At 43.2% G+C, this 144,179-nt stretch overlaps 3 protein-coding genes across 6 annotated transcripts; 1 reads left to right on the forward strand and 2 right to left on the reverse strand.

Moving 5' to 3' along the window:
* Positions 1-5,821: 5,821 nt before the first annotated feature.
* MRPL57 (mitochondrial ribosomal protein L57) lies at positions 5,822-16,044 on the reverse strand. Its single transcript, XM_066595611.1, has 2 exons — positions 15,940-16,044; positions 5,822-6,195 (listed from the first exon to the last, which is right to left on the reverse strand). Exon 2 carries the CDS (start codon positions 6,179-6,181, stop codon positions 5,870-5,872), a length of 312 nt encoding a protein of 103 aa, XP_066451708.1. The 5' UTR covers positions 6,182-6,195; positions 15,940-16,044; the 3' UTR covers positions 5,822-5,869.
* Positions 16,045-16,275: 231 nt separating this feature from the next.
* Positions 16,276-51,699, forward strand: LOC136620677 (protein FAM133-like). 2 transcript variants are annotated; one of them, XM_066595613.1, is made up of 7 exons: positions 16,276-16,377; positions 25,242-25,301; positions 26,115-26,249; positions 28,101-28,153; positions 42,153-42,233; positions 45,997-46,089; positions 48,344-51,699. In XM_066595613.1, exons 2-7 carry the CDS (start codon positions 25,244-25,246, stop codon positions 48,392-48,394), a joined length of 471 nt encoding a protein of 156 aa, XP_066451710.1. In that variant the 5' UTR covers positions 16,276-16,377; positions 25,242-25,243; the 3' UTR covers positions 48,395-51,699. The 2 variants fall into 2 exon arrangements, with proteins under 2 accessions (XP_066451710.1, XP_066451709.1); XM_066595612.1 differs by lacking the exons at positions 16,276-16,377; positions 25,242-25,301; positions 42,153-42,233; positions 45,997-46,089; positions 48,344-51,699 and adding exons at positions 31,762-31,833; positions 32,826-32,891; positions 32,979-36,786 and having other exon boundaries at positions 26,183-26,249.
* Positions 51,700-59,064: 7,365 nt separating this feature from the next.
* Positions 59,065-105,921, reverse strand: RD3 (RD3 regulator of GUCY2D). Of its 3 annotated transcripts, XM_066594508.1 has the most exons (4): positions 105,617-105,628; positions 105,251-105,307; positions 78,536-78,850; positions 59,065-60,785 (listed from the first exon to the last, which is right to left on the reverse strand). In XM_066594508.1, exons 3-4 carry the CDS (start codon positions 78,829-78,831, stop codon positions 60,488-60,490), a joined length of 594 nt encoding a protein of 197 aa, XP_066450605.1. In that variant the 5' UTR covers positions 78,832-78,850; positions 105,251-105,307; positions 105,617-105,628; the 3' UTR covers positions 59,065-60,487. The 3 variants fall into 3 exon arrangements, with proteins under 3 accessions (XP_066450605.1, XP_066450604.1, XP_066450606.1); XM_066594507.1 differs by lacking the exon at positions 105,251-105,307 and having other exon boundaries at positions 105,617-105,921; XM_066594509.1 differs by lacking the exons at positions 105,251-105,307; positions 105,617-105,628 and adding an exon at positions 99,485-99,618.
* Between the last annotated feature and the right edge of the window lie 38,258 nt (positions 105,922-144,179).

A 144,179-nucleotide genomic window follows, 5' to 3' on the forward strand; every position in this document is an offset into this window, starting at 1 on the left:
GTGTGTTGTCTTCCTGGCGCTCGAGTTCGACACATCGCGGATCGGATTGACAGATTACTGGGAGGGGCTGGTGAGGATCCAGCAGTCATGTTGCACGTTGGCACTAATGAACAAGTTAGAGGTCAATGGAGGGCCCTCAAAAATGATTTCAGGGACTTAGGGTCCAAGCTCAGGGCGAGGACCTCCAGGGTAGTTTTCTCGGAAATACTACCTGTACCTAAAGCCACACTAGAAAGGCAGCAGGACCTTAGGGAGGTAAACAAGTGGCTCCGGAGTTGGTGTAAGAAGGAGGGATTTGGGTTCCTGGAGAACTGGGCTGACTTTGCGGTCGGCTACAGGCTCTACCGTAGGGACGGGCTGCATCTAAATGGGGAGGGTGCAGCTGTGCTGGGGGAAAAGATGGCTAGAAGGCTGGAGGAGTGTTTAAACTAGGGACTGGGGGGGGGGGGGGGGGGGAGAGAGCAAAATGAGAAATAGTGGGGTAGCCAGTGTAATTAGCGATCTGGGTCCAAGCAAAGGGAATGGGGGACGAGCAGGGGGTGGGGTTAGTACAGTTAGAACTGATAGATCAGCCATAAGTACGAATAGCAACAAAACAAATTTAAAAAACAAAAAAAATGATATAAATTGTATGATCACGAATGCACGAAGTCTGATCGGTAAAGTGGGCGAGCTTGAAGCAAGAATGACTGATGAAAGTTATGATATAGTCGGAATTACTGAAACATGGCTTGATGATAAGTGCGATTGGGCGGTGAATTTGCAGGGGTACAATCTCTTCAGAAGAGACCGAAGGAACCAGAAAGGGGGAGGGGTATGTCTGTACGTCAAATCGAACTTGAAGCCGAGGCTACGGGAGGATATAGGGGTAGGAGACGAACAGGTGGAATCTCTGTGGGTAGAAATACAGGGAGGAAAAAATAACAAAATCCTGATAGGGGTCTTCTATCAACCACCAAAAGCAACAGAAGAAACTGAAGACTTACTACTAAGGCAGATAGAAGAGGTGTCAAAACGAAACTAAGTAATTATCATGGGGGACTTTAATTACCCAGATATAACATGGGAGAACGAAACCTGCAAATCTCACAGGGGTGATAAGTTCTTGAGAGTAATTAAAGACAATTACCTGAACCAACTTGTGCAGGAACCAACAAGAGGGAGGGCCATTCTGGACCTAGTACTAACTAACAAACCGGAACGTATAAGGGGGGTGCAGGTTGAGGGGCACTTGGGGAACAGCGACCACAATATAATCAACTTCCAGCTGTCAATCAATAGGAAGCCTTATCAGGGAGAGACAAAGAAACTAAACTTTAGTAAAGCAAAATTTGATGAGCTTAGAACTACTATCGGTAACATTAATTGGGACAACATCCTCAAAAATATCAGTACGGAGGAAAAATGGGAAAAGTTCAAAAGGATCCTAATCGCCTCATGTGAGCAGTTCATTCCCTTTAAAAATAAAAGAAACTCAGCTAAAAGGAAACCAATGTGGCTCGACAAGACGGTACGAGGGGCAATAAACGAAAAGAAGAAAGCGTTCAAACTACTAAAGCAAAAAGGCAGCGAAGAAGCGCTAAAATCATACAGGGAAAAAAAACAAAATATGCAAAGATACGATCAAAACTGCCAAGGAGGAAGCAGAAAGACGGATTGCAAAAGAGAGCAGAAACAACCCGAAGCTATTTTTCAACTACATAAACAGCAAAAGGATTTGCAGGGAGAGCGCTGGCCCTTTAAAAAACAATGCAGGAGAAATCATTGATGATGACGAAGGGAAAGCAAATCTACTAAACAGTTTCTTCTCAAGTGTGTTCACCAAAGAAAAGGAAATGCCACACGAGATGCAGGGAATAAAACGAACCCCTCACAAAATATCTTATACCTAACGCAGGAGGAGGTGCGGAAGCGCCTAAAGAAAACTAAAATTGATAAATCACCGGGCCCAGATGGATTACACCCAAGGATACTAAAGGAACTAAGTGACGAGATAGCTAGGCCGCTATACCTAATATTTCTAGACACTATCAAGACCGGAGTAGTACCATTGGACTGGCGCATTGCCAACGTGGTTCCAATTTACAAAAAAGGGAGCAAAAGTGAGCCTGGTAACTACAGGCCAGTAAGTCTCACTTCAGTAACGGGAAAAATTTTCGAGGGGATTCTGAGAGACGCCATCGATGAGTACCTCAAGGAGATTAAGGGAATAACTCCTCACCAGCATGGATTCATGAAGGGTCGCTCATGTCAGACAAATCTGATCAGTTTCTACGATGAAGTAAGCTCTAAGCTGGACCAGGGAGAATCTATTGATCTTGTATATCTGGACTTCTCTAAAGCCTTTGACACCGTGCCACATAATAGGCTAATATACAAAATGAGGCAGCTCGGACTGGGCGAAAACGTGTGTAAGTGGGTAAAAAATTGGCTCAACGATAGAAAGCAGAGGGTGGTAATAAACGGTTCGTACTCTGATTGGACCACAGTCGCTAGCGGGGTGCCACAGGGTTCAGTATTAGGCCCCACTCTGTTCAACATATTTATTAATGACCTGATAGAGGGGCTGCACAGCAAAATATCAATATTTGCAGATGACACAAAATTATACAATATAATTAATGCAACGGAAGACAATGTGCGGCTACAAACGGACCTGGATAAGATGGGGGCTTGGGCAGAAAAATGGCAAATGAAGTTCAATGTTGAAAAATGTAAGACTATGCACATGGGCAGGAGGAACGGATGTCACAAATACTCACTTAATGGGGTACCACTAGGGAAAAGTGATATGGAAAAGGATCTGGGGGTATTAGTGGATAATAGACTAAACTGGAGTAACCAATGCCAGTCAGCCGCTGCAAAGGCAAATAAAGTCTTGGGGTGCATTAAAAGAGGTATAGGGGCGAAGGACGAGAACATTATCCTTCCATTATATAAGGCACTTGTCAGGCCTCACATGGAATACTGCGTACAATTCTGGACACCGGTGCTCAGGAAAGATGTCACAGTGCTTGAGGGGGTTCACAGAAGAGCGACTAAACTAATACATGGAATGACGGGACTGGAATACCCTGAGAGGCTATCCAAATTGGGTCTATTTACTCTAGAAAAAAGAAGGTTAAGAGGCGACCAAATAACCATGTATAAGTACATGAGGGGACAACACATGGATCTCTCCCGCGATCTGTTTACACCCAGGACCACGAAGGTAACAAGAGGACATCCGCTACGATTAGAGGAAAGTAGGTTTCATCACCAACACAGAAAGGGGTTCTTTACTGTAAGAGCAGTTAGACTGTGGAACTCTCTACCGGAGAAAGTGGTGATGGCAAAATCCATAGAGGAGTTTAAAAGGGGACTTGATGTCTTTCTGGAGAAGGATATTACAGGACATAAATATTAGGTTAAGTGTCAATCCTGGTATATAGGCAGGTAGGAACTATTAGGGGTTGATCCAGGGAACAGTCTGATTGCCATTAGGGAGTCGGGAAGGAATTTTTCCCCCCAAAAGGGCTAATTGGCTTCTGGCCTTGGGGTTTTTTTGCCTTCCTCTGGATCAACACAGTAGGATAGACAGGCTGGACTAGATGGACAATGTCTTCATTCGGCCTTACATACTATGTTACTATGGAAATATATAGATATTGATGGATATATAAATAGAAATATTGAGATAATTGCAGTTGAAAGTGTGTGTGTGGGCAATTTTATCAAAATGTTTCCAATTTTGGCACTCTTAGTGAATATACACAAATTCTATTGGTCTATTTTTACCACCTAAATGGAGTACATGTTACGAAAAAACAGAATCACTTGGATATGCAAAACCTTTACGGAGTTATTCTATGTTAAAGTGACATGTCAGATTTCCAAAATGTGGCCTGGTCAATAAGAGGTTAATGGTTAACATGACATCACATGACCCAACTGAAGAGAATTTTTCAGACAAAGGGATAACTAAATAAAGTAAGACTAGCTAATTTATATATACAAGCAACACTAGCAACACAATGAATGTAAAAAACAACTTAGGGGACTGCTTCGTTAAATTATGAAACTTATTATTAAGAACATTTGAAACAATCTCATTAGACTCAAGCACATTATAAACATGTCTTTTTGTTCTAAGAAAGTATGCCGTGGGAGGTTTCTAATAATATAATTTTACCACCGCGGTACTCCTGCGGCATAAATCCTCAGGTGTATCCTGCTTCGTCCGTAAGCATGAGCCCTAAAACATACTGTTGGATTGTGTATTTTTTCTTTTGTTGTATAAGGAATGTGGAAGTCGGTTCTTTATTCTGTGATCAAGAACCTATAATTTGTGAGCAAGTGCTCACACATCACTGAAAACAATCTTTTACATCTGTACGAATCAGGAAACTATCACTGAAAACCAGGTCACCAGAAAACCCATATACGAAATATAATATATTAAAAAGACACCAGCAATCAAAAACATACAATTAGAAGGAAAATAGAAAAATTATATATATGCGCAAAACCAGATAAATTGAATTCCTAGGGCTCACCCTGTGTTGCCCTAGACCACACAGCCCTAATAAGCGGAATGATCGCCCCGACAAGGGCAGCCCAATTTCCTATTAAGCTCCAATAAATGTGTAACTCAATAATAAATGAATAACTATCGCTTATCAATGTTATTTAGAGAATGTCTATAAAATATCAAAAGGAGTTTTCCTAAACAGATAAAGTGCAATAAGCAATGAAGTACCAGATACTTGAAAATAAAGTGCAGAACAAACTAATGAGGAGTGAGTGCTTTGGTACCACTATACAAATACATTTTTTAAAACTCCCAAACGCGTTTCATTGGCAACGATAGCTTATCAATTTTACATAGAGAATAAAATAATAGGCACCAACATCGAAAATGCAATTAATCCACAATAAATAAATTAAAAAAACAAACATTTTTTTGGTGATCCAATTTTCAGTAATAGGCATTAAAAGTTCAGAAACTTTCAATTTTATTTTATGACAGTGTATGAATTTCACTCTTGAATCAATTTGACTTGCTTTGGCACAAACAAGTGATGACAGGCAAACCGAAAAGGCAATAGCAAGAAATAAAAAAAATAAAAAAAACTGAAAAAGAGAATGCTTTTGAAAATGGTGGGCCTTAAATATTACTCTTTCTTTCTTTTTTCAGAATGATTCTTCTTTAGATCTTTAAGGGATTTACTAGTGTCCTTGTCATTGCTGGTAGCACAAGGCACTACCTTGCCTAATCAGGTTCTACAAGTAGTCCTGCTGCTTCAGCATGGCACATCCATACATGCAGTCACCAGGTTTGCTGTGTCTCCCAGCACCAGCATAGGAACAGGGAGCAGATACCAGGGCATGGATTATACAAGTAGAGCTGGGCAAGGCAGTGGAAGGGCATCAACACAGTAGGTGCTCCTTTGTGCAAGCAGAACACTGCCAGAACCCTACAAAAATGACCTCTAGTGGGGTACTAGTCTGCATGTATCTTACCAAACTGTCACAAAGTGACTCCACGAGGGCCCAATGTCCTGTAGCAGGACCTGTGCTCACTGCCAGGCTTATGCAGCAGAATTTGGCATCTGAATTGTCAGGTCCACCACTGGCACCCAGTTCTCTTCACGGATGGTAGCAGGTTCACACTGAGCACATGGGACAGATGTGACAGAGCCAACCTGAATCTAAAGTTCAAGCCGGTGTATTCAGACGGGTCAACGAACGGACAAACGTACGTTTGGGCGATGATTCGTGCCTGGGTAAAAGGGCCTTAACTATCAGTGGTACTCATAACAATACACTACAAATAAATGAACACTTTTAGGAAAAACATTTAATAGGTTTCAGCAGAATATCACAGAAATCAAGACATTGTCCATTTCTTGGTGACATTTAAGTGATTCAGGTGATCTTGCAGGTATTTGTGTTCAGGGAAATTTGCCCGCTTTGCGGCTTTCACCTCCTCAAAACATGCGAGTCTCCGTTCCACTGCGTGACGGAATTCCTGATCTTTGGTCATATAGGGCCGGCTGATCCAGTACTCCGTCTCAGCCTCTATCTCCAGCCTCTTAATCATTGCCTGTTTGGCGTGCCATGTAACCTTCCGGGGTCTCCTGTACTTGCCTATCCACTGACCACCGGGAATGCCCTTTCTCAGGATGTTGGTCAGGAACATTTTTCTCTTAGGACCTAAAATCGAAACAGATAATGAATAAAGAATGCTGCGCACAACATACAAGAAGAAGTCATCTTACCAACTGCCTATACATGTGGGAGACAGCCGTCCATGCTGCAGACCCGGTTTATTTGCCTGTACAGCATGCAGATATCACAGGGGGTGTCCATGTTCAGAACCCTCTTCCACTAGACAGAGTGACTCTCATTATAGAGTACTTGACAGTATATAGTCTAACATCTCCCCTAGGCCCCTCGCACACTACCATATTTTGAACCATGTGCTGTCCATGTCAATCTATTGACAGCACACAGCTCCATTATAGCCCTATAAGGACATGTACATTATGAGAGAAGCAATATTATTTCACTGTCTCCATTTTAAGGCCCATTTACACTGAACGATGATCGCTCAAAAGCGACCGTTTGAGCGATAATCGTTGCGTCTAAACGCACTGTCATCATGCACTGCTAGCTGATCGTTAGATTCCGGTCAACCTAAAAATCATCATGCATGTTTGCAGAGATACTGTTTCTTGTTTTTCTTTCCGACATGCTTCCCGGGTTTCGATAAGTGGATTTCACTTTATTCTTTCTGCCCCCACCCCAAAATTTACAAATAAAGAATTTATACAAAAAGAAAAAAAAATTGTTGTGTGGTCTTATCAGGACCGCACACTGAGTTCTCCGAGAGTAGTGCTGATAGCATTGTTTCCCAACGGAGAACAAAGGAGCTGAATGTAAATATGAGCCCTCAGGCTATTAACTGCATTCAGCTAAAGGCTTCATTTGCATGCTAACAAGCTTTGAAGTAGCTCAGTAGCTACTTATTAGTTTATGCAAAATGATCGCTCAAAGCTGTCACTCAAACTGTTTGAGCGATCTTTGAGCGTTTATCACTCTGTGTAAATGGGCCTTAAAAGCAGTCCTGTGTTTTTAACAAGTTTGGACATCACAAAGTTAGGAATGCCAGATCTCCTACCAGCCTCCACCAGATTAAAAAAAACAATTAACTCTCTTCTCTTTAAAGGCTCATTTACACACAAAGATAATCAAATGATTGAAAGATTGAAGATTTAAAGTTTTAGCGATCATTGTGCATAAAGTGTTAATGGACACTAATGTCCATTAACACTTTTTCATCTTCCTTTGCATGTAAATAGGCCTGCAGGATCTGTTTGCAGAGCCCAACATGAATACAATGTAATCTCCCGCTGAGAACACAGCATGCGTTCTGTTGAGAAACACTTTATCTCTCTGAGGCTGAACAACAGATTTTAAGTTTACCTTAAAATCATTGTTCAGACAAAAAGTGCACAATGGTAGCATTTACATGCAACGATTATTGCTGATTTTGCAGTCATTTGAATGAATTTTGAGCGATAACCGTTGCGTGTAAATGAGCCTTAAGAGTGAATGACAGCAAACCCCCTCCCACCCTCCCCAGGGAGTGGGGTGGGTGAAAGATGAGTGAGTGGACTAGACTTTTCTCACAAAGACGTATATATAGTACATATAGAAATAAGGAAGATGACCAATACTTCTGCAGCGCCACCTATTGAAAGGCAGCATTCCTGCATGTCAATGTCAGACTCTTTATACAAGCCTTGTAACAATGACAGGGAATTGAAAGCCAAGTCAGAATCCATACACAGGCAGCTGTTTCGGGGTGTTTGCACCTCATCAGTGTACAGTAGGTTTCTGACTTGGCTAGCGAGAGGCCTGTGATGCGAGTCAGGAACCCTCTCTTTTTTCCGTAGAGAGAGCATTTAGAAGGTGAGTGAGGAGACCTACTACATACTGATAGGCGAATGGTAATAAAGGTATCGCCTAAGTTTGATCTTTGTTTGAAAACTATTAAATACTCCTGACTGTTATATGAAGAAAGGAATTTAAAAATCGGACAGCACTCCCGACCCTCTGGGGTGGAACTCATACACTCAGGTAGCACGTACCTAGCCTTACAGATATTGATCACACATTTATAGTGTATCCTAAGAGTCTGACCACTGAGACCACCACAGATATTCAGATTAAAGGGGCTGTGAATCTCTGCTTAACGTGAAAGGGGCCGAGCTGAAGTATCAGGTACAACCACATGTACAGATGATGCTGAGTTCATACTGTGCGTCCCGCCTTTCCATCCCTGGCTATCTTGTGAATTGCTGAACACAGCATTCATGTGGATCCCTGCACAAAACCATAGGCTTCCATTACTCAAAGCTGAGATGACTTCAATCTCCGTTTCCCATTCCTTTCTGGTACTTTTTCCAGACACAATAGCCATAGTTGACATTTCTAGTCTGTCTGCCAAAACTGCTGGAAAGGAATGGAAACCTGGTCAAATGGAGAACAAAGCTTGAACCTTCGATCTGAATAATGAAAGCCTAGGGTTTCGTCCAGAATTTGATTTGGGTGCACTTTTTTGGCGATTCGGATGGAAAGTCTGGGTGCATGCATGGCCTAAAGCCATGTTACCAAAACTTTTGTGATGCACAGTTCGTATATATGCCAGGAAAGCTCCCAGTGTACAAACTAAATGTGCCCATAGAGCTACATTAAACTAACAGGTGAAAATAATGTATCTTTTTTATATCCCTCTGACCAGTAAACATCAATATACCGCAAAAAACGCTGTATGGAATAGTGTAGGAGACTATGCTACGCCATACATAAACAGATACTGTGATCACTGATAAGGGTGGATACTTTGATGAGAAAAAAAAAATTTCGGCGAAAATTGTCCACAATTGGCCCTATTTAATAATCCCTTAACGCCAGAATTCTGGCATCCAAAAGTTAAAGTTTTGGCGCCACAGCCTGCTGTTTTTTTTAAAACGTAAGATGGGCCTGGCTTTACAGGTGTGGTTGAGTGAAGCCCACCTCGTACTATAATCTACATCAAAACCTTATACGAAAAATCTACTCCCACTCGTAGCCGGTGTGTTTCGTATGGCGCATGAAGGTGCCACCAGTTTTTAACCCTTTCCAATCCAATTTGTATTCTGGTTTTCCTAGAGGGCTTACTCTTTTTCTGCTGTTATACAACGGCGCTATCTGCTGGCTAAAGCCAGTACTGCATGAGGTGACATGTTGGATAGGCTCCGAAGCAGAGAGGCTGGCAATATACAGTAAGAGAACGCCGATGGACGTCTTCCAACATCGGAGCTGTACAGCCTTAAATCATAATGTCTTCACAGGTCAGAGTGGATTGGAAAGGGTTAAAAAAGAAAAAAAAATTACTAAAAGGATTTTTCCCATCTGAGCTTTCCATAGCTCAGATGGGAAACCCGGCCAGAGCCCACAGAAAAAGCAGAGTCCTGTTTTCATAGTAGTCGCTCAAGTGAAGAAAAGCAACGGAAATAGCCAAGCTCTGCACGCTATGGCATTTCCATAACCCCCCCACGTTACGGAAATAGTAGTGCACTGTGCAAGGCCGTTTCTGTAGCTCCTACATACTCAATGACTGCTACGGAAAGAGTGCTGTGCCGGAGTGCTTGGCTCTTTCCGTCGAGTGGTCGTCACCAGCCACGAAAAGCCGAGATGGGAAAAGGCTGTCAATGCATATTACTGGAAACTTCATTTCAAACAAACTGCATTTCACCTTTTGGATGTAAACTATGGCTATTCCCATTGACAGCAAGCAGAGTTCTAGAACACTTTGAGAAATTCAAAACAAAGTAGAAGTAAAAGTTGCAAGTTTTTTTTTTTAAGGTGCACCAGAATGCAAGTGATCTTACACGACAGCTGTGAAACCACAACTCCTACATGTATCCCCGTAGAGAACGCTGAGCTGCCTGTAGACGATGGCTCTCGTGAAGCACAATGTATTTACATTTGAGCAGGTAGGAGGAACCAAATCAGGAAATAGACAGGTGGAGTCCCAATTCCCCAGGAAGCGTAAGCAAATACATGACAACTTGAGGTCTAGATGTCGTCTCTCAAACGGTGGATGAATTTTTTGCAGTCATTGGCTTTAAACAGATCAACAGTAGAGATGAGCGAGCGTACTCGGTTCGGGTGTTTTTGCACTTGAGCACTGATTTTTCCGAGTAACTGACTACTCAGACGAAAAGATTCAGGGGGCGCCGGGGTGAGCGGGGGGTTGCAGAGGGGAGTGGGGGGAGAGAGAGAGAGCTCCCCCGTTCCCCACTGCTACCCCCCGCTCCACCACACCGCCCAAATCTTTTCGTCCGACTAGTCAGTTACTCGGAAAAAGCGTTGCTCGAGTGCAAAAACACCCGAACCGAGTACGCTCGCTCATCTCTAATCAACAGGTTTAAACTAAGCGATCTCTGGTCCCGCAGATGACAGCGGCCATCAGTGAGTCAGTTGTAACTTCTACCGGAAGACAAACTTTGTAATCGGAGCGCAGAAGGACTTGTAGATGTGTTGTTGAGCCTCTCCTCTCCGCGCTAACAATACAGGCCTCCTTAACCGCTGACCATGCTAGGAGTACCAAGAGAAACCTTACATCACCTCCACTGGCGTGTTCTACAATCATGCACACAGCCATATATAACATGGCTAGCACTACGCAGGAACGCTGACCATAAGGCCTGATGTCCATGGGCGCATTTTTGCTGCAGACTCCAGAGCGGACGTTTCGCAGTATTAACCCTCTATAGCATGCTACAAAAAAATGATTTTTCATGTACATGAGCGGAAACCAATTGCGGTTTCCGTTCACGGATTAAAAAAAATAAAACAATAAAATCGCAGTATGCTCCATTTTACTGCGGTTCCCTAACAGATGGCTTCCATTCGATCCACGGTCCGTCCGGATTCCGCGGGAAGAGCAGGAGATTAAAAAAAATAAATCTGCACTGCGCATGTGTCGGCCTGAACTTCCGCACATATATTCGCAGTACAGAACTTCAAGACACGGACAGGTATGCAGGATCGTTGGCGGGGTTTCCCATGCGGAATCCATGCGTGTCCGTGGAAATGAGACCCAACAAGTCCTGCGGCCAAAAGATTACATTATAGCCTTGTGACACTGCAAACTAAGAGGAATTTCATATAGCAAACTTTTGCATTGGCCGATTCAACATCAAATCCGCACCCCGTTATACTCAGTAGGAATCCACGCCATATTCCGCACGCCACAGATTTTTTGCAGGCAGATTTAAAACTTGTGTTACAGGAAAACAAAAAAAAAACATTGCGTGTTCTATTTTTTCGTGTTTTCAATGGGACTGTCAAACATCGCATCCATTGAAAATGATGGGAAAAATTGCTGATCCTACGAAGCAGGTGAAAAGCGCCAGAGGATCGCAATTTTCCATAAGTGATGCGAGGCATCTTTGCATAAAAAAAAAACAAAAAAACGCCTCCACACATACGTACGGTAATATATGCACATTTTAGGCGAGGTGCATTTACCATGTGCCTGAGCTGCACCTGAGGGGCTCGATGTCCTAATTCTCGTGCGTGATACAGACAAGAATAGGACAGGAGATACAGTTTTCACGCAGACCGTATCCGCAGAAAAAAAAAAAAAAAAATTATTGAATGCTGCCTCACTAAATAAAAATACACCCGCGTGTCGTCTCACACGAGCGAGCAGAGATTGTGATTTCTGTGAGCGGATTTAAGATTACGCGCATGCTCTATTTTTGAGTTGGATCCGCACGGACGGCTTTCATTGACGTCAATGGAAGCCGGACAACCGGAAATTGACGTTGCAGATAGGTCGCGGGTGCCCGCGTTATTGCGGTAAAAACAAAGATTAAAAAAAAAAGTAAAACAACCCGTACTGCACATGACTGGTGGCGAGCATAAGCAATACAGGAGAAGGCAGGCAAGAAGGGCCGGCGGCCGCGGTCAGAGCTGGATTTCACTGCGAGCTCCTGCATGCGGAATCCGACCCGGTCGTGTGCAGCCAGCCTTAGTTTGATGCGGTGCAGTTATCAGAACAACTCTGCCCTCATCTGTATGCATTATGTAACTACACGCTGTGCCTCCTCACAAGACTGTATTTACACGGGCGAGGGCAAGAGCGGTCAGCCAAAAATCAGAGGATATCGCATTCACAAACCTGTGATCTTTCAGCAATTGCTAAGCGTTTCACCTGTTGGTGTGTTTTTCGCATGTGTAATAAAAATTGCATGTTGTTTATAGTTGAAATGGATTTAAAAAAAATGCATTGCACTCAAATTATGAGGCATGCGAGTGCGACACAACTTTCTCACGCAACCATTGCAAATGGCGGGCAATTCTTGAGCAAAAAATTAAATCGCCCCAAAACAGGATGTGCTTAGTTTTTTCTATTTCATTCTCTTGGTCTGAGAGAAAATAATGGTCTCCTAACTCAGGCGAATTCCATCTGATGCAATATTAAGTGAACACAGGGGTTTCTTGCATATGTATCACTCCTCATCACCATAGCATCTACAACAAACTTCATGTGTCTTATCCACATGCGCACAACTCCCCCTCTCCATCAAACACACAAGCCTGCATTGTAAAATGTATACTTTTCATCAATCATCTGCTGAGGTTCATGACGGCGGTTTCGCGGTGTGGCAGAATCTCGATTTAAAGGGTCTGTACCAGACTTTCTTGTTACCCTGTATGCATAGAATGGGGGGCAACTTACTGATTGGCAGAGACGCCCGCCGATCTCGAGAGCAAGGGTCCTGTGTCCTGCTCTTTCCTCTGCAGTGATGTCACTCTAAACGCAGCACTGGTTTCACGTGTGATCGGCGCTCCATTCATTCAATAGGGCTGACAGGAATAACCGAGCAGGCGCAGCTTGGGAGTTTTAGCAGTCCCATTGCAGTAGATGCAGTAACCCTGCAGTGGGGAGGACAGGAGACATGGGACTCCCGTTCTCGAGATCGGCGGGGGGTGTCAGCAGCGAGACCCCCAATGATCAGCAAGTTGTCCCCCATCCTGGAAGTTTAAATTCTGGCACAACCCCTTTAACAAATTCCAAACTTAAGGGGATTGTCCGAGTTACAGATTATAGGTAAAAGCCCTCTGTATGATGTAACACAACAGTGATATAGTCCCTTCTGACATGACATTTACAAGCTGCCCCAGCATATTTACAGGGCGCCAGCAGCGCTGCAACCAATAACAGATCTCGTCGCTCGATTCCCATAAACCGGGCGGGACGGCAGCCTGTACACAAATACGGGCGCCGGCGTGGGTGGGTTATCTTAGAGCACGGGGGCTGGTTGTACAGAAGCGTACACCTCAGAAAACCCCTTAAAATCCTGTGAAATCCTAGTACGTCCGTGAATATATAATAGTGAAGAGGCGCGCAATGAGAGAATGAAGGGACCTCCACATTGGCTTACTCCGAGTATGAGTATATGTAATATATAAAACTGGAGTCCTGGGATGGGCTTTCTATTGGTACGAGGGGTGCTGATAAGTCTTCGGCTTTGTGTTCTTCTTTTGTTTCTATGGTAACGAATGTTACATCACATGAAAGCCTTATGTGTCTAATATAGGTTTTCAAAATTTTGTGTTTGTAGCTTATGGCAACAGTGATCGAGGCACACAGGAAAACAAAATGGCGGAGTCTAAGGTGATATTCACAGCAAATGAGAGCAGAGGAGTGATAAAATTCTTGTTTCTGCAAGGAAAGTCCGCAAAGGATATTCCTGGTGATATGTCACAGACATTGGGGGGTCAATGCCCTTTATATTCTACAGTTAAGAACTGGGTTGCCAAATTTAAAGCGGGCCACTTCAGCACCAATGATGAGGAACGTCCTGGACGACCGAGAGAGGTGGTTGTTCCGGAGATCGTCGATGCTGTGCACAACCTTATACTGTAGAATTGGCGAATTTCAGCTAAAGGAATAGCAGACATCATGGGGATTTCTGGTGAACGTGTTTGTGTCATTATCCATGAACATTTGAACATGAAGAAGCTATCTGCAAAGTGGGTCCCCAAATGTTTGACAACAGATCAGAAAGGAAGCATGCAAGTGCAAACTTCCCGGTCCATTTGTGAGCATTTCAGGACTGATGAGAACTTCCTGGATCGACTGGTCACTATAGATGAGACCTGGATTTATTTGTATGACCCTGAAACCAAGGAGCAGTCAAAAGAGTGGAGGCACAGTGGTTCTCCTCGCCCAAAGAAGTTCAGTGCGCAAAAATCAGCCACTAAGGTGATGGCGTCTGTGTTCTGGGATAAGGAGTACGTGCTGCTAGTGGACTACCTTCAATTAGGTTCCACCAGCAATGCAAGGTATTACATTGAACTTTCGGACCAATTGAAGGCAGCTCTGAAGGCCAAAAGACGTGGCAAGCTGTCAAAGGGAATCTTGTTCCTGCAAGACAACACCTCCGCTCACACTGCACAAGCGACCACGACAAAACTGGTGGAGCTAGGCTTCCAGCTGGTTGACCACCCACCTTATTTACCAGATCTAGCTCCGTCCAACTATCATCTGTTTCCAAACCTGAAGAAACAGCTCAAGGGTACCAAATTTCACACCATGGCTGCTACGGATGCCTGGTTGGAGCCACAACCGAAATCCTTCTTTTTGCAAGGCTTACAGAACTTGGAATACCGATGTAAGAAGTGTGTTGACATCAGTGGAGAGTATGTGGAAGTCCAGCATCTGACTTGATGATTAGGGCCGCAGCAGGCAGGGCTCCGTGCCAGGGGGGAAACCACTGTGAGAGTTGGCCGGACGCACTGCGCAGAAACAAAGGAGCGATAGGAGTGCAGCACGATCCTCTTCTGCAGCGGCGACACATGCCCAATAGGTGTTCGCGGGGCAGCAGCCGTAAGGGAGCACAGCGGGGCCGGGATGCTCGCAGCAGGTAGCCGGCCACAGAAACATGACACACAGCCACCATCCGTGAATCTGCACTCATCACCCCTGCGGCCGGGAGGCATCACAGTCCCTGAGCGCTGACAGACAGGGGTCCAGGCTGTACATTACTTGTTGCCAGCTTTGCTGGCTTACGGTGAGGGTTACTTTTCACCCTAAGCCGGCAAGAAGCTGTGTACAGTGTGCACCTAGAACCTTCATCCCTTGACCCTATCAGGAGCTGGGGGTGTGACAGGGGCGTTCCTCCTATCAAACCCCTAGCTTCCGGTGGCATCAAGATACACTAATACCGACGGATGGTCTCCCTCCACATTCTGACATTACGTTTGTTAGCTGCCCGAAGGGTGGAAGGCGGCGCCATCACTAAACACTCCATGAAACTATCGCATTCCGTTAGTTTACAGACAGAATGTCGCCGAGCTTTGTCATCTGGTTTCAGGGCTGGTAACGATTACAAATCAGTAGTGATAACATCGCAAACATTTGCGCAGAATCTCCACACAGCCGGCCACGGAGCACCACTTACGAACTGTAAACCCGCTGGGCGGAGCTTCACCCAACTTTGTTCAAAAAGGAGAGAACTTTTTTCCCCCCATTTCTCTCCACCTAGAGATTTTTTTAAGTTTTTCAGTACATTATATGGGACATTAAATAGTAGCATTGAAAAATACAAGACGTTCCACAAAAAACAACAAGCCCTCAGACAGCGACACTGATGGATAAAGGAGTTACAATTTTTTGAAAGGGGGTGGGGGGAACGAAAATGGAAAAACGGGAAAAAAAGCTTGGTCACTAAGGGGGTTAAACGGGAGTTACGAGGGTCTCAAAGCAGGGTGATCATTAGTAATAAGCACCTCCCTGTTGGGACCCCCCTTCAAGGCTGTCATTTATGGGCTAAGTATTGCATCACTACACATGACTACAGCCTTATAGCATGACGATTATATACCACTTACCAGCCTAGGACATCTATATTATATACTGTATATACCGCCTTCAGCCTCCACCACCTGACACCGCAGACTGCACTGGCAAGACTCGCATTGCCCTTCGCAAACCGGAAGTAAGCAACAACCCGGAAACTCCTAAGCCGCCATATTTCATTGGGGTCAGGTAACATTATACAACGAAATGTGACTAGTAAACAGCTCTTCAAATTCCCTTACACGGTCGATGAAGAATTAATAATAGTTGACTTGCATGGTTACTACATACGTTCATATCGTAAAAACAGCAGGTTAAGCGCTGCCAGAACTAAAAATGGTGGCAAAGTGCTTCCGGTCGGCACCGCTCTTGCGGAAGTGACGCAGCTAAAACAAAACCATAGCATGGCGGCGAGGGAGAGCTCGTCAGAGCGGTGATGTTTGGACATTCTACCTAAGTCTGATAGACAGGTCAGTCAGAGGATATTAGGAGGATGATAAGACGGGCTTATGTAACCGGGGCTGAACAGCAGACGGGAAACTACAAATCCCAGCAGTCTCTCGTCACAAAGAAAACATCAACTTTGCTAAACTTTATTGGTACTGCGAATACAATAACAGTAGAGCAGAGTTATGAAATCTGTTTACAGGGAAACTGGTTTTGTTGCCCATAGCAACCAATCACAGAGCAACTTTCATTTTATTTAAGCAGTTGAGGAAATGAAAGCTGAGCTGTGATTGGTTGCTACGGGCAACAAGGACAGATTTTTCTATTTTGATTGTATTCATAAATGTGCCCCACCTAAAATACAGCGTATGCCTGAGAAATGAAGCCGTACGAGTTCAGTTGGTAGCTGCTGTGTGAATGTGCCTTAAGCGGCCGTAAGCGTAATACGTTGTGGGCCTCCGCCGCGGCTTACAGCTATGAGCCCCGCCATGGCCCCGCAAAATTGTACTGTGCGTGCCTGTGAAACAAACGCGTTATTTTACCGCAATTTTGAATGGCGTTTGTGAATGCACAGTGCAGCGGTTTTTAATGCACCCATCATTGTAACGGGTGATGACGTGCGTTAAAAAGCGCTTAAACGCACGGAAATAGAGCAGACAGCGCTCAAACGTTCGAACGCTAGTCTATGAGGCCCGATTGAAATCAATGGAGACATTGTACAGCGTTTACTGCGGCGTTTCAAACACAGCCGTAAATGCTTTAAAAGCGTTGTTTGTGAGAGTGACCTTAGGCACAATGTCTACGGGCGGATTTGATTTGTGGTACCCACACGTGAGAGCCGCAAATCAAGCCGCCCATAGAGCAGCATTGGGCGTCCGCACTTTATTTAACATCTGCGGATTTATTTTTATTTGATTTGCGGATGGCACGTGCGGATAACAAATTGCAGCATGCGCCATTTTACCGCGGATGGGTTCCATTCATCTCTATGGGAGTTTGCGATTTGCAAATACATTTGTGGATGCAAACTGGCATCAGACATCCCATCCACGTGCTGAACACCGCACATTAACGTGCTACTCTCGTCCGAAAATTGGACAAGAATGTGACATGCCACGTTTTTTTTTTCCACTTGGGCTGTCAGTTTGTGGATTCACCTATTCAGGTATAAATGGGCGCTATTTCGGTTTGATTTTCAGACAATTTTTTTTGTCCGTAAATCGGATGGAAAAAAAAGCCTGTGTGCGCACCCTTACCCGGATATCCCATCTGTGCGCTGGCCGACGTGCGGGAAACCACACGTTGATGTTTACTATTTTTTTCTGATAATCGGACAAAGATAGGACATTCTGCAATTTCTTTTCACTCTAAATATTCATTTTTAATTAAGAGAAAAAATTAAAAAAAACGTGTGCACGCGCATATTCAAAAGAATGGGAGCTATTTCCGTCCGATTTTCTGACTTGATTTCTCGGTCTTAAATTCGGCCAGAAAAATTGTATATGTTCCCTCAGTCGGAGAAGAATCGCTCAAGTTAGCGGGTTCTCTTCCTGTGCAAGTTCTATCCATCTCAGGTTCAGACAAAACTCGCTTCGGAAAATCGCCTAATAGCGGCCATTTATTTATGTACCTTTGTCTTGTCATATAAGGCCGTATTGATGATGCTGAGAACAAATTGCACCAGAGATTCTCGGGCGCAACTTGTATGGCATGGCCCACTTGGTATTATTGTATCTTGACGCCACCAGGAAGTCCTGGTGGAGCCAAGATTGACAGGGGGGTGTCCGTCAGTGGACACAGAGGCGGCGAGCAGCACGGAGCTGACAGCCACCTGCAGCACTAAGGCGGTGGGCGACTGCCTTCCCCCTCCCCGCAGACCACAAGCGCACAGTGGGCCAGCATTGCCACCTGTCAGCGGGGGATCAGCCGCCTGCAGCACTGAGGCGGCTTTCCCGCCGGCGGAGCACAAGCGGTGAGGGCGGCAGCTGTAAGCATGGCAGCAGCCGGCACTTAGATGAGAGTCCTGACGGCGGAGCACAAGCGGTGAGGGTGGCAGCTGTGAGCGGGGGACCTTAGCGTGAGGGTAACATTTATTCTTTGGCTAACCTAATTAGATGTTAATGCTGCCATGTTACAGCGGATACATGACAGCATTGACAACTCATAATGTAAGCATAAGAAGAAATGTTACCCTGACCGTAAGCCTGCAGGGAATGCACAAATCACTCCACACTGTGCTACTAGGACCTGCCAGCCTTGACCCAATCGGGAACTAGGGGTGTGAGAGGGGCGTTCCTCCTGTCAAACCCCTAGCTTCTGGTGGTGTCAAGATACAATAGTACCGCCCCACTGTCACTGCAAGTTGTTTTCTCATGCGAGATTCACATGAAAGTTAGAAATGCAACAATTTTTCAAACTCTTACCATCAGACCAAATGAAAAATCTCTTGTGTGAAAGAATAGGTTCTTTTTCCATACAAGTTCTGTCTGTGTCGGAGAGGGATAGATCGCGTGGGAATATCGGCCATGTGAATACGGTTTTACTCATATTTAAGAGGAAGTCTCACGGGGTAGAAGTGGTGCTCGCTACATGGCCCTACAGCTGCGGCCCGCTAACTCCCTGTTTACTTTTTCAGTCTCTCATCTCTCTTTGCCTGGACGGACTATTCTAAAGTCCAGTTTCCGGCACTGTCAGTGTGTCAAGTGTGCAGTCTCCATCACTTACACTTACTCTATGTATGACATAGGATAGTCAAGTCTGACGTCGCCCATAGAGAGAGCAGAGTGTACCTCCTTTTTAAAAGGTGGGCAAAGGAAGGGGAGTCTGAGATGGTCTGCAGAGCCGTGGAGCTGGCACCACTGATTGGGTGTTTTTAAAATTATTCATCTCTCCTGGTCCTCCGCCTTGTTGATTAATTGCATGATAAAAATAAAAGTGAAGAATGTTTTTAATGCTTTTTTTTTTGCGAGCAAACGTGGTTTCGAGATAGATCTTTATTAGAGATGAGCGAGTATACTCACTAAAGGCAATTGCTCGAGCGAGCATTGCCTTTAGCGAGTATCTCCCCCCGCTCGAGACAGAAGGTTCAGGTGCCGGCGCGGGGGAGCGGTGAGTAGCGGCTGTCAGCAGGAGGGATCGGGAGGGAGAGAGAGATCTTCCCTCCGTTCCGCCCCGCTCTCCCCCACAGCTCCCTGCCCACCGCCTGCAGCCGAACCTTCAGTCTCGAGCGGGGGAGATACTCGCTAAAGGCAATGCTCGCTCGAGTAATTGCCTTTAGTGAGTATACTCGCTCATCTATAATCTTTATGCCACGTGTATAAAGAGTTTTGCCGGGTTTTAGGTTAGATCTTCGTCACAGATACGCCATTCTTGGAGATGCCTTGTGGGTCTGCATTGCAAAGGAAGATGCTGAGCGGTACAGTTGTTGGGGCAAACTTATGGTGGTATGAGTATTGTGCATGGGGGTCCTATTGTATCTGTGCCAGAATTACAAGTTATTCCCTATCTGCAGGATACAGGATAACTTGCTTGATCTCAAGAATGGGGGTCCCATGTCCCTCTTTGCCCCATGGGGGTCACTCTCCCTGCAGTGACATTAGAATGAACTGAGCACTGGCCGAGCTCTGCCACGCCATTCATTTCAGTGGGGCTGACGGAAACATCCAAGCTGGCTGCTTGGATATCTCCGCAGTCCCATTGAAAGTGAATGGAGCGTCAGCCTGCTTGCACAACCAGAACTCCATCCTGTCTCCTCCTCACTGCGGGGAGTAGGACAAGGGACATGTGACGCTCTTTCTCAGGGTTGGTGTGGGTCTTAGCAGTGGGACCCCCACAATCAGTAAGTTACCCCCTATCCTGTGATTCTAGTGCATCCCCTTTAATGGGACCCGTGCACGATACTTGCTGCTCATGGCTTTGGCATGCAGATGCATCTCTCCAATCATGATGTTGGATCTGGTGGGAGAGTGTGCCCGACAGCCCCTTCGAAGAGGACCATTCACACCCATGGAAAAGCATGATGGGCTGCATACCTTTATGGTGCACAAATACGCAGAAAAATAGAGTATGATTTTTTTTTTTTTTTTTTTTTGTGCAACCGAAATGTGTGCACAAAATATGGAAATGTGAATGGACCCATTGATATCAATGGGTTCTATTCTCTGCGTATTGCATGCCCAAACCCTCCCCTGTGAAACCAGCCTGTACAAGAGGCAAGTCATTTAAAGTTAACAGGATATGATATAACAAAAGCATGACCACTCCTACTCATGGATAATGGCCACTCCTACTCATGAATAATGACCACTCCTACTCATGAATAAATAATGAGAAATGAAACGCATGAAAAACCATACAAAAACCAGATCTGATCTCAGGTTAAGACCATGAGGAAACCCCATAATCCAATGTTGCCTCTTGTACACATTTTGGCCTCAATTTTGATACCTGGCTGGAGAGTTTGGGCGCTGGAATCATCCTGCATAAGAACAGGTAGATTTTTTTATGATTCGTTTCATGTAAAAAAGTAATCCACAGTAAAACCAGTCGAAAAATAAAATAAAAATTAGATGCGGCATCAGGTGTGTCTGAAATGCATCAAACAGTTGGATTGTCATTTAGTCATATCTAGTTTTAGTGCTCCTATATTTCTGGCCCTATTTATGATCCTACTGTGGTAACCGCAATGGCGCAACCCGTCAGAAATAACACAACACTCTCCATTATAATCCTTGTCCAATGAACATGCCCTTTTGGCTCTAATAAACCCCTACTGGGGCATTTATAACCACATGAAGGGGGCGGCAGCTCTGTGCATGTAATGAGTTGCCAGAGGAGGGCTTCCTGTTCCATTTAGTAGTAATTGTCTTTGATAAAGGGTCTTTAATAAGGAAGACATCAAGAAAAGAGACAGACTGGAGGTTGCTGAAAAGTAAAAGAGGGAGCAAAACTATTAATATTGAGATTGGTTTCTGATTTTGTTTCCTAACTGGGAGAATCTTGCCAGATAAGGAGGAGGTCATCTGGATATCTCCACCCCTGTGGAAACTTTGCAGAAATGGGGTATGGGAGGCAAATAGACAAGACTTCCACCAGAGAGACAAATAGAGATTAGCGAGGGACGGGGGAATGATGAGCCCACAGGGCAACCACAAGCCTCAAGAATTTTTTTTTTTTGTCAAACATAAAAAAATTGTGAGGAAGTAAAAAAGATGTATGCAAGTTCTCGTACCATCTACTCCTTTAGATCATCTGAATAGTTGCATCCAGATGATGTCTGAGGGCTATAATAGCTCCACTGTGTGGAATAACTGTAGACGGAGAGGAAACCTCTCTGGTAATTCAAGAACAGTGAGTAGACAACTCTAATTTATCTAAAACCCGTAACAGGTCCTTGGTGTCTGTAATGTAGCCAGGAAGTGTGGCTACTGATGGCCATATACTAAGGAGCCATGACTAGCTATGATTGGGCTTAAAAGAAAAGATGTTTTTATGAATTTTGGGTCATGAATGGAATGTGGGGCAAATTGTAGATTCAACCCACAAATAATCATATAGTTTTTGGTCTGTTATCCCTGAAGACAAAATTGATTTGGATAAATCAATTTTTTGGATAAATAAATGTTTCAGTTGGATGAATATTAAGAGACCGGTATGTGGAGGCGTCAGGTAACAATAGGAGTACTTTGTCGAGCATCACTAATGGTACCACCCTTATCTGCAGGGCGGACTATAATACAAGGATTGAGAGAAATATCTTCTGGTATGTTTTTTTTCTTAGTACATGATATATAACTCAACCTGTCTTGTTACTTATGGAATATACGTTCGTAAGTTCTTGTTCCACTCAAATTCGAAAAGAGTCCATACTTGAAGTTCTTGTTTGGAGAATAAAAATCCACATTGGATATTTTTCATTTAATAACCCTTTCCAATCCACTGTCTCACCTCTGAAAACATTATGATTTAAGGCTGTACAGCTCCGATGTTGGAAGACGTCCGTCGGGGTTCTCTTACTGTATATTGCCAGCCTCTCTGCTGTCGGAGCCTATCCAACGTGTCACCTCATGCAGTACTGGCTTTAGCCAGCAGATAGTGCCGTTGTATAACGGCAAAAAAAGAGTAAGCCCCCTAGGAAAACCAGGATACAAATTGGATTGGAAAGGGTTAATGGTTGTAGAAAACAGATCCACAGGAATAATGGGCTCATCTTGTAAATTGATGAACGCTGGAGTAGTTAATTGTGCATCAAACATCATTTCCAGAGGAATAGCTTGTTGGCCAGCGCTATTGAAAAAAATAACTTATATCCGAAGTAATAGGAATAATGTCCCTTTTACATGGGACAACAGTCGGCTAAACGACTGTAGGAGCGCTGACGTCGCCGCTAAGGTTGTTGGCGCTCATGCAGAGTGTTTAGACAGACAGACTTCGCCGCTGGACCACTGGGTTCTTGCTGGCTTCACCTTCTTTGTGAAGCAGGGAGCATTTACACGGAACAAGAAGCCAGCGATGACGACTTGCAAACGTACAGTGAGCGGTTTTTAATTTATTTTTTTTTCTTTTCCTTGCTACCTTGTACCCATATTGAGCGCTGAGGATTTTTCTTCTCCTTTTTTCTTCAAAATTGGCTCATGACTAAAGGTTGTTTGAAATGTGCCCAATCAGGATGTGCCCTGTGCTCTTTTTTTTTTTTTTTTTTTAAACAAACCGTAACATTTCTTCCTCTGCGACAACCAGATTTTTAATTAATTTATAAATTGTTATACCACTCACATAATTTCTGTTACTGAGTGTACAATCTGTTGTGAGCAATACGTCCCATATATACCATGTAAAATACTACGTATTGCTGAGCGTATATCTGGCTCTAATCCCTCCTCAGGTATATTGAGCCGTTCCTGTCCACCAAGGCAATATATCCTCATTTAAAGTTACTGGCATGGAAAGGGTGTTCCGACCAGCAAGAGGTGGAGATTGGTTTAAAAAATTGCTTTCAGCAGAGGCTTTTTTTTTCATGGGGCTGGAAACCAGATTTACATATGGTCTTAGATCAGGTGTTATGTTTATAGACTACCTTGTTCCCCTGAAAATAATACCCTGTCTTATATTAATTTTGGCCCAAAGGAGGCACTAAGGCCTCATGTCCACGGGCAAAAGAAGAATTAAAATCTGCAGCGGATTTTAACTCTTCTCCTGCCCGCGGATTCACATCCCATAGGGATGCATTGACCACCCGCGGGTAGATAAATACCCGCGGATCGTCAATAAAAGTGATTTTAAAAAAAATGTAGCATGAAAAAATCTGGACCATGCTCCATTTTTGTGCGGGTCTCCCGCAGGGACGGCTCCCGCGGGCTTCTATTGAAGCCTATGGAAGCCGTCCGGATCCGCGGGAGACAAAAATCGGAATTTACTCACCCGCTCCGGTTCTTCCCTTCGCCGCGGCTCCATCTTCTCTCCGTCGCGGCCGGATCTTTTTTTTTCGGGCCGGCACATGCGCGGGGCACGTCACCGACGTCACCCTGCGCATCCGCCGGGCCGAAGAAAGAAGATCCAGCCGCGACGCAGAGAAGATGATGCCGCGGCGAAGGGAAGATCCGGAGCGGGCGAGAGGTGAGTTTATTCTTATTTTTATGCCTCATGTCCGCGGGGCAGGAGGGACCCGTTACAGATTCTCTCCATGGAGAATCCGTAGCGGGCCTGATTTTCTCCGTGGACATGAGGCCTAAGTCTTATTTTCGGGGGATGTCTTATTACACTTACATAGCTGTCTCGATCCACGCTGCACCCCGGACCTCCGGCAGGTTTGCTGCAGTTCTTGGCCATCCACAGAAGATCGCTTTCTGGTTTCAGGATTCATAAATCCTGTCTCCAGGAAACGAAGGCTGTGATTGGTTCATCCAGTGCTGCATTGATTGGCTGAGCAGCGCTCGAGAATTAATCACAGCCATCACGCTGTAGAGGCAGATTTATGAATTGGCTGAGTCACGGCATTGATTGGCCAATTCATAAATCCCACCTCTACAACGCGATGATTGTGATTGATTGGTTCTCGGGCACTCAAGAACCAATGTAGCGCTGGATGAACCAATCACAGCCATCGCATTGATTCATCAAGCGCTGTATTGATTGGTTCTCGAGCGCTGCTCAGCCAATCAGTCATTGCTTTCTGGAGGCGGGATTTGTGAATCCAGTAACTAGGAAACAATCTTCTGTGGGCAGCCAAGGACTGCAGAAAGCCTTCCTGAGAGCAGGTTGGCTGTTTGGCAAAACGCTTTGGATCAAGGTTTTTTGGTGAGCTGTATTTTACCCTTTTAATGCCCACTTAACAGTAGACTAGCATCCTGCTCCATGGGCTGCTATTGCATTTGCGTGTGTGAAATTAGCCTAAATGCATGCTTGACAGAAGACCCGACCTCTCCTCTTTTGTCCAATTTTGCAACCAATTTATTTGCATTGCTCTGTTGCATCTAAAATATAAAATGAAGGAACTTTTTAAATAGTCTTTCATGAATTATTTCCTAGCATTACGTGTCTGCAGCTCCTTTGCAGATTTATGTGTCTCCATAGACTAAACCCCGTGCGGTCTGATCCTGCACCATACTTCCTGCTAATTGACCAAATGTCTGTTGGTAAGCGGTGGGGACAAACTGCAGAAGCGTTAAGCTCCAGCAGCTTCTGGAAAAAACCTTATATTTCATTTGTTTTGTAGATCACTAGTAAAACTATATCTGTCTGGGATGATTTAGTGAATCCTGCACTGAGCAGGGGGTCGGACCCGATGACCCTGGAGGTCCCTTCCAACTCTACCATTCTATGAACTGCCTCTTCCTATGTATAAAACTTGCAGCAGCATAGCAGTCAGTGAATTTTCTTTCTTTTGTAGGCATGTCAAGCAAGCGGGACAAGTCAGGGATCCGTTCTTCATCCTCCTGTGAAGATAGAGGTAATCCATAGGTTATGTTGTTAAAGGGTTTGTCCGGGTGTGAGGCAGCTTTCTTAAGGCTGATTTACACGCAACGGTTATCGCTCAAAATTCGTGCACACGATGGCTTTTGAGCGATAGGCGTTGCGTGTAAATGTGTGCCCCTCATGCACTTATTGCGCACTCTTCGTCCATCGCTGAGTTCAGCTCAGCATGAAAGCAGTCGGCCCGGATAAGCTGGACGGCATGCTGTGTTCTCCACGGGCAGCGCTGATAACATTGCATGCAGTCTGCTGCCCATGGCAAAAAAAAGCGATGTATTTAGAGAACAGACCATCTGTTGTTCTCTAAATACATGAAAATGAAGCTAGTTAGCTGCTAATGGGCTGATTAGCCCATTAGTACCTAATGCAGAAGGATCGCTCAAAATGATCAGTTTTTGACGATTTTTGAGCAATCATCTTTGCGTGTAAATGGACCTTTAGATACATGCCTGTTAAAGCAATAAAAACACAGGTACTTATCAGTCTTCTGCCCCTGTTATCCAGCGCTGCAGTCCCACCTTCCACCCAGTCTTTGTTGTGGAACAGATACCACCTGACCGTTGCAGCCAATCAGAGGCCGCAGCAGTCATTCTCAAGGCATCACCACTATAATGCCGAAAGCCTTGATGCCAGGGGAACGGCACCTGACTGCTGTGGACAGTTCTTAAGTGGTGTTAGAGTTTAGGAGATTTGAATTAAGGTTCTCATTATGTTTGGCGAGTAGGAGGGGTGGAGTCTCTTTAAAGAGAATGGTAATATTAACTTAGTCTGTCCTGTCTCTGTTTCTCAGGGAAAGAGAAGAGCAAAAGAAAGCGAAGCCGGAGCAGATCATCTTCAGTGTCTTCATCCTCCTCCTCGTCTTCATCCTCATCATCACATTCATCTTCCTCGCGTTCGTCATCTTCCAGTAGCAGAAGCAGTCAAGGTAGGACTATTAGACTGTATTCATAGCCACACATTTCACATCCATTTTTTAGGCTGTGTTGATATCTGCATAGGAGGCTCAGTTTGGAGCCTCCAGTACAAAAGATTGCGCTATTTTATCCAGAAAAATAGCAGGTGGCACGATGTAAACTTTATTTTCCTTCATTACAGTCCATCTGATACCATTAGGAATGAGCAAGTATACTCGCTAAAGGCAATTGCTCGAGCGAGAATTGCCCTTAGCGAGTACCTGCCCGCTCTAGACGAAAGGTTCGGGTGCCGGCGCGGGGGAGCGGTGAGTAGCGGCAGTCAGCAGGAGGGAGCAGAGGGAAGAGAGGGAGAGAGAGATCTCCCCTCCATTCCGCCCCGCTCTCCCCCGCAGCTCCCTGTCCGCCGCCGGCACCCGAACCTTTTGCCTCGAGCGGGCAGGTACTCGCTAAGGGCAATGCTCGCTCGAGCAATTGCCTTTAGCGAGTATACTCGCTCATCTCTAGATACCATTCATAACAGTGAGGTGCCAGATGTGGCACTTCTGTGATTTTCATTGTGATCGAGTCAAATACTAGAAAGCTTCAATGTAGATCTGAACGAAGCCTTATTACCTTTCCACCAACATTGCCTGTGTCTGCCAGTCGCTTTACCCATCTCCACCAGTATTCAGTTTAACCCTTTCCAATCCACTGTCTGATGTCTAAAGACATTCTGATTGAAGGTTGTGCTGCTCCGACATCGGTAGACGTCCGTCAGGGTATTCTTACTGTAGATTACTGGCCATTCTGTTGTCGGTGGGCCTCTCTGGCATGTCACATACTGTAACAGTACTGGCTCTAGCCAGCAGATGGCGCCATTGTATAATGGCAGAAAGAGAAAGCCCCCTAGGAAACTCTGAATCCAAAATTGGATTGCAAAGGGTTAAACTTCTTGCCCTAACATTCCAGGCCCCGAGCAGCACTGCACCAGTCTGCCTGTCTTTGTTTTTTCCTTTTTGTGTGGGTTTGTGCATTTTAGTTTGCGGAGAACTATTATCTTATCTGGACTTCTTCTGTGTTGCTCTTCTTCTTTGGAATGTTCTCTCCATTTTATAAAACTTATGTACAAAGCTTTAAGAGGGCTCTATAAACCCATATGTCCATAGAATTTACAATACCTAGCTAATAAGTTATACCATTAGTTCTAGTATGAATGAGTGTATGTTCCTCATACATCCTGAGTTGAGCTGTGTGAAGGCCAGACAAACGAACACCCATCTCATTGACTCATTATATGGCTTGGATGACGCCATGGAAAGGGACCCTTATTCTCCTATAGCAGTTTCTGCTTCTTCATTGGCTTACAATATCTCTGTTTATGGCACATGTGATGAGAGAACGTCACTGCACGTCTGGTTTACTAAACTTGAGTCTGCACTTATGTATTAATGTATTCTTGTTTGTTTATCCTGGCGGGTTCAGCAATGCTAGCATACCCTTGTTCCTATTGTATCGCCTCTCTTCCTTATAGATTGTAAGCTTGTGAGCATGATCCTCTCTACTTGTATGCCCATTGCAGGCTTGTATCTGATTTTAGTTTTGTCACTGTACCCTTTAACTTATCGTACAGCACCACGGAAAATGTTAGTGTTTTAGAAATACAATATTGTTCTACATCTGACCTTTGACTGTATTTATAGTTTTGCCACAAGGGGGGCGGCAGACAGACATTCATTATAAACAACTAAATGGTTGTACACGTTGGTTTCTACATGGAAAAATAATCAGCTCATAACTCTTTATATTCTTCCCTGTCCAAGATCCACAAATGGTAATTGCATTAATTTGTTTTCCATTTCTTTTTTTCCTTTTCCTACTTTTAGATTCACGGAAACATAAATCAAAAAAGGCTTCCAAGGAAAAACAGAATAAAAAGGTAATGTTTATGTTCCTCCAAATACTGTATTGTTTTTATGCCCAACGTTCATTTCTGATGATTTTTGCGATGTATCTTTTGATTGCTCCGGACTATTATTCAGGTACAGAGGTGCAAATATACATACAAATGGCAACATTCTGGCGTCCTGCACCCAACACTAGGGAAAGTTTAGAATATTGCTGCATAGTGTTTATACATTGAACAAAACAGTAAAGCCGCATACAGTAAGCTCCCCCTAGTGTTAGCTGAAGGCAGCTAGAATGGCTGCTTTTTCCGGGACAGACAAGCATCTCTCCTGCAGGAAAAATATGGTATAAAAGGGCCTTTTTAATGTGTTTTGAAAATTATTAAAGGGGTTATTCGACAAACATTTGTATCTGCAAAAGCAAAATAACATGTCATTTTATGTAATATTTCAATATGAATTGTTTAAAGAAAGTTATCTTGTTCCGAGATAACTTGCATTCAAGTAAATTCTAGAGTCCCCTGGCATTTCCAGAGACCCTCTAATGCTGCATCCACCTTTCTCAGCAGTTTAGAGTGAACACGCATGCACTGTTTATCTACTTTTCTTCTCTGCATCGGCGTTGCGGAGGGATTCCTGATGATGACATGGCTCTATGAATATTCTTCAGCTTCTTCTCTACTTTGTCAGAGATGAAGCCAAGCTATTGGAGAAGATCCCATGGAGAGAAGATTCGGTGTATCTCAGCTGAGGCCTCAACATTAGTCTACACCGTCACAAGAATAGAATAATCATTTCGGCGTATGAAAGCTGAGGCTTCAACATTAGTCTACACTGTCACAAGAATAGAATAATCATTTTTTAGGGTAACATCGAAAGACTATTCTGTACTTGTCAGTGTGGATGGTGATGTTGGAGTCCCAGCACGGCTCCTTCACGACATGTTTTTGTGTTCGCTCAACATGTTTCATCGTATGTGGAACCAATAATAATATTTTACAGTATATCTGAAAATAATGAAATCTATAATTATAAGTTACATCTCTAAATCTATTTATATTTCTTTAACTATAAACACTCATCACGTAGCAATATAGTTGCAATCAAAATTATTTAATCCCCGTTGCTAATTTTTTTTTGCCAAATTTACAAACTTTCAGCTCTTTGCAAAAATCAATGTAAATTACATCTCAACACAACTGATATAACAAGTGGTTTATCCAAAATCAACACAAAATGTCACGTATAAGGACTACTACAGTTTCAGAATTATTCATTCCCTGAAGAAAATCCAACACAGGAGCACACATTTGCAAACCAGCGGTTATCTTAAGCACACCTAATGCAACTAATCAAGGGCTTCATTAGTTGCATCAGGTGTATTTGAGAGAAAAAACACATCAAATACCTGGAATGGCTAGGGCTTTGTTAGCTATGACATTTGATTACATATTAGAAATATGGCTAAGTCAAAGAGAGTGGACCAAAAAGTTAAGAGTATAGATCATTGTATTGCACAAACAAGGAAAGGCATACAAAAAGAAAGCTAAGGCATTGAATGTTTCTAGTGATACAGTTGGAAGCATATTTCACAAAATCAAAGTCACAGGATCACTGGCTAAACTACCTGAATATGACTAAAAGAGGAAACTTACCAGATCCCTAGGGAGGCAGAGGATGAGTGACTGCAAATGACCTGCAGCAAGATATGGTGACAGCAGGTAATGAGGTTTCCATTTGCACATTTAGGTGCATCCTAAATACTTGAAGTCTTCATACCTGAACTCCAAGACATACACCTCCACTGACCCAACAGCACAAGAAAAGTTGGTGCTGAAAACCATATAAATAAGCCACAGAAGTTCTGTGATTCTGTTTTGTGGAGCAATGAAACCAAACGTAAACTTTTCGGGCCTATAAATCCGTGGTATATCTGTAGAATGAAGCATACACTGAAAAGAACACTCTGCCTACAGTGAAGAATGGTGGTGTCTGCTGTGCTTCCTCAGGCACTGAAAACCTGCAGCGTGGGGAGGGCAAGATTAATTCAATCAGGAAATCCTGGAAGATGTCATGTCTTCTGTGAGGAATCTGAAGCTTGTGCATCATTGGTCCTTCCAAGAGGACAATGATCATAAACATACCTGTTAGGTGTGCTGCTGGGATCTGTAGTTCTAAGCTTCCTAGCAGCACAGCCCCCACAGGGTTAATTGATTGAGCTGGCTGGGTGTGGTACTTCACCTGGGAAGTACCACACCCAGCCAGCTCATTCAATTAACCCTGTGGGGGCTGTGCTGCTAGGAAGCTTAGAACTACAGATCCCAGCAGCACATGTAACAATACCTCAAAGTCTACCAAGTCTTGGTTTTGGAAGGAGTCTTGGAAGTTTCTGCGGTGGCCGTCAGTCACTTGACTTGAACCACATAGATAATCTTTGGTGGGATTTGAAGAGGGAAGTTGAAACATGCAAACCCAAGAATATTCGTTAACTGGAGGTCATCGCTCATGAGGAATGGGCTAAGATTTCTCATGTTTGCAGAAGGTCATAACAGAAAATGGGTCCTTTACTATGTACTAAAGGTGCTTGTCATGAAGGGGTTAAATATTTTTGAGATTGCAGTAGTCATTTTGTGTTGATTTTGCAGAAACCACTTGTTATATTAGTTGGGTTGAGCTACTTAAATTGTTCTTATTTGATGTTTTTTTTTGTAAACAGCTTAACATTTGTAAAATTGGCAAATAAACCTAACTTTGATAGTAACTGTATTTGCAAAACTCAACAACTAAAATTCTGGATGGAATAGCTTTATAAAAAATAACTGGCTACGAAAACTGCTCAGTGCTCTCCTTTTTACTACAGGTCTTTGGAACATAAGAGGTTGTGAATAAATCACCTTTTGCTTTGCAATACTTTCCACACTTCTCCCTCGTGTCCTCATGATTCGGCCAAGTGTCCTCAGACTTGTTTCAGTTTGCTTTGTGCCTGTCAGCGTTCCTGTGAAATACTCCACTGTGCTTTTACTAGATATACAGTCAACCTTTCCTCGCCGGTTTCATGTTATGGGCCCAGAAAGGCTAATTGATTCCGTTCAACCTTCACAAAATGTATTTGCATCAATTGCATCTTGAAGGAATACCCTAGTACTACTTATGTCTGCTCCGTGATACCTTACATGTGGCCAGTCGGCAGTGGGATGAAAATACAAAGGGAGAGACTTTATTAAGACTGGCATTCCATAAACTATACTGGAGAAAGATGCATCAAAATTATTAAGAGGCACAGACTGCTTAATAAGTTTGGTTCATCTTTTGCTGTTTATGCCTCAGACATTCAATGGACCCTAGCTACATTTTGTCATAGATTGGCTTTAAAATTAACAGTGGTCGCTGTGGAAAGCCGAACCCCTCCAACTAAGCCCCTCTGATTGTTATTGCCACTTTGAAAAGTAGCAATAGTAGGTAAAAAAATTGCCAGTTGTGGCATGCGCCATAATTTGCAACTTTTTTACACTACAGTTGTGACATACAGGTCTTATTGATTTTTTTTTTTGCCACTGTGTTGCTAGTTTCCTGGACATCTGGCCTAGGAATAACTCCACTCAATGCCACCATTCGAATGTATATTTTTATTTTATTACAGGTTTATATTGTATTCTAATTTGAGTGTGGACACTTGTGGTTGGATTTCCTCCGAAACGGACTGATGATAAAGGTACTTAAGTTTTTTAAAGAATTTTATTGCTGTATTTTTTTGGACTATAAGACGCACTTTTTAGCAAGAAAAAATCTTGCTAAAAAGTGACAGTCTTATACAGTGAAGTTCGCCATCCACAGGTCCTTCGAGTGCAGCAGAGCATAGTAATATAAATGGTGTGAAGCACCTTTCTGATGTCACGATTCTATGACCAATCAGATGCATGGGAGGAGACCTACCCGGACAGCAAGAGAGCATAAAGGGGAAAGTAACGTTATTACATTCTCTGCAACCATCATCAAAAGTTGCCCGCTGCAGAGCTGTGTATATAGCATAGCAGGGTATGTGTATAGTATAACAGGGCTGTGCACAAATACAGAAGATGCAGACACACCAGGTATAAGGGTGAGTTCACACACAGCAGAATTGTTGTGTAATTTTTGGCTGCAAGGTATGTATCACAATTCTGCAACAAAGTAGAGTAGATTACAATGTAAACACCATTAACTCAAAACAGTAAAAATCCTCAGATGAAAATAGTCACACTGTAGATTTTCACATTCACAGCATGCTCCCTCTTAGAAATGTGATGGCCTTTCACAGTGAGTTTTTTTTTCACTGTCATGTATGTGAAAACTGTGGGGGGGGGGGGGAGGGGGGGATTCACAGCAAATGAAGTTGAGCAGATTTTGGTACAGATTTACATGTACAAAAATTCAGCTATGTTTGCACATACCCCTACAGGAGTTGACTGCTTCCTGTTAAACTCCATACCTACTCTAATTCAACGAAAGGAGACTCTACACTGGACCACGAAAGTTAGTGACATTGACCACTACTCTTCTTCAGACCAGCAGGAAAGTTTCAATCAGTATGAAATATTTTTTTCATACTCTTGTAGTTGACTACACACAAGGGTGCGTCTTACAGTCCAAAATAATACGGCGCATAGAAATTAATATAACATTAGTAGAACAAATGTGTAAGAATGTTTGTTTTCTGTATTTCAGATATTTATTGGAAACAGAAGATAATTGTTAGAATTGTTCCTTCATAAAAAAAATTCTTACATTCTGGTAAGTCTTATACAGGATACTAAAAAAAAAAAAAAAACTTGGGAGAGAAATTAAAAATTTGTAATAATTATTTATTATATATTACAGGTTGGTTAAAAAGTTCATCTCTTCAGTTCAACTATGCCTTCGTGTGTAATTAAAGGTTGTTTTAACACATGGAAACTAAAAGAATCCCAGGTTATCCTACACGTCTTTCCCAAAGATAAGGATGGAATAAGATTGTGGCTAAACCAATCACCGCAGCACTTTCCCAATGTCGAAGAGCTGGTTGAAAAAATATATGCTCAGAATAAATATGGTACTGTTAGACTCTGCTCAAAACATTTCAGTGACGAGCAATATTTCCATGAGGGATCAAAACGAAGGCTAAGGCCTAACGCTCTTCCCACCATATTCACGACTGAAAGTTTATCTGAGAAAACTGCAAAAAAAGGCACAAAAAGAAGAAAAAAGGCTGCAAGTCCTGATCCTTCCAATAGTAATGAAATGGACGAAGGTGCATCAAGCAGTGTTCTGTTTTATCCACAAACGTCTGACGCCAGTAACACCATCATCCAGCAAATTATACCATCACATTTACAGATTGTTCTTCCAAGTACAAGTCTATTGACTTTGGATAAACCCAAAATGATTGACAAGGCGGTAGACACAGATATGTTCATTACTAAAAAATGCCAAGCTGTTGGGACCTATCCCATGTTGGGGAAAAGAAATTTCGCCACCCAAACAAAGCCTTGGAAGGGAAAATCTCAGGGTGTGCTTTGTACCATTTTAATGCCAGATTTACCAAAATCTAACCAGGGAATATTCCAACCTAAAGTTTGGCAAACTGAGAAGATCTTGCCAACTTATGTGGGCACCACAAAAACCTCCCCAATATTTCCAAATGAAAAGAAGTCTAATCTTATCAGACAGTTCGACCATAACAATGGATCACCATCAACCATTCCTATGGTCACTTACGCACCTGAGGAAAAGATCAAAGTTGAGAGGATGAGTCCTCCAATTGGCATAATGCAAAGGGATTGTGGACATTCTCTGAAGTCTAGCCGAGATGGACCGCTAATCTCTGATTCAACTGAAAACGTAACAGATCTCAAACTAGATAATTCTTTATGCTTTGTTAAAAAGGAAGATCCCGATAATGAAGATTCAGAGACTGAATCCAGCACTGATGACTCTGAAAAGGATGATTTGTCTACCAAAAATACTTCTGACAACTTTGAAGAAAATGACAATGATCCTGCAAATGAAGCAACATTTATAGTTCTAAAGAGCTGTTTATTCGACCTGATCAAGCTTATTCGATGTCAGTATCGTAACACATGTCATGCACCATTGACAAACGTCCAAGTCAGAACATTAGGCTCTGTGATCGCTATTGATGTTCTGTGCTGCCAGGGACACAATTCTACTCTTTGGCACAGCAAACCAATAAAAAATAAAATGGCTGTTGGAAGTCCGTTACTCTCAAGTAGGGGCCCTTCACAGCAGTTGGAGTCTTTAGAAACTGAAACATTTTTTCACAATTTTGAAAATTATGATGATCTCCCAAACTAAATACTGTAGACTACAAAAACAGTATATTTTCCAACTATTCACAAGTGGAAAAAGAAAAAGTTGCAAGTTTATCTTCAAATGTGGCTATATGGGTTGCAGGATGGATAGTCCACTCTACTTATATCATGATAGAGAGGACCGGAAAGAAAATAATGCGTTTCAATATTCAGCAGGTGGATTCTTTATTGACTTCAATATTCAATATTGAATATTGTTTTTAAGAACAACCTATATTCGATTATATAGAGACTTGCTACAAATTAACAAATGTCTCTGATGTATACCGGTGATCCTCAGCTGATTCCAAACAAGAAACCTATAAGAAACAAAGCATAGGGGAAAGAGATGGTCAGGTCTGCAGTCTCGGGTCGCCTTCTTTGGGGTGATTACCCATTAGAAGACAAGGTGGTAGCTTGATGATGCATTAGTATAGTAGGAGTTATTCCCAACAGAACCTGCCTACTGACCGGCAGCCTTTTTATTAATGTTTGTCTTTGACTGACGGATACATTTCTAAAAGCTATGCTTTATTGACACCAGTTTTTTTTTCCAGTGATCTTTACTTTCTGATACAGGTCTTTTGTAGGCTCATTCGCGGAGATGGATTCCCTATCAACACATTGGAAATAGAAAATGTGTGAGGGATATCCAGATATTTTACATCAGTTTGTTAGATATTTGGCACATAGCTAATAATGACCCATTTACACGTAACGATTGTCATTCAAAATTCGTTCAGACGAATGAATTTGAACCATAATCGTTATGTTTAATACAAAAAGATCACTCACTGTTCGTTGACTTGTCGTTATCGCTGAAACTGGCTGGTTTCTTGTTACGTGTAAATGCTCCCTGTTCAGCACTTCATGTAGCTTGTGATCCAGTCTTGCAGTGTAGACATTCTACACGAGCGCTACCGACCTTAGCGGTGACATCAGCGCTTGTACAGTTGTTTAAACGTCTGTCGTCCCGTGTAAAAGGGGCCATAAGTCTGTAGGGTTAAATATTCTCAGTTTCAGAAAAAAAACATTTCTGCCTGTACTTGTATAATGGGTAGTAGCCTCGATAAGGAAAAGGAAACCATTTTAGTGGTGTGCCAAAAATTGACCTAGAGGACTTGCGTATCTTGGTGAAGAGATGGTTGCTGGTAAAACACCATGTTACAAATGTTAACAAATAGAATTCTGGACCTCAGCCTTGCCAACATGGTGGATTGCTAGAGGACATAAAGTAGCTTAAAATATACTCCATTCTTCCAAAACCAGACTTGGTGTGAGAGTTCTTACTTTCTACTTTTGTCTATCATGGAAACTTGAAGTTTGTAACAGCGATATGCTAAAGTCTTATTCGAAGAGAATCTGTTTTGTTTCTTCTGTGGTGCAGTATTTGCTAGAACAGAAGTTTTAGTCCTAAATTTCAATGCTGGATTTAAGCAGTTTGGATCTAGCTGAATATTTACTGAATGAAGATTCCACAAAAAAAAAAAGATTGGTTTCAATTTTCTAACACAGGGAAGGCATGGGCGGTGAATCGGCTTTGGAACCGAAAATCAATGGAATTTGATAAATGGGTTGTTCAAGTTTTAAAGGTTTTAACTAAAGCATGGAATTGCAGTATTAAACAAAAGAGGCTATTCTCACACATTTAATCACCCTCTGCTATGGCCCTTATCAATTGGGTTTACATGGCCATAGCGGGCATGTGTCTGCCCCATGTAACCACGGCAGATGAATGACTTCAGCGGTCTAGTGCTGTGTACTACTAAGGTTAATGATTGCTTGCAGCAGTGACGTTTGATATATTGATATGTCCCCACTGTGGTCATTTATAAAAAGGGTAGCGGGGAGGACCAGAGCTGCTGCGTTGGATGAATAAATTTAGTGATTTACATCTTTTTTTTTTTTTTATTTACAATTTTTTGCCATAATTCATGGTTTTGTTTAATAATCTAAGTATTTTGAACAAACCCATACTCAGAGATGTCATTAGCAACAGAGAGACTACTCACTGCACTGGGTTGGAAATAACATTTTGAAAAAAGTCCGGATAAATAGGAAATAATTCATGCCTTCATATCAAGGTCCTTGAACTTTAACCACTTTGGTTTTCCCTGCTTTTTACCGTTTTAATAAGAAATATGTATAATATGTATCATCTAGTGCAAATTACTGTCATTCAGTTGTTTACTGTTGCATCAGACTCTATTGCAAACTATCTTTTGAAAATGTATGGTTCTGCTTTTTAAAAGCTTTCTTTTAGTAAAATACTTTTTTTTGGTTTAAAGTTGTCCTGTATTTTTTTAAACTTGAAATTGTGATATATATGTAAAGTATAACTGACTTTGTGAAATTAAAGCTATAGTCACACAACCAATGATTCAAAAAAATGATGCCTATCTTTATCTGTTCGGTGAACTATTTTAGAAGAAAAATATTTGTATCATATGTACATAGTGTAAATCTAATTAGAAGAACATTGTATACGTAAAACCTATTAGAAATCAGTATTTTTATTTTTTTTAATTGTATATTTTTAATATACTATGTTAATAGTCCCCATAGAAATGCAATATTTTTTTGTACTTGGAATTTACTTGAAAGTGAACTTTAAAGAAACTGCAAGAAGGGGTTATAAATAATATATAAATGCCATCATACTATACTTGGTTCTGTTCAACTTAACATTTGATATGTACTCTATAAATATCAATAGTATTTTTACTCAAAAACCTAATCTCTCTCTGGTCCTGGAATAAAATGTTGTCCCAGAACCAGAGGGAGTTTCTGTGACCTGGTGCCCTCCTTAATTGCTGTACAGCTGCTTATATTCTAGTTACTGAGGCTCTGCATCAGTGATTCAATATGGCTGAGTCGCTTCTCAGACTGCTTAACGCACACTGTCCATTGGCAATCAGCCACTGCATACTGCTTTCTGATTGGCAAGGGCTGCTCACGTGATCAGGCCTGGCCAATCAGAGCATAATGTGTTCGCCTTGCTGCTTTTTAGATTACCTGATGCACCCTGTGCATTGCTAGTCTATTTTGGATCACTGGTATGATGCTGGTGTGATGCTTTAAGAACCAGCGAATCTGTGGCTATATGGCAATAAATGAAGGCATTGGGTAATTGGAACCCCTGCCCCCCTCTTTCTAATCCCAGGACAACACTTTGTTCCAGGACTGATGCATTTCTTTAATTCCAGATCAAGATATTCAGTGTGTGCATCATAATAGTAATGAAATGCACTATAGTTCCCATTTTGATCCCAGTAGATCTAAAGTTCAGATCACATATGATGGTATGGGGGTACTCTTAGCCTTTTGTGGACCGTTCAACAAACCTAACCGGCAAATTGTAAAGTTCTAATAGAATCCAGAAAAAGTTACATTACAATATCATAAGAGTGAATACTTAGGATGTGCAAATTAAAAAAAAAAAAATCACATAATACAAATTTAATCAACCCCTGTACCCTTTTGTTTTAAAGGAGTTCTCTGGACATTTACTATTGATGACAATCCTCAAGATAAGTCCTCAATAGTTGATCAGCCAAGATCCACTGCTCAGGATGGCAGCTCCTTTTTTCAGACCAGACAACCAATTAAATATTTTCAGTTCCACAATACATTATGCATAATAGCCATTTTTTAAGGGCTTTTATGAGAATATACTATTGACTTATCCTCAGGATCAGTCATCAGTAGCTGATGGTTGGTCCTCAGTTGTCAACCCCAGCTGATCGGGCGCCCTCTGTCAACACCACAACACATGGGTACTGAGCAGAAGCAGTTAGCTCTGACCCCTGTGCAGTGACCAGTGCTCATAATTGCAGGTGCAGCTCTCATTGGTTTTAATGAGAACCGTGCCTGCAATTACCAGTTTCAAAAAAAGTAACAAACCACTTCTTGATGCAGATTGTGTGCCGTATTTGTGTTGGGAATTCTGTATACAAGATTGGCAGTTAGAAAGGACTACCCATGCCTGTCTGAATGTGCTTAGCCATGGCTGAAATCTGCAGCTTACCCGCTTATTTCTGATGCAGTTTTATGGAACGAATCCACATGGAAAAATCGAATTCTGCCATGTGAACATACCCTTATAAACCCATCCATTTATTGGCAAGTAATTGTTTAGAAGTACATGTACAGGGTGACACAGAAAGGGCTGTAGAGATGAAGATAGTGTTTGTGTGACACATACGTATACATAGATTTGAGAATATGTGTACTTAAACAGAATTGTAGCACACTGACTATTCAGTATAGACTTGCTATACATATAATACTGTGCAAAAGTTTTATGCTGGTGTGACAAAAATGCTGCAACATGAGAATGCTTTCAAAAATAAGATGTTTTTAAGTTAATAAAATGCAAAGTCACTGAACAAAAGAGAAATCTAAATCCAGCTTCGGTGTGACCGCCCTTTGCCTTTTAGAAGAGCATCAATTCTTCTAGGTACGCTTGCCAAAGTCAGTGATTTTGTAGGACTATAGTTAGGTGTATGATTAACCAACTATCAAACGGGTGGTGGTGATCATTTTCATATGTATGTTGAAACAGTATCATTAACGGAAACAAACAGTTGTGTAGGAGGCTTAAAACTAAGCAAGGAACAGCTACAAAGGAGAGGCTGTGGAAGACAGTTTCATGTCACAGTTCATACACAAAGGCAAGACTGAGCATAGCAACAAGACACAAGGTAATTATACTGCATCAGCAAGATTTCTCCCATGCAAAAATTTTAAAGCAGTCTGGGATTTCAAGATGCGCTTTTCAAACTCTTTTGAAGAAGCTAAAGTAATCTGGCAACACTGGGACTGTAGACGCAGTGGTTGGCCAAGGAAACAGTACAACAGATGAAAGACATATCACGCTTACATCTCGTCGGAATCCGAAGATGTCCAACAGTGTCATCAGCTCTGAACTAACAGAAACCATTGGGACCCAGGTACACTCCTCTTACTATTTAGAGAAGTCTGGCTAGAAGTGGTCTTCATCGAAAAGTTGTAGCCAAAGAGCCATACCCTCGACGTAGACACAAGGCCAAGCGACTCAACTATTAATGAAAACAGGAATTTGGGTGAAGATAAATTGCAGCAGGGCAATAAGTTAAAATTTTAAATATTTACCAGTAACAGAAGGCAGTTTGTTCGCCGAAGAGATGCAGACCAGTACAACAATGAGTGTCCATAGGCAACAGGGAAACATGGTGGAGGTTCCCTGCAAGTTTGGGGCTGCACTTCAGCAAATAGAGTTGTGCATTCGGACCGGAATATTGGTGCCCTCGATGCTCAGAAATACAGGCAGATACTTAGCCATCACGCAATGCCATCAGGGAAGCATCTGATTGGCTCCAAATGTATTCTGCACCAGGACAATGACCTCAAACATCCAGCCAATGTCATTCAGAACTACCTTCAGCATAAGGGTAAATGCACGCAGTCTTTTTGTTCCATCTGATTTTCTTATTGAAAAATTAGTCTGAAAATCAGATATAAACCGCATTCGTTTGGATGGGTGTATTCACATGGAATTATTTTACCTCAGACAAGTAGTCCATGTAAAAAAAAAATTGCATGTCCTATTTTTACGCTTATTGGATGAAAGTAGTATATATCAATGTGTCTACGGTACATGGACGAGATTTCTCTTTTGTTCATTCACTTAATTGTATTTTGTTAATTGACAAAAATAAACTAACACTTCTATTTTTGAAAGCATTCTTACTTTGCAGCATTTTCCCTCACCTGCCTAAGACCAGGCTCACAGGCGTCACGTGCAAGACCGGGTTAGATTCCGCATGTGGGAGGCTTGCAGCGAATTCCAGGCTGTGAGCCCAGACGGTCACCTCACGCACCTGATTGATCTCTATTGCGAATTAACGCGGCGGCTAGCAGGCGGTCATGCACAGTACAGTTTTTTTATTTGTATTTCTCACACCGTCGTTTAGAGATGACACGAGTACCTGCAGCCCATACGAAATGTAAATTGCATTTGGACTGCCGGTCAGACGCCTCCATTGACTTCAATGGAGGTTGTCCGCGGCTAAATAGAGCATGCTGCGATTTTTCTTCTTCTGGAATACGCAATTGGAGTGACTTGGATTTCTGCATTCATCAGTAATAAATGTGGTCTGAATGGAATCTAAATCACAATCGTAGACAAACGTCATTTAATAGCATGCAAACTATTGTAGCACTAGAGGAGAACATTCTGACACTAGTGCAGAGGGATAGCGGTTCCTAAGGGACTACCGTATCGGTAGAGAAGCGCGTTGAACCGACCCGAATAGAATAATTATCTGTCTGAACCGTAATCTCATTCACAACTGAATCTATCATATACTCTTATTACATCAGCGCTTCCACATGGGAAGTTAAGATGGTAGCGTAATTCTGCAAAACCATCTAAAAGTTGCTCACAGATTTGTGAACAGGTGACGACAGGGGAATTACGTTTTACCCGACTGTCATTTGCCACGCAAATCCTATCTACTGCGTTTTTTGTGAAGCAAAGTCCGCAGGTTGTTCCTGTAGCCCAATATTTTAAATATTAAACAAAGTATATGTTTTAGATATGTCTATTCTGTGAAGGGCACTTTCTGATACAATAGACTATTTCTGCCCTTGTGAATTTACCATGCAAACTATTGTACTGTTCAAAAGGAAGGGAGAAAACGTAAGGGAATCCTTGAATTTAATGGCCTGTAGATTCTCGTTTAGCAGCAATCGCCTATACCAAATGTTTCTTGTATCTGCGAATAAGATTTGCACTATGGCGAGGAGCAATTTTGGACCATTCATCCCTGTAAATGTGTATCGGTTCATCAATATTTCTGAGATGCCTTGCATGCACAACCTTCTTTAGGTCATGTCACAGCATCTTGATATGGTTAAAGTGCACCTCCTAATTTAATCAAATATTGAAATACATGCATGGGATTGTAGCTCTAATGTATCAGATTCTGTACTATGGTGATTTGAGGCACATGCATTTATCTTCCTTCAAATTCAAGTCCTTCAATTATAATTCATCCAGCAATTTTCGGTGGGTGTGAACCTGGCCTTGAACATAGTAAATATAACAGTTTTGCAATTTTAATTCAGATATTAAATGTTTGAAGTAGTTCAGTGATTTTGCTTGTTATATATATATATACAGCTAGATATCCATACCAAATAAGAACAGATGAGAAGAATAAAAATGTATATAGTATAAAGATGTAAGGAGAGAGGAACTGTACATTATATCTATAATGTACAGTTCCTCTCTCCTTACATCTTTTACATGTATAGAAAAATAACGGGAGAGATAAATGTCTAAATCGTATAATGGAAAATCGTAAATGCTCCAATTACATTTGCTGGGAACAGGGGGGAAGGATTTTACAGCAGCTACCATGTTGGGAATTTGTTTGCAGCAGAGAGGGCTGTAAGGGATAGGCAGGAATGCACTGTGTTTTGTGCAGCCTGGAGAGGGAGATTGTGGAAATGTAACTCCGCCCCTGCAGAACCACAATGAATTATTGAGAGATTGTAAAGGGTGTTACATGACTTGTACTGCTGTCTGACCACAGTCAATGAAGCAGAGAAAGATAGTTTGGCTTTTACATGCTACTTTTTTTTTCTTGCTGACTTTTATTTGGGGACAAAACATGCAATCACATGTGTGAAAGACTGAAAATAAGTTTTGTTTCTTCAGATGAGGAAAAAAGACAGCAAGTTAAAGAAGAAGAAAGAGAAGAAAAAGAAACGAGAGTCCAGTCCTGTACAGATATCCAAGGTGCGACTTGGGTTTCTCTATCTTCAATAAATGGATCAGGCGAAAATGAATATCTTAAGGCATAACCCCAATAAGCAGACAGACCTGTGGCCACAGAACAAACATGAAGGAGGCGGCTTTACACTGGAACCACTGTTTGCTTATAATCTGTAAAAAAAAATGTCCAAAAACATAGTTCTCCATACACGTGTGTATGCGGCTTAAACCAGGTTGAATCGCTATGCCCCACTTTGCAACCATTTTTTAAGCTCCAGTGCATCTAAGAAATGAAGCAAGTTGACAGACTTGATTAAAAATAGCTTACCGTATAGTGTATACAGCTCCTAGGCAGTCCTACGTGTCTCCATAATACAAAATTTGTGTAGTCGGATCCTGCCTTCATACTCCTTTCCATTTGTCCCCTATTTTTCTTACTATATACATTCATTAGGTTGTGACTGCAGGATCAGACTACATAGGATTTGTTTGTAATCTGTAACCATAGAGGTCAAAAAAGTGTGTGTTAGCTGTAGACACAAAACTGGGATATGTTTAATCAGGATTATTTGCAAATTTGCTACATTAGTACCATTGCCTTGCAGTGGTGGGGTCTCTGGTTTAAATCCCCATCAAGGTCAGATTCAAACCTAGAACTCTAGCAGTGCAAGGCAGCAGAGCTAAGCCAACACACCTTTCCTTTCTGCTCAAAGCAGAGAGACAATATTTGGGGGATTTATTTATTTTTTTTGCTAAAAATCTGATCGGGCGATCCAATTTATCAAAAAGGAGTCTGATTTTCTTTTTTTTTTCATCGCCCGGCCAATCACGATGAGAAATACTAGCGGCAACTGCAAGAAGCTCTCCTGCCCACATAGGCGACTATTGTTGCAGAAACTTCACACGGGCAAGAAAATTCTGTGAGATTTATGCGATCTTGTGCAATTTTTTCCCCTTTTTTGTGGCATGCCCAATCTTTGGGTGTGCCCTCGCATCACCCATTGTTTTCAATGGGAGACACTCAGCGATCCTCCGTCACGGCTGTCAGCTGCGGTGGAGGATTGTTACTTCTCCAAAGTGATGGGAGGCAGTTTTGATATAAAAACACTTCACATGCACGGGCAAATTGCATGTTGGCAAGCGCGATATCTGGCCGTGTTTCACAGCCCGATATCGCACTCACCCCTGTGAATTTAGCCTTAGTAAAATCTATGTCATGATGAATCGCTGTGATTCTGAAGGGCAAAGGAAGTCCAACGCACTACTATATGTGTGTCTCTAATAAAGTGGCCATTCAGCATAGTTAGCACTATACATAATATGATCTCCTTATGTAACACTTACTGCATACTGTTGGTCACAAGAGGTTATGGTGAGAGACAAATCCAATGTAGGCTAATGAAGACTAAAGGAAATCCTTGTGTTCAGCGAAGAGGTTTATACTAAGTCCCTTGTGTATTTCTCCTTTCGCTTCCCTCACTAGAGGTGCAAAATACAGATTGCCAAACAAGACAGACCTATGGTAAAATCATATGTATTGAACTACTTAGAAACCTCTTAAGCCCCATTTACATGCAAAGATGATCGCTCAAAAGACAGTTTAAGCGATCATTTTGCATAGCTACTAATGAGCACTAATATCCATTAGCAGGTAATTAAAATCATTTGCATGTTAATGAGCCACCAGCAGATGTATTTACAGAACAGTAGGTCGTCTGTTCTTTAAATACATGTCCTTTGTTCTGCCACTGGCTAATAACAATGTTATCAACGCTGCCCCGCAGAGAACTCAGCGTGTGGTCCCTGCTATCAAGAATGATGGATTTCATGCTCACATGAAATACATTGTTCAGCAGAAAAGCAAACAATGGTATGATTTAGACGCAACGATTATCGCTGAAAAGCCATCAATTGGATGAATTTTGAGTGATAATCGTTGTATCTAAATGGGCCTTTAGTATATTCACCTCACTGTGTAAAATCAGGTTTCTAATCTAGAATTAAAGGTTCCGTAAAAATAAAATCCATACCAGGAAAAAAGACCAAATGGAATTTTATATAGTATTCTTTTCTGCTGTCCTGTTTTGTCCAATAACAAAATTTCAAAACTTCAGAATTAAAATAGAAAAGCAGTATATATTTCTCATAGGCTGTAGCCATTTTAACCCTTTCCAATCCAATTTGTATCCTGGTTGTCCTAGGGGGCTTACTCTTTTTCTGCTGTTATACAATGGCACTATATGCTGGCTAAAGCCAGTACTGCATGAGGTGACATGTTGGATAGGCTCCGACAGCAGAGAGGCTGGCAACATACAGTAAGAGAACCCTGACGGACGTCTTCCAACATCGGAGCTGTACAGCCTTAAATCATAATGTCTTCAGACGTCAGACAGTGGATTGGAAAGGGTTAATCCCTCCTTTCTAAAGCTAGTGCAGATTACCCAGGAGGTTGGGCACTGGGTTTAGGCTGCATACTAATGTCTATACAGTGAGTGTGACCATTTTGTTGGGTAAAAATTCCTAGTTCTTATTATTAGTAGGAGTAGTAATTTCAGTGCTCATGCAAACGTAAATCATCTTAATTATGTTGTGATAATTTTCCCGTGTTTTTTTTTACTTTAGTAAAATATTTACCAGTTTTTTGGGATTTCAACAAACCAGCTTGTTTTTGTAGCATGCTGAAATATTTAAAGACTGATTAATAGGGGCTATTTTTATGCATATTTTTTAAGGCACTTAAAAAAAATGCTCTCTGCATTTTGGTAGCTTCATTTACTTAGAGGCTGCAGTCCATTCATTTCAGTAAGGGACAGAGTAGAAACAGGCTTGAATTACTGCAGCTTTTTGCTTTCTCCCTGCTGAGAGAAGTGGATAGATTAACTTGGATGTACTCAAGTAGAAAATTACAAGCTGTACATCTGCAGAAGGAAAGTTCTAGCTAATTAAGCCGAAGTCCTGTGATCACAGCAGCATAAGCAGTATCTAAATCAGATGCAGTTTCTGCCGTGTAAAATTGGAGAAGTGAAGTTAAAAGGGTTTTCTGAAGCCATTTTAATTTTCTGCTATCAGATAAATAAACTTTTTATAATTCATCTGTATTATATTTTATTGCTTTGAGCTATGTATATCCACTTGTTGTATCTTCCGCTGATGTCACATCCGTAGGGTAATCCCTTCTTCTTTTGCTCCCATATGTGGCTGGAGATGTAAATTGGAGGTGTGTAGGGTCAGGGCTAGCTATGGTGCTGTGAAGGTGGTGCATATGCGGTTACACCAGCTTTTAGTGACCAGTCTGGGCTGGATGTAGTGTTAAGGATGATGGATATTGTAGGAGAACCATGGTGGGAGTGATGTGAGAGGAAGTGCAGACTGTAAACAGTAGCAGCAAGTGGTGGGTGCAGTAGAAGATGGCAGACAACTGTCAAAACTTCAAATCAAGTAACTGGCATATTTTTCGACAAATATAGCACTAATATAAACACTTTTTTGAAAATTGATATGAGTATTGGAAAACCCCTTTAATGTGATTTGGTAGGCTTGGGGCTCCATTATTGTCTATAGCATGGCTGACAATCAGAACAGCATCCTCTTGGTGAAATACGAAGAATGAATGGAACAAACGCATAGCTGCGAAGAAAAAGGTTTCACCATCTAGCCTCGGTGCCTACTGCCACAGGTGACTGCAATCACATAGATTACTTTGGCACAAGACATGTAATTCTCATGAACACCTCATCTACATTAGAAAAATTGCTAGAATATTAACTCGTAATTCTTTTTCTTGCAGTACTTAAAAGATAAAAAGAAGAATGAGAATTATAGCATGATCACAGGGAAGAAGATCAAGATGAAAGTGAAGAAGAGCAAAGAGGACAAAGAGGTAAACCTTATGCAGAATTTTTGGTTGGATGAAACGTACACATTATCATCTATGGAAAACTACATAGAAAAACTGTGAGAACTGGATGTAGAAGCCTCCTGACTACCAGTAGAGGGCACTGTGCAGGGGCCACTCATTTATAGACTCTACTATTAATGGGGCCATCCGTGCTGAGGATGTGACTGTGCATCGATCGGCCATAACGTTAAAACTACCAACAGCTGGGGTATCATTGACCTGGGGAAAGATTGCATCAGAATACACTATGGGAAGAAGACAAGTATAATGCTCTGGGCAGTGTTTTGGGAAACCATGTTTCCCGGCATTCATGTGGATGTGTCACATACAGCCTACCTAACCATTATAGAGACTTAAGTACCCCTTTCAAAGCGGTGGTATTCCTTAAAGGGGTTGTCTCGCGAAAGCAAGTGGGGTTAAGCACTTCTGTATGGCCATATTAATGCACTTTGTAATATACATCGTGCATTAAATATGAGCCATACAGAAGTTATTCACTTACCTGCTCCGTTGCTGGCGTCCCCGTTGCCATAGCTCCGTCTAACTTCGGTGTCTTCTTGCTTTTTTAGACGCGCTTGCGCAGATCTATCTTCTCCATTCGGCTCGTCTCGGCATCACCGGCATTTTGGCCCCGCCCCCTTGTACGCGTCATTGCGAAGCTCCGCCCCCATCACATGTGCCGATTCCAGTCTCTGATTGGCTGGAATCGGCACATGTGACGGGGGCGGAGCTTCGCGATGACGCGTACAAGGGGGCGGAGCCAAAATGCCGGTGATGCCGAGACGAGCCGAATGGAGAAGATAGATCTGCGCAAGCACGTCTAAAAAAGCAAGAAGACACCGAAGTTAGACGGAGCTATGGCAACGGGGACGCCAGCAACGGAGCAGGTAAGTGAATAACTTCTGTATGGCTCATATTTAATGCACGATGTATATTACAAAGTGCATTAATATGGCCATACAGAAGTGCTTAACCCCACTTGCTTTCGCGAGACAACCCCTTTAATGGCGGTACTCTCTTTCAGCAGGATAATGCATCCTGTCACACAACAAACATTGTTTGGAATGTTCTGAGGAACATGACAAAGAGATTTAGGTGTTGACTTGACTTCCACATTCCTCAGATCTCCATCCAATTGAGTATGTGTTTTTTTATTTAAGCTCTCGCTCACAACCTGAAGGTTGTAGGTTCAATCCCTGCTTGGTTCAGGTAGTTGGCTCAGCCTTTCATCCTTCCAAGGTCGGTAAAATGAGTACCCAGTTTGCTGGGGGGTAAAAAGATGACTGGGGAAGGCAACGTCAAGCCACCCCGCAAAAACAGTCTACCAAGAACACATCATAATGTGATGTCACCCTAGGTGTCGGTCATGACTTGGCACTTGCACCAGGGTACCTTACCTATTTAATAAAGTGAACACACTCCATGGGGTGGAATAGTCCCTCATACTATGCAGACACTTAAACAACTACTGTATGAACAATGCTGGACTGTAACTAATGTTGGAGTGGTATCATCTATGAACAGAGATTTGACCAGCTATGATGTCATTGAGTGGTGTTCTCCATCCGTAGTTGAGTTCTATGGCAGCAGTGTGTTGCTTTTTGGATGATCGCTACACATTAAACTCACCTGTCTCATTCAGGTGTGTATGCAAGTGCTTTCTGTACAACTCCTTGCTAGAAATAACACCAGTCTTGCTCATAGGCTGTTACTGGTATTACACTCAGTCCAATTCACTTGAATGTAGATGAGCTTTAATACCAAATACGGCTTGTGCGCAGGAGTGACAGTGTTTCTGGAAAAACAAAACTAACCATTTTTTTCCCCTAATCCTAAACAACGGCTTCAAGGTTTTTCTTTCTATCACATTGTTACATATAAATGGGAATTAATTAGAGATGAGCGAGTATACTCGCTAAGGCACATTACTCGAGTGAGTAGTGCCTTAGCCGAGTATCTACCCGCTCGTCTCTAAAGATTCGGGGGCGGGTGACAGGTGAGTTGCAGGGGGGAGTGGGGGGGAGAGAGGGAGAGAGATCTCCCCTCCCTTCCTCCCCACTCTTCCCCGCCCCCCGCCGGCCCCCGAATCTTTAGAGACGAGCGGGGAGATACTCGGCTAAGGCACTACTCGCTCGAGTAATGTGCCTTAGCGAGTATACTCGCTCATCTGTAGAATTAATGAAACCTAGTGACTTGTTGTTGGGTAACCTGATTCTTTGTGTTTTTATCCCCATAGAGAGACAGAAATCGAGCCAAACTTCTGGAATTCCTAAACTCTTCAATGTGACGCAGCAGCCATTACCTTCATCTTTCTTGTGTTGTGTCAAGTCAGAAGCCTCACTAGAGGTTTCATCATTATTAATGGATCCTGCTTCCTTTGTCCACATGTGGTGTATGGCTTGTGGAACAGCCGTGGGTGTCGTCCTTAAAATCGAAGAAAACTGAAAGGGATGTTTAACTTTATTTCACTTTTTTTTCAGTCTGTGCTATTACTCTTGTTATTCCTCCTGAACCATTCTCCCTGTCAAAGGGTCTGTCTCAACACACTCTGACATTGTCCAATTAGTGGTAAGGACCTAACTGTATAGCGACACCTCCTACTGCCAAGGGAAATAGTAACACCTCTTTGTCAATTTATTGGTTTACAGGAGGAACAACGGGAGTAGGAACAGCACGAATAGTTCTAAAGAAGAAAGCTATACCCACCTTTTGAACTGATGTGTTTTTTTTTGTTGCAATGCAAAAAATTAATCAAATTTGCAGCTATTTTCCTATTTTATGTATACAGCTCTTACGCAGATTTTCTCCATGGTTACAGACTTCAAACAAAACCTCTGTATGCTGGTCCTGCCGTCACACTCCATCCATCTGTAATCATTCCATCCATCTGTAATCCTCCTAATGTACTGTAGAAGGACATAGAACACAGATGGAAGGGAGTGTGACTGCAGGATCCGACTACAAGGGCTTTGTTTGTAGTCTGTAACTATGGAAACACTTAGGTGTGTATAGGAGCTGTAGACACAAGAAGATAGAATATTTTTAATCAAAGCTAACTGCAGACTTCATTTATTTGTTTTAGACGGGCAAGGAGCAGCAAGAATAATGGTTGTAAAGGTGAACATAACCTTTAGCATCAGCATTAATATAATTTTTGCAGTGCAGGTTTGCGCTGCTTTGTACCGTGCCATTACCGCTATGTATAATTAACCATTTGTCCTATTTACTTGTTAATTCCATGTTTTCAAAATCTTTCAGTTCATAATCCATAATGAAAATAAATTTCACATTCGAAGAGACTGCCAGATGGAGAAGGTGCCAAATTATTGGAGTTATTGGACCAGTGCTTTTTGTAACCATTTTTCATGGGATGTTAGTGGATTACATCATTGAGACTGTCAAGTTCTGAAATTTTGATATTCCTATGACTATGAGACGAAGGCCTCATTCAACCCTGCCCCTAGCCACACCCCATCCATGGTTTGCTATGAGGACTTTCACAGAAGATCCCCATAGCAAACCATGGAGGGGCGGTGCTAGGGGTGGATCCCTCTAGCCCCACCCCCTCCTCCCACACTCTTGGGGGCAGCCCTGGGGAAAGCCTTGAAGCAATGCCTTCCTCTCTCTCCCTAATATAGCAAATTTCCTTGGTGAGAGAGGTGGGGGAGGGGGACTCCCTACTGCCCCCCACTGTTGGGGAAATTGCCCAGCAGGGGGGCAAGAGGAAATACCCTGTTGCTTACAGCAGGACATTTTAAAGGTGGTACCCAGAAGCTGAACAGCACCGTGACTTAGTTTTTGGTGCTGTTAAGAAGTGACAGGTTCCCTATGTACATTTTTGCAACCAATTTTTTTTATTATTCCGATGCATCTAAAATAAGAACTGTAATAACTCTGCAAATAGTATTAAAGAGGTAGATCTATCTCGAGCTATGGCTCACATTGCCACTAGCCCAGCTGTATGCAGTTGCCAAGAGTAGTAGAGACTTGCAGAAACAGCCGAGCAGACTTCTCTACACTGTCTCCATAACTTCCTTAGAACTCAATGGCTGTTACATAAGTAGCACGCTGAGCTACACTGTTTCCTTGACTCTGGAGCTGCAGAAACAGTGCAGTTCACTGTGATATGCTGTTTTATATAACTCCCATTAACTTCTGGAAGTTATGAAAACTGTGAATCCCAGCTGCCCTCAGATGTTTCCATCTGCCCGCCAGCACATGTACAGCGGTGTTCCCCTTGCGGCTATGTTTGGCCAAGATGGGAACACACAGGGCTTGTTTTGTAGCCTTTAACCATGACTAGAGATTAGCGAGCATACTCGCTAAGGCTAACTACTCGAGCGAGTAGTGCCTTAGTCGAGTATCTGCCCGCTCGTCTCTAAAGATTCGGCTGTCGGCGCGGGTGACAGGTGAGTTGCGGCGGTGAGCAGGGGGGAGAGATCTCCCCTTCGTTCCTCCCCGCTCTCCCCCGCCGCTCGCCGTCCACCCCCGCCGGCAGCCGAATCTTTAGAGACGAGCGGGCAGATACTCGACTAAGGCACTACTCGCTTGAGTAGTTTGCCTTAGCGAGTATACTCGCTCATCTCTAATAATGACACATAGGTCTGTATAGGAGCTGTATAGACAAAGCGGGTAAATGTTTTTAATTAAGACTGTTTTCAAAGTTGCTTAAAGTGTCACCACGGCAATTTTGTAAATTCATTATGTAGCTAGGCCCCCCAGTAATATATAAGTGAGATTGTGTTACCTTGGTCAGTCATTTCTCTCTTTCTGAAACTCCTGTTCTCTTTTTCCTTGGATAGTCCTGTGATCTCAGTTCTGACCAACTCCGATTTTCTAAGGGTTATGTGTTCTTAAATTATGTCAGTTTCTCAGTCTGTGTGATGCTTTTAGGGGGAAGGGGGGAGGGGCAGTCATTTCCCTCACAGTTACTGATTATCTCACAGCTCCTGTCACATAGTCATAATATAGGAGATCACAGCTCATCCTTTTGACTTTATACTTAAGGTCTGTAGTTTATTTAGGTGAATAATAGAATGTAATGAATTAGACTGTTCCCCCCTTCCCTGCAGGAAGAAATGGTATAGCTATGCTGATGCATCATGGGATAGATGTGAAACTGAAAATAAAATCTCTCACTTCCAAGATGGTGCTTAATGAGCATCAAACAGGAGGCTGCACTGCAAGGAAGTGGCTGGAAAACAGAAGAGAATTTCAGAGTGTGACAGGCAATTAGGCAAGGGCTTCAGGAATGGAAAAATATGTTTTTGCCCGAGTGGACCTTTACTTTTTTTTTATCTTGGGTGCATTGGAGAAATAGCAATGATTACAAAAGTGCAGGGATCCTTTAAATGTGTCTCTTAGCAGATGCTGCTGTTTTTTTCCAATAAAGTATAATATTGCAGTTCCTGTCGAAATTCTTTTTTCAGTGATTTTATATGAGCTGATCTCCTTTCATTCATGTATTGCTATTTTATTTAGTTCACTCATGATGCCATATGTAACTATTTCATATTTTCATATCTATAATTCAGTGCTTCTTTTTTTACTTTTTGGGTTATAAAAATAAAACCCTTTGATTTCTGTGGTTTACATTTGTGCCGATCGTTCTTTTAAGACAATAATGACTTCATATTCAACCATGAATATTCCACTCCATTGCTATTGGAGACAGTGATTTTAAATACAGGTCATTTATTGTGCTGATCAATCAAGGCCTGGAGGTTGGATGCTCACCAATGAAGCATTGATGGCATAGCCTGTAGATAGATGTAGTGTTATATGGTCCCAGAGAAGTAAAGGGCTTTTCTGACCTTTAAAAAAAAACAAAAAAAAAAACGTGCCCCAAGGTAAAGAGTGGCATAAAAAGATAAAATAAACATTACTCACCCTCTTATATTATGACCACTTTGGTGCCACTGATTCAGGTAGCAATGATGTCACATTAATTTCTCACATGACTATTGCAACCAATCACTGGACTCAGCGGTTATGCGTGTGTGAACATCAGGAAATGGTGGGAGCAGTTATGTGAATGATGAACATGACATCACAGCTTCAAGTTTCAGCAGGGACCAGAGCAGAGGGGACTATGTTCAGCTATGCTGGATTTAGAGGCACAATGGAAGGGTAAGTAATGGCTTTTTTTTTTTTAGAGTTTTTTTAAAGGTTCGAAAATCTTTTTTAATAGGGTAGCCTAGGAAGTGAACAACGTGGAAGAAACCATCCTAGAATGTAACTAGGATGGATTGACTGAGAGGAGCCTAACACGCGATTGTTTCTGTCAGACTGACGTGAAGAACAAACAGTGTTTTGTTAAACCGGGCCAATCCCCCACTTCTCGGGTCTCATCAACCCGTTCCATTTACATTGTAGTAGATAACAATACAATCAAAAACTGGGCAGTGCTCCACTATATGTTACTAAATCTTGTGCAATGGAAGAAACCACAAGGAACTAACCTGGTGTGGTGGTCCTGCTCTTGGTGTAGGGTGGCTCACCATACCTGCAAGCCAGGTTTGCTTATATCACACATGCCACTGAGTAGAGGAAATCCATGTCCATCCAGGACATCCAGACGAATGGAGGATGCCATTCTATTCACCAGTGGCAGAGAAATGGGTGATAGAAAACAAAAAAGCAACAGATGTCGTTCAGGGGTGAACCCCTCTAAAATAATCAGTGCATGAAGAAATAAAAATAGTTCACATGCTCCTAGGGAGTGTGGTTGATCAAGTTTCTCTGGTGCCTCCCTTCATCCAGGTTAGTCTTCAATATGAAGAATAAGGCAGGATTTTATGCTTCCCTTTAGGTATGTAACAGAACAATATCATGATATAGACACTGCAATGCATTTTGAAAGTCAGCATAACAGTAAGAACTTCCTCTTCTCAAGCAGAGATGATGTAAAAATAAAACTGCAGTGTCACATGTGCACGTCATAGACTTACATTGGTGAAGAAATGCCCAGGATGATGCTGGAGCTCCGAAAATGGTGAATGAATCAATCTGGAAGACTCATGCGCCTGGAAATCCGGTTGTGCTCCCAGAACACACCAAACTGGAGACTCAATAATGTTCCTTCGAATACACAAAGAAAAACCTACCCCCCCCCCTCCAAGAAAAAGATAAAACCAAAAATTCAGTCCCTGCTTCTGATAGGAATTTGACCATTGCGCCACCCACTATCCAACAAGAAAGACCATTAACTTTTTCAGCATCATCCTCATTCCTTCCATTTTTAGAGGAAAGTGTTCCTTTAGATCATTCTCCAAGGTACAAACCGGAAATTCAGACATCACAACCTCCAATCCCTAGATTACTGCCAGGACTGATGATCCCCAAAAGCAACAACTCTTACTAAACCACAGGATACTCAACTTGAGGTCCCACAGGAACCAACAACCAGCAAAAACCACAATTTTTTTTTTCACTCATTCTTCCGACAAAATATAGAAGATGGAGAGCTGGCATATGCCTCAAGAAGATGAAAGGCTTAAATATCAATTTGGGAATAATAAAACATAGAATGGCATTTTTAACTTATCCAAATATCAGTGGACTCGAGATTTTGAGTAAAGGTTTATCCTTCAGTCCCTCTAGCAAGATAAATCTTTGAGTTATTTGTCGAGCTAAACAGATACATTAGAAAGTTGGCCCTCAACAGACATTTCTCCTTGAAGCCTCTGGAGACGGAGCCCAATACAACATTCACTACGGATAGATTTAATCCTGATAACACAGAAGTGGATATTCTAGCTGTTAGTTTTTTATAAGGCCCAATCATTACTGATCGTAAACTCATTAGTGATTTTTGTCCTTTCTAAGATGAAGGTTAAGTCATTGAGACTTTTTATAGAATTGTTTTACAAGAGTCTAAGAAACTGGAAATGTACAAAAAAAAGTAAAACCCATAATAATAATGTTACAAACAGCAGCAATAAAGAAACTAGCGTCCAATAGAAGTATTGCCATAAAAGATTCAGACAAACTGGTTGGAGTTGACATTTTTGATCAGTATTCGAGATGAGCGAGCGTACTCGGTTTGGGTGTTTTTGCACTCGAGCACCGCTTTTTCAGAGTAACTTACTACTCGGACGAAAAGATTCGGGGGGTGCCGGGGGTGAGCGGGGGGTTGCAGAGGGGGGAGAGAGAGAGGTCCCCCCTGTTCCCCACTGCTACCCCCGCTCCACCATGCCGCCCCCCGAATCTTTTCGTCCGAGTAGTCAGTTACTCGGTAAAAGCGGTGCTCGAGTGCAAAAACACCCGATAAGAGTTCGTTCGCTCATCTCTAATCAGGATTATCAAGAGGAAAATGCACTCAGGATACAGGGTGACAGAACCTATTATGCATCCAGAATACTGAAGTGGTCTTTTTCTATTTTTTTCATAAATTATATAAATCCACAAACTGACCCCCAGGATGCCCAATAATTTCAGGCATCGGGTCCACTGTAAGCAATCTTTCAGAGTACCTTGATCGTTTATTAGAGAAATATGTAACAACGTTACCCGCATACATTGAAGACGCAGGTCATCATTTAACATTGCTTAAAGATTTTAAATGGCAAACATTTATGTATGGGCCCGCTTGGACATAAAGCTTTGTACTCAAACATCCCATATGAGAAAGGATTACGAGCAATTGAACGTTATCTGAGTGCTGATCCCCTCATGCCAGAAAGACAAGATTTTATATTGAGTGCAATCCATTTTATACTGTATAACAATTATTTTAAATACAATGACTTTTAGTGTATTCAGGTGAAAAGTACCGCAATGGGGACGTGTTTCGCACCCAACTAGCCAATTTGTGCATGGGAGCTTTTGAAGAGGTGAACATAATGGATTCCCATATAAAATCTTTTACAGATTCATTGATGATATCTTGTTGATTTTGCAGGGTTCGGAAATTGAATTACATAAGAATAAATCTTTGAAGAACATCTTGGCCTCATCATGGCCCAAAAATAGGAAAATGATCTCGTCCAATCATCGAGACAAGAGGGTATTTACAGGTGTAAATGTAGTCAATAGATCATACATAGGAGATGCTCTAACACCATAGAAGACAATGAGCTCCGCCATCTAATTAAACAACATTTAGATTGTAACTCTTATTTTGATTTATCTTCTTGAATGTTCATGCCACTATGTGGGCCACACAGTAAATGCAGTAAGAGCTTAACAAACATACAGCAAACATCTACGCTGGGTAGAAAAATCATAGTGTGTCCAGACCCACAACAAGAATCTGACACGCATGTATGTCACTCCAACAGAACAAATACTTACAGAGGAGTTCCAGAAATTAAAACGAAAAGAAATGTATTGGATCTGTCGCATGAACACCCAGACCCCATAGAGTCTGAACGAAGTATTGGAGTCAGTCTAGCGAGAAACACAATAGATTTTGTTTAGACATTCTACAGACCCCTTATGTGTTTTATTCATATTTTTTATCTTTTAACATTTTTGTTTTTAATCCATTTTAATTTCATGCTTTTAGTACGATCATTATATACAACTTATTTTTTATAAATAATGTTATGTATTATATATTCTTATAATTGTTTGTGTCTTTTTAACTGATCATATCACATACCATATTTTTCGCTTTATAAGACGCAACGGATGATAAGACATGTTGGAGGGGATAAATAGGCAAAAAATATTTTTAACTCAGCCAGGGACAGTGCAGGGGAAAGTGCCGGCAACGGAGCAGCAGAGGTCTGAAATGCCGGAGCTCCATGTCACAGCGATGCTTGTTCAGCAGGAAGAAGAGAAGAAGCCAATTGGTGGAGGCGGGGAAGCAGCAGCAGTTCCCGCCGGCGCTCCCCACCAATCAGCAACACATATGGGCAGCAGTGGGGAGGAGAGAGAACTGGTAACTGATCACACATTTGTTAGCGTGATCTTGATTTTTTGCTTGACCGCAATTTAGTTAGTGCCACCACGCGCTAAAACGGCAATGCGATGAATTTCGGCACATTCGCTTTATAAGATGCAGGGAAGAAAAGTGCGCCATATAAAGCGAAAAATGCGGTGTATAATTTTGTGTTTTCATCAGCAATTCATTTGCTGTCCATGGTCCTATGTGCAATCTTGTAAATGAATGCAAAGGCAATCATGAGAACCAGTACATCCGTATGTCCCTAGTTATTTTGGCATGCAGTTCCGCTCCTTGGAGTGCAATCATATTTCCAGGTGCGCGTCCCTTCCGAGTCAATTTTCTCGCTGTTTTCGGAGTTTGGTGGCACCCATGGCATTTCTTTACCAATGCAAGTCTACCAATGGCCAGTGTGTCTGTGTATATATAAATATATATGCAGAGACACACTGGCCACAGACTTGCATTGGTAAAGAAATGCCATGGGTGCCACCAAAGCTCCAAAAATTATATATGGATCTTTGTTTTTACACCATCTCTGCTTGAGAAAGAAGGAAGCTGTGACTGTTAAGCTGGCTACCGAAACACATTGCAGTGTCCATATCCTGATATTGTTCTTTAGCTGTTCAGAATAAACATCCCCTGGCTTTTTACTATCATATTGTAGGCTAGCCTGGATGAAGGGAGGCAGCGGTGAACCTTGTTGTGCCGTGCTCCCCGGAAGTCAGTGAATTGTTTTTATTTCTTCATGCACCGTTGATCCTTTTGGAGGTGTTCATCCCTGAGTAATATCTGTTGCTTTTTTGTTTTTTTTTTATCACCCAGTTACATTCTAGGAGAAGTTTCTCACACATTGCAGATGATGCCCATTTTGTTCATTTACTTGTCAACTCCTTTAAGTTTGTATACTTGTAAAAACAATTTGACTATATGACACCTAAAGTGTTAAGACTAAGGTTTTGCTTACAATGGAGTTACTCCTTTTTGCATCGGGTATTTTTCACATCAAGAATAGCATAGTCTGTAGCGCTATATTCTTGAAGTCAAAAATACTGCAAACCTGACAGACCCCGTTATAAGTCAATGGTATCTTTTAAAAAAGACGAATCTATCGTCTCTTTCATGAACAGAAGCCTTAAAACAGCTCTCTGGTCCCATAACAAAATTTGTCCCATGACGGGGGAGTAGTATTACCGACGAATTCCACTTAAGGCATTATGTCCGTCAGTTCCCAGGACCATCTTCTGTATTCCAAAATAGCCACATACAATTTCTGCCTAGTGGATGTACACTGTGCATTGGTAGTGTCTTACTATACTTCACCAGCTCCCTGAATGGCCAAGAGCAACGTGAAGTGTTTTAGACTGCCGATAAACAGTGCTATCGGGTAGTGGGAGGAGAGCTGCGACCATATTGGAAGACCGAAGAAGGGCTGGTGGATCTATGGCAGAATGCCACACACTGAGTTTGTCAGGTGCTAATGAAAGAGCTAGTCTTCTAAGCCGAGCCCGGGGACTGTAGAGGGTTGACAGACGGAGTTCTGAGAGCTTACCTGGGTGCTGAGGCCTAGAGAGGTTCTTTTCTTCAAAAAGCCCAGATTGCAGGTTAGTCAGTAACAACTGATGCAAGCGACTATGAACACATACTTGCATGCACAAAGGACGATGCTTGAACAAACTTCATTAATGTGACACAGAAGCATTGTAACTGACTGCTTAGAGAACTGCACGGATGCTGGTTGTCCAGGGTTGGTATCAATTGAGCAAGTTCTCACTTCGCTACACCGTATTCGCACCAGCCATGGGGCTATGGATAAGTAAGTAGTACACTAGCTGCAGCTCCGCTGAGACAACAGTGTACTGGCACACTGGCACTTATCATCTAAGATGTTTGTGCCAATGACCTTAAAGGGGTTGTCCCGCGAAAGCAAGTGGGTCTATACACTTCTGTATGGCCATATTAATGCACTTTGTAATGTACATTGTGCATTAATTATGAGCCATACAGAAGTTATCAGAAGTTATTCACTTACCTGTTCCGTTGCTAGCGTCCTCGTCTCCATGGTGCCGTCTAATTTTCAGCATCTAATCGCCAGATTAGACGCGCTTGCGCAGTCCGGTCTTCTTTTCTAAATGGGACCGCTCGTGCCGGAGAGCAGCTCCTTGTAGCTCCGCCCCGTCACGTGCCGATTCCAGCCAATCAGGAGGCTGGAATCGGCAATGGACCACACAAAAGACCTGCGGTCCACCGAGGGAGAAGATCCCAGCGGCCATCTTCACCAGGTAAGTAAGAAGTCACCGGAGCGCGGGGATTCAGGTAAGCACTGTGCGGTTTTCTTGTTTAACCCCTGCATCGGGTTTGTCTCGCGCTGAACGTGGTGGCTATTGAAAAAAAAAAAAACGTTTCGGCACGGGACAACCCCTTTAAGTCACCATCTACTTCTCTCACTCCAAAACGACCTCTAGCTGTGTCATGCCTCAGTGCTATTCATGCCATTACTTTTTATATTGGTCAACAGCTGGGCCTTTTCGCAAGACTCTGTTCTCTTTCCACCATACCCAGACAACTGAGATACTGTCACGCAAAAAAAAAAATAGTTCTCAATACACAAAATACACAGTGATTAGCCCAAACATTTCAGAAACTTATACAACTCAATTCAGGGGCTGAGTAACAGAAGACCAATTTTGTCCCTGGGACCAGAGGGTTGCTTTAACACTAGCGTAGCCTAACACAAGAACCTAACCATATACAAAACTGAATAAAATCAACTACAACGATTCAAGTTTTAGTATTTTTTTTAATTATTTCTGTACAAAGAGAACATTTTCAAACTTTTTAAGCTTATCTGTTCAATGTCAAAACAAACCTGGCAGAAACAGATTAATAAAATGCCATACTGAACACCAGATCATGTATAAAACCAAGTCAAAACCAGCACACAAAAGAACCTTAAAGAAAAACTCCAACCTCAGAAGACGAATGTACAATATTCCACTAGTTATACGTATAGAAAATTAGTAAGTGATATTGTAAATACTTTGCTTCACATTATAGTACTGATTTTGAGTTACATGATATTTTCTTCTCCATTCATGTCTAAACCTAAATTCAAAGTTTCTCCTGTGAGAACAGTGCATTTTGGGAGCAACTTATAGGCAGTGTGATAGATGTAATGCTATATGGTGTTCTAATTTAAGGGGTTCTTTACAACCTTTTGTAATATGGTCCTCGTTTATTAAAATGAAGGAGCAGATAACATCCAATCATATTTCAGTTTCCATTATCTAGTGCAGATGTGAAAATGAGTACAGTGTCCTGATTGGTTGATGTGGGGAAACTCCTCCATTTTTTGTTTTCCCAAGTGTAGGAGATCGACAGGATTCTAACATTACAATACAGTTAAAATTCAGTTTCCAGACTTCAGACTGCTACATATGGCAAGTGTACTCTTTCCCTTGAAGCTTTAGCTTGTACAATAGCACTTGGTGCCAAATTTTAAAGTGGTTTTGCAGTCAAAAAGTGTCCTTAGGAAAGGTCATTATTAGCAGAAACTGATCTTAAATGGGTTTTCCAAGACTGAAATAATGAGCGTCAGGGAATAGTGTAAAATAAAGAAATAATCAGTACCCTCCTTAAGTGGCCCCCGTCCAGCACAGGAGCCCCAATTCCCATCACTCCTATGTCAGAAAACGCTGCAATGGTAAAGTACAAGTGTTTCTCAGCTCCAGTTCTCAAGTTCCCCCCAACAGGTCATGTTTTTAGGTCTTTATTTAGTCTTGAACCATTGATATAATTATTGCCAGCCCCTCAAACATTGTCACATTTGTTCTCTCTGTAGGACATCCTCAATTCATGACCTTTTAGGATGATGGACTTGAGTTGAGAACCACCAGTCTAAACTATCACTCCCTGTTCCCACTGAAAGACTTATCCATTGTATTAAGTTCTTATTGTTGCAGATGAGGATCTGCTGAAAAAGGCTCATGGTTAAAACATTCTAAGGCTGCATTTACACAGCTGATAGTGATTTGTGCCCTGTCTGGTCCGTATCTTGTGTGAGGTGAATCACACGGAAATATGACCTGCTTCTGTTTTTCCATCTCACACTATCAGTGCAAAAAGAACCACCCAACACCCTGTGTAAATTAACCCACTGTAAACAATGGGTTAATACATTGTGCGATTGCTGTGTGTCGCGCAAACACACAGAACTCGTGCCGTTTTCTTGGTCGTGCAAATACGGCCTAAGAGGGCTTTTATATATAACTCATAGACATTCTTCATTAATATAGGCAGCCTATGTTTTGAAGTCTACAAGACTATAGCTCAGTCGGTTAGAATTAAAAAATGGCAGTTCTCAAAGTAAAATATTGACTAAAAACTATTTCTATATCGTCTATAAAAAATGTACAACTTATTTCAATAAGTGCAAAAGAACCCAAAAAAGGCCAAATTGTCCTCACTAGTCTCTATATTATCATCTCTTATTTAGTCATCTTTGGTGGTTCGGAACTCCGGCATGCTCCAAACTCTACGGGTCGGCTCAACTTCTCGTTCCACATCCTCAGAAATGGTTTTAATGTCACTCATGAATGGGTAGATCCTAGCTCGGGATTTGAAGGTAGTAAGGGACAAGCTCATAGCTCTCTTTGTATTCCACTGCCTGGTAAGTTTCCTTGCATCCTCGTCTTCTTTCATTTTTTCAGAAGCTTCTTGAAGCACCGACCGGAAGAGACGGGGAACCTCCTGTACATCTGGTTCATACTCTGTAACCATCTGCCGGAATCTGTAAAAAAAAAAATAGGGATCATTAAGAAAATGATCAATTCTAGGTCTTTTATTATGTAATTCTAAAACTTGGGGCTTCTTGAACCTTTCCTAACACCTGCCCTATGTGTAAGGCGGATGTCCGGTGTCCTTGTACAGAGCAGGCTAGAGATTGAGGTCTACTCTATACACAGCTGCAACTGCCAGGATCAGAGATAACTCCAACTGATCTACTATTGATGACCTTTCTGAGATTAGGCCAACAGTAATTTAGAACTGGACAACCCCTTTAATACACTCGTTGTTTAAAAAAAAAATCAAGCACCTAAAAGAGTTGTTGGAACCGAATGAAGCTTTATATGTGTGATTTTAACGGTAATATAAGTAAGTGATTATAATATCAGAGCAAAAGGATAATTTAATGGGGAAAACTGAACACTTTAAGGATGCTATAATACCTTGTTGGTCCATCTCTAGCTTGTATGCAACATGTGATATGGGTGGCATGGAGGCATACAGGTTCCGTATGGTATCCTGCAGAATATCGGACCACATTTGCTGTAACTGAACCTCTAGATTGGCCAAACTTGTAGACTGTTGAAGTTGGCATCCCAGATAGTCCCATACATGTTCTATTGGCAGTAAATCTGGTGACTGTGCAGACCATGGAAATGTGGTAATGCTGTCGAGGTATTCCTGTTACATCTTTGGTGGGTGTGGCCAAACATTATCCTGCTGGCAAATATTTCTTAGAAGCCCTGCCATGTGAAGCAACACAGGTGACAGCAGGTTTTTTGAAAATTCCTGGAGAACAGGAGTAGTCCCAGAGGATTGGAAAAGGGCAAATGTCCCTATCTTGAAAAAAGGGAAGAAGGTGGATCCAGAAAACTACAGGCCTGTGAGTCTGACTTCTATACCGGGAAAGATCTTTGAACAAATTATTAAACAGCAGGTATGCAAGTACTTGGATGAAAATAGAGTAATTAACCAAAGCCAGCATGGGTTTGTAACAAACAAGTCATGCCAGACTAATCTAATTTCCTTCTATGGCAGTATCACCGACTAGGTTGATCAGAAAAATGCAGTGGGTATAGTTTATCTTGACCTTAGTAAAGCATTTGACAGAGTATCCCATACTATACTTTTTGAAAAAATGACCAAATATGGGATTGACAAGGCAACTGTTAGGTGGATTCACAACTGGCTGAGTGATCGTAAATGGCTGCACATCGAAGTGGAAGAATGTATCAAGTGGGGTACCACAAGGCTCTGTCATAGGCCCAGTGTGGTTCAACATTTTTATAAATGATCTGGAGGAGGGAATTGATGGGAAACTGATCAAATTTGCCAACGACACAAACCTAGGAGGGGTAGCTAACACTAGAGAAGAGAGACAGAGTATTCAAAAAGATCTAGAAAAGCTTGAACAGTGGGCAGCAACTAGCAGAATGATATTTATCAAGAAGAAATGCAAAGTCCTACATCTGGGCAAAAAAAAAATAAAGAAAGCACATACAGAATGGAGGAATTGGGCTGAGCAGCATCACATGTGAAAAAGACGGGTATACTAATAGATCATAGACTGAACATGAGTCAACAATGTGATGCAGCTGCCAAAAGGCAAACACAATTCTGGGATGTATTAAAAGAAGCATAGAGTGTAGATCACGTGAGGTAATTATCCCCCTCTACTCTTCCTTGGTCAGACCTCATCTGGAATACTGAGTCCAGTTCTGGGCGCCCCACTTTAAAAAAGACAGACAAACTGGAGTAAGTTCAGAGAAGAGTTACTAAGATGGTGAGCGGTTTACAAATCATGTCCTATGAAGAACGGTTAAAGGATCTGGGAATGTTTAGTTTGCAAAAAAGAAGGCTGAGAGGAGACTTAATAGCTGTCTACAAATATCTGAAGGGCTGTCACAGTGCAGAGGGATCAGCCCTATTCTCATTTGCACAAGGAAAGACAAGAAGCAATGGGATGAAACTGAAAGGGAGGAGACACAAATTAGATATTAGAAAAAACTTTCTGACAGTGAGGGTGATCAATGAGTGGAACAGGTTACCACGGTAGCTGGTGAGTTCTCCTTCAATGGAAGTGTTTAAACAATGTCTGGACAAATATCTGTGCTGATTTAGTAAGTCCTGCACTGAGCAGGGGCTTGGACCCGATCACCCTGGAGGTCCCTTCCAATTCTATGATTCTATCCTGAATATATAGCTGAGCTGTCATTGTCCCTCAAACTACTACTAGGAGTGATGGACTGTCATATGCAATGGCCCACCAGACCATCAAACAAGCAGTATGGGCAGTGTGCCGCTCCATAGCAAAAGCAGGATTAAGGTGCTCACCCCTATGTCTCCAAACACGAACACGGCCATCTGCAGTGCCCAAACTAAACCTGGATACATCGCTGAAAACAACCCGGTTCCACTCCATAGCAGTCCAGTTTTGTCGTTCCCGATACCGCTGCAAATGAATGTCATGTTGGGTGTCAAAGGCAGTACAAGTAATAGGCACTTTGAAATCAAATGTATCGATAATGCCAGCTGTCTTTGGATGGCTGACAACAAAACAGTTAAAGCTGCTTGTGCTTCTCGGACAATCAGATGATCCTCTCTACTGGTGGTCTGTCAATGGTATCCTGAGCCTGGTTGCCTTGTGTGTATGCCCTCATGCATCTACTGGTCTCAACACCTCCTAAAACTCTGGTCAGAATGGCCCAGGTGGCGGGCAATTCGTCGATACGACCATCCATCTTCTCGCATTCCAATAATGTGCCCCTCTCAAACTATGTTAACTGTGAAATCTTTTCGTAGAGGCATGTCTACACACAAGGAGCCTTTGAGAGCCTTTTCTCGGCCAAGGGTAGAACCATTTTTAGGGCCTCAGGTGGCAAGACTGTTCATCTAATCACACCACAACTCTAGTCATGTGCATATCTGCCTGAGATATAACTGTATGCTGAATTTTGCAGCAAAACGACAACTCCTTTTGGTGCTTGACTGTTGTTGACTAAGTGTATATTAGAGTGAAATTCTAAAATGTTAAAGATCCTGCAATCGTTTGCTTAGTATTCAATCTCACGTGTGCTTGCTTTTTCTGAGGTTGTGGAGCACATGAAAGCAAACACCTGTTCTCTTTGGACAAAACACAGTTTTCCATTTCCATCAAATCTCATTAAAATCCCCAAAGGTGTTTTTGTTCTTTTAATCAATACAAGTAATTCTCACAAGGTCCATGATTCATGAGACTTTTCCTGTATTGTTTATCACCTTGTGATCGTAAAGCGTTAATTAACTTTTCATCTTTTTAAATGCAAAATAACACATGTACAAACAGTATACTATACAATGCACTAACTATAAGGGATCCTGTGAATCAGTTGGTATATAGATTAATTTATAATATCTATCTGGGAGAGAGCAAATCCATGAATAATGGATTTTGTATCAAAAACACAGCAAGCATAGAGGAGAGGATATATTAAACAGACAGATACTGGGGTTTATCACCTTTGGTCGTATGGGTCCAATGTTTGTTTCCTTTTTCATTTCCTTGCCATGACCCATGGGCCAGTTCTCTAAGCGCTTGCGTTTTAATGATAGGGAAGGGAAATCTGAGATTCTCACCCCCAATATCAAAAGGGTTGAGACTAGAGATGAGCGAGCATACTCGCTAAGGGCAATTACTCGATCAAGCATTGCCCTTAGCGAGTACCTGCCCGCTCGGAAGAAAAGGTTCGGCTGCCGGCGGCAGGCAGGGAGCGGCTGGGAAGAGCAGGGAGGAACGGAGGGGAGATCTCTCCCTCTCTCCCCCTGCTCACTGCCGCAACTCACCTCTTACCCGCGGCGGCAGCCGAACCTTTTTTTCCGAGCGGGCAGGTACTCGCTAAGGGCAATGCTTGATCGAGTAATTGCCCTTAGTGAGTATGCTCGATCATCTCTAGTTGAGACCAATCTATCTATCTATCTATCTATCTATCTATCTATCTATCTATCTATCTATCTATCTATCTATCTATCTATCTATCTATCTATCTATCTCATCTATCTCATATCTATCTATCTATCTATCTATCTATCTATCTATCTATCTATCTATCTATCTATCTATCTATCTATCTATCTATCTATCTATCTATCTATCTATCTATCTATCTATCTATCTATCTATCTATCTATCTATCTATCTATCTATCTATCTATCTATCTGTCTATCTATGACCATGTCAATTTTATGGGGCCTGCAGAGAGAGGGGTCGACCCTAATCAGTCAAAAGTCCTTTGCTATTAAGATGTGACAATCTGTCACACCAGAAGAAGCTCTTCCCACTCAATATAAGTCCATGAGCACAAGATAAATAAGTCACCAGCAAAAAACATGTTGGACAAAATAGCATAGAAATGAATAGGAAGTTAATTTAAAAAATCTCACTACAGTGTTTCCCCCAAAATAGGACCCCGTCTTATAAAATTACCTAGCAGGCTCGGTCCATATAGCTCCTGCTGCTCTCTATTGTGAAGGTGGGATTCATGAATTGGCTGAGCCGCGGCATTGGCTGGCTAATTCATAATGGCCGAGGACTGCAGGAAGCCTGCTGGAGCACAGGGGAGCAGCATGGAGGACGTGAACTGAGCTGGCTAGGTTAAAGGGGTTGTCTCGCGAAAGCAAGTGGGGTTAAGTACTTCTGCATGGCCATATTAATGCACTTTGTAATATACATCGTGCATTAAATATGAGCCATACAGAAGTTATTCACTTACCTGCTCCGTTGCTGGCTTCCCCGTCTCCATGGCTCCGTCTAATTTCGGTGTCTTCTTGCTTTTTTAGACGCGCTTGCGCGGATGGGTCTTCTCCCTTCGGCTCGGCTCGGCAGCAGCGGTGTTTTGGCTCAGACCCTTGAATGCGTCATCGCGTAGCTCCGCCCCGTTACATGTGCCGATTCCAGCCAATCAGGAGGCTGGAATCGGCACATGTGACGGGGCGGAGCTACGCGATGGCGAGTACAAGGGGGCGGAGCCAAAATGCCGCTGCTTCCGAGCCGAAGGGAGAAGACCCATCTGCGCAAGCGCGTCTAAAAAAGCAAGAAGACACCGAAATTAGACGAATGTTTTTTTTAATGTAATGTAGCTGGGGCTTATTTTCGGGGCAGGGCTTATGTTTCAAGCCTCCGCCCCCCCCCAAAAAAAATCTGGGTAGGTCTTATTTTCGGGGTAGGTCTTATTTTTAGGAAAACAGGGTATTATAAAATTTATGCCATAAATAAAGCTCTATTAAAAATCTACATATTCATTCTAATAGTATAATGCCAGTAAAGTTCTAGTACCAAAAGAAAAAGTTAATTATTAGTGCATAAATAACATACCACCCCCCTTTCGCAAAAATCAATAAACTGCAAGTGCATGTGAGGAAGCATTTGTGGCGAACCCCATCTGTTTCTTCTTCACATGCACTTGCAGTTTATTGCTATATGACTATTTATTTTTTTGCAGGGTTATGTTATTTGTGCATTGATAATAATTAACTTTTTTTTGGCACTAACACATTATTGGTATTATGCTATTTGAAGGAATATGTGGGTTTATGATGAAGTTTTATTTCATGATAGTATTTGATATAGGAGCAGGGAGCACTAGCACTTTATTTTGTTGTAACGATTATGGAGGGTTGCCTTCCACGTGTATATGTCTGTATGTTTTTATCTGCTTTTTTATGAGCTGCTAATAAAATATAAGATTAAGTTTAATTCCAATAGTTTCCATACTATTTTGTCCCACGTGGTTTTGTTGGTGATTTGTGCTATTGGACTTTAATATTGAATTGCTACATTAAAGGAGTTGGGACCATACAGGGTCAACCAATCTCTCTGAAGACCCCATAACATTACTATGGAGATATTAGATATGAGATAGATATACTAGTTGATATTCCAGTCTTCGCTCAAGTTAATTTGTTTGGTACAGTTGTTTTACCTGTTATTCCCCCTCAACATTTTATGAAGTCGTGGTTACTTCAGAAGAACAAAAATAGGGAAATAAATATATGTATACACGTAGAGGAGCGTTAAGGCCCATTTACACTGGACGATTATCGCTAAAACTTTGCTCATCGGTGACCGTTTTAGCGATAATCGGTGCGTGTAAATGGGCACAGGGCTCCCACATTTCAGGCTCTTTTCGCTGATCCTTAAAATCAAGTGAGCTTGATTTTAGCTATCAGCTGTTCTCCATGCAAAGGGGGGGGGGGGGGGGGTGAAAGTGCTGATAGCATTGTTTCCCCTATGGAGAACAAAGGATCTGAGTGCAGCTAATAGCCTCGGGCTATTAGCATGTGCTCAGTGAAGGCTTCATTAACATGCATAATTGGCAGTTAAGTTGCTGAGAAGCTTCTTAAATGCCAATTATTTCTTAAGCAAAATAATCGCTCAAAGCTGTCGTTTGAGCGATTATCTGCTCATGTAACTGGGCCTTTAGATTCTCCTCAGACTGTATGAATCAATGTGCCACCCCTTCTATTCTCCTCATCTTTAACCCTTAAAGGTAACGCCCCTTTTTATTTAAATTTACCCCCAGACTGGAGGTTGCAGCCCCTTCTTAGCCTTAAAGGCATGCTTCATCTCTGCAGTCCGTTGCCACTTCCTTATGTACTTTACAGCCTTTCAGTATATGCACACAGAAGTCAGTTAGATTCTCCTCAGTATATACACACAGAGATCAATTATATTATTCTCAGTATATACGCATAGAGGTGAGGTAGATTCTCCTCAGTATATACACATAGAGGTGAGGTAGATTCTCCTCAGTATATACACATAGAGGTGAGGTAGATTCTCCTCAGTATATACACACAGAGGAGCATTAGATTCTCCTCAGTGTATACACACAGTGGTCAGTTATATTCTCCTCAGTATATACAAATAGAGGTGAGGTATATTCTCCTTGGTATACTCCCATAGAGGAGCATTAGATTCTCCTCAGTATATACAGAAAGGGGTCAGTTATATTCTCCTCAGTATACACACATAGAGGTGGGGTATATTCTCCTCAGTATACACACATAGAGGTGGGGTAGATTCTCCTCAGTATATACACATAGAGGTGAGGTAGATTCTCTTCAGTACATACACACAGAGGTCAGTTATATTCTCCTTAGTATATACACACAGAGGTCAATTATATTCTCCTCAGTATATACACACAGACATTAGTTATATTATCCTCAGTATATATACACAGAGATCAGTTATATTCTTCTCAGTATATACACATAGAGCTGAGGTAGATTCTCCTCAGTATATACACATAGTGCTCAGGTAGATTCTCCTCAGTATATGTACACAGAGGAGCATTAGATTCTCCTCAGTATATACACATAGAGGTGAGGTAGATTCTCCTCAGTATATACACATAGAGGTGAGGTAGATTCTCCTCTGTATATACACATAGAGGTGAGGTAGATTCTCCTCAGTGCATACACACAGAGGTGAGATAGATTCTCCTCAGTGTATACACATAGAGGTGAGGTAGATTCTCCTCAGTATATACACATAGAGGTGAGGTAGATTCTCCTCTGTATATACACATAGAGGTGAGGTAGATTCTCCTCAGTGTATACACACAGAGGTGAGATAGATTCTCCTCAGTATATACACATAGAGGTGAGATAGATTCTCCTCAGTATATACACATAGAGGTGAGGTAGATTCTCCTCAGTATATACACATAGAGGTGAGGTAGATTCTCCTCTGTATATACACATAGAGGTGAGGTAGATTCTCCTCCGTTTATATACATAGAGGTGAGGTAGATTCTCCTCAGTATATACACATAGAGGAGGGTTAGATTCTCCTCTGTATATACACATAGAAATGAGGTAGATTCTCTTCAATATACAAATTATTTACCTAGGCTTTATGGTTTCTGAGAAAAGAACTATGTTATGTATCACAGATTTTCACAGTTTTTCATACTTAGAATTGAATATTGAAGTTGCAACCCCTTTACTATTCCTATTAGAATGTAAAAAATGGTCATGCGGTCAGATGTGTGTTATCAGTTACATTATATAAGGGTCACTTACTTCTGCACTTAGCATTTAATAATTAAGTTGTGACTAGTTTACTTTTCCTATGTAGCACCTTTAGAATGCTTGTGACAAATTTTAAGTTTGTATGACACTGGAAACTTAGAGAATTAGATCAGGTGCATTACATAGGGGTGCATTTACTTTTGCACTTAGCATTAAATAATCAAGTTGTGACCCCTTTACTTTTACTATTTACATTCTAAAGAATGGTCGTGCTAAATTTCAAGTTTGTACGACATCGGGAAGTTATAGAATTAGATTAGGTACATTACATAGGGGTGCACTTACTTTTGCACTTAGCATTGAATAATCAAGTTGTGACCCCTTTACCCTTCCTATGTAGGACCTAAAGAATTGTCGTGTCAAATTTCATGCTTGTACAACACCGGGAAGTTGCATAACATAGTGGGTGCACTTACTTTTGCACTTAGAATTTAATAATTGAGTTGTGGCCCCTTTACTTTTCCTTTCTTAGGTCCTATAGAATGCTTGTGCCAAATTTCCTGTTTGTACGACACTGGGAAGTTAGGGAATCAGCGGCAAGTCAGTCAGTCAGTCAGTGGGGGGGGGGGGGACAGATAGATAGATAGAGCGGCCTTCGGAGAGAGGCGTTGACCCTGATTGGTCCCATCTAGAGATGAGCGAACGTGCTCGGCCATGCCCCTTTTTCGCCCGAATACCGCAATTTTCGAGTACTTCACTACTCGGGTGAAAAGTACTCGGGTGCGCCGGGGGGCGGGGAGAGGCGTGGCGGCGTGGGGGGTAGCAGCGGGGAACAAGGAGGAGCCCTCTCTCTCTCCCTCTCCCCCCCACTCCCCGCTGCAAACCCCCGCGCCGCCACGGCTACCCCCGAATTTTTTCGCCCGAGTACGGAAGTACTCGAAAATCGCGGTATTCGGGCGAAAAAGGGGCGTGGCCCAGCACGTTCGCTCATCTCTAGTCCCATCCCCTTTGATATTGCAAGGTGAGAATCTGTGCAAGATTCCTCTATCTAGAGGAAAAGCAAAAGGAAACAAACATCTGACCAAAGCTGGCAAAAGCCAGTTTCCGTCCTGTGTCATTATGTGTTATTTGTTCCCAGTGTATGGAGCTGCGTGTCCTCTCACTATACAGACTGTCTCATTTCATATCCTTTTTTCTGAGCTTTAATAAAAGATCTTCATTACCAATTATTTTCTCCAGGATCCTCACTTATGAGTGCTTTATAGCACAGAGCGCTGCTGTTACAAATGTCATTGAAAAAAGATATGGGGAGCCTGTGGGTGGAAGAGGCAGACACTATTGCAGAAAACAGTATCTATGTGAAATGGAGCAATGCCATTTCTAAGCAGAGCACTACTAAGGTTTAGGACAGTAATTAAAATTGGTTCTGCCGTATCACTTTGTGTAAGCATCCTACATTTACAAATGTGGTAAATGGTAGCTTATGCTATAATAAAGAATAGAACATCAAACAGTATAGATTCAACTTATTCGCCTGTTAAGGACCATGCTCCAAAATATATGGCGCAGATATAAATGGGTTCTCCAGGGGCACTTTTTTTTCCAAAACTTGCCCGTCATGTTGTACTAATGTAAGGGGTGCAGCAGTAATTTAATGTTTTACATTTTGTTTTATTATGTGTTTGCACCCTCAGGCACTGGGATTGGGGTAGTCGGATGGTGCTGTGGGCATAAGGGCGGTACTAGCATTGTTAAGCAATACCCTCTAGACAGAGGCGTAACTTGAAGCTCCTGGGCCCTAATGCAAAACCTGGAATGGGGCCCCCAACTATAATGCTTTACACATAGTACTGGGCTCCCTATATGGAGAAAAGAGGCCTTATGGGCCCCCCGAGGCTCCTGGGCCCGGGTGCAACCGCATCCCCTGCACCCTTTATAGTAACACCCCTGCCTCTACATATAGAAGAAGCAGTTTCTAGTCTAGTGGAGGATAGAAGCGGGATTTGCCCATGAGCAAGCCTAGCTAGAGACAAGGCCAGAAGCTGGTAGGAGATGAGCACAACGCCCACTCTGTGGGACAGAAAGGACTTTGGCACCTGACCACTGGCAATACCATTTGATTGTTCCCTTTAGTGCAGGAGAGAACCCGACCTCATATTTGTTTGGAACAAAAGTGGAGTCCGCCCTTAAGCCACAGCAAAAGGGACAAGGGCTTGGAAAGCCTTGTGGATGCAAACTTTGCCTAACAGTTCCTGGTCACAGTGAAGTCAATGCCAGAGACTGTTAAGTTCTCGTGCCCGGTGATGTCATGTTACGCAGGACACCAGGGGCGGATGCAGGAAGTCAGGGGCGGCAAATTCGAAAAAAAGAGCAGAGAGAACGCCAGAAGAGTGGTGCCAAGCTCAGGAAAAGTGTCGTGCTGCACTAAGAGACTCCTTTAGCGATCCCTATCTAAAGTATGAGTGCTCCGGGACCTGAGAACCCTGTACAGGGTGGTACCTCTGGTGTTGGAAGTAGCCAGTGCGGCACCTTCACAGAAGTCAATGGTTTACTGCACATGGATTTACTGCCTTGTTATGTTTGTTTAACAGGCGGATAAATCTGCAGCAGCGTCTGTTAAAGCAAAACCAAAAAAATGTGTTTCCTCTTGGAGGAGTTTATCGCAGGATTATGACAAGATTCTGTGCAAAATTTGCATTGCCCAGCTTGTAAAAGATGAATCAGCAGGGCTTTTGAATGACATTAAGATATTAGTGGAGGGTCAGGTCCACACGGCTTTGGCTTCTTAGAGCAGTCCACCCCCCTCTATCCCCAGAACCTGCAGGAGACCTCATAGCGAGGATATAGTCTCAGGTTCAGAGAGTGTTACTTTCTCTAAGGAGGAATTAGAGGAATCTTTTTTGGAGTCCTCCAATGAGGTGGAATACTAGATGTTTTTGTTTAACCCTAAAGATATAGGGGAGCTAATCAGAGCCATAAGGGGTACACTGGGTATAGAGGAGCCTAGAGAACCAAGATCAATCCAGGATGAGGTTTTTGGGAGTCTGGGGGAGCGGCAGAGACCTACTTTTCCAGTTCACAAGAATATCCCTAAAATGATCCAAAAGGAATGGAAAAGGCCAGATTCAGGTGGTAGATATAGGAGTATTAAGAGACGCTACCCCCTTTTGGAAAAAATCTGCTCCGACTAGGACACGGTTCCTAAGGTCGACGTTCAGGTCGCTAAGGTGGCTAGATATACTTCACTTCCCTTTGAGGACGCTACTCACCTTAAAGATCATATGGATCGCAAGGCTGATAGTGTTCCAGTTAGACCCCTTGTTTTTCCCCAAGGCAGATTCTTTTTTCCACGGATCTCAAGAGATAATTATTCTGTCATTCTGTAACAACCCAAAAAGTGGGAAGGTACAAGTATATCACTGCCTGGATGTGAGAAGGGCAGTATTACAGTATATTTCTGCCATGGATCAGTGGAGAAGAGACGAAAAATTATTTTTGCAGTTTCAAGGAAATAATAGGGGCAAAAAAGCGGCTAAGAGCTTGATTGGCAGGTGGATCCGATCAGCCATTACGGAGGCTTATAGGGTATCAGATAGACCTGTTCCAAGAAATCTTAAGGCTCATTCCACAAGAGCAAAGGCTTCTTCTTGGGCAGAACATGCTCCTGCTTTCCTGGACCAAAGATGCAGGGCCGCAGTGTGGAAAAATCCGCACACATCACCTGGTGCTGTCGTGGAGATGATTAGGAAAGGTAGATTAGCCAGGTAATCCTGTTTTCAGGAAGTCTGCACAACTACGCCAGAATATTCCCCCCCCCCCCCCCCCCCCCCCCCCCGGTTCAAGATTTTCTTTGGATTTTTCTTCTTAGAGTTTCCCTACAATGGGGAGGATAAGTTAATTTAGATTTACAGTCCTACCCCTGACAGGTCTTTTTGTTTAAATACTGAGGAGAATAGGAAGGGGGGAGCCTTTAAACTTCTCGGTATGCTTTCTGTCCTATGAAGGGAAGATAATCTCACCTGGTGCTGTCGTGGAGACTTGCTGAAAACAGGATTACCAGTAAAGCTAATCTACCTTTTCTGTCGACGCAGCTATGTGAACTTGTTTTTTTGTGGGCCGAGTTGTATTTTTCAATTGTACTATTTAATGTACCATATAATGCAAAAAAAATCTAAAATAGAAAAAAAGCACAATATTGTTTTTATGGTGTATACACTATGGCAAAAATGACGTGTTAACGATTACAATACCAAATTTATTATTGTTCTCTGGACTGTTTTCTAACTTTTTAAATCTTTCAATCGATGGGGTTGTGTGAGGGCTTGTTTTTCGTGGAACAACCGTGCTTTCTACTGGTACTACTTTAGACGACATATGTCTTTTTGATTGCGTTTTATAAAATTTTTATTTGGAGGCGGGGTGATTAAAAAAAAAAAGTAGAATTCTGGTGTTATTTTTTATTTTTTTTCTGCTGAAGTTCACCATGCGGGATAAATAATGAGTACTTTTGACAGATCAGGCATTTTGGGATATGGCGATGCCAAATATGTTTTTTGTTTTGAATTTTTTTTGTATAAATATGCCTTTTTGATCGTGTTTTATAAAATTTTTATGTGGAGGCGGGGTGATAAAAAAAGTAGAATTCTGGTGTTATTTTTTTTTTTTCTGATGAAGTTCACTATGCGGGATAAATAATGAGTACTTTTGACAGATCAGGCATTTTGGGATATGGCGATGCCAAATATGTTTTTTGTTTGAATTTTTTTTGTATAAATATGGGAAAGGAGTTTTTTTTACCTTTTTTCATTTATTTTTGTTTTTTTAAGCCCTCAGAGGGGACTTGAACTTGCGATCTTTTCTTCACTTAGGGGATTGTTTTAGCTATAATTAAAACAAAGAAGGCGCTGCATAGTAGGGCAAGACAATGATAGAAAATTGGGGCAGACACTTAGGAATAATGGTCCCTAGATGGTCTGTGATAAGACAGAACATCAATAAAAGTTTTTAAGTAGCTGCATCCCTCCCTCCATAGAACAGCAATATCTCAGTTAAAATAATGAAGAATTAGAAGAAACAGTTGGGTGTCCAGACAGGCTGTAAACAGGAAACACGGCTCCCAGGCGAGCTCCATACAAGCCACGCCACTGAAGGGCGTACATATATGCTGTTTAGGGTCATGGTGTTATTGGGAGAAGCACTACTTGCAGGACAATATAAAAGCTATTTCAGGCCCCCATCCACTATAGGCCATTTATAATACTGGTGTCTTACGTAGCTGCTCTCCTGTTTAGTGTCTCTTTAAGAGTAATCTAATTTACATTTTTTACATATTTGTGGATTTATGTTTTCTTTTTTACATCTTTATTAGATTATCTAGATTAAACATTTCTAGAATTTGTCAGATACGACTCTTCGTATTTATTATAATGAGTATAAAATACAGCGTTCACTCCCAGGATGTTAGTGGAAGAAATTAAATTACGTTTTCATGACCGGATCCTGGTTGTCATGGCAATGCTGGAAATTTATAAACCATAATTGAGGCATGATGATTTGCAAGACAGAAGATTCTTGAATCAAAGATTGTTTACTGGTGATATAAATAACTTGGCTTTACTAAGGGCTCATTCACATGGCTGTATATGGGTTTCGGCCTGCAAATGCGCAATGTATTTATGGGCTGAAACCTGCAGTATTTGTGTGTTACACAAAAACACTGAATATTTTTGTGTGCAAAAAAAGCCTTAAACTCCCTTGGTTTCAAGCGTAAGGCCTCAGTCACACAGGCGCATCGGCAAACGTAAACCGGCGCCGATGCGCCCGTGTGACTGACACCAGCAGACAGACGTACCTGCAGATGGCCGTCTCTCTGCAGCGCTGGAGGAAAGAACATGTGACCGGCTTCATTGCCGGTCATGTGTTCTTTCCTCCGGCGCTGCAGAGAGACGGCCGTCTGCAGGTACGTCCGTCTCGTTCCTGCAGTCACACGGGCGCATCGGCGCCATTGTACGGGTGCCAATGCGCCCGTGTGACTGAGGCCTAAATACGCAGGGAATACACAGGTTTCCTGCATATTTACTGCATACTGAACAAGCCCATTGATTTCAACGGGCTATATTGGTGCGTAATAGGCACTAAAATAGGAGATGCTGCGTGAACGAACCTATCCCAATCAATGGGTTCTATTCACTGCGTATTACTCTAGTAAAGAACACGTTCACAATACAGCTGTGTATACGAACCCTAGGGCTTATTCAGACGAACATATTTTATATCAGTATTTTGAGAGCCAAAACCAGGAGTGGAGAGAAAGTATAATAGAAAGATTTGCATGACTTGCGTATTTTCAACAAACTTCTGGATTTGGCTCTCAAAATACTGATGAAATATACATTTGTCTGAATAAGCCCCTAAGGTGATGTTCACATGTGCTTGTGAATTCCATTTTTTTTGTTCTCTGTCATAGGAATAATAAAACGGAAAACAAACTGTGACTTATCAGTCTTGCATTGGATATTAATGGTGCCCAATGGACCCTAATGATCTGACATGGCATCCATTGGTTTCCATTATGGTGTCTGTAATGCAAACTACAATTAAGATTGAGGTGTTCGTATTAATAGTTGGGGTGATTAATTATTGCTTCTGTGTCTGAAAATATATGGGTTACCTAACTATCTGCCTGTTGGGATTCCCACATTCATTAACCCTTTGCAATCCAATTTTGGATTCAGGGTTTCCTAGGGGGCTTTCTTTTTCTGCAATTATACAATGCTGCCATCTGCTGGCTAGAGCCAGTACTGCAGTATGGGACATGCTGGAGAGGTCCCCGACAACAGAGCGGACAGTAATATACAGTAAGAATACCCTGCCGGACATCTTCCGACATCGTAGATGTACAGCCTTCAATCAGAATGTCTTCAGACATCAGACAGTGGATTGGAAAGGGTTAAAATGTGAGACCCATCTCCCTCTTCAAGACTGAGGAGCAGCTGGATAGAGCAGTGGGGAGTGAATGCCCACTGCTACTCTATACAAACCTATGGGGCGTAAAGAAATAGCTGATCGAGTGCGCACAGCTGTTTACCTTTACCAGTAGAAAGACCCCATTCTAATGATTTGTGGGTGTTCCATCAGATGCCCCCACCACCACCAATCTAGAATTTATCACTTATCCCATGGATTAGTCGTAAAAGCTCATGGTTAAAATAACTCTTAAAAGCTGTCCAGCCACTCTGGCATGAAAATCCAAAGATGTTTTCCTAACCATCGGAGTCAGCTTCTACCTATTTAACGTCAGCTATACACAAAAAAATATTTACTGGTTGGAAGCTATTTCTTCCCAGAATTAAGTCAATTGATCAGTCCTGTTCCAGTCCTGGCATTAAACAGCCCGGTTATCAGACAAAAACATTCCCCCAAATATTTGTTCGCTCATTGCAGGTGGTAGGGTACATCTCAAATTGCAGACTATGATGCAAAGTATAAAGTTACTAAAATTAGTAAACCTTTTATTAGAACCTTTTTTTTTAGAAGTAGTGCAAAATAAAAAAAACACGGAGGGAGCTCGCCTTTAGGGCCGCCGAGGGTCGTGAACGACTAAACGGCTAACAACAACAAACCTTTTATTTCAAATAAAGAATTGAAAGAAAACAGTTTTAGAAACCACTTTAACGGTAGGGAGATACGAGTCTGACTATCACTAACTAGAAACGATAATTACTGATATGTGCATTTAAAGAAGCAACAATATTCCTCACCACATATAAAGGAACTACAAGGTTAATTCAGAACTTCTCCATAGTCTATCAGGACAGTAAATCAGAGCTTGACCGCTCACGCAGATTTATGAAACTGTCCAAAAAAAACCTGTCTTATTTGTCTCTAGCAACCAATCACAGCTCAGCTTTCATTTTACCAGAGCAGAATACAAAATGAAAGCTGCACTGTGTTGAGTTCCTAGAGATAACAAAGACAGTTTTTATTTTAGACAGTTTAATAAATCTGCCTCACAGTCTGTAGAAAGCAGAATCTCCTCTGCTCCCAGTGGAATCTTCATGAAGTTTACAAAACTTTAATACTAATGTCCAACCATTCCAGTCTTTTTCCAGACAGGATTTACAATCCCAAAACTCAGACAAATATTTGAATCTGTTGGCACAGTCCAGCATCTCAAAGAGTAGCGCTAATCGCTTTACCCTAACAGCAAGCTTGCTCAGTCTCTATAAACTAACACTAAGTGTGCACACTGTCGGGTGTTTTATGAGGTCGGCCTCACTTACAATTTCAGGAAAGGAAACTCTGCAATGTTCTTTTGTTTTTCCACTGTAGCAGATGGATAGTTACGTTGCTGCAGTCGATGCTACGCCTGGAAGATGTCTTTCCACATTGGCTACATCAGTTGGAATCCTCAGCATCTCGTTTGTTAGCCCACAGTCAGGTGCCTGTGCTCCTCCTTTCTCTCCTCTATAGTACTCAGTTGCACCTTACACTTTACTGCATTACAGGGCTCCCATGACCCTCAGACTCCTGCTGTCTCACACTGTCTCTCAGTTTGCTGCTCTCCTGCAGCTCCTTCTCTTTGTGATGCAGCCAACAATCCTCTTTTATCAGTAGGGAAGCAAAGAATCACCAAGTGTCCTTCTGAGCATGCTCTGTTCAAAGTGGCGCATAATTTGTTGTACAAATTGTTGCAGCTCTGCCCATCACCATGGTAACCATTTTGGTGACAAAATTTTATAAGTTTGGTGCCTTTTTATATTTGCTATAAAATTTAAAGCAGTTTGTGGGGTTAACTTGAGGGGGACATGGTCAGGAATCTTTTGGACAGATTTGCTATTCTTAAAGACTGAAAGTGGCACAAATCTGTGTGCCAATCCATGCCTACTCATAGCAGGCATTGATTTAATTTTCTGTTTTAGGCCAGTCCATGATGCATCTTAATAAATTTGGTGCATTTTATTCTAATGCACTTCAGATTAAGATTGACATGAAACGCCAATCTTAAAATTTTCCCCCATAGTCTATTATATTACAACTTGCATCATGTAACAATAATTATACTTTGTTTATGTTGGACTGGACAATCCATTTAAGGCTGGGGCTGGGTTGGGAGATCCATCAGCAATTCTGTCACTTTTAATGGCAAGAATAAAACCAAATACAACACAATTCTTAGAAGGGTTCTTCACTTTGGACCAGCCCCCCTGCCCCTCTCTATATGCCCCCTTAAACAGAATATATGAAAATGGATTTTCTAAACTAGAGAATACCTTTACCGCCAAAGTGATGGAAACTTTGTGTGATTGTTACTTTCCATTTAAGTCCATGACAACATTAAAAGGGTATTCCTTATCCACAGGATAGGGGATAACTACCTGATTAGTGTGGGTCCAATCGCTGGGACCCCCACTAATCACTAGAACAGGGATCCCATGACCCCCTATGTGGCTGGTAAAGAATGGCACGCTGAGCACTAGCGCTGCTCTCCATTCTCTGCCAGTCCCGTGGAACGGGGATAACTTGATATTACTAGAATACCCTTTTAATATCCTGATTCCGATGACATTTTTGCTTTCATGCATAATTCTGGAACCCATTATAAATCAATGGGGTAGCTCAGCTGCTGTATGGATCTGACATATGACGGATCTGTAACAGCATTATGAACAGAAACCACGACAGCAGAGTGACCAGAGCCTAACTAACAATGGCTTCTACCAGTTGTTGAGAGGCTTTACCTGAGGATAACTGGTCCACAGTATGATGGATGGATTGTGCTGCAGGACTCCTCCAGCTGTAGCCTCTCCACGGGACTGATGTCATAACTGTGTTTCGGGTAACTGACCAGCCAGCTATAGTCCACCCCAGTCTTAATCTTCCTATATTCATTCTCCTTCTCTCGATGCTGTTTCTCGGCCTGTTTCATTTGCCAGCTCAGCTCCATCATTAATGTCTCCACCACCATGTCGGCAGGATTTCTCTGGGAAAGTCTCAAGTTAGGCTCGTTCCACCTGAACCAGGATGTCAGTGCCATGCTTCACCAGATCTTCAACCTAGAAGAAAGAAATGCATTAACAGTGTTAGCAATTATTTTAATTAAAATATGCCTTAATGAGCTTAAAGACACAGCAGCTAAATTCATAGGGACCTTTCACACGTTACAGAATAGGCTGCATGACGCACTTCAAGCCGCAGTAAATTCCGTACCAAAATTTTCAGGTTACCAACTTACCTGCCAATTTTGTTGCGGAATTGAAAATGTTTTAAATCCTGCCTGTGATTCCACATTAACCCCTTAATGACATGGCCTATTATGGACATCTCCATTTTTCAAAAGCCATAATTTTTTATTTTTCTAACGACCCGGCCGTATAAGGGCTTGTTTTTTGTGTGACGAACAGTAGTTTTTATTGGTGCCATTTTTGAGTACATAGACTATATAGTAAAACTTTTTTTTTTATGATCGCAGGGAGAGAAAACGCATCAATTCTGCCATAGATTTTTTTTTTCTTAAAGCGTTAATTATCTAGTATAAATAACACAATAGATTTTTTCTGCGGGTCGGTACAATTACAATGATACCAAAATTCTTATACTTTTTTTAGGTTTTTCCACTTTTCTGCAATAAAACTCCTTTTTTGGAAATCCTTTTTTTTTCTAAATCGCTGCATTCAAAGTCCTATAACTTTTTTATTTTTCCATGGACGGAGCTCTGTGAGGGCTTATTTTTTGCAAGACGAGCTGTAGTTTTTTGTTGGTACCATTTTGGGGTACATACAACTTTTTTTGATCACTTTTATTGCGTTTTTTACGCTTTTTGCTGTGCAGGATAAAAAGAAAGTTCAACGCATCGTATGCATTATTACAGACACGATAATACCAAACATGTGGATTTTTTATGCTAATATGAGAAAAAGCGTAAAAAAAAGGTTTTTGTTTACATTTAAATTTTTTGTACATTATGAGAGCTGCCTGTGCTCAGCCAATCAGAGGCAATCATGAATGGGTGAGTGCTGCCTCTGATTGGCTGAGCACAGGGACCAATCAGAGGTAGCTCTCAGCTGTCATTCAATAGCTGAGAGCTGCCTCTGATTGATCAGAATGCTCAGCCAATCAGAGGCAGCCCTTTCAGCAGGCGGGGATTTTAAATCCTCAGTTCAGTGCAAGAGAAGAGCCGGCTGGACACGGCTGAGCCCCAGCAGCTGCAAAGAGGTGAGTATACTTTTTTTTTTAACACATTTTTGAATTGATTTTCAGGGAAGAACTTATATTTGAACCCCTTACCTGCTTACCTGAAAATCAATGTAGCACTTGCCGGCAGCCAATTGCTTTCAATTGGGCCGGCTGTATTGCCAGCTCCATTGAATTCAATGGGAAAACATCGCTCTCCTCTGCCACAGCTGACACAGTGTCCAGTGACAATGGGACTCCCCGCGGAGATAAAGAAATCCTCTACCACAGCCGTAGCAGAGGATCGTGATGTTCTCTGTATGTCAATGGGGCCGCTGCAGCTGCCGCCGGACGCATTGACCACAGTTTCACATCCAATGAATCCCCTGCTGCAGCTGTCACAGCCACAGCAGGGGATAGCGGGCAGCACTCTTTTTGAGCAGATAAACGCTGGGAACTTTTTCGCCGCTTTGGTCACGCAAATTTTTGAATGCATAACTGATGCGTTCAAAAATTCATGCATCAAAACGCCCGTGTGACTGAGGCCTGATAGATACCCCCACAAATGACCCCTTTTTAAAAACTACACCCCTTAATGTATTCACTGAGGGGTGTCATGAGTATTTTGACCCTACAGTTTTTTTCAGGAGTTAATGCAATTTAGAGGAGAAAACATAATTTTTCATATTTTTGCAAATATGTCATTTTAAAGGCAGTTTTTTTTTCTATAGTGCACATGAAAATTAAAATTTGCACCCCAAAATGGATACCCCTGTTTGTTATGTATTCAGAAACATACCCATTGTGGCCCTAATATTATGTCTGTATGCACAACGGGGCCCAAACTGAAAGGAGCAACCAGTGGCTTTCAGAACAGACATTTTGCTTGAAGGTTATTTAGTCCCCATTGCCCACTTGTAGAGCCCTTGAGTGGCCGAAACGATAGAGAACCCCCACAAATGACCCATTTTGAAAACTAGACCCCTTAACAAAGTCATCTAGGGGTGTACTGCGTATTTTGATCCCAAAGTTTTTGAATGAATCTAAGTAAAGCAGAAGGAAATAATTACGATTTTCATTTTTTGGCAAATGTGTCAAATTAAATACGGTGTTTTTTTTTGTCCAAACACATATAAATAAAGAAATGTGCACCCCAGAATAGATACCCCTGTTTGTCCTGTGTTCAGAAACATACCCATTGTGGCCCTAATCTACTTACAGGACAAATGGCCAGGCCTATAATGGAGGGAACATCTATTGGATTTCAGGGTACAACTGAATAAATTCCAGGCCCCATTGCCCACTTGTAGAGCCATTGAGCATCCAAAACGATAAAGAACCCCCACAAATGACCCTATTTTGAAAACTAGACCCCTTAACAAATTACTCTAGGTGTGTACTACATATTTTGACCACACAGTTCTTAAATAATTCTAAGCAAAGCCAAAGGAAAAAAATTACGACTTTCATTTTTTGGCAATTGTGTTATTTTAAAAACAGCTTTTTTTGTACAGCACACCTATGAATGAAGACTTTCACCCCAAAATGGATACCCCTGTTTGTCCCGTGTTCAGAAACATACCCATTGTGGCCCTAATCTACTTCCTGGACACATGGCTAGGCCTATAATGGAGGGGACACACATTGGATTTCAGGGCATAACTGAATAAAATTCCATTGCTCACTTGTGCAGCAAAAAAATTGACTCCCTAAAAATAATCTCTCCCCTTCCTTTTTAGCATTCCCCAAATCTTAGATAAAAGTAATAATGTAAACTCTGTGGTATGTCCAAAGACAGGGGTAATTAGGGGGGCCTGGTTGGGATGGGCACATGGGGCAATAAAATCGGGTATCCCTCCTCCTCTCATGCATTTTTGGGGGTATTTTTTGACCCCAGAGGCAGGGATGGGGTGTAAAAAGTGGCGCTCTATGAGGCTTCATAATCTTGCTGAGGTGGGACGGTCTCACAAAGAAGGCACACAACAAGCTGCTCCAGGAACTGCAGGAAGGCAAGCGTTTTCTGCAAGTGAATTACATAATTCCGACCTGCTAATGTGAGTGAAATTGTGTAATCTGTGCATTTGATCGATCTGTGTATTGCCGCAGTTCAAATGCATGCGTAATTTCTATCTGGTCTTGTGAGAATGGCCTAATAGTAGATCACTACTTTTTTATCACGGGATCGGGGACTGCTCAACGAGGCCACTGGTCACTGCCCCAGGCTCTCGGCAGCCTTTGGTCACCGGGAGCAAATTTCCCAGACCCTTCCGGGCTCCTGCGAATGTGTCCGGCATATTTGTGGCGTAGGAGTTGGGGAAGGTCCATGGAGGATGATTGTGTCGAGGTTCAAATGCGGAGGCATCTGGTAAGATGTTTCATCTCCTCTCACTGATCGCATCGGTGAAAGGAGATAAAACTTCAACTTTTTAAAAACTGTTACGTGATCGCCGTTATCCATTGGATAACGGCAATTGCTTGACAAGGTACCGCTCAACGTGGGCACCCGTGACATCTCCAGGCTCTCGGCTACCTTTGCTAGCTAGGAGCAGGGAGATTTTACATTTCCTTGGCAATCCTTGACTTTTGCGCATCCATCCGCCATTATACTGACAGACTCATGTCCCAAAGCCGGGGTATGGTCCGCGGATAAAGATTCCATCTGGGGACCATGAGTATGTAATTTCATCTCCCCTCATGGATACGATCTGAAAGGGGAGATGAAACTTAAACTTTTTAAACTTTTTTTTTTTTCACTTTTAAACCTTCCATGATCACTGTTATCCGATGGATTACAGTGATCATGTGACCAGGAACCGCATACAGTAGTCCCTGGTGACATCTCCCTGCACTCAGCTATCTTTGACAGCTGGGTGCAGGGAAATTTAAAATTTGCCAGGCTCTCCAGCCTTCTGCGCATGCATGCCACATCGGCACATGCGCAGAAGGTCCTGATTGCCTGGGAACATCACGGAGGACCTGGGTGAGTATTTTCACCTCCCCTGATGGATCACTTTTCTGCAGTCCTGGTGACATCTCCTGCCTCCCGGCCACCTTCAGGAGCTGGGAGCCAGGAGGTTTCAAATTTGTCGGCTGATGCAATCACGCCTGGCGCGCATGCGCAGAAGAGCAGCATCGGGTCACGGAGGATCAGACTTACAGCGGGACAGCATGGAGGACCGGGGGGAATAATCTCAGCTGCCCTGATGGATTGGATCCATCAGGGCAGCTGAATCTTAAGCTTTTTAAAAACTTTTTTGCACTATAATGCGCTCGGCCGATCGCATTGCCAGGGACTGCTCCACGCGGCCCGGGATGACAGCTCCATGTTGTCTGCTACCTCTGGGCACCAACAGCATGGAGCTGTCACTTTCATAGCCCATGTGGCTTTAATCCCCGCAGGAAGCATGTTTTTATGTCCTCGGGGATTAAAGCTCACTTGGCTAGGACGTAAAAACACTATGGGCTTGTCACTAAGGAGTTAAAGGGGTTTAATTATTTATTGAAGACATTTATCCCCTATACACGTATACAATAGGGGATAAATGTCTAATCGCTGTGAGGTCCGACTGCTGGAATCCCCAGCAACCCCTAGAATGGAGCAGTTGTGTGCATGCTCAACCATAGCATCATTCACTTCTGTGGGACTGAAGGCAGTGCATTGAACTCCCTCTGTTCCTTAGAAGTGTATGGAGTGATGGTAGTCCATGTGCACTGCTTCACTGACATTGTGCATTCAGAGTGCTCCATTTTCTGGATCCTTGAGGATCCCAGCAGTTGGATTCCTAGTAAGCAATAATTTTTTCTCTGTGATAGGAAATTTATGTCTCTAGTGGGAAAATGGGAAAACCCCTTTAACTCTGATTGTGCAGGTCGAAAAAGAAATTTGACTGACAAAACAGTAAAGCACAGTATGCAATGATGTTGCAGGCAGATATGTAAATGATTACAGTTGTGGTGTGATTAGACACCAGGTCTTGTCACCTGAGACAGTAAAAGTGCTTCCCCTTAGGCTCTCAGAGGCTACTTTTGTGTAGTGCACCTCTTTTGGAGAGATCATTGACTGTTAGACATGCCGCTACAACGCACACGACATTTGCCCAGTTAATAGACTTTGCGCATCATTGCAATAAGAAAAGCAGGATGGTCGTTTTGACACACTGTCCTCCATCTAGGCCATTCTGACCAGGCTGTTAGGATGAGCAGATCCAACAGACTCATTGTCCACCATCCAGACACAGGTGGCACCTTCATTAGATAACTTTGTCTCTGCCTGGACCATTTCCAGGCGCTTAGCAAAAGGAAATTTGCTCTTACAACGTCCATTACCTGTGCTGCCATTAACATCCTAACACCGTCACCTTCATTTGCAGTGGTTTTGTGAACAAGAAACCTGCCACGGACTGGAACCATATCATCTTTAGTGATAATTCCAGGTTTTGTTTGGGAGCTGACGACGGTCGTGTTTGAGTATGGAGGCCTTATGCTGAGCACTTCAATCTTGCCTTTGCTGTGGGGAGACACACTAGCCCAACTGTTGGCGAGATGATCTAGGGAGTCCTCACATATGACAGTTGGTCACCCCTAGTACTGATCGAGGGACACTAACCGCGATATGTGTGGAAATCCAGTGCCCACATGTGTTACATCTCATGGCCGGGCTTCCAACGGGCATTTTTCAGAAGGATAATGCTCGACCATACACAGCAAGAGTTTCCCAGGAATGCGTTCCCCAAGATTGTCACTTAACCTTGGCCTTCCCAATCAGCACATTTATTGCTGATTGAGCACCAATGGGATCTGCTGGGTTGCCAGCTTTAGCAGCCTACAATTGTGCAGGATCTAGCGGCCTATTTGCAACATATGTGGGCAAGATAACATAGGGAGTAGAGATGAGCGAACGTACTCGGATAGGCACTACTCGTCCGAGTAATGTGCCTTATCCGAGTACCGCTGTACTCGTGCTGAAAGATTCGGCACGCGCTGCGGAGCGGGGAGCTGCAGGGGAGAGCGGGGAGGAACGGAGGGGAGATCTTTCTCTCCTTCTCTCCCGGCCGCTCTACCCCGCTCCCCGCTGCGACTCACCTGTCAGCAGCGGAGCGCCCCGAATCTTTCAGCACGAACATAGCGGTACTCGGATAAGGCACATTACTCGGACGAGTAGTGCCTATCCGAGTACGTTCGCTCATCTCTAATAGGGAGCCTGGATGCCTTCATGCCTAACCATGTCATCATGCATCGAAGCTAACGGCGGCCCAGCAGGATACTAGCGCCTCCAATGAATTGTACAGTTTACCCCAATAAACATATCCTTTTTTCTCTAATATTTTAATCATTTACATATATCTTCATTACATTCACTCATATAAAGTTTGTTCGATTCCAACAACCTCTTCTTGGTGCAGTATTTATTTTTGAGTATATAATAAAAAAGTAATTAGCGCGCATCACTTTGGATCTATTGAAGGAGATGCAACTAGAGATGAGCGAGCATACTCGCTAAGGCTAACTACTCGAGCGAGTAGTGCCTTAGTCGAGTATCTGCCCGCTCATCTCTAAAGATTCAGTTGCCGACGCGGGTGACAGGTGAGTTGCGGTGGTGAGCAGGGGGGAGCGGGGGGGGGGGGGGGGAGGAGGGAGAGAGGGATCTCCCCTCCGTTCCTCCCCGATCTTCCCCGCCGGCAGCCGAATCTTTAGAGACGAGCAGGCAGATACTCGACTAAGGCACTACTCACTCGAGTAGTTAGCCTTAGCGAGTATACTCGCTCATCTCTAGATGCAACCAAATACCAGACACTAAATAATTCACCACCCTAGACCACCAGGGATAAAATTATATCAGGTTATACTACTAATACACTATTTTTGCACCATTGTGTGAGGGTGGCACTAAGCTAGTACTATTTAAAAGGGTCATTTTTGTTTAGGAGACACTTTACAAGTTATTGTTGCTCTATTAATGTGCGTATTCTGATGGTCCTGTAATGTAGGGCACTCTGGCTTTCGTTATATATGGGTGTGTTGCTTGAGCTCTCTATAGCACTTCTATTTATTTGTACAGTATGTGTACTGAATGGAAACAATATCTATGAACACTCTATAGTTATATTATTGATTCACTTTATAATGAGGGTTCTGATTGCGTCTATCCAGTGTGCTGAATCTATTTTTATGTGCTTTCATACCGCTTTAATTACACTCACCCCTGATAAACCTTCCATCTGCCTCTGTGTATTAGGTCTCTCTAGGACTAGACTTAATTTAGTTTACTAGACAGTGCCAAATGCAGGTAGGCAGAGTCTTTAAGCTTCTTTGTGGGTTAGCGGCATAGTGTGTGGAGACATTTATTTCCAGGCAATTGGATTAATCTGGGATTACTATATATAACTGAACTTTCTTTGATTTGACATAGAAGTGTCCAAGTGTGGCCCCATCACTAAGGGCGCCCACCCACTGGCGTTTTTTTAACTGCGTTTTGCGTTTTTCCTGCACAGGCATAGAGATAACATGTGTTCCTGTCCACTGGCGTTTTTTTTGCGTTGCGTTTGCGTTTTTAACATAGGAACTGTCAGTTGCATATGTGTCCTTATTTTTCTCCTAATGCACCCATGAATGTCAATGAAAATTAACGGAAAAGCCGCGAAAATGCCGCGAAAACGCCGTGGAAAAATCGCGGTAAACGCGGCGAAAACGCCAGTGGGTGGGCGCCCTAATAGTGCTAAGAATGAGAATTTCCTTTTACTATGAAAAAACTCGCCTATAAATGTAACTTCTTTAGTCGTCTTCCTGCATTAGTGGTATACAGAAGTATGTGGGACAGGGTTGCATTGCTGCAACATTTTTTGGAAACTTTTGAAGCTTTAATAAGGGGACAACTTTCTAAAAAATAGATACACCTGAGAAACCCCTCAGTAAAAAGAAATGTTAATGACTTAAGAAATTAGAACATGAATTTATATATATTTCAGAAATTGTTTGGTATTTTAGGTGGAGTTCTAATAAGGCTGCCTGCAGACGGGAGGGTCGGATCCGGTGGCGAGAATTCTGGCCGCGAGACCCGACCCGAGCGCCTGCAGGGACCAGCGCGTACTCACCCGCGCCCGCGGCCCCGGCTGTTTGATGTGCCGGCTTGCCGGCCAGCTGGCGTGTGTGCAGACCGGAGCCGGCAGCGACTGAGTGACGTTTCTGTGCGGGACTCTGCGAGCCCCACACAGAAATAGAACATGCCGCGGTTTGTTTGCCGCGCGGGCAAACTACAGCTGTCTGCATAGGATTGACACAATCCTATGCAGGCTTCCAGCAGGGAAAAACCCCGCCGCTGAATTTCCGCTCGTGTGCAGGCGCCCTAAGAGAAGGTAACAGGACAGGACTGGTTTTAGAGAAAATGTGGCCCTGGGCGAAATTATAACTGGGGCCCCAAATACTGTAATACTGCATTAACAACAGTCACATTCAGGATATTCTGGATGCGGCATACAGAGCGCTCAACTCTAGTACTTCCAGGGGGTTGTAGGCCTTTACAAAAAAAAATATTCATGTACATTTCATAATATCAAAAACTAGGACTAAATATTACCGCCATACTGTGATTTCATATTACCTCCAAATTGTTTTTGAACTAAATGCACTACATAGTAATATATATATTACCAATATTACCACAACACCATTACCACTACCAGTACCACTAGATAGTGAGTATTATCAGTATGTAAGGGGGACAGCGGTATGGAAGAGTGGAAAAAGCTGATTGATGAACTGAAATGAAAAAAACACTGGTCTGATTCCTAAAAGAATAGATTTCTTTTCTTTTATATAACTTTTATTTCTAAATAGTTTAAAATGAGGATTCTCAGGCCAGCGCACAAAAAACGAAAATAAACAAAATAGACAAAAACGAGGTGTACCAACCAAGATACAGTAATTCGGGCACCCACAATTGCGCAAGTGCTTGGAAACGAAATAGCTCTACCTAAGTGGAGGAAACATATAGATATGATGTCCCAGATTTATACAAGGCCCATATACCACAAGATTACATGGGCATTGATCTTATAGCCGGGACACCCCTCACTAGGGATCTCTATCAGAATACTCTAATTTATTAAGAGCATTGAGAGCCCTAAGTTAACGACCTCTCTTGCTATATTAGGAACCCCAAGTTGACGTGGCGTCAATTGTACTTATGATGGTACATAGCGTGCCGGCCACCGGAATACTGTAAAAGGTGATACTTAATGTACCAAATATATCTAGTTCTTATACATTCATAGGTTTATTCAACTGGGAAATAATTATTAGTCAGGTGTTGATTTGCTGAATACTTCTGTTACAATTCTGGTTATATTTATCAATTATTTTTATTCATGTTCTAGTTCTGGTTCGTTTAACGCGTTTCTGTTGCGTTAGCAACTCATTAGAACTGATACCAAAGTACTGCACAAAGCACATTCATAACCAGGGTCTCTCTATAGAACTAGAATAAGTTCTTAACAGCACACAAGAGCTGTACTTAAGGTAGTCAAACACAACCCGTTCGCGCTTTTTCCGCATAAGCGAGGCGTGTATTTTTTCGTGCACATAGGCACACAAAAAAACACACTCGTCTGAATGAGGCCTTGCAGATAATATCTGACTGCATCTTTTTTGCGGCAAAGAATGCCCAGAAAAATGTCACTAAAAGCGTGTTGCTTTTCTGAAACCACCCCAAATGTGATATTTTTCACATTTTTGCATCTCCATATGTAAATCAGGTTATGGAGTGATTTATCACTCTGAATGCATTTGTTACTTAGGATAGACTGGCATTTTACATGTAAATGGCAGGAAAGGGTTAAATGTCCTGGGATACTCAGATTGAGTGAGGATTACATGATGTTTCTGGAGAATTATGAGAGGAGAAATGTTGTGTCTCTGGTTAAAAGACAGATCCGTGCCAAACAGCAGGTGGTCAGCCGACGGATGGCAGCTCCGTAAATCCCCATTGCTTGGGAAGATTACTGTCTGACACATCTGCAGTCATGTACGGCTAATAGCTGCAAATCTTCAATCCAGTTTAGCACAGAACTTGTGTAAGATCTGCCCTCAATTACCAGAAATTACTAACTAATGTCTCTGTAGTTCTGTGCCATCAGCGGCTTTAGTAGTATTCTTACTGTGAGAATAACGCTCAAAGGGGGGTTTCAGGCTTTGCATAGCTAAATCTTAAAGTGGGATTCCGGGTTCCATACAATTACTTCTACTGTACAATATAACTGAAACAAATTAGCCAAATACATTTTTCGGCTTCTTTCACACGAGTGCATAAACAGTAACGTGTTTACGCCCGACCGATCGATATACACGACCATCTGAGCCATTGGTCTTCAATGCATCCGTTCAGATTGGTGAATATACATAGTAACATAGTAACATAGCATGTAAGGCTGAATGAAGACAATGCCCATCTAGTCCAGCCTGTCCAGCCTCCTGTTTTGTTGATCCAGAGGAAGGCAAAAAAACCCCCAAGAGCAGAAGCCAAATAGCCCTTTTGGGGAAAAAAAATTCCTTCCCGACTCCCTAATGGCAATCAGACTGTTCCCTGGATCAACCCCTAATAGTTCCTACCTGCATGTATACCCAGATTAACAAATAACCTTAGATTTATAGCCTATAATATCCTTCCTCTCCAGAAAGACATCAAGTCCCCTTTTAAAAAACCACATAAAAAGGTTGAACTGTGAAAAAATAGAACGTACGCGACCGAAATACATGCCAACGCATATACGGTGCGCAAAAAGATAGTTCTGGAACTATCTTTTGCTCAATATACATCGGCGGCTCCCATAGACTTCTATGGGAGCTGGACAAAGCAACGGAGAGGGAGGTATTTTAGCAGCATCCAGTGCTGCAAAAACCTTACAGTTGCCTTTACGTAGGCATTTTTCCAGGGTGCAACGTATTTTTTCGCTAAAAAGCGACGCTCACAGCCGTGTGAATGGGTGAAAAAACGCTGGCCATGATCTCGGAAAAAGTCCATTCATGCCAATAAACAGAGTGGACATGAAAACGTAAAAAGTCCTATGCTTGTGTGCAGGAGCCCATAGGGTGAGTTCACACTAGCGGTTTTTTGTTTCCACGTATTTCATAATGGGAGCAGCTAAACGGAAGGAAATGGAAACAAATAGATTGCTTTCCGTTTGCTTACTTTTTCCATAAACAGCAACCTTAAAAAAAAGGGAAACGTTGCATCTGTTTCGGTTCCTTATTTTTTAACTGAAAACACAAATGCACACTGCATGGCATTTCAGTGCGATGTGCTCTTTTTCATCCGACTAATTGCAATAATGGGCGATTCTTCCAGAGGAATCACCCCAAAATAGTATATTTTCGATCAGTGTGAGTGAATAATTGCTCATGCAAATAAAACCATTGCAAATAATGTGTTCTATTTACGTGCGAGTTCTGCCCATCTCTCAACGCGCAGAATTTGTGCATGAAAATCACCTGTAAATACAGCTTCAAACTTAATTCCGTAGATCCATCCCCGACTTTGAAAGCTGCTAACTTGGTACTACCCTTCAGGAAACTTTGTTCACAGACTGAGGGTTTCAACAGACAAACATGTTTAGGCCCATTATGCGCCGTCACAGCTCCATAACAGGACAAAACAAAACCATTGATTTCAATGGTTTCGTTTTCACTATCGAGATTCTCATCCGTTAAGGTACGGGTGAGAAAAGATAGGACTTGCCCTATCTTTCCTGCACGTAGTATTAACCCTTTCCAATCCACTGTCCGACCTCTGAAGACATTATGATTTAAGGCTGTACAGCTCCGATGGTGGATGACGTCCGTCGGGGTTCTCTTACTGTATATTGCCAGCCTCTCTGCTGTCAGAGCCTATCCAACATGTCACCTCACGAAGTACTGGCTTTAGCCAACAGATAGCGCCGTTGTATAACGGCAGAAAAAGAGTAAGCCCCCTAGGAAAACCAGGATAGAAATTGGATTGGAAAGGGTAACTATGTGCGGGGAAGATAGAGCAGGACCTATCTTCCCTCCTGTGCTATAATGCAGAGTTTAAATTGCCGAAGGATAAAAAAACACTGTTCATGCGCAACTACGCTCCGTAGTGGTGAGCATGGTTGCGTTTGCGACCATTTGAAACCGCCCTGATGTCACATCCATCTAAATTCCCCTTTTTTTGGTACCATCTATATGGCACTATGATATTACATGGGTGAAGGGTCAGGGGGTAGATGTGAAGCCAGGACAACAGAACATGAGGAACTGTTGTGCAGAGGAACTGGAAGTTGTTATGGCTGGAAGCCATGAATATAAACAATGTGGACACGGTTGGTGGTGAAGTCAGGGATTGAGAAAAAAAAACCCGCAAATGTATTTGGGGAACTTTGTGTGTAGTTTATACAGAGTACAAACACATTTTTTGAGAAAACAATTGTGATCAGAAAAATGCTGAAACCAGTATACAGTGGAAGGTTCTGCAGCTTTCTAATATCCTTTATGTTTCAGTTTCTCAAAATATGTGTTTGATGTCAGTGAATGAGAACACTCTTGTTTGCATTCAGAGGCAGTAACCCTGCATATAACTAGTGCAGTAGATACAATTGTATCAGTCTTGATAATGCTCTGTGAGCTAAACACATTAGCAGTAGCTGCGTATAATTTCTCTGGTAGTTTGCTACAATGTATCAGACTGAAGTACCTGGTTATTAACTCAGGCCTCCCTCACACAGACGTTTTTTTTACAGCGTTTAGCGCTGCCTTTTTAGCGCTGTGCTAAACGCTGTACAACGCTCCCATTCATTTCAATGGGGCTGCTCACACAAGCGTCAAAATGCAGCGTCTTCAATGCTTTGAAACCCCGCCTCCAGCAAGAGATTGCTCTGATTGCCTAATTCAGCACCAATCACAACCAGCGCTGGATGCATCAATCACAGCCATTCAATTAATGAATGGCTCGTGGCTCAGCCAATCAGAGCAATCTCTTGCTAGAGGTGTGGTCTTAAAACCCTGTTACCAGCAAGAGATGCTCTGCAGGCACAGAGAAGTGCCTGGAAGCCTGCAGGGATGGCGGACGGTTACTACTAGGTGAGCATTTGATTTTTTTTTCAGCTTTCTTGGCTGCATTATCAGCTGTGCTGAAAACACAGCCAAAACGCTGGCATAACGCATGCCAGCACTGCTGAAATCGCAGTAAACGCAGCATTAAAAGACACTGCATTTACTGCAAACGTCTGTGTGAGGGAGGCCTCACAGACCTTTGTCTACACTAGATACAGTTGTATGTAGTTCTCAGCTAAGAGCAGTTTTATGCCTCTGTTTGTAAACAAGAGTGAGTTCTCATTCACTAACAGCAAACATATATCTTGAAAATATTGAGGAATTAAAGCAACCCTACGGTCCTAGACAAAACAAAGATGGTCATACCGCTTCTTTGACTACCTGATGAACACTGGGTATTAGTATGGATTGGTAGTCTAAGACACCACACGCTGCTTTGATTGGTCTATACCTGTGGTGGTAAACCTATGGGACGCAGAGCCCTCCCTGCTAAGGAGCGCTGTTAGCTGTATTAATCCCGGCGCACACTGCGACGTCAGTGTGCAGCCGGGATCCCCCTTCCCCGAGGTTTCCTAACTGGTTCCGCGAGAGCAGGGAGAGGAGGCGTCCGGCAGGCATATTAACTTTTTCCACACCACTTCTGCCCTATTCAGCAATTCCAGCAACTTGATTGGTTGTTTGGTGAATCAGTCAACCCAAATAAACAATCAGATCCCTGGAACTGCTGAATAGAGCAGAAGTGGTGTGGAAAAAGTTAATATGCGCGCTGGGCAGAGGAGGAGCGGCGCTTCCACGAGGAGGGGGTAAGTATGTGGGTTGTCACTGTGCTACTGGGGGGCCACTGTGGGTTGTCACTGTGCTACTAGGGGGCCGCTGTGGGGTGTCACTGTGCTACTGGGGGGCCGCTGTGGGGGGTCACTATGCTACTGGGGGGCCGCTGCGGGGGGGGGGGCACTGTGATGCTAGGGGCCGCTGTGGGGGTCATTGTGATACTGGGGGCCGCTGTGGGGGGAGGGGCACTGTGATACTAGGGGCCGCTCTGGGGAGGGTCACTAGTACTGCTGTGGGGGTGTTGGGGTGGGGGGTCAGTATTATACTGGGGGCCGCTGTGGGGGAAGGGCATCATTATTATCACGGGGGGGTCACTATTATCACTGGGGCTGCTGGAGGTGGTCACCATTTTTGCTAAGACCGCTGGGGGTGGTCACTATTATTGCTGGGGCCACTGGGGGGGGGTCACTATTAATTCTGGGGCCGCTGGGGGGTCACTATTAATGCTCGGGCCGCTGGGTGGGGGTCACTATTATCGTTCGGGCTGCTGGGGGGGTCACTATTATCGCTCGGGCCGCTGGATGGAGGTCACTATTATCGCTTGGCCCGCGCGCGCGCGCGGGAGGGTGGCATTATTATCACTGAGGTATGTTTACATGTGGTGGAAATGGGCAGGGCTGTTTCAAAATAGATAGCATGCAGATTTTGACTGCTTTTTGGATGTGGAAATGCTCCACAGAAATTTCAGCTGAGGACATTCTGCAGTATTTCCACGTCCAAAAGGCAGTCAAAATCTGCACACTGTCTATTTTGAAGCAGCCCTGTCCTTTTTATAACGACCAAGGTAAAAATCTTAGGTCGTGATAAGCCCCGCCCCCTGACATGTTGGCACTTGGTGATAAATAAGTGGGTTTTGGGTTTCAGTTTGGGCACTCAGTCTCTAAAAGGTTCGCCATCACTGGCCTATACTGTGTATGTAAACAGCCCATTTCCCTTCCCTCCTGCAGTGAAGAAAAGGGTTAACTGGAGTGCAGCTCATGCAACCGTTTTGAATGGTACTGTAAGAGATAGCCAAGAACAAGCACTTGGCTATATTTGTCAGCCCGATTAGAATGACATCACTAGAGGTGGGAGAAGCCACCTAGAAGTGAGGAGGACAGGGGAATCAGGACCACTGTTCACAGGATCGATGGGTGTCCCAGTGGTGAGACCTACACCAATCTATTAGTTTTCATTCATCCAGTGGATGGGGTAAAATATGAAAAAAGTCCCATAACTGGAATACCACTTCAAAGGGGTTGTTCAGCTGTAAACTATTGATAGCCTATTTAGATAGGCCATCAATAGTAAATCAGTGGGGTCCACCTCCTGAGACCTCTGTGGATCAGCTTTTTGCCAGGCCGTTGCACACATGCACTGAGCTGAATTCTGCAGGAAACAGACAGCTCTGTTCCTATGGCAGTGGTGAGGCTTGGTATTACAGGCAAAGTTGTCATTCATGTGAACAAGAACATTAGTGCTACTAATGTGTTCATATTAAGATATTGCTCTATAGACATGTATCAACTATAATCTTTATGATTTATTACTGTTTTCCAATATATATGAAAAAAGGTTGGATCTCTGTGATTTTTCGATAAATCATCCAGAAAAAAAAATGGTTAGCTACCTTGTGAGGAAGGTAAGTGTACAGGGCACTATTTATTTTTGGGTTAAGGGAAACCTTTCAACAGGTTCATGAAGTCTAAACAAATAGCAGCATGAACGCGGGACAGGCGCCCACATTGCAAGTGTGTATGTTGTATTCTGCATTATATTTCAACAAAAACATACTTTGAAAATCTGTTCAGAGATGGGGCCTTGCCGCCCTCTGCCTACTAGGATTGCCCTTATTGCCATGTGTATGTGGAAGAGACCTGTCAAGTCTAGACAATCCACTTGGGGAGGGCTCAGCCAATAGATCCAATAGATAATGGCTGATTTAGCTTTTTTGCCGCACCCTGTTTTTAGTCTCCCTCCCTGGAAACAGGATGAAGGCTATACAGTATATGATATGGTAACTGAGTGAGGAAGGCTGAAAATGGTGTGACTCCCTGTAAAACCGGGTGAGTTGCTATGTATACTATGTATTATACATCTGGAAATGGAAAGAATGTTTTGTAAGCATCGTGGACTCCAGGGTCATTTCCATTGTCTCTGTCGTTTGTTCTGCAGCGTCACTGAGGTGTAAGAGGTGATTATTTTTCTCATCTCAAGGGACCGGTGAAGACGAAGACAGAGGATTAACAAACAACAGATCACTAAATACATACAGTATTCCAACATGTTCACTGCCTCAAAAATAACTGCTCTTCTCCCTGTTTTACTGCCCAATGCAAAAGTTTGTGTAGTGTCCCAGAACAACATCCTGGTCCCCTTAATAAATGACATACATGTTCTGTCTCATGTGGATGCACTGTGCAAAACGGTCATGTCATTTTTCAGTATGTATGTTGCACAGCTGCGGCGTCTGGAGGGTTAAGTCCCCTAAAATCATTGCCTGTCAGCTCTAGCTGCTGAATGTATCTTTCCTACTGTATCATGTAGTACAAGTGAGGTTATAAAAGTGAGTGTCTGAGAGCGGGAAAGCTTGTTGATGATCATCCATCTACCCATGCTATTGGAGGACCCACAGTGATGCAGGGAAGCACCTTTAGCTTTCCTGCATTGAAAATGGAGAAGAAGAAGAGGCTCCCTATGAAACGGCTGAGGATCTTCCCTCTTCCCCCATCCGTTGGAAAAACCGCATGAGCACAGGGAGACACTTCTGGTTTCCTTGTGTCTAACATGGAGGAGAAGGAGAGATATCCCTACCGCATGTGAAACGCATGAGAGAACGAGTGAGTTACTAAACTCCCCAGAGTGAGAGCAATCCCCAAACAATTCTATATAAAGCAACCCACCATATCAGGTACCCATTTACACTATAGTCATTATTTTTCCTGTGTGGCCGTCCACCATTAGGATCACCACACAGAGGTATGTAATAGTGATATCCACGCAGATGTTCTGCGGGGTGCATTTTTTAGCTAAGCCTTTCTTCAATAATTGTCTGCCAGAGTGTATGTGGAGAGACCCCTACCTTTTACCTCCTCCAGAGCATACCCAATTCCCAGGACCAGTGCCATATAGATAACGTGGACTATAGGGCCGCATTGTTCCTGTGTTTTCCCTTCCAACCTCTGAGCTTCTGCCTGTAACTTTGTGCAAGTGAATGATACCTGTAACTGCCTGTTATTTCAAGCTTATACTTAAGTAAAGTTTTACCAAGCCTCAACTGTTCCTAAGGATCCAAGGTACTATACACAAGCCTCTGTGTTTATTACTCCGCCACATAGATTAACGGTGTGTAGGAACGGTGGCTTCACGACGTGATATCTACGACTACCCCCCTCATCCTAAAGACCACTGATCCTATCCTCTGCTACGGTAACTCCCTTCAGAACTAAGAGTTAGTAAGTGCCACCATGACAGGTCCACGCACTACACCCTCTCAACTCCAGCCGTATGCTTGGATAGAGAATCATTCCCTGCAACATCTCCTTCATGGGTGTTGCAAAAGCTGCAGCACCCTTTCTTCAGTACCTTACATGGGTACCCACTCTTTACCATCCCCGCGTTGCATTTGTGCAGGCGTAAAAATCAAACAATGGTTGGCCTATGTTAAACAGGCAAGTCCTTCATCTATGAACAGAAGTGGGCGGCCTGAAGAGATCTCTCAACCTATATGACTCTCCCTATATAGTGATAGGAAAATTGCTAAAAATGTAGATGTTGCACAATTAAGTGAACTACAAGTGAACAGGAGAAAAGATAAAATAAAACACCAGACAGGCTTCAGATCCAGGACTAGACCATAAACCACCAAATTAACCAGAAACACGTTCAAACTGAGAGTATAACTGGCGTCCTCTGAGAGGAGGAGCCAGTAAAATGTGTACAAACCTCTGCTGATTGGCCAGCTGGGATACACACCTCCCAGCTGACTAATCCATACAAAAACTAGCAGAGAAGTGTCTCTGTCAGTGTCCAGCCCCAAAATGACACTGACCATGCATCTGTGTGAGGGTCACGTGGGTTGGGGCTGACTCTGTGACATTACCCTGATTACAAACCTCTTACATGGATAGTGAGTTGTGACATGCAAATTGTGCGCTCATTTTCTTTTACCCAGACCAAGGCTAATCAAAAATTACGACATGTCAAAAGGCTTTTTGAAAATTTAGTTATGCTTTAATTCTATAGCAGTTTTTATTGCACCGTCATTTAGTTACTGTATGTCGGTATTATTTGAGTACTGTATGACAGTATTTACATTGTGTTAGGGGGTCTCACGCGAATGGATTCTAACTGCAGAATCCGTGATCGCCGTCCGCTCAACCTTTATGAGGCAAAACACTGTCATTGAAAGGCATGTAGTTTCAATTTTTCCTTCACTCTCGCGGATATGAACTGCATATTCCGTGAGGGGAAGAAAAGTCGCAGCATGCTCTATTGCATGCTCTATTGAAGTCAATGGAGGCGTCCGACCTGCAGACCATATACAATTAACATTGCGCATGGACTGTGGTTAATGACGGTGTGGGAAATACAAACAAGAAAAAAACCCTGTGCTACGCATGACCGTCTGCGGGGCGTCATGGTTATTTGCAATACATTTATATGAGGTAGGCAGGGTGACTGACCATGCTCACAGCCGGAATCCACTGTGGGCCTCCTGCATGTGGGTGGAATCTGACGCGTTCACGTGAGCCCGGCCTTGCACTGTACAGTATACAGTATATTTGTCAGTGTATGGTGATGGTGGCGCTATATAGCATTGTTATTTAGGTAACAATGTGAAAATGTTATTTGCGAAAATACAACACTACACTTTGGGCACAATACTGTTTGTTGCTTATATGAGGGGGTGCTAATAAGTCTTTGGCTTTGTGTTCTTTTTTGTTTCTATGGTAACGAATGTTACATCACATGAAAGCCTTATGTGTCTAATATAGGTTTTACAAATTTTGTGTTTGTAGCTTATGGCAACAGTGATCTAGGCACGCGAGAATACAAAATAGCGGAGTCTACAGCGATATTCACAGCAAATGAGAGCAGAGGAGTGATAAAATTCTTGTTTCTGCAAAAAAAGTCCGCGAAGGATATTCATGGTGATATGTACAGACATTGGGGGATCAATGCCCTTCATATTCTACAGTTGCCCAATTTAAAACGGGCCAATTCAGCACCAATGATGAGGAACGTCCTTGACGACCGAGAGAGGTGGTTGTTCCGGAGATCGTCAATGCTGTGCACAACCTCATACTGGATTATCGGCAAATTTCAGCTAAAGGAATAGTAGTCATCATGGGGATTTCGGATGAATGTGTTTGTGTCATTATCCATGAACATTTTATCATGAAGAAGCTATCTGCAAAGTGGGTCCCCAAATGTTTGACAACAGATTAGAAAAGCATGCGAGTGAAAACTTCCCGGTCTATTTGTCAGCATTTCCGGACTGATACGAACTTCCTGGATCGACTGGTCACTATAGATGAGACCTGGATTTATTTGTATGACCCTGAAACTAAGGAGAAGTCAAAAGAGTGGAGGCACAGTGGTTCTCCTCGCCCAAAGAAGTTCAGGGTGCAAAAATCAGCCACTAAGGTGATGGTGTCTGTGTTCTGGGATAAGGAGTACGTGCTGCTGGTGGACTACCTTCAAAATGGTTCCACCATCAATGCAAGGTATTACATTGAACTTTCGGACCAATTGAAGGCAGTCCAAAGGCCAAAAGGCGCGGCAAGCTGTCCAAAGGAATCTTGTTCCTGCAAGACAACGCCTCCGCTCACACTGCACAAGCGACCACGGCAAAACTGGTGGAGCTTGGCTTCCAGCTGGTTGACCACCCACCTTATTCACCAGATCTAGCTCCCTCTGTCTATCATCTGTTTCCAAACCTGAAGAAACACCTCAAGGGTACCAAATTTCACACCATTTCTGATGCCATGGCTGCTACGGATGACTGGTTTGGGGCACAACCAAAATCCTTCTTTTTGCAAGGCTTACAGAACTTGGAATACTGATGTAAGAAGTGTGTTGACATCAGTGGAGAGTATGTGGAATAAATGTGAAGTTTCATTTTCCTATCTCGTTTCTTTCTGGGTAAAGCCAAAGACTTATCAGCAGCCCCTCTTTCTAAAGGGAAAATATCATTTGAAGATTTCTATCCTTTACCACATCTATGTGCATCATCCAATGTAGAACCAGCCATGGTTGCTGTGATTGACATATATTGACCCATAGCATGCATCCAGGATTGGGATCAATAGCGATCACAGCAGTGAAGTGATGTAAGCATAAAGAATCTCGTAATTGCAACCTCATGTAGCAAAGCCATCAGAGACCCACTATAAACCACATAAATGTAGACATGGAAAATAAGTGTATGTAAGTTTTAAAAAATTAAGCGTCTGAAGTGTGACAATTCAAAGTAGAGAATATCCCCCTTTCCTGACATCAGAAAGTGGTGGAAGAGAAGCAGCAGTGCAACGTGTCATAAACCGCAAAAACTTGGTTCTTAGTCATAGGATCTGGAATATAATCATTCTTCATTATATTCTCTGACACCCTGAGGCTTCCTGAATGTTCTAGCCACATACCTGTGGTTTGTTGAGAACCTGTAACTTAGTGGGCACGAGTTTCTGCTAATGTCCTCCTGGCAAATTACAAGTGTCTGTCAGTCTTGTTCAGCCTGTTCCCATGTGCAGTTTCTTAATACTCTCCACGGTCTTACATTTTCTTCTGTTGTCTGAACATACTAACTTTATTGTTAAGCCGGAGTGTATTGTTTATTCCTGTTTAATCCTGCTGTGTTACAGATGATTTAGGTAAATACAAAAGGCCAAGTGTACAGTAGATATTTATCTATACAGTATGTTGGCAGTAGATCCTTTCACCCCCTCAAGGGCAGAGATTTTTCATTTTTTTATTTTTGTTTTTTTTCAATTTCGAATTTTAGAAGCCATGATTTTTTAAATTCATCATTGACATAGCTGTATGCGGGCTTATGTTTTTCAGAAGGAGTTACATTTGTTATTGGTACCATTTCACATGAAAAAACGGAAACATTTTAAGTGGGGTAAAATGAGAAAAGATGGAATTGCCCATTTTTTGGGTGGTTTAGGTTTTATAGCATTTATGGTGCAGTAAAAATGACACGTGCACTTATTTTCATCAATTGTTTCAAGATGAGTTGTAGATTTTATTAGCGTCACTTTGGGTTACATACACCTCTTTGATCCTTTTTTATAAAAAATTTTTAGGAGCCGGGGTAAACCAAGAAAAACACAACCGGAGGGATAAATAACTTCAAAAGGGATTTATGAAACACCCTATGTACCCTCCAAGAACGTGGTAAATCCAACTCATAGGCAAGAGGATTAATGACTCGCGTTATGGCAAAGGGACCGATAAAACGCGACGCAAGCTTTACCGAGGAGAGCTTCAATTTTAAATTCTTCATGGACAGATAGACCTTCTGACCGACCTCAAATGGCTCAGAAACAGTGGACCTTTTACAACTACGTAGTTGCATATGACCACTTGCTTTCTCTAGGTTCTTGTGTACACCATTCCAGACCTCCTGCAACTCATTGGTAACAACATCAACTGTGGGACAAACTGTAGGTACTGAAATGGAAGTCAGGTACCGGGGATGCCGACCAAACACACCAAAGAAAGGTGACACCTCAGACGCAGAACTGATACGATTATTTATGGAAAATTCAGCCAAGGGTAAAAACTCTACCCACTGACTGACCCTCTTGCCCACAAAAAGACGCAAGCATTGAACTAGGTCTTGACTTGTATGTTCCGTTTGCCCATTCGTCTGCGGATCAAACGCTGATAAGAAGGACAGAGATGCTCCCAAGTTTTTACAGAAGGCCCTCCAAAATTGGGCCAAGAATTGCACCCCCCAATCCGAAACTATATTGACCGATATTCCGTGCAACCTTATAATCTCTTTAATGAAAATTCTGACTAATTCAGCGGCAGACGGTAATTTTTTCAGAGCAACAAAATGGGCCATTTTCGAGAACCTGTCAACAACTACCAAAGTAGTGGAACACCCTTGTGACAGAGGCAGGTCAGTGACAAAATCCATGGACACATGCGACCATGGCCTACCAGGCACTGGCAACAGCCTTAATGGTCCCTCAGGGCTTTTACGGCGACTCTTGCCATGTGCACAAGCTGAACACCGATTTACAAACTCCCAGGTTGTTCTCCTTTGGACAATTTTTTGCTCAACTCTTAAGACCTTTTCATCCACTTCTCAAACTCATTACTTAAATATACATCATGCAGTTGCAAAGGGTTTATGGAGTGGGAGTCAAGTCTACTTCACACCCCGCGGCTATCAGCTCTTTCTGATAGCTCCGATTGGGCTTCTGAGGGTCCGGCTGAGCAAGCACCGCCTCGGTGGAAAAAGCCCTCTTAAGTTGCTCAAACGCCTCTGAAGCTCCCGGAGACCACGACGTCACGTCCGCTCCTTTTTTAGTGAGATCAGTCAGTGGTTTTGCAATCACTGAAAAATTTCTGATACATTTTCTGTAAAAATTGGCAAACCCAAGAAAGCACTGAAGAGCCTTCAAATTATCTGGTTTAGCCCATTGTGTGATTGCCGCTACCTTGTCTGACTCAATACACACATCAGTTGGAGTGATGATATACCCAAGAAATTACACGCGTTTGACCCCGAATGAGCACTTCTCCAATTTAATATACAATTGGTGCTCCCGTAATGGCTCTAACACCAAGTGGAGATGTCTGACATGCGTGTCCAATCTGACGAGTACACCAAAATGTCGTCCAAATAGACAACCATAAAAACACCTAGATAATCGTGGAAAACCACATTCATAAACCCCTGAAAAACCGCAGGGGCGTTGCATAACCCAAAGGGCATCACCAGACACTCGAAGTGCCCCAACGGGGTGTTGAACGTGGTTTTCCACTCGTCACCAGACTTAATACGTATGAGATTTAAAGCCCCCCGAAGGTCAAGCTTAGAGAACCAGCGTGCTCCCACCACCTGATTCAACATATCAGGGATAAGAGGGAGCGAGCAGTGATTCTTTATGGTGATCTTGTTTAAAGCCCGATAGTCAACACAAGGCCGCAAAGACGTATCTTTCTTTTCAACAAAAAATAGGCCTGCTCCAGCTGGTGACTTTGATGGTCTGATATGTTCCTTGGCTAAACCCTCTGAAATATAGGATTTAAGGGCCTCATGCTCCCGACCCAACAGATTAACTATGGCCCTCTTAGGGATGGGACTATCCGGGACAAGATCAATCCTACAATCCCAGTCGCGGTGCGGAGGCAATCCCTCAGAAAGCTTCTTAAAGAACACATCTTGAAAATCACGTAGATAGTCTGGAATACTAATAGTATTGGTGAAGCACAATGTGACAGGCATTAGATGATCCTGACAGAACCCTCCCCACTGTACTAGCTCCAGCATAGTACAATCGAACTGAGGATTGTGCGTCCTTAGCCATGGCAATTCCAGAACGATATCCACGGACATCTTCTCCATGACCAGGAATGAAATCACCTCCGAATGTAATGCACCCACCATGAACCAAAGTTTTGGTGTCCTCCAACGCACTACCCCAGAAAACAGAGGGGTTGCATCAATACTGGTAAAGTGGATTGGCAAACCTAACGCGGTAAAACTTGACAACAGTGGTCTTACAAACTGCAAATGGATAAGTTTCGTGGCCGACCCAGAATCTATAAATGCCTGTTCCACCCTGTGAAAAGCCTTGTAAGACACACTACATGGCAACAATAAGTTTTCCTGCATCTTCTGTAGCTGCCCTTCCCTGGCAGGATGCGATGCGATGACCAGCCTTGCCGCAGTAAAAGCAGAGTTGGTTAGAAACCCGGAAGCGCCTCCGCTCTCCAGGACTCAATCCGTCTACTTCCATACCATCATCTCCGGAAGTTGACACTGGGTTACAGGCTGTAGGCGTCGCCAGAGACTTGACACCACGTTCTTGACGGGCCTCTAGCTTAGCATCCCTTCTAGACCTGAGTTTACGATCCGCTCTGACTGCCAATTCCATAGCCTCAAGGTGGATGGTGACGGATGGAACAGCAATAGATCTTTTACAGCGTCAGACAGGCCTACCAAAAATAAATTTTTGAGCGCACAGTCGTTCCATGCAGATTCACCAGAATACTGCCTGAAACTAGAGCAATATTCTTCTGCCAACTGGCGTAGAGCCAACAACTTACTGACTGCAAACCCGCATGAATCTACCGACTGAGGAAAAACGGAATCAGACGGTAAAGAATAGGCCCATGACTGAGGCTCTTCTCTGAGCAATAACATAACAATCCCCACCTGTTGGGACTCAGACCCAACGAGGCCGCAAGTGGATAAACAACTTTCAAGCCTCCCGGAGGACAAAGAATTTTTTCCGGTCCCCCAAAAACACCTCGGGTAATGGGCATTTAGGTTCTGGTACTGGATCAGCGTCCACAAGCAACCGCTGCTCATGATGGCTGAGACACCCCAAGAGGTCCTGAACCATCCCAGCCAGGTCATGAATCTGAGTGGTAAGCCCATTGTAGGACTCCATTCACACAGTGAATCCTACCCCCAAAAAAACGCAGGAAATTTTTTTTTTTTGAGCCAGTTATTATGTTACAGTACTAGTGGGTTGCATAGGTAAGCACGGCGTGGGGCTCCCTGACTCTCACCCACGCCAATGTCCCTTCCTGAAGATAGCCCTGAAGTTGGACACGTCCAGGCCGCCAACTCTGACCCTACTCTGCCTAAAGGCAGGACAGGAAGGAACCATCGTACCTATGCAGGTGACTACTCACTAGTACTGACAGGTTAGGCAGCTGGAATAACTAACAGGAACGAAACCAAAGAACACAGGCAGAGCTGGATCGGGACAGGGTAACTTCCACTGGAGCAGGACCGAGGTCAAACACACAGAGGGTGGAACCAATAACTGGCAACTGCTATCAGCAGCTGCCAGACTATATTCAGGAGTCTTTGCCCTTAAGGTGGAGACCAATCAAGCCAACTGACCAGAGCTCCCAGCCAGCCACTATAACTCACAGAGATAGAGCTCACGCACCTCTCACAGCAGGCACACGCGCGCGCACGGCCGCACGCGCCACACGCCGTGCACGCACATTGGAGCTCGCTGACCCGAACGACGACAGAACGTCATCCCAGGACGCCGTCGGCGACCAGCGCCCCTGCTGCCCAGGGTCCTTGACCGGCCTCATGGTAACATTACTTGCCACGATTGAAGGAGAACAATATAATAAAAAAATAGAAGAACCATTGCTTACCCATTTATTGCCCCCCTAATGCAGCATCACAACACTCCAGTCCTCCCGCCTACCTCTGTTTAGGTAAAGGTAAAGTCCCTGGGACAAGCACCCAGTCATGACTGACTCCTCGGGTGACGTCACAATGCGACGTTTTCTCGGCAGACTGTTTTTACGGGGTGGTTTGCCATTGCCTCTGTTTAGTTGGCTACAATGATGATATGCCCATATACCCACATGACCGCTGCAGCCAACTACTCGCCTCAGTGGTTTTCATCCATACATTGCTGAGCCTGTCATTGGCTGCAGTAGTCACATGTATATACATACACATCACTACTGCAGCCAAGTAAACAAAGACCAACGAGATAGTCAGCAGTCACATGTGATCAGCTACAGGTAAGTACAAAGCCAGAGGGGGCCGAAAGGAGTTGGAACTGAATCAGCAGGGGATCAGTTAGGGGAGTATGACTTTTTTTTTAACATCCTAATCAGATTTTTATTTTTTAAATTGCGGCCAGCATTCAGATGAGGCCACACATGTAGCCAATACTGTGCTTTCTTAATAGATAGCTATTTCTTATGGCTTTGTTACTGAGCCACAACTCAGGCAAAATGGCGCTTCTATTGGACTCCATCCTAGTAGTCTATATTACTGGTGTTGCAGTAGCTGCATCACCGGGGATGGCAAACATTCTATCTATTGGTCCCCTTATTCTCCTAGGCCAATGACATGCCCCACACAGGGAGCAGATCCCCTTCTCTGGAGCTCCATGTGCCCATCAAAGTGGAGGTGGTGGAGCGTCAGTCCATTGTTACAAGCACCCGTCGGAGCAACCGAAACCACTCATATTCTTCAGTAGAGGAACGAGTGTGCTCTCCACTATTCAACATAGATATAAATCACCATATAAGCTGTCACAAGACTTATCTTAAAGGGAATCTGTCACCTGCTGCATGCCACCCCCATGACTCAGAGATGTACAGCATCTTCAAAATTTGTTTTTCATGAAACACCAGTGCATTTCATAATGAGACACAACACATATGAACACTGTACATACCTGTCCTGGGTTCACGATGCCTGCGGTTCGGGCAGCATAAACCTGGTGACAGGTTCCCTTTAAGAAGAATATCATAATTAAGTTATCCCTTCTTCAGCCCCAATTAATTCTGTGAGACACAATGCACTGAATAACACAGAACGGCAAGATTAAACCAACTCTAGCTACCACAGATTGACCTATTTCCGACTGAACGAAGCACAAAACATTATTACTGATCTGATCAAATACCCTATAAAGTGCCAGCAAATCCTTATGTGACCTGATAGCAATTTAACAAAATCAAAGAAATTGAAATTCTATCAATTAAAAAAAAATCTAGTTTCAAATTCTATCAATAAAAAACTTGCAAAACAATACACTTACTTTTGATATATGGTAGCTTAGTGGTGATGAAGAAGAGGATGTCACTCCTTCCAGGATAAGAGTTAACGATCATAGACCAGGCACCCCTGTTTGGTTGAGCGCAGAATTTGCAATGATCTTTAGTTCGACATGCACATGATGCTCCTGGAGACGAGGTACAAACTGCTCAGGTTATTAATCTACATCCCCAGACTCTGCTAAGGTGTTGGGGACCTGAGCTTAAACAGTATAAGCACTAGAAGGGCAGCAGGACCCCCTTGTGGTTTAGTAGGATTTAGCTGTAAGACTAGCAGACTGGCAGTTGTCACCGGATAACGTGTAGTCAGGGTGAGTCAGCTGGAGGAATACAGTGTCTTCTAATGCAGATTAGTGGTGGGCAGGGAGAAGGGTGAGGATGAATAGGGCAGGTCATAGACAGAGCTCTGCTGCAAGGCATAAACTGAAATGTGTGTAATAGAGCTGTTGATGGGCTCCTCTGTACTGTCCCAGATGCCAAACTAATATTAAAGCTGTACAACATTGCTTGTATTACAGTTATGTAAAAGGAATATATCATTATAGTGCTGGCTTTTGTTGTTCTCTCTTAAAGGGGTTGTGACAAGATGCAAATCCCCTCCTCGAATGTGGGGCCCGGGCAAAACACCTCTTAACACTAGGGCAATCAGCTGATTTTGATAGTAGAAGTCAAAGCCATCTGCATACCATCTACATGCCAGTAATACTAGGATGGCAGAAGGTCTGCCAGAATGGGAACCTCTGTTACTGAGACCCCACTATTATTATATGAATTTACTGATTCCTAGGAAGCACAGTTTAATGTAAATACAGTTGCATAATATTTAATAAATAATTATTGTTATTAAAGGGTAGAGATGAGCGAGTGTACTCGCTAAGGCAAACTACTCGAGTGAGTAGTGCCTTATGCGAGTACCTGCCCGCTCGTCTCAAAAGATTCGGGTGCCGGCGGGGGAGAGTGGTGAGTTGCGGGAGTGAGCAGGGAGGAGCGGGGGGGGGGGAGAGTGAGAGAGAGATCTCCCCCCGTTCCTCCGCGCTCTCCCCCGCCCCTCCCCGCCCCCCCGCCGTCACCCGAATTTTTTGAGACGAGCGGGCAGGTACTCGCATAAGGCACTACTTGCTCGAGTAGTTTGCCTTAGCGAGTTCGCTCGCTCATCTCTATTGAAGGAGTTTTCCACTGAAATACTATTGACAACCTATCAATAACACAGAGGTCGGAGTGGAAGTGCCTGCGCCAACCTCCGTGTAGCGGCCGGTGCTTGTACGTGCAGGCACAGCACTCATTGAAATCTATGGGAGCTGTGCCTGCAGTTACAAGCGCCGGCCACTACATGGGAGGTCGGCGTAGAGACTTCCGCTCCGGCCTCTGTGTATTTGGAGCGGAAGTCTCCACACCAACCTCCAATGTAGTGGCCGCGCTTGTAACTGTAGGCACAGCTCCCATTGATTTCAAGGAGACCCGTGCCTGCAGTCACAAGCATCGGCCACTACATGGAGGTCGACGCTGAGCTTTCCGCTTCAACCTCTGTTATTGCCGTGCTGACTGCATGCGCCCGCTCAGCTGATTGGTCAGGGTCCCAAGCGACGAACCTCAGCTGATAAGCTATTGATTACCTATCCTTATGATAGGTTATCAATAGTATTTCAATGGAAAACCCCTTTAAAGGGGTTGTCTCACGCCGAAACGTTTTTTTTTTTTTTTTCAATAGGCCCCCCGTTCGGCGCGAGACAAACCCAAAGGATGGGTTAAAAAAAAAAGATATATTACTTACCCAAATCCCCGCTCTGCGACGACTTCTTTCTTCCTTCTCCAAGATGGCCACCGGGATCTTCACCCACGATGCACCGCGGGTCTTCTCCCATGGTGCACCATGGGCTCTGTGCGGTCCATTGCCGATTCCAGCCTCCTGATTGACTGGAATCGGCACACGTGACGGGGCGGAGCTACGATGACGACGCGGGACCAGCTCTCCGGCACGAGCGGCCCCATTCACAAGGCAGAAGACCGGACTGCGCAAGCGCGTCTAAAAACGCCAGAAGACAGCGAATTTAGACGGATCCATGGCGACGGGGACGCTAGCAACGGAGCAGGTAAGTGAATAACTTCTGTATGGCTCATAATTAATGCACGATGTATATTACAAAGTGCATTAATATGGCCATACTGAAGTGTATGACCCCACTTACTGCCGCGAGACAACCCCTTTAAGGGTGAACATGATCAAACTCTTTAAAGGGATTGTTGGAATTATTTTTTTCAGTTTTGAGCCTCCACTGCTCAAAACTGTATTCCAGGGATGTGTTTACTGTTGCATCTGACCCATGATGCCACCAGGACATCTGGCCCAGTGATGGTCCAGTAAACATATCACATGGGCTACTATTTAGAAATGCCTGCATGTTTACAGGATGTCACTGATGACATCCAGAGTTTGGACCTTCTATTGGCTGCAGTGGTCAGGTGTTTAAACACCCACATGAGTGCTACAGCAAAAGTAAACAGAAAACTGGAGGACCGGAGTATAAAATTGCTTCACAACCATTCTGTCCTTCCTACGGTAGTTGCTGCTGACCAGGACATGTGACTGCTTCAGCCAATCACTGGCCACAGCAGTGACCTTTAATATCCAGTAATTGGCTGCAGAAGTCACATGCCCTGGCTAACAGCAACCAGGAAGGACAGCGTGGCTGTGAAGCAACTTTAAGTTGTGGGAAAACTCCTTTAACAAACTTAACATATATAAAGTAAAAACCATTATATAAATGTGAAACGTCTCCAATATTCGCACCCAAACCACATGACAGCATAGCCATGTCAGAAATAATATGGAAGAGGTCCTTGAAGCTAAGAAGTGTGGTTCCATTATGCCCAAAATATTCCATTTACTCCCAACCGCCTACCACAGGTTCAGCACAACCAAATCCGGATGGCTATTATGATTTACATTTACAACCAGGGACCCCACCCAGTAGTAGTTCAAATTTGCCAGACCAACCATTTAGAATTGTATAGTTTGGGAAGGACCATACCCACAATAAGTCCTCCCCTACCAATGTTTTACTAATTCTAAGGACGACGACCTGCCACAGTGAGTATAACACCGCTAAAGCACAGAAATGACGAATCCCACACTACAGGCAAAAAAATAAAAAATTCTAAGCAAATAAATAATGTAGTAGAACATAAAAAAATTAGGGAGAAATGGCGGGACAACTAGAGGCTACCATGGTGCAATAACACGCAAAGGAAGCCCAGGAATGCTTTACTCCCAATAACCTCACCCCTCCTACATACTCCTCCTCTTTTAGCTCCCCCCTTCCCTACAACCCGCATGATGTCGACTTTCTCCCATTGCTCTCAACCTGGGCCTGGCCATTTCGCCTAGATGGACCAGAACATTTTTTGCTGTCAGTCTTCTACATTTCCATGATATGTTATTATTGGCTATTATTATCAATTGTCACAAAATACCAGAAACAAGTGAAAAGCTGCTGAAAAGAAAACCTATTGGTCATAAATGGCGGGAATATATGCCATTCAGAGGTTCTGCTTTTGAGATTTTAAACATATAGTCCAATGGAAACCATGGACAAAATCACTAAATACTGTAGTACAGGCCCTTAATCTAATAGATTTTTACACTAGTTAATAAATAGGTACTTACTGTTAGATATATTCTCACTGTTTGAATATTATTTTGTTTTAGTTATTCTTAACTCATCCATCTCTGTATAGCACAGTTTAGAGTCACACGCTTAGTGGATATAGTGTGAATCCTGAGCTCCCATGTATTGTTTGTGCTGCAAGCGAATTTGGATGGGGGTGTTTCTGAGAGCAAGTATCTCCCTAAAGTATAACCTGTGAGACCCAGCACTCTAGTTTATCGTTCTCAGCTACCATGGAGACTAATATAAGCCTATTTACCCACTCTGAGTATTATCTTCTGAGAGTGCATGTTTAACACTGACTTCACGTGAAAAAAACACAGAGGATCAGATTAACTGCACAGAATAGCTTAATAAGGCAGATTAACCTCTTCATGTTTGTCACTGACTGTGTGCTGCAACTCAATATATATATATTGGAAAAATAAAAATAGCAAAACTAAAATACTTTGGTTGCATAACAGTGTGAATACCTTCTTATATTTTGGGATGTGGTTGTGTTCAGAATTAGCCAGTCATATCTAAACCTGTGTTACATAGTAGTCAGTACTCCACTGCCATTATTTACAGTGATTCTAATTCACCCCATAGAAAGTTCATCTGTTATAGCAGGACTTTCCTGACATTTTCTTAGTTGCATGTTTCAGCAAAAGCTATGGTCTGTAATGAGCTTACAGCACATCAAAGAAATATGATTGTTGAAAGGTATCAGTCAGGAGAAGGGGAACAAAAAAAATCCCAGGTATTACATATACCATGGAACACAGTGAAGAAGGTCATCAAGAAGGGGATTAACTTTGGCACAATAGTGATATTACCTAGAACCGGACATCTCTCAAACAATAATGAAAAGACTAGAAGAAAATTGTTCCAGGAGGCAGCCAAGAGGCCTATGGCAACATTAAAGGAGCTGCAGAAGTTTCTGTCAATTGCTGGTTGTATAGTGCATGTGACAACCATCTCCCTTATTCTTCGTAAGTCTTGCCTGTGGGGTAGGGTAGCAAGATGGAAGCCTTTTCTAACAAAGAAAAACATCCCAGACCGACTTTGTTTTGCCAAAACATACATCAAGCCTGCCTAACGTACATAACGTGTTATGGACTGATGAGACTTTTTTCCATAATTCCAAAATGTATATTTGGTGCAAAGCCAACACTGCGCATCACCAAAAGATCACCATACCTTCTGATCCGTGAGGGGAGACAAAGTTTTTTCCAAATTTTTTCTACTTTACGTGATCGCCGATATCCATTGTCTTTTTGTCATGGGTGACGCCACCGTTCCTTCCTCCACGGTGATCTCTCCGGGAAACAAATAAGAGTATGCACACATGGGGTAAAGTTTAAAGGTCAAACTGGGAACGGCCGAAAAAGCCGTTTACTGTTGATCAACTGGTAACAGTTCCAACAATTACAGTCCACTTTACAACCACCAGCAGTACAGAAGTGCAGAAAAACACATGATGCGACAGGGAGGAAAACACGGGAGAACAGAGTGAATTACACAGGCCAAGTTATCTGTGGTTCTCTGGTCCCGACATCATCTCTTGAACAACTCCACTAACACTCTACCGGTCCACACTCATGGAATTTTGTAGAATTGCACTTCACACTGCACAGCGGGAAACTCGCACTTATTGTGGCACTTCTCGTATACTCCACTCCACATGGGAAAAGAAGAAGGGGTTCACGGCATTAGCAGTCCATCTGTTCAGCCGCTTCCATCTCTTCTAGTACTCAGACTGAAGGTGTCTGAGTACAGGCCCAGTCCAGTCCTAGCTCACTTTTTTTTTTACTAAAGGCCCTTTTAGACACAACGACTTTCGCTCAAAAATTGCTGAAAGCCATCTTTTGAGTGATAATCGTTGTGTCTAACTTACATCGTGCAGTTTTCCTTAAGCTGTCACTGATCGCTGATCTTTCAGCATGCTGAAAGATCAGTGATCATTTATCGGGAATTCACAGCGGGATACAGCTGATACTATCGTTTCAGCTGTATCCCACTACCTGAGAACAGGCGGGGTATGAAGAACAGAGCAGTCCAGCTGTGTTCTTCATACTCTACGTGGAGCGCTTGGCTGTATAACTTGCACTCCGAGCAGAGAACAGCTGGATACAGAAGACAAGCTGCCCCTGATCTATTTGTTCCTCTGGAGATAAGTTGGTGCCAGAGCTGACTCGCTGCAGCTTATCTACCTAAACACAAAAATATTTGTTTGTTTGTGTGCATGGGGGTGCTGAGAAAAACAGTTATCAGACAAACGATCAGTCATTGAAAGCGTATGGGCACCTTAAGAGTGGTTCCCGTCCAATAATTAAATGGTCCAGTTATTCATGTGAATAGCTCATCTGTAATACTACCTTTCACCTGCAGAGGCCACTTAGACCAGGGATGTTGAAAACAGAACTTGGGACAATCAGCTGATGGCCCCGATCACCACATTATCAATGGGGTCGTGTATTTTGGCACAATCACATTCTGTACAGTGTATTAGCTTTGTAGTGTATAGTAGTGGTGGCACTGCATAGTATAATCACACTGTGATTTGGGCACCTTACCTTATAGCTCTTAGTATAAAGTACGTTTGATATGTTTATTTGTGCACTGTATAACAAAGCACTATATGGGGAAGCAGCAGAAGCTACTCGCACGGTACCCTCCAACATAAGACCATCTTTCGAACATAAGACCTACTTGTCTGACACATGACAAGTAATATATTTTTGCTACTTTTCTAAAGAGAAAGACAGGGTTAACTAAGTCTGGTGTAGCCTGCCATTGTTCCATAGCACCAGATTCTCAAAGGGGAATACAGCACCTGCTACACTAGTTCCTCAGGCTGGCATAATGCCCAGTTATATGCCAGTCTCAAAGTTTCTATTGACATAAAGAATAAAAAAAACCTTTTCAATAAGTATACCAATGCAATCCCCTCCTTCCCTCTTTCATAGTCCTCTGCTTGCTCACATGTGTGATGATATGTATTCAATGCCGATAACATGTTAAATAACTGTAGCAGCCAACTGTGACTCATTTAACCTTTGGCTATCACAAAAAGACCAGGGCTTATTGTTTATCCTACAGGACATTTTTGTTTCACACTCGCAACACAAATGTTTTTATAATCATTGTACAATTATTATCATTTACCATGAAATTTGGTGACGTCTGTTGGTATTTGCTGGCAAGGAGATCAGTCTGGGCAAGTTGGAGCAGCACCTGACAATGCAGAAAATAGAACAACCCGAGGAACTTGTTTTGTTCTACCATAGGTGGCCGGCATATTGTATATTGATATTGTTTAACTTTCTATTCAATTTTTTAATATGTAAGTCTTCCCATGATAAAAGTTGTGAAGTCTGAAGCAGACATCTTTATAAAGCACAGCAAGAGTTTAGAAGTCAACAAAACAGCCTCTGTAGTGTTGATACAGTTGCAATGTCAGAGGCGTAGCATCACTAACTTTTCAAACAACTTGTGCTTATATGATAGACAGTGTGGTAATTAGCAAAACTGCTGTGCATTTAATTTACCTAAAATGATGTTTTAGAGCTTAAACAGACAAACGTCTATAACCTCTACAAAAATGTTTGTCTGTTTAAGCCCGGAGCGTATATTCTTTCACATGAGCGTATATCGGCCGCCGTTTTCACGGCTGGACGATATACGCTACCATCTGATGCATTGGATTCCAGTGCATCAGATCAGCCGGGTGATTTTCGGCTGCGTAAAAGTGCTGGCCAGCCAAGATAGCACATTTCAGCCCGGTACTGTTACACCAGGCAGGAAAGATAGTCCTAGAACTATCTTTCTGGGCGGAATACAGCAGGGACTCCATATACTCCTGTGGGAGCCTATGACGGCTGCTGGTGAAGGAAGGTGGGAGATAGTTTAGCAGTGTGACTGCTAAACTCCCTTCACCTTCTCTCCTCCTCTCCACCCCTTGCCGGCTGTTTGCAATGGGAGGGGGCAGGATGGGACGGGAGCTAGTTGCTAAGCTCCCACACCATTCCCATTGCTGCCTGCCAACAAAGGGCGGAGAGGGGGCAGGAGCTTAGGACACTAGCTCCTGCCCCATCCCACCTCCTCCCCTTGCCAAGAGCCAGGGAGGGGGTGGAAAGGGGGAGGCAGTTTAGCAGAGCTAAACTGTCTTCCCCGCCCGATGGCATTGCGGACTTGGCGTATATTTGTGCACCAGTTCACACGTTTTTCAGCTGCACTGTGGCCGTGGCACAACCGGCTGAAAAATGCTACACTCGTGTATAAGAGCCCTAAGAGTGTATTTGCACGGGCATGCATGTGCGCACGCATTGCACAGAGAATAGAATACTGCGCATACCCTAAAACACTGCCACCTTATTTGGCTCAATAGCCATATAAAAATAAAAAGGGGGGTGATTACCCTGCTGATGTCAACAAGTAGATATGCATGAAAAAAAACCACTCCTTCAAGGCTACTGCATAGGGTTGTATTTACGTGTGCAATACGCAGTTTATTTTCATGGTTCTTTTTCACACATGCATTTCGCTTGTGTGAAAAAAAATGCAACATGCTCTATTTTTGTGTGCACTTGTGCACCAAAGGTCTCCATAGGAGTCCAAGCATATGAACACGCAAGTATGCGCGACACCGGCACCTCATAAGACTAATTAGCTTTTTAATAGAGATGAGCGAACCTACTCGGCCACGCCCCTTTTTCGCCCGAGCGCCGCGATTTTCGAGTACTTCTGTACTCGGATGAAAAGAATCGGGGGGCGCCGTGGGTGAGTGGGGGGTTGCAGCGGGAAGTGGGGGGGGGGGGGGAGAGGGAGAGAGAAGGCTCCCCCTGTTCCCCGCTGCTACCCCCCGCTCCGCCACGCCTTCCCCGCCCCCCGAATCTTTTCACCCGAGTACAGAAGTACTCGAAAATCGAGGTGCTCGATCGAGTAATTACTCGAAACGAGTATATTCGCTCATCTCTACTTTTTAAATCAAGATGGAGCAGTGTTTTTTGCAAATATGCTCAGTATTTGCGCAGACGCAGAAACACTCCTTCACTGCGAAAATGCGTAGAGCAAAGTGTTTTTGTGCTTATGCTCGTGTGAAGCCGCCCTAAGGTCAGACTCAAACAAGTGTATACGAACTGCGTAATACACATGCGATGTACGCAAATGTAATACACAGTGCAAAGCGATAATTCAAATACATTTATTTTTGCTGTTACATTCACACTAGCGTTTTTTCATTACATATTATGCATGAGTAAAAAAGAGTGCAGCATGTTATATTTTACTGCGTATTGCGCGCAATAGAGCCCTATTGTTCTCTATGGGAGCACACAAAATGCTGTACATATGCAATTATATTGTGTATTTGCATCATTCAAACGCAACGTCAATAAACTAGGAAGCCTGTGGATGACAGTGTGCGTGAGATATGCGGTCACGCACAGGCAAAAATCGCTGCCATATGCGGGTCCACACCGCGGTTAAACCCTTACTACTTATATATGTAGCGTTTTACCACACACTTATGTGAGTGTGCCCTAAAGTCTATAGAACACAGCACACCCAACACTGTAGCAGCTCGACCCAGCAGTCCTCATAGGATGAAGAAACAGATATATAACCTGCATATGGTGTCACGGATGGGAGAGGGAAGAGATGGGGAGACCCCTATTGATTCCGCCTCTATACCCTATTGTCACAGATCGACTATGCCGTGCACTATCACCGATGCAAACACTTGTCATGGCAGAGCCTCGATCGACCACTGTAGCAGAATTACAAGCGTGGAGTCATTAGAATACAGGCAGATTTGAACCCAGCTTTCCCAATACATGCTTTAAATGCATGCAAAACAAAAGCTCAAATCACCCCCTGATCCGGTGTAAATGCCTCCAGCACTCTATAATACCTACACACATTCTATGCCACCACCAGCTATTATCACAGGTAAGCTGAAACCCAGACTATGAATTATTATAACAATTTTTGGAATTAAGGTTTGTTTTAAAACGGACAAAGTTCGACTAATAAATTGCAGATTTATTCTAGAAAAAAGACTAGCTGTGCTAAATGTCTATATATGTACAAAAATATACAGAAAGGGATGTTACAGTGGAGATAATGTTTACAGGCATACATAACAGAGAATACTTAAAATAAACAAGGAAGAAAAATAAAAGAAAGATACCAAATTTCGGGTGTTAGGTTCAAAGTTCTGATTTGTGCGGAGTCACGGGAAGCAAGCAGGAAAGTCCTTATGCTGTGGTGTATCTCTGAAGGTCTGACAACTGGGTCTCTCTGAGCCCCAAGTTTTAAAAGTTTCCCCAGAACATACCTCCCCCTGCCCCCTCTGAAGTCATTCAGAGAAGGGAGGGGTAAATGCGTATGTACCTGTGAAAAACAATAATTCCCCATTTCAGCCATATCTCCGATCAGGAATATATGCCTGACATATTTCCAGTCATGATTTTATCTATTCAGTGATACCAAACGTGATACGTAAATTATAACCAGGTAGGTGGGTAGGCCATTTGGCCCTGCACCCCAATGAGTTTAGATGCATTTTGTTCAGCTGGCCCACCTGATTCTGAAAAAAATTATTCATATTGGGCTAAGACCTTCACATGAACAATAATCCTTATTAAAAAATGTTTCCCTAATTTGAAAGTCAGAGCCAGCACATCGACGAGAATCCAGCTCCCTAGGTGAATGATTTTCCTTAGACTTCATTAACAAGTAAATGGTCATGCAATTTGGTATCCTTGTGTTAATTCTTAACTGAACAGACAGGTGGAGACAGGAGTAAAGAAGAAAGGAACAGCTTGGTTACATCACAGCTCTTATCAAAGGCAAGGTGAGCCCAGTTGCCTTTCTAAATGCGAATATTCAACAGGCAGGAGTGAGGAAATGGATGAAAGGTCAACTAAAAACTACAAATGCAAGGTAATTATACAAAAAACAGATGACAAGCAGCAAAACGGCTGACGTCTCACCAGTCTCTATATCACATAGGAGATAATTGGGAAATATTTGGGATACAAGTCATATATGTGGCATCATGATGCGCTCGACTCCGCCTGCTACAATGGTGATGTAGGATGCTAACTATTGAATATGTAATGTATATTTTTTACTATATACATATGTATTTTTAGTATTGCCTGTTGCTGTTGGCTTGAGGAAGGTGCCGTTTTGAGCACAGAAACACGTTGCCAATTGTCGTCCGTTTTCATATGTTGAATTAAAGGACTTGTCTCGCACCCTTGCTGAGTTGACACTTCAAGAAGGGGCTTTTGCTGGTCATACCCCCCTCCTCTCGAGCAAGTGCCATTTCTATAGACAACCTTTCCTTGGATTTATACATTGGGTACTGCTGCAGAATCCAGGAGCGCAGGAAATTTTTGTTGACATTGTTTTGCTCTGTATAGAGAATCCCCTTTATTGTTTCTGCAGCTCTCCCTGGTCCCAGAGGATGTGATTGGTACAGCATGTATCCAATGGAAGAACCCTATGGCGCTCCCTGAACTCTTTTTCTTGTTTGTTACAAGTCATATAATGACCAGCAGAAGGGTTATTCCTCATGTACACACAGCAGTTTATTCTGAAAAGTTATCTGAAAACTCGGGTACGCTTTTAAACTACTGGCCTCAGTACAAAATCTGTAACATGACTCCTATCTATTTTGTAAAATTTATAATACTGGTGTTTTCTTATGAGCAGAAGGGAGTTGTGACACTCTCAGTTACCAGGACCCAGGTGCGACTCTTACGTTTGCACCCCTTAGTACTTCTTTCATGTGCAGCGTTATGTATAAATTCATGGAGGAAGGGAATACTTAACAGTAGAAGCTACAAACTTATTAAATTCTCCTTCTTACCCACACTGCATTATGCCATTTATCTTCCCCAGACAGCACATTAACTCTGCGGGCTCTCTGCCAAGCCCACAGTTTATATAAAGACAATGTTATTCAGCCATTATCCAGGTGAAGATTACTCAGTGGTTGGAATGAAAAGGTAAAAATGGATAATGCACGTAAGGGAGAGAATCATACCTGAAAAACCAATGTTTTTCCTTACAGTAAAATTTCTTTTATCCAGTATTAGCCAGTTATATGAAATGTTCTGGATTATTGGATGGTCTTGTATAACTCACTTGTAAGTGTAGAGAACCTATAATAAGAAAGCTACTGGTCTAGTAAAATCTTAATTTATAGTGCAAGTCTGTGCTGGATTATAATGCTAAATATCAGATTTCCTGGATTATCAAATGCTGAATTAAAGGAATTAAACTGTAGCAATTGGTCTGAGTCTTCCCAGTCTATGACTAAGGGCACTTCTCATGCATGTGAGTTGCACCTGAGAAGCTCAAATACAACTTGCATCAGATAGCACACGGATGATTTATTGAGAGCAGTACATTGACATGCATTAGCATGTCCTATTTCTTGTCTGTGATATAGCAAGAAATAGGTCATGCGATGAGTTTTTATGCATGTCCTCATAGCCCTATAATGGGGCTGTGTGCTGTTTGTGGATTAACACAGCACACAGACCCAAATACAGTTAATAAAGTCAATTAAAGTTGAAGTGTGTGAAACAACCCATTACTAAAAGATAACACCCTCCAGAGCATGAGCTGATCATTGTGAGTCATGACTAACTATACATATCAGCATAAGTATGCAGGGAAAATGTAGTACGACAGAGTGGCCATTCACATGAATGGCCAGTGTGTAATTCCAGGACAGCACAAAGTCTGACAGAATAGATTATGAGTCCAATAGAGGTATCCTGAATAGGGGACCTGACTTGATGACATTTATATACCTTAATAGGATAAACGAACATGGATTGTACTCTTGGCACAACTTCTTTAAAGTTCTGAAACAAAACAGCGCACAAAGTTCTATCAATGTGCAGCCACCCAGACTGCGGTAATGTGAGCAGCAACTATGGTGATTATGGTGGCCCCGCTGCTTTCCCTGACTAGAGGAAGGTGGTGTAGAGCTGGAAAAATAATAATTTAAGTTTTTAGCTTTTGGTGCTATCAGCTGAGTCAGGCAGGGTAAGATGTTAAGTTGTTAAGTTCGTGATGCTAATCTGTATATAGGTCGGAACCTTGCCAGACAAAATAGTAGTAAAAATGGGAAAAATAAAATAAAACTTTTCCTCTCCCCTGAAACGTAGTGTGGTACCTCAGTGCAGATGTTGTAGTGGTGGAAGGGGACTCCGGGAGGCAGAAAAAACTTTATTGTTTTGTAGAAAGATTTTCAATACTTCATTTACATTAGCATTACTTTATCTCGAGGTAGACTTTACTTAGGCAATTTAGATACAGTAATTCGAACAAGTGCAGGCATGAAGTCACATCTCAACACTGATAGGCTCTTTAACAGTAATTAAGCACAGGAATCTTCTCTGTCCTCTATGCTTTGCCCTCCTGCTTTTCTCTATATTTTTTGTATTTTTCTCTTTATTTCTTTTAAGTATGAAGCTTTCCTTTTAGTTAGCTACTAATACTTGTAGGCCGTTCCTTGCTTTGCTTGATCTATTTCCTTTCTCTAACTTCCTTCTCTTACTGAAAATCCTACTTTCTATAACTTCTCTTTTCTTCTCTCCAAATCTTATGTATTGTTTGTACTCACACTTTCCTTCCTTCCCACCGCAATGTCTCTCAGATCTCTCCTTCTTCTTGTCTCTCCTTACTCTTCTGTAGACAGTAGAACTAAGATCTCTCTAGACTACAACACCCCTCTCATTTATTCCAACTACTTTGAACCAACCAATGTGGAGGACCTGTCTACCAATGGCAGGTCGCCTATCTCTTGGCTACCTGACTTTTCCCTCTAACTTAGGTTGAGATTCAGAAACAAAGTATAGTTGACCAACAACAAATCCTAAAGTGACATATACATACATTACATCAGAGTCCACATTTTATTATGGAATAAACAGTCCTGTACACTGCAAATGTGTGACTTCATTTTCCTAGCTGTGGAACAGGGGTCTCCAAACTGTGCCTTTCTATTTGTTGGGAAACTATAACTCTCAGCATCCATCAATAGATATGGCCATAGCTGGAGAGCTACAGGTTGGAGACCTGGCAGATTTGATAATAGGTAATTTCACACTACAGACATAATAGCCAAAAGTGCAGTTTAGGACCGAGGTACAAATGATGGCTGCTTATTAGGACAGAATGCAATTCACACATGAGTATTAGTAAAGTCTTACCAGAGAGCCCTCTATAGCCTTTTATCTAAATAGACAGTATAATGGAGGCAATACTCCAGCATGTTTGATGTAAAGTTAGACAGATAGGAAATAGTATCATGCAGCAGTGAATTCCTTAAGAATGCAATGAGTCACAAAATGGCTTCAACTCAATGCCTTTCATGATGATGCCACTTGGGAGGATTGTATAAGGGCAGCTTTTTTGCTATGACTTTATTCTTGCAGCAACAGATGGATCGCACAGTAGTCTTTGGATATTTAACTATGCATGAAATTTTCAATAAAAAGCAAAGAAGTGCCATGGAGGCCATAGATTAAGGGGGGCTTCACACGAGCGTGTTTTTGAGAGTGCATATGCAGCTGAGCCCCGGCAGCTGAAGAAAGATGAGTTTTTTTTTATTTTTTACACTAGTTTACCTTGTTTTTCAGGGAAGGGCTTATATTTAAAGCCCTAACCTGAAAAACAATTTATGGAGTGCTGGCAGCTGGATCCTCTACCACAGCTGTTATTTGTGACATCTGCGGTAGGAAATTCTTTATTCCCAGCAGGGATGAAAAATTCCTTTGCCGCATCTGTCACATCTGTCATAGGTGCAGCAGGGAATTCCTTATTCCCCGCGGGGATAAAGAAAACATCTGCCGCATGTGTCAGGGAAACTGGGGTCTGGGTAGCTGGGAGTCCCTAAACTTCCCACAACCCCTGTCTCCACCTACTTGCCCCCCTAGGCTAAGCCCTAGGGCAACAACTGGGCGACAGTCCCTGGCTAAGGATACGGGGCAGAAGTCAAACACAGAGACAAGTAAGAGAACGAACAAATACAAGGTGGGCAGTCAGGCAATCCAGGTCGGCAACAGAGAGGTACACAGTAAGAGGGGTCAGGCAAAAGCACAGTCAAAGTCCGTAGCAACAAGTCAAGGGTGGAAATCCGAAGCAGGGAACGCGGGTGTAGCTGGAGACCAAACATACACTGGCAACCACTGACAGGAACAGAGGGATTTAAATGTTGTCAGAACTCCCGCCCCAGCAGCTGATTGGGGTGGGAGCCTGACAGCAGCAGGAGCTAGTCAAGGAGCGCAAGAAAACCCACCCCCAGCACTAACTGGTCGGGTGGAGATAGATGACGTGCACCTGGCTGCCAGGGCAACAGAGACACGGCACAGGGCGATGCCTAGCAACCCGGCAGATAACAGGACTATGGCGGCCAGGGGAGGTTACCAGCACCAGGGCTCCCCAGCCGCCCGGGTGATAGGACCATCGGTGCAGGCACGGAGGCCCCAGGAGCCGCCGGTCCTGACAACATGTGGCAGATGTGTTCTTCATCCAATCTGGGGACACGGCAGGTAAGTATATATATATATAAATATATATATATATATTATTTTTTTACACTAAAATGGTTGTTTTTCAGCTTATAGTTAAAGCTCTTCTCTGAAAAACAATTAAGGGGTGCCAGCAGACCATTGTCTTCAATAGAGCCGCCGGCAGCAGCCACGGCTCTACTGAAGGCAATGCGCACCTGCAAACATGCGTGTTTTTGTGCGTACAGGGTTGTGCACATATGTATGCACAAACACACGCTCATGTGAAGCCACCCTCAGGGTTTAAAATTCCTCCCCTCATGGCCTAGTATGGATGGGATGGCCAATGGATAGAATGTGATTTGTATTAAAGGGGTTGTTCCGCGGCAGCAAGTGGGTCTATACACTTCTGTATGGCCATATTAATGCACTTTGTAATGTACATTGTGCATTAATTATGAGCCATACAGAAGTTATCAAAAGTTTTTCACTTACCTGCTCCGTTGCTGGCGTCCTCGTCTCCATGGTTGCCGTCTAATTTTCGCCGTCTAATGGCCAAATTAGACGCGCTTGCGCAGTCCGGGTCTTCTGCTTTCTCAATGGGGCTCCGTGTAGCTCTGTGTAGCTCCGCCCCGTCACGTGCCGATTCCAGCCAATCAGGAGGCTGGAATCGGCAATGGACCGCACAGAAGCCCTGCGGTCCACCGAGGGAGAAGATGCCGGCGGCCATCTTCACCGGGTAAGTAAGAAGTCACCGGAGCGCGGGGATTCAGGTAAGCACTGTCCGGTGTTCTTTTTTAACCCCTGCATCGGGGTTGTCTCGCGCCGAACGGGGGGGGGGGGGGGGGGGGGGTTGAAAAAAAAAAAAACCCGTTTCGGCGCGGGACAACCCCTTTAAGTACATTTATATTAGATCTTTGTGTCCCGGGGGTAAAGGCAGGAATATATTACCCGCTATTGTTCTTCTCTATCGCTGTCTGATCTCCCGTTTTTGGCCATCCAAGATAACCACCATCATTTTCTAACTACCTAATGCACATAAGCAGTGTTGGCAAATCAGAGAGCAGGTATAGTCCATTAGTAGTCTAACACTACCAATGGACCGTGGGGATTAGGTAGTCTGACTATTTCATTGGCCATCTTGAATGACCAAAAATGGGATCCAGAATCGGTGAACCAGAGGAACATCGGCACAGAAGACCAACAGCAGGTAATATAACTGTCTGCTCCCAAAACAAAGGTACACGCAAAAGAAATAAAATATTACTTTAGAGGAGTTAATAGACGAGGATTACTCTTTCAAAATCTTTGTCTATAAGGTAGACTATAGAGCATTTATAAAGATTATTTCTCACTTTGGAGGACACTGCATGTGTTTGCATTAGATGGCTAGTCCTCTGATTTAACCCCTTTAGAACCAAAGGACCAGACGCTTATTAGGGCTTTTACCTATGTGGTGGTTTTACTGCCCTATTTTTTTCCTCAGCTACCAAAAATATTTTGCAGCTATTTTCTAATATATATTTTTTTCACAGATTTTTTTTTTAACATTTTACAATTGTTGATTTTTGAAATTAGTATATTTATGCTACAATAAAGCATAAGAATGGGTTCCTCATTTTGTTTTGGACGTTTCGATATATAATTTGTATAGTCTCAAATTACATGGCTTTTATGGCGACAATTTTGGTTGACGTCGGTGGTGGGTCATTTTCTTTATATATGTATATATATATATATATATAAATATATATATACATATGTTTATTATATTCTGTACTTTTTTAAACTTATTTTTGTATCTATTTTTTTTAACAACTGTAAAGACCTTTGGGGGTCAGTCATGTTTTTTTTTTTAATCTTCACACTTTTCCACTGTAACTGGGGCATACATAGTCACTAACCGAGCAGATCTGGGTCTGCTAGGACCCTGCAGCTTTACTGTGCAAGGATCACCCGGCGGTCAACTGATTGCCGGGTGACTAACTGAAGGTATACTTCGTCTCTCTCTCTTTACTGAGTGCTATGTAGTCTGCAAGACGGAAGGCAGAAACGGTTAAAACTGTGACTAACAGCTGAGGACTCGACCTGCTCCTGCTAAATTGCAGGAGCGGGAGCTTAATCTTGTGCCGTATTTTTCCATCATCTGGGATTAAACCACATGATCAAATGCCGTAAATTTACGGTTCTTGGTCAGAATCATCCTCTATGAATCAGAACAGAAAGCTGTTTTGTAAGTCCTATGAGATCTATGCATTATCTCTTTCACATCTGTGTTTTGTTTTTCATAATAAGAGGAAACTGCTATGACATGCCAAATCTGTTATTCAATGGAGGCCACTGCCACCTAATTGACATCACTGACTTATAATTGAGTCCATTTTGTTTCACTGTGGTGTCTGTTATTTTGAAGGTAGCCTCTACTGAAGATGGCAATGTATCCTAACATGTTAACCCTTGCTATAAATGGCTGGCGTATAATGTTACACTTTAGTGACCGAGTGGCAAGTATGACTTTCACCTGTCATAACAGTTGATCACCATGAGTTTAAAAAAAATCCATATTTGCAATATTCAGCCAGCTATTGGTTGACCTCCCTGTTTAACTATCAACCATGTAATGCTTCATTTCTGCTAGGGTGACTTTGCATGGAAATTAAACATTTGCAGAAGATCTTCTTCAGTGAATAATTGTTCAGTGCAATCGTGTTCAGTGAAAATCTTATTAAACTATGTCCCTGGTGCAGATTGAGTGGAAAAAGCACAGCCACAGAACAAATAGCATCACAGAAGATATTTTAGGGCTTGGTCAGACGAGCGTGTGCTTTGCGCATGCATAATGCACGCTTCAAAAAGAATCAATGGGTTCCTATAGAAGCGTTCATACGTGCAGAATTTGAAGCGCAAAACAGCACTCACCTAAGAAAGATAGGACATGGATGCACATTTTGCAGGAGTTTCCATTGACTCCTATAGGAGCAGGAGTTAATGGAAACTCCTGCTCTGCCAATACCCTGTTTCCCCCGAAAATAATACGCGTCTTACATTAATTTTTGCTCCCAAATATGCGCTACGTCTTATTTTCAGGGGGTGTCTTATTTCGTCACGGAAAATCCGCCTGTGGCCGCTAATCCCTCAATTGGCCAGCTTTTTGGACGAAATTTCTCAGAAATCTCGCCAACATGGGACAGCAAATCTGTCACGGCAAAGCTGGGAGAAGCCGGTGTTGTGATGCGGATTCACCGGCCACAGATACGGAAAAGCATGCAGGCAGGTCGCTTCAAAACAAGCGGCTGAGTGACGTGGGTTTTGAAGCAGCGCTTTCCCGGCAGAAATCTCGCTGTTTATCGCTGTGGCCAAACTGCGAGATTTCCGCTGGAAATAGGCTCTGTGAGAACCCAGCCTTAAGAATCACACACAGGTTGCCTGACTCACACACAGAGCCATAAAAAAATAAGGGCTGTAAAGTAACGTACCTATCTGCAGACAGAAGTTCCTGTACCACTTGTAAGCAGGGATGGTATTGCAGCTTCTGGCCACCAGGGGGAGCTCATCACAGCAGACATGTACAGCAGGAACAGAACGTACAGTATGGACTTTTCCAGCCAGCAAGGGGAGCTCACAACAGCACAATCGTACAGCACAGCAAGGACAGGATAACAGCAGACTGTCTGCAGATCTACCTTTACATCTGGAGGTAGGAGACAATGGGGATGGCAGCAGGGGACAGGCCTCTTGACTTGCCTGCACACTTTACTATGCCTTACTATCGGGGGGTGCCTTATATTTGAGAATTCTGCAAATTTCAGGGAGTGCCTTATTTTCAGGGGTGTCTTATTTTCGGGGAAACACGGTAGCTTCCCTGTTGCTTACAGGAGGGCATTTAAAAGATGCTTTTGGCCAGAAGCACCTTTTAAATGTCCCACCGTTAACCCCTTAGTCCTGTGGGGATGAGGGGACTCCTGAAGGGTTCCATTAATCCCTGTGGGGACTCCCCTCATCACTGAACTATAAGCCCTACCCTGAAAATCATCCCTAGCTGTAGAAAAAAAAAGTTAACTCACCTAGAAGTGCTGTCTGGCACTTCTCCCCATCCCCAGCAGTCTTCTTCAGGGGTTGCCTTCATCCCATTGCTTTCAATGGGGCAGCAGCGCCGACCCTTATTGAAAGCAATGGTATAGCATCGGGGTCCCTTGCCACAGCTCTGACAGCTGTGCCAGGGGATTCTTTCGTCCCTGCTGCAGTCTCATCATCACTGAACACAGGACAAGGAAAGCAATTGTGAGGTACTGAGGGGCGTGATAGTGGATGGTCGCTACATTGCCCCTAGGTTCTGCTATTATGCCTAGTAGGGCTGGAGGAAGTGCATGTCCCGCTGGTTGAGACATGAAAAGCCAGGAGTGCAATGTAATCTCCAGCAAGTACTTGTTGGAGGTCTTTTCTTTAAAAGTTTCTGGGCCTGGTTTTTTGGAATGGATGTCAGGTTGGTAGTGGGGCCATCCATTCCACTTCCTCCACTCCAGGTTGTGTGCGAGGTCAATCAGCACAGGTGCTGAGGCTGAGCCAGGCTAGGTGTAGATATAAATAGCAGTGTGCATGGACACGGGGAGGATAAGTTGGCTGCTTGACCCTGGCAGCCTGTGATACTGGCTAGAGCTGAAAACCCTGCTGTGTGTGCACCTGTGGAGCGTGACCTGGTCAGGCAGGGACTGCCTATTGTTATTGCTGGACTGTTATTTTCGTGCCTGAAGCTAAGGGCGAGCACCCACTGGCGTTTGCGTTTTCCGCGGGAAAAAAACGCAGCGTTTTCGCCGCGTTTCCCGCGTTTTTTCCGCGCGCTTTTCGCGGCGTTTTTCGCGGCGTTTTCGCGGCGTTTTCGCGGCTTTTCCATTAATTTCAATGGAGAAAAATAAGGACACATATGCAACTGACAGTTCCTATGTTAAAAACGCAAACGCAACGCAAAAAAAACGCCAGTGGACAGGAACACATGTTATCTCTATGCCTGTGCAGGAAAAACGCAAAACGCAAAACGCAAAACGCAGGTAAAAAAACGCCAGTGGGTGCTCGCCCTAAGGCTGCATTTGTGTTTATTATTCTGGACTGAAATAAACGCAGGTCACGCCTGCTCTTGGACTTTATCCACTGGTTTCCGTCTTTGACTGCTGCCAACCCGCATTCTACCGAGCTGCCCTCCCACATATGGTGCTTCAGATGCGGGCAAGGAATACGCAGTCTTAAAGAGACATACGCAAGAAATTGACACCTGCGGCTAACGCTGTATGTCTTGGGTAAAAGCCGCTGGTGCCCTATCTAAGAAGACTGCTGCCATGGAGGACCTGGTGCGACAGCTGGTGCAGATTTGTCTACAGCAACAAAACGCCCAGGCAGAGGCAAGGCAGATGCAGCAAGAGACCAATCGCCTCCTAATGGAACGAATGGCAATACTGCGAGAGGCGGTGGTAATACAACGGCTGGCGGTCACAGCAAGTCAGAGCACCCACCCACAGGGGGCCCAAGGAGGACAACCAACTGCAAGGGCCTCGGTGCAAGCCGCGCTGCAGAAGATGACTGCTGCAGATGTCGTGGAAGCCTACCTTAACGTCTTTGAGAGGATTGTGGAACGAGAAGGGCTGCCCACGGACCAATGAGCAGATGTTGTGGCCCCTTTTCTGGTGGGGGAGCCCCCAAAGGCCTATTACGACCTAAGCAAATTGGACTCCCGTAACTACGCCAAACTGAAGGCCGAAATCCTGGCGCGACTGTGAGTGACCATACAGGTGCGTGCAGGCCGGGTACATGCTTGGAGGTACTCGGAGAGCCTACCACCGTGGTCCCAAATGCATGACTTGATACACCTTGTCTCCAAGTGGCTTCAGCCAGAGAACTGCACACCTGCGCAAATGGTAGAGAGGATCATTTTGGATATCTTCCACCATTCCTTGCCACCTGCAGTGCAGCGTTGGGTGGGACAGGCTGGGACGACTGACCCCAACCACCTCGTGAACCTGGTTGAGAGGTATTATGCCACGGAGGAACTGTTACAGGCCTCTACGAGACGAAGCCGCGACAGAGAGGCCAAGGGCTTCCGTCGAGTGGGTAAGACTGTACCATGTTCTGCTCCCAGGGGGCCTATGTGGAGGTAGGGAGGGGGCTCAGGGGGCGAGCCAGCGGTTCGCCCACACCAAGGCGCTCAAGAGCGGGACCCCGGACGCCTACAGTGCTGGACTCCGGAAGCCTTGTGACCCTAGTGCATGGCTCATTGGTCAACTCAACCTCTTACAATGGAGGCCGAGTGGGTGTACTGTGCATCCATGGGGACACTTGGGAATACCCTACCGCTACTGTACAAATAGCCACCCATTGCGGCACCGCTACCCACGAGGTAGGAGTGGTTAAGTCCCTAATGCATGAGGCTATCATCGGAAGGGACTTTCCACTGTTCTGGGCCATGTGGAGGAAAAGGACTTTGGACAATAAGAGTGTTGCTAATAATGTTGGGTGTCAGGAGGTAAGCCCTGAGCCGTATGACCCGGACACTGCTGGGCCCGCAGTAGGGGTGACCATGAATGACGACGTTGATTGTCCTCTTTCTGTACTGGCTGGTGACACGGAAAGCCCGGCAGAAGCTCCTGCCATGCTGGACCTTGAGGTGTTGCGTGAAAATTTTGGGTCTGCTCAGCTGAAAGACCCAACATTGATCAGGGCCCGTGAGGCAGTTACAAAAATAAACAGGGTACCTCAAACTCCAGGTGGGAGTGAAGCATACCCTTATATGGCTGTTAAAAATGACATGTTGTACAGAGTGGATAAGGTGCAGGAAAGAACTGGAACAGCTGGTGGTACCCTAACGCTATTGTCGAGTAGTTCTCGACCTGGCTCATAAACATGTGCTTGGAGGTCATCTGGGGGCGGACAAAACCCACGAACGATCGTTGCAAAGGTTCTATTGGCCTGGGGTACATGAGGAGGTTAAGCGGTATTGTGCCTCATGTCCTATATGTAAATTAACGGCCCCTAAACCTCATTTCAGGAGTCCATTGGTGCCTTTACCCGTTATCGAGGTACCATTTGACCGGATTGCCATGGATTTAGTCGGTCCAGTAGTGAAGTCCGCTAGGGGACATCAGTATATACTGGTCATTCTAGACTATGCCACGCGATATCTGGAGGCAATTCCTCTGAGAAACACCTCCTCCAAACTTATTGCCCGAAAGCTGTTCCAGATGTTCTCCCGCACTGGTATTCCCAAAGAGATCCTTACCGATCAAGGAACTCAGTTTATGTCAAAGGTAATGAGAGAGATGTGCAAACTTCTAAAGATTAAACAACTGCGTACCTCAGTGTATCACCTGCAAACCGACGGCCTGGTCGAAAGGTTTAATAAAACTTTGAAGAGTATGTTAAAAAGGGTGGTCAGCCAAGATGGGAAGGATTGGGATTGTTTGTTGTAAGCCCTGATGTTCGCAATACGTGAGGTTCCCAAATCCTCCACAGGCTTTTCTCCGTTTGAACTGCTGTATGGTAGACACCCACACGGTCTCCTCGACCTCGCCAAAGAAACTTGGGAAAGTGAACACACCCCCTACAAAAGTGTGGTAGAACATATTTCAGTAATGTAGGACAGGATAGCAGCTGTCATGCCCATTGTAAAGGAACACTTGGAACAGGCACAAGTGGCACAGAGTCGAGTCTATAACAGGTCGGCCAAAGTCAGAACCTTTTGCCCAGGAGATAGGGTGTTAGTTTTGGTGCCTACAGTAAAGAGCAGGTTCTTAGCCAAATGGCAGGGGCCCTATGAGGTTCTTGAGCACATAGGAGAAGTCAATTATAAAGTGTACCAACCTGGCAGGAGGAGGCCGGAGCAGGTATACCATGTGAATTTGCTTAAACCCTGGAAAGAGCAAGAGCCTCTGGCAGCGGTGAATGCGCCGAGCAGCCAGGTTTTTGTGAAGTCCATGGCCGGAATAAGTTGGCTGCTGGACCCTGGCAGCCTGTGATACCGGCTAGAGCTGAAAAACCCTGCTGTGTGTGCACCTGCGGAGCGTGACCTAGTCAGGCAGGGACTGCCTATTGTTATTGCTGGGCTGTTATTTTCGTGCCTGAAGCTAAGGGTGCGGGCAGACGAGCGCATAAACGGCGCGTTTTTGCGACCAAACGTATATACGTGACCATCTGAGGCAATGGTTTCGAATGTATTCGTTCACATGGGTGATTTTACGGCGCGTAAAAACGGCAATTCGAAAAAAAACGGAACATATGCGACCGAAATACGCGCCAACGCATATTCGATCGCCGAAAAGACCGTTTGCAAAGTAGGAACAAACGAAAATACGCTTTCTAGCTCTGGTCGTGATCGGTGAAAAACGATCGCTCGGGCAATTATACGTTGCGCTCGTGCGAACGTAAATACGCCTACGCTCGTCTGCCCGCACCCTAAGGGCGCCCACCCACTGGCGTTTGCGATTTTCGTGCGTGAAAAACGCCGCGTTTTCGCGGCGTTTTCGCGGCTTTTCCATTAATTTCCATTGACTTTCATGGGTGCATTAGGAGAAAAATAAGGACACATATGCAACTGACAGTTCCTATGTTAAAAAACGCAACGCAACGCAAAACGCCAGTGGACAGGAGTACATTCAATTCTAATGGCTCTGCAGGAAAAACGCAAAACGCAAAGAAAAAAAAATCGCCAGTGGGTGGGCGCCCTAAGGGCGAGCACCCACTGGCGTTTGCGTTTTCCGCGGGGAAAAAACGCAGCGTTTTCGCCGCGTTTCCCGCGGTTTTTCCGCCCGTTTTCCGCGGCGTTTTTCGCGGCGTTTTCGCGGCGTTTTCGCGGCTTTTCTATTAATTTCCATGGAGAAAAATAAGGACACATATGCAACTGACAGCTCCTATGTTAAAAACGCAAACGCAACGCAAAAAAAACGCCAGTGGACAGGAACACATGTTATCTCTATGCCTGTGCAGGAAAAACGCAAAACGCAAAACGCAAAACGCAGGTAAAAAAACGCCAGTGGGTGCTCGCCCTAAGGCTGCATTTGTGTTGATTATTCTGGACTGAAATAAACGCAGGTCACGCCTGCTCTTGGACTTTATCCTCTGGTTTCCGTCTTTGACTGCCGCCAACCCGCACTCTACTGAGCTGTCCTCCCACACAATAGACAAAATCTATGGATCGGTCAAGATTTGGGTTGTACGAAAAAAATTGGATAAAAGGTCCTGAAAGCAATACACTGCTTTAATTTATCTTCCCTCATGTAAAAAAACATGGATTTCCAACCTACTGTCTCTAAAATCTAGGAAATCGTGGTGTTTGGTACATCTGTCAGTCCTCTCCTTCTGTAATAGGCCACTTACAATGTCCCTCTATAAATCTTAGCTTCAGAGAGTTACAGTGATATCACTTTGGAAATTCACGGGTGTTCCAGCTCATTGGCAGCCATCAATGTTCTCTTCTGACCAGTTTTAAAATACAGGAATTTAATGGGTTGATTCATTTTGCAGCCAGTTTTCATTGCATATAAATTTAAAAAGTAAGCAAATAATATCTCCACCAGTTTTGTGTCTATGGCTACTAAGCAGACCTGTGTGAAGAAAGAAAGTATAACTGCAGGATCAGACTACATAAGGGTTGCTTGTAGTCTGCTACCATGGAAACACATAGATCTGCATAACAGCTGCAGACAGAACAATAGAAGATTTTTAATTATGATGCTTAGTTTTTATTTTAGATTCATTAGTGCAATATAATCATTTTAAAATTTGCTGCGATGGTGTACATAGCCTTTAGCCAATACACTTAATAGGACTTTATAGTAATATAATAAGCCATTAAATTGTATTCGTACATCTTCATATCAAGTGCTCTAATATGGTCTTTCAGACTCTAAGGGCGAGCACCCACTGGCGTTTGCGTTTCCCGCGGGAAAAAAACGCAGCGTTTTCGCCGCGTGTCCCGCGTTTTTTCCGCGCGTTTTCCGCGGCGTTTTTCGCGGCGTTTTCGCGGCGTTTTCGCGGCTTTGCCATTAATTTCCATGGAGAAAAATAAGGACACATATGCAACTGACAGTTCCTATGTTAAAAACGCAAACGCAATGCAAAAAAAACGCCAGTGGACAGGAACACATGTTATCTCTATGCCTGTGCAGGAAAAACGCAAAACGCAAAACGCAAAACGCAGGTAAAAAAACGCCAGTGGGTGCTCGCCCTAATGAAGCAAATAAGTGCCCCTGTGTCTGTGCGATAGATAAGTCGTTTGAAGTGGTAATGTGCTTCACCATTTGAAATTATTAAAACGTACACTGGTCTCTTTGATCTGAGCTCAAGAGGTTTGTTCTTTTCTGTTATTGGCGTATGAAACTGATAAAATCCACAGGTGTCACACTTTCATGTATATTATATCTGCTCTGCACAATATGCAAGTTCATGCTGATTTTATCTGGGTAATGTTAGACTTGTGTTACCATGCAGCGGTTGCTGGTCCTCCCGGGTTGGCGGTCAACGGGGTCCCACTGTTGGGGCGCATCCCCTCGGCTTGTTGTCTGGCTGCCGGGGGGGCGGGTGCCTGGTCGGCGTGGTGCTGGTGGTGCGGCACCGTACACGCGTGCACCTGTGAGTGCAGCTGCCGTGTACGAACTCCCTTTTATTATGTTCTGTTGGGAGTTGGCTGTCTCCCTCTCTACGCCCCTGGGCGGAGGCTTTTGTTTAAAGGTCAGGCAGAGACTTGCAATCATTACCAGTTATTGGTTTCCCTCAGTGTGCTAGCTAGTCTGCCTCTGTTGGTCTCCTGCCTCTGTCAGCTCGTCTGCTATACTTTGCTATTGTCCACCAGGTCTTTCCATCTGCCTCAGTTTGCTTAGTATTGTTCGTGTTGATTATTTACACCTGCATTTTCTGTCGGTATTCTACCCTTTCCATCAGGTACGCCAGCATCCCTTTTTGGTCCCTAGTGAGAGTAGGGACCGCCACCCAGTTGCCCGCCTGGGGTTAGTCAGGAGTGGAGGCAAGCAGGCAGGGACAGGGGTAGTGTGTGAGATCTAGGGCAGCCGGGCTGGTGTATCAAGGGTAGTATACCGTAACATAATAACTGGCCCTTAAAATTGCTCTCCAATGGAGGCCATGAGCACCCTCGCAAGTCAGTTGCAGGATTTAGTGGTCGTGATCCAAGACCTGTCCAGTTGTATCGTGGCCCAAGAGCAGCGAGAGTTAGTGCATGTTTCTACCACCCCTTCTATTCCTGAGCTCAAGTGTACACTTCCTGAGGTATTTTCAGGGGAGAGGAGCAAGTTTTTAGTTTTTCAGCAGGCATGTAGAATGTATTTTCGGATGCGGCCCCACTCCTCCGGCTCAGAATCCCAGAAAGTTGGATTAATTATGTCCTTACTTCGGGGTTCCCCCCAGACATGGGCCTATGCCTTGCCCGAGAGTTTGGCTTGCCTGCAGTCAGTTGATTTGTTTTTTCAGGAACTTAGAGGTATTTTTGATGAGCCGGACCGTGCATGTCTCTACGTCAGGGGCAGCAGTGGGTAGAGGATTATTGTTCTAAATTTAGACTGTATGCAGGTGAAACCTCTTGGAATGATAGCTCCCTTAAAGATGTGTTCTTGTTGGGTCTTTCTGATGCTGTCAAGGATCTACTCATTTCTCATCCCGCTCCCGTGACACTCAATGATGCGATGGAATTTGCGGTCAAAACAGGACACTAAGATCTAGAAAAGAGGAACGTCAGGGCCGTAAGGCTAGAGAATCTGGCAGGCCCGCTCCCCCTTCCCCCATACCAACTTATGGTGCCGAGCCTATGGAAGTGGATCAGCTAAGTCCCGAGGAACGGTGACGGTTCTGGATGACTCATCGCCTCTGCCTCTATTGTGGGAAAGCCGGACATCATGTAGCGACCTGTCATCAGAAGCGTGTACAACATCAGTCTGAAGCGGCGGAAAACTTCAGATCCTAGGCGATCTTTGGGAGGATCGCCTAGGATCACAGATTCTCCCTAAATTGTTGGTGCCTTGTCAGATTGGCTTCTGGAATTTCACTCGGTCCGGTCAAGCTTTTATTGATTCAGGTGCTGGCGCCAATTTGATTAATTTAAGTTTTGTCAGACCTCTGATGACTGAATTCTCGGCATTAAAAATTCCCATACGCTTCACGAGTATTGATTCTACCCCTCTGTCTGCAGGGGTTGTACAATAGAGGACTCCCATGTTACAGTTCACTGTGGGTGTTCTCCATTCGTTCTTGGTAATGGAAAGGATGTCTGTTGATGTAGTGCTTGGTATGCCCTGGTTGGCACTACACAATCCCCAATTTGATTGGTCCACTCGGGAATTGACACATTGGGGGTTCCCTGTCATAGTCACTTAGCTACTATATATCAATGTGTTCAGAAGATACCATACTTATTCCTGAGTATTTGTCCGATTTTCATGATGTATTTTCCAAGAAACTGTCTGAGACTTTGCCTCCCCATAGGGAGTGGGACTGTGGTATTAATTTGATCCCCGGCAGTCCCATCCCTAAGGGAGAGAATTTCAATTTGTCTTGGCGTGAGCATGAAGCCCTTAAGTCCTATATTTCAGAGTCTCTGGCCAAACGACATATAAGGCTGTCCAGTTCCCCTGCTGGGCCAGCTCTCTTCTTTGTAGAGAAGAAGGATGGGACATTGAGGCCTTGAGTGGATTATCGGGCTTTGAATAACATTATAGTGAAGAACCAGTGCTCCTTGCCCCTGATTCCTGATTTGTTGAATCAGGTGGTAGGGGCCCACTGGTTTTCCAAATTGGACTTAAGGGGGGCTTACAATTTAATTCGCATCTGAAAGGGAGATGAGTGGAAGACCGTGTTCAACACCTCGTTTGGACATTTTGAATGTCTAGTCATGCCCTTCGGACTTTGTAATGCCCCCCGCTGTGTTCCAGGGATTTATGAACGCAGTAGTCCACAACTTCCTGGGGGTATTTTTGGTCATATATCTCAATGACATTTTGGTGTATTCCCCAGACTGGGACTCACATGTGCGGCACCTGAGGCTGGTTCTGACACGTTTGCATGAGTACCAACTTTTTGTCAAGTTGGAGAAATGCATTTTTGGTACTAAGCAAGTTTCTTTCCTTGGTTATGTGATTTCACCCTCGGAGATTCAAATGGAGTCTGATAAAGTGGCAGCAATCTCTCAATGGGTCAGACCAGATAACCTGAAAGCTCTCCAGCGGTTTTTAGGTTTCGCAAATTTCTACCGTAGATTCATTAAGAACTATTCTGTTATTGCTCAACCCCTGACCGATCTTACCAAGAAGGGTGCCGACTTGGTAAGATGGCCGCCTGAGACCCTAGAGGCTTTTAGCCATCTCAAAAGGGCGTTTACTGCTGTCCTGGTGCTAGTACAGCCTGACAAGTGGTGACCGTTCTTTATTGAGGTCGATGCGTCTGAGGTGGGGGCGGGGGCTGTATTGTCTCAGGAAGTCTGAGGGAGACCTGGGTATAGTCCATGTGCGTTCTTCTCGCGGAAGTTCAGTTCAGCGGAACGTAACTACGACGTAGGTAATCGTGAGTTATTGGCGATTAAGTAGTCTCTAGAAGAGTGGCATCACCATCTTGAGGGGGCAAGGCATCCTATTAATGTGTATACTGATCATAAAAACTTTGCATATCTCGCCAATGCTAAGAGACTCACGGATCGTCAGGCCAGGTGGATGTTGTTTTTTGCCCTCGTCGTTACATATATTCCAGGGGAGAAGAACGTGAAGGCAGACACCCTCTCACTGAGTTTCGGTTCGCCGGAAAGTGAGACAGTGGCTCCCGAGAATATCTTGGCACCTGGGATGCTGTGTTGCAGCTGTAGAATCTGATCTTGTTCCTCAGCTACAAAATTGTCAGCAGGATGCTCCCTCGGGTGTGTCGGAGGGCAGATGCTTTGTGCCAGAGACCTTGCATCTCATTGAGTCATTGAAGAGTCTCACTCATCTGTTCTCGCAGGCCATCCGGGGGCTCAGGGGACTCTGGATCTTTGTACTAGACACTACTGGTGGCCAGGCATGTCTCGGGAGATCCGCGATTTTGTTAAGGGATGCTTTGTCTGTGCACGTGGTAAAAGTTGTTGCCGTCGTCCGGAGCGGCCTCTGAGACCGTTACCGGTGCCTTTCCGTCCATGGTTGCATTTATCGGTAGATTGTATCACCGATCTAACTGAGTCTCAGAAGTTCACCACTATCCTAGTTGTTGTAGACCGTTTGACAAAAATGGCACATTTTATGGTGTTAAAAAAGCTACCTTCTGCGATAGAATTTTCCAAGATTTTTGTAAAAGAAATCATTTGTCTACATGGGGTTCCCGAGAACATTGTACTTGATCGTGGTGTTCAGTTTGTTGTGCAATTTTGGCGAGCCTTCTGTAGAAACCTGGGAACGTCCCTTTCTTTCTCTTCACCATTCCTACTGCAAACTAATGGTCAGACTGAGCGGAAGAACCAGAATTTAGTGCAATATTTATGGTTGTTTGCTAGCGGAAAGGCTCATTAGTGGACAGAATTCCTGCCGTTGGCAGAGTTTGCACTAAGCAACCGTACTTGTTCTCCCACTGGGGTATCTCCATTCTTTTGCGTATATGGTCAGCATCCTCGCTTCCTTACAGCTATTTCTACTCCGTCGGCCTGCCCTGCAGTTAATGTCGCCACAGATGCGCTGCAGGGGGTATGGAAAGAAGTACAGAAGAACCTGGAAGCAACGGGGGCTCGTGATTTGCCAGCTACATGGAGGTTTCATAGGGTTTTTCATAAGTCATTATTGAAACCTTTTATCCCTTCGGACCTTTTGTCCCTTTTTTCTAGATGTAGAGGATGCTTTCTTGTTACCGTCACAGTCCTGGGTATAAACAGATCATGGGAGAGATCCTTGTATTATCCACTAATGTATTTATACATACCTATTTGGTCGCTTCTTAACCGTCTTTTTTCCAGGTGAATAATCCCAATAATCCCAGCGCAAGCAGTTATGTGAGTATCTTTTTATTATATTTCTGTTGCCACGAAATGTCACTGAATCATCTGTAGCACGTTCTGAGTCCTAGAAAGCACATGTGCGATACAAACATGTTTTATATGCCCCTTTTCCTGTTTTAGTGAAACGTTAGTGCTGGACTCCATGGTAACTAACTTTTCACTGTTCTTAGAGTTTTTGTGTGCATTTTCACTGTGATGAGCACCTATACAATGCACCTGTATACAGATTAAGGGTGCGGGCAGACGAGCGTAGGCGTATGTACGTTCGCACGAGCGCAACGTATAATCGCCCGAGCGATCGTTTTTCACCAATCATGACCAGAGCTAGAAAGCGTATTTTCGTTTGTTCCTACTTTGCAAACGGTCTTTTCGGCGATCGAATATGCGTTGGCGCGTATTTCGGTCGCATATGTTCCGTTTTTTTTCGAATTGCCGTTTTTACGCGCCGTAAAATCGCCCATGTGAACGAATACATTCGAAACCATTGCCTCAGATGGTCACGTATATACGTTTGGTCGCAAAAACGCACCGTTTATGCGCTCGTCTGCCCGCACCCTCAATGTACAGAACCCTTGAATGAAGATTATTTTGGTCCGTCATTATGCAATCATGTTGAAAACGAGTCAAGCATGTATTTTATACCAGTAGCATTGCTTGCATGGTTCACCTTGCTTGCACTTCTTATTGACTAAGCATTTTTTTGCTTTTATGTATTTATATTATCCCAAACAAATAGTATTGAATGTGAAGACGAGCTGGCGGTCAGTCAAGGGCCGTGTTTGCTCCATGAATATCCGACAGGTAATGAACATTGTTAAAATGATATTAAAGACTTATATCTGCAACCCATGTAGAACTTTGTTGGAATGCAACAAACACAGTCAAGACCACTGTAATAATAGTTTTTCTTTCCTTCCAAACATTAGATCATTGAATAACTTTCCAGATGAGGAGGATGAAGGGGAGTCCTCACAGGCTAGCAGGGCATCTCCTCGGGTCAGTGTTCGAGGGGCACTGCAGCTCCTTATGCATCTGGGGCAGCCGTCCGCCTTGGCTGTCATAACAGCCATTTATTACACAGCAAGTTGGTTTGCCCAATCCTCCTGGTTTGCTGGTAGATCAGAATGTTCTGAGCTAGCTACAAACCACAAGGCACAAGGATTGGGTGGATCTGTACTGCCGCAGTCTGGCCCCAAACTTCAGGGAGATGGCTAAGCAGAAAGTGCAGCCTATGAAGGCAGCTATACCTACATACTTGCCACAATTCGAAACAGATGACTGCTTCATAACCACTGACCGCTGGAGGCACAACAGAACCAGGCGGAACTCTGCCCCAGCAGTATACTTACCTTCTGCACCTCCCCAACACCATTACCCCAGATATAAGCCCTATGAAACTGGCCATGGGTCTCTGGCTTCCTCTCAGTACACCCATGGCCAGTTTCATAGCCAGAAGTTCTATTATGGCACCCCACCTTCAGCATCCCCTTCTAGCTGTCCATCCATGATGGAAAGTCACCTCCAACCTGGCCTCAGTGGGATTAGTCGAGGACAATGTACCAACAAATTTGACCCACATTCTGCAGAGGAGAGTTATTTTTTTTTCTGGACTGTAGTTTCATTAGCAGTGTTGGCTAATAAAGATAAGATAAATATTTTTGTGATCAACATGACATTAATGTACTTTTCTGACATATAAACAATTTTCCATTGCTCAGGCCTAATGCCCACGGCTGTGACGGGCTTCACAAGCGGAATTCCGCAGCGGAGTCCATCACGGCGCCCCCCCAGAAACCCCATGCTCAACTCCGGATCCGCTGCTCGATGTCCTGTGCCGGCGCGCATGCGCAGTAAAGGCATGACGCGCCCGCGGCATCATATGACATGCCCACAGCGTCATATGACGCGCCGGCCGCATCATGTGTCGTGGGCGTTGGTGGGCGGAGAAACATTTTCACGCTATCTACTGCTGTGCTACAGCGGAAGATAGCGTGACGGACGGCTTCCATTGACTGCAATGGAAGCCGTCCGCGCGTACGCCCGCGGCAAATAGAACATGCCGCGGGTGATTACGGGTGAATTCACGGGGCGGAATCCCATGGTGGAATCCCGCACCATGAGCATTGCGCTATTAGGTTCAATAGAACTTAATACCTTCGGGGCAACACCGCGGATTTCCGCAGCGTGATACGCAGCGTAAATCCGCCTGTGGGAATTAGGCCTCAAGCTGGGTTGTGGTACTTTATTCATCTTGTCAATATAAATAGGTACATGTGTACATAGTAGGCCTTGTTTAATAAAACAACTTTTCAGAAATATTAAAAAAAAATAACCCTGTTATGTACCAAGGGATGTATTGTGACAACTTAGACACAAAAGCACATAGCTAGGCAGCTATTGTATTACTTCCAGACACTGTGCTGACATGTATTTTTTAACAATGACTGAAAGCAATCGTGGCCCTGTAAAAATTGGAATGCCAATACTGGGCCCTTCACCTGGTAACGGCATAGCCACAGCTGGCCTACACATTTTTAACTTAGGCCACATAGCACATAATTGGTTTACTATCTGAAAAAGAGCAGTCTGGTTTCACATTGTCTTTATTGCGTCATTATGATTTTGTGGCCTTGTTGAAAACAATTATGAGGTATCCGTTACTTCTACACATAGGCTAAATGTCTAAAGGGGCACTCTTTACATACCAAACAGCAAGAGGTACAAGTTTCCCAAATTAGGTTAAGCTTGTAGCTCACATCAAAAGTCTTTGTTGTCTTGTGAGTCCCTAACTAAACATGTGCCAATAAGTATCTATCTAAAACCAAAAATGAAAGCACAGCTAGCTTTAAAAAAAAAAAAGAAAAAAAAAAGCTTTTTGGAGAGAACAGTTCTTCTGCTTCTTTGCACATAGTCCATCTGCCATGGAACTGCTCCCTGAAAAAGTAGTCTGCAAAGGTGTCCCTGACTCGGACAGCAGATGGGAGAGTTACAGGTTGAGCCTCTTCTGCATTTCAACCAGCATTTTTGTCTCGGCAATAGTTATGCAGAACCACGCAGGCTCAAATTATCACACACACATGGTCAGGTTTCAGCTGAAGGGCACTGTGGAAAACTCTCCACTTGTTGGTGAGAATCCCAAAGGCACACTCCATGACACACCTGGCACGGATGAGATGGTAATTAAACACCGGTTTCCTAGTGTCCATGTCCCGGCGAACAAAGGAATGTAGGACATGATTCGTCAGGCAGAATCCCTCATCTGCCACTAGGACAAATGGGGCAAGTGGACCTAATGAACCAGGAAAAACCAGTGGTTCTGGCAGGGACAGCTGTTTGGTACAAAGTCGCTACTCATACTGGAAGCCCTGAAAATGCGAGTATTTGCAGCACGTCCATGGGGCCTGATATCCACAAGCAGAAATTGATAGTTACTATCAGCAACCGCCAACAGCGCTACTGAGAAGTACTGCTTGTAATTGAAATACCAAGAACCTGTGTGGTGGCTTTTTTTAACACGGATTTGTTTGCCATCCAGCACCCCAATGCAGTTCGGAAACTGTGTAGCATCCAGAAAACCCTTGGTAAAGTGCAACCAATCTTGACAAGAGGGCAGAGCCATCACCAAAGGCACTAGATGGTGCCAAAGGACGTCACAGGTCTCCCTGATGATCCCAGAAGTAGTAGAGCGGCCCAAAAGAAAGTCAAAATGCAGTGAAGCATATGAGTTCCCAGTGGCCAGGAACCTGCAGAAAGAAGGAAAAGGGGAAATATATTAAAAGCAAAGTGCACTTTGTAAGTGTTTTCACAAGTCATAATATAACGTAATCCTTTGGAACGCAAATGACAACACAAGGTTAAGATAGCAATCTTCACAGTATTAGTTCTCTCTGTAGCTAACAAGCTGGGTTTGGCCAAACAAAATAATGCATAAACAAAACTGACATGGCAATTAGCAGTGCAAAACAAGAAACATAAATAGTGTAGAAGAAAATTATTACAGACAAATTAGAACATTGAACAGGCTGTGTACTTACCACAGGGTGACCAGGAGGCCTTTCTCAGCTGAGATACACCGACACATAATGGTGTTGCTGTGTGTAATTCCGGAACGCACCACCTCCAGATGTTTATTGAACTGCTGCACTGTCATAATAGGATCCAATACAGATGGAAAAATTATTTTCAAACCATTTAGAAAAGAAACTGCAGGCAATACAATACTACATGCAGGTAGCGCACATCCACAGCATGTGATTAATGCCATACCAATAGGAGAAATGATTAGAGCTAAACGATCCTGCTCTTTAAATGAAGATTACAAAAGAACCGAAGTGGAAATAACTGATAGATTAAAAGAAAGAGGATACAAAAAAAGTCTCCTTGAAAAAACATCACGAAAAATGAAAAATAAACATAGAAATCAATTGTTAGAAGATTCACATAATAAAAAGAAAAATGGGGACAATCCATTAGTGTTCTCCACAAGGTTCAGCGAACAATTCTATAGCATCAAAAAAATATTTGTAAAGTATTTGCCTGTACTAAACCAAGACAAAATAACTAGAGATATTTTAGGCAGAGGGGTAAGAGTAGTAGCTAAAAAAAGCAGAAATTTATACGATACTTTATCTCCCAGCTCTTTTTTCTCTAGTAAAATTAATACCAATAAAAACTGGTTAACACATAATGGATTTGTAAAATGTGGCAGTGTCAAATGCAGCACATGCAAATACGCACATAAATGCAATAGTTTCAGTGATAGCTCTGGTGATAAACATTTCCAGATAAAAGAATACATAAATTGTAATTCCTTCAATATAATCTACATAATAATATGCACAGAATGTAAACTCATGTACGTAGGCTGTACTATACGTAAGCTACGAACGCGCATGACAGAACATATTAGAAATGTAGAAAAAGGTAACAAACAGCACTCAGGAGTAGCGAAACATTTCATAGAAGTTCATGGGGGGGGGAGTATAAAAAATTTGATATATTTTGGAATAGAAAAATTGACTAAACAAAGAAAACAAAAAGTAGATCGTTCGGAAGTACTCAAACGAGAAGGTTTCTGGATACTTACCTTGAATACCAGACAACCAGAGGGGTTGAATATCAAAACAGATTTATTATATTTGTATTGAAGCGAAGTTCTGATTGTAACAATCAATAGTACGATATATGTTATAAGGTTAACAATATGTCAAAGATCAAATGAGTTCCATCATATGCAGTCCACATGTAGTTCAAACATGATAAAAAATAAGGTTATACGGGGTTAATACCTAGCCAATAAATATTCCAGAACAAACATGCCAAGGATTCAGTTGAAAGAGATTTTGAGAATTTTCCCTATAAATAACAGATTCTTATGCAATTATACTACTTTAACATCTTAATTATCATATGATAAACTGAAAAAAAAGAAAGGAAAAGAGAAGGAAGAAAAAAAAAAAAAAATTTTTTTTTTTTTATGCGTTTTTTTATGCGTTTTTCATGTGTTTTTACTGCGGTTGTTATTCTATACACATAAAATTTACCGTAATGGAGTGTTTTGCCTATGATACAGAATATCATGACAGTTTAAGCAAGTATAAGAAAAATATTCTGTTTTTCATGGATTTTTGATGTATTCCTAATGCGATTATGTTATGACTACATGTCATCTAAGATTCTCATCTATGTGTCAGATATTTTTTCAATGCAACAGTGCACATTATAAGTTTGTTAATCTTGCTCCAACTGATTTCCTTAGACAATATAAATTCCTTAACGTGTTTAAGGTTATAAAGATATATATTATGGTATGTTCTGTAAAGGATTTGTTTAAGTGCATAACATGATCGCATTAATGTTTATTTTGTACTATAAGGGCGAGCACCCACTGGCGTTTTTTTACCTGCGTTTTGCGTTTTGCGTTTTTCCTGCACAGGCATAGAGATAACATGTGTTCCTGTCCACTGGCGTTTTTTTTGCATTGCGTTTGCGTTTTTAACATAGGAGCTGTCAGTTGCATATGTGTCCTTATTTTTCTCCATGGAAATTAATGGAAAAGCCGCGAAAACGCCGCGAAAAACGCCGCGGAAAACGGGCGGAAAAAACGCGGGGAACGCGGCGAAAACGCTGCGTTTTTTTCCCGCGGAAAATGCAAACGCCAGTGGGTGCTCGCCCTAAGGGTTGAAAAATGAGTATATAACATACAATGATCTGCAAGGGTTAATTATTCAGCAAGATTCAAGCAGCAGGCTCTGTGGGAAGAGAACCAGCAGCGAATCAAATATAATGAAGGAGGTAACACATCAGGTATTTGGAATCAGTAGTAATTGTTTTTAACCTATAAATAAGTAAACTATGTAACATACATTGAGGTGAACAAGGCATTACGCCGAAACACGTTCTTGTGAAACCATGTACCTAACTATGCAAGCTTAAGTGAAAATAAAGCAAAGAAAATTCAACTCTTGTGTCCGGATTCCTACATACCTTCTGCTACTGTCAAACGACAGAAGGCGATGAAATTGTCCAGATGGCGCTTCAAGTCATCGTAAAGTGTAGAATTTTTCCCTACGCTCACGCTGCGACACCAGAGGATGTACCCAGAACCTCCTACTACTACTATTGATTCTAGGCACCTCCTCCAGCATCTCACATGTCTACCCAAATCTGTGAGATAGCAATTAAGGCAAAATAACATCCTCTTGCAAAGAAGTCATGTCCCCAAGCTAAGAAAAAACAAGAAGCACCACAGAATAGTGTGCAGCATCCCATAGAGAGACCCCAGACACCAGACATATGTGGGGAGCTAAGAGAGTAAAGTGTTGGCTTGTCACAGTGGCACTTACTAGACTCCTTCCAGGAGGGACACGTGCAGCCAAGGCCAGAGTATCACTGCAGGCCATAAGGGACATCCCTAGGATAGGGAGATGTCCTATTCACAGGATAACAGGGGATGTAGTTGTCATGGGTGACACCACCGTTCCTTCACACACTGGTATGACCTTTGGCGGAGAAAAGATGCAGCCACACACAGTTCTTGAGTAACACGGGTCTCTTGGAATGGTCAGAGCCCGGCATGAACTTTACTTTAGAAAACTTCAAACAGATAATACAAGGCAGTTCAATTAAAATTTTTACAGTTCAGACAAGACAAAAGATTTGAGGTCAGGGAGGAAACTCAGGGTGAGACCAGTCCTGCAGTTCACGTTATCTGCCAGGAACCGCTCTTGGAAGGGGAACACTCTGGAAGAGGAAAGGGGTAGGGTCACTCGACAGACACTCTGACAAAAGCTATTATCTTGCAATATCTTCACCCAGCCTTGGAGACGCCTGGGTGTGACAAATAAAGGGTGTACCTCTACGCGGTGATCCAGGCTCAGGACGGCTGCATATAAAAACTTGAGGATTGATTAGTACCTCTGCACTAGCCTTGAGAAGAAGTAGTTACCTACAAATCCTTTCTCTTATTCTTGGGGGCTCACTTCAATTACATCCAGAACACAAACAGCACGGGAAATCTCTCCTCTGCTTTCATCTTCACCATAAAGAGGCTGAAGGTGCTTCCATGTGGCTCTGTGCTTCAGACTCTCTCCACTCCAGAAGATGGAACTCCTTTCGCGCTCTCAATCACTCCTATTTATACCTTCTCTCATACCATGTGACATGATAGACTTGATACATTTACATGCAGACTTTGGATTTAATTAAACACTTAACCCTTCAAGTGCTGCAGCTGTGCAACACACACACTGGAAATGACAAGACAGGTTTGCTCAGTGCATCCACATAAGACAAACATGTATGACATTCGCTCTATTACGGCAGGCGCATTCGTTCATCTGTCGAAGCCCTAAGTCAACAAAAAATAATTTAAAAAAGGTTGATTGTACCAATCTGATGTCAGCGCTGGCACTGTTCATATAACACGACACATGTAGATCAGGGCAGACAACAATCTCAAGTCAGAGTAATGACCGATCCACATGTGACGATTGTCGCTCAAAATTTGTCTAAACAAATAAAAATTATCGCTGGTTTGCTCATTTCTCGTTATGTCTAAACACTCTCCACTCAGTGTTTAGGACACAGTCGGGTCAAATCTAAAATATAAAACAATAAACACCTTAACAAATGAACAGAATGTTTAGACAGGCAGATCATTGCTAAGAATCGCTCACTTCTCACTCCGGAACGAACAACTAAAAATAGTGGGCACTACACAATGAGAAAGGCTGGTAATGAGGCACACAAAGTGTAGAACTTGCAGAGAAAAGGATGGAACTGAAACGAAAAGGGCTGCAAGCAGCCAGCACTCTAGAAAATAAGAATAGATATCATATGCAAAATGTTATTGAAATGAATACCA

The sequence above is a fragment of the Eleutherodactylus coqui genome, chromosome 3, assembly GCF_035609145.1.
Source record: "Eleutherodactylus coqui strain aEleCoq1 chromosome 3, aEleCoq1.hap1, whole genome shotgun sequence".
Taxonomy (NCBI): Eukaryota; Metazoa; Chordata; class Amphibia; order Anura; family Eleutherodactylidae; genus Eleutherodactylus; species Eleutherodactylus coqui.

Coding starts and splice junctions, on each gene's coding strand:
- MRPL57 (XM_066595611.1), bottom strand. CDS start 6,181: ATGTTCCTGACCAACATCCTGAGAAAGGGCATTCCCGGTGGTCAGTGG.
- LOC136620677 (XM_066595612.1), top strand. CDS start 33,012: ATGCCTTCGTGTGTAATTAAAGGTTGTTTTAACACATGGAAACTAAAA.
- RD3 (XM_066594507.1), bottom strand. CDS start 78,831: ATGGCACTGACATCCTGGTTCAGGTGGAACGAGCCTAACTTGAGACTT. Junction 60,786..78,535: donor TGTGGACCAGTTATCCTCAG/GTAAAGCCTCTC, acceptor TTTTTTTTACAG/ATTCCGGCAGATGGTTACAG.